Here is a 144179-nt window from a genome sequence, read left to right as displayed (position 1 = left end):
CTTTCCATTTATTTGTTTGTTTGTTTTTAGCTAAACTAAAAATACAGTGATGGGTGATTATACTTGCAAACATCTGAAACTAATAGTTTTAAATTCTTGTTGTTAGACAATTCAGTGTTGTGAATTCAAGTTTCTTGCATACTTAGTCAAACAAAACTTTGCAAGGAAGGACTCAGCCCAAGAGCTGGGCGGGGATGGGGATGACAGAGAAGACATGCTCTGTAGACAGACAATTGGATTTTTGCTTTCCCTGGAGACTATTAGGAATTCAAGAGTATGGATAAAAGGATATTCAAAATGTTACCAAAGGCATCTACTGCAACTAAAAAGAAAAAAAAGATTACTTACAACTGTGTATAGTTACCAAGCAACTGTAACCAGGATACAAATACTAGTGGTGAAAAAGAGAAGGGGGAAACCCATGTCTAGTCTTTCCAGTGAATGGCCTGACTCATTTCTACCACTTTGTACGGGGTTGTGGTTACTATGATATCATTGCTTCTTCCAAGGATACAAGGGAGAAATACTGTGTGGGCAAAATTGCTGGCTAAAAAGGAAGGCAAATGTCCCTTTTCAGTTTCCCAAACAGTTAGCTTAGGTGAACTGGGAAGGACACTGGACTGACTCTCATTTCTTTAAATTAAATTTTATTATTTTCCAATTACATTAAAGATAATTTTCAGCACTGATTTTTGTAAGATTTTTGAGTTCCATATATTTCTTTCTCCCTCCCTTCCCTCTCCTCTCCCTATGACAGTGATATAGGTTTTAAATGTATATATATATATATATATATATATACAGATGTATACATATGTATATTTATATAAAATCATGTTTGACACATTTCCATATTACTCATGTTTCGAAAAAGGATCAGTACAAAAGGGAAAAAATCTTGAGGAAAAAACAAAACCAATTAAAAAAATAAAAATAATAAGCTTTGATCTGCATTCAGAATCCATAGTTTTGCTTTGTTTTTTTCCTTTGGATGTAGATGGCATATTGCTGAAGAAACATGAGTCTATCATAAGTGATCATCACCCAATGTTGCTGCTAATATGCATAATGTTCTCCTAGTTCTGCTCACTTCACTCAGCACTAGCTCATGTACTGCTTACTCTCTATTGGAGAAGTAATAATGTTTGTCCTTCATTTTCAAAGAAGACCATGATATCAGGGAGGTGATGCCATGACAAGCAATGAATTAGACTTTGAGTGAGGGGGGCTTTGCTAAGTCACTTTCTCCTCCAGAGCCAGGAGACTAGAGATGGCCCTGGGGGTGAGGTAATCAGCGTTAAGCGACTTGCCCAAGGTCACACAGCTAGTAAGCATCAAGTGTCTGAGGTTGGCTTCCAGCACCTGTCCTCCCAATTCCAAGTCTGGAAGAACAAGGAATAGGGGACCTTCTAATCCATTCAATTTAGAAGAGTGAGGATTGAAAGAAGTTTACCAGAATTTCTCTTAGGACAAAGGTAATTCTAAAATGCTGGTGATACCAATGAGAGAGAAAGAATACTTCTGAGATTCTGCTACCTCAATAAAATAATAATCTACTAGCAAACTTAATGCTGATTTGTATTGGATTTAAAGTCCAAGGATTTGGGTTCAGATCCTGCCTCTGCACTAATATTATGAGTTTGAACAAGACCAAGCTGTTTCTCTTTTTTGAGCCTCAGTTTCCCTATCTGTAAAATAAGGAAGTTAAGCTAGATGATCTCTAAATTCCCTTCCGGCTTTAAAATTCTATGATCTTTCATGTTTAGCATGGTTATAAATATAGAGCTTATATCAAATTGCTTTCTTTGAGGTGGGGAGGGAAGGGAGGGAGGGAGAAAAATTGTAAAATTCAAAACCTTACCAAAAAAAAGATTGATAAAAACTACCATTTCATGTAGTTGGAAAAACAAATAAATAAGAATTTATTTTTTTTTAAAAATTCTATGATCTTATGGTGATGTCTGTTCCTATCCATTCAGATTATTATCATGTCAACTTGAGTCAGCAAGCATTTATTATATCTCTGCCATATGCTGGACGTCAGCCTAAGCACTGGAGAAATCATATACTAGTATTATTTGTATCCTATTGTATTTTTATTTGTTTTTATGAATATTTCCAAATTACATTGTAATCTAGTTCCAGTCATCCTCAGGAGTGTTGTCAGTGACTTTTGATACCTCTGAGTTAGAGAATCTAGAATTGAGTGTCTTCTCTCTTGAAGCAACTCTGACCCTCCCATAGGCATGAATATCCTCCACCAATGAGGCAGGACTCATGGAAATGTATTTGGGACCTTCAGGTTACATAGGGGATTGGGATCAATGGTTCCCACAGTCCCTTCCCCACAGTCTCTTCCACTTCAAACATTCTACATTGTTAGAATTCTGGGAATGTCACTAAGTCCTAGCTTGACAAGGTAGTAAAACAACATAGAAGAGAGTAGAAAGTTGATGTCTCCTATTGGTAGGTGAGAGAATAGCAATCCCAGATCAGGCACTTTGTTTTTTTTTTCTTTTTTTTTAAATGTTTTTTTTTCCAAGCACTTTCTAAAGTCAAATTTATTACCTCTATAAGATAAGGTTGCAATGGGGGTATTTACAGTTTTAACAGTCAAGTATGTGGACCTTAGGATAAGAGTATGATAAGACAATGAGGGGATCAGTTGTGAACTGATGGTCCTGATAAGGATATGTGTATATAGTTTTAGTAGGTTACAATGTTCATGAGATTTGGAATCCAGCTATTATTTCAATTTGCAAAGAATTAGCCACTCAAAATACTTAGATCAGAGGTGTCAAATTTACACTCTGGAACAACATGCAACCCCAACCCTTATGAAACTGGGAAATATTTAACAAAATGAATAAAATACAGTAAAAGATAGATAACATTACATTTTAAAATTCAGCCACTACTCAACCCACATGGATTCTTATGTATGGTTTAGCAGCCCCCATTTCTACCTGAGATTGACCCCACTGATCTAAATCTCTGCTGCCTCACAAAAAAGAAAGTAAAATTATAATTACAGAGTTTCACCATCCATCCATTCATTCATTTAACAAACACTAAGTGCTTACTATGGGAAAGGCAGATTCTGCCACCATTTCTGTTTGCATAGATCCTTTTAGATTTCAAATACCAAGCTATTCTGAAGAAATCATCATGCCTTTAGGAAATTTCGGTGTGCCCAACCTTTAGTAGGGACCAGGGATTTTTAAAAAAGGCAAAAAATAACCCTGCTCTCAAGAGGTTCACAATCTAACATGGAAGACAACATGCAGATGAAAAGAGAGTCAGGAAATGGAGAGTTTCATTCAAAGAATAGCAAAGAGGAAGACATAACATAGAGTAAAGTGTCAGGCAATTGGACAGGCAGAAAGGAACAATATTAAGGACCTTAAAATTGGAATAAAGAATTTTATATTTGATTCTGGAGCAAATAGGATTTATTGAATGGGATGTGAGATGACATGATCAGACTGTGTTTTAAGATTATTTTGAACTGGAGTAGGAAGAAACTAGAAGCAGGAAATAGTCAAAAGGGTTTTCAATATTCTAGACAGTAGGTGATGAGGACCTGCACCTAGGTGCCAGAACAACAGAGGAGAGAAAGAAAATCCCACACTAAAGAAATCACAGATCCTTCTTGTAAGAACAGATGGAAACTGAGGTCCAGGAAGGTTAATTGAATTGCCCAAGTGTCAGAACTAAGATTTCAATTCATATTTTTAGACTTCAAATTCAGGACTGCCTTCAAGTTATATCTGCTAAGTAAAAGATTTCTACTTGACTGTCCTTTTGTCACCTTAAATTCAGCATACCTTTGCATGCTCAATCTTTCTTTTCAAAATGGATCTTTCCTCAAGAAAAGGATAATTCCAGGTATAGAATCTCTCTCTCTCTCCATAGAAACACATCATACTTTCTAATTTATAAACTTAATGGGGTCTGAGGCTCACAGTGAGCAAATGACTTTTATTCCATGATCACAGAGCTGATTAGTTTCAGGGAAAAGATTTGAACTTAGTGCAAGTGACTTAAAAACATTCTGAGACTCAGTCTCCTTGTATGTAAAATGGAGATAACAATAATGGGGAATCAAAATGAGATCAAGTAGGTAAAACACTTTGCAAATCTTAAAGTGTTATATAGATTTCAGTTATCCCTAATATTCCTACTGTTTATTATTTTGTTCAGATCCTTTTTTGACTTGGATATTTTTTTGTTTGTTTTTTTAATTTCAGGACCACCATGTGAAATGAATAATGCTCATTAGCTTGTTGACATTCAAGTATATGCACAAGATCTCCATTCCTTTTTTTTTTAGGGTTTCTTTTTTTGTGAGGCAATGGGGTTAAGTGGCTTGCCCAAGGCCACACAGCTAGATAATTATTAAGTGTCTGGTTTGGGGGGGGTGTTAAGGTTTTTGCAAGGCAAATGGGGTTAAGTGGCTTGCCCAAGGCCACACGGCTAGGTAATTATTAAGTGTCTGAGGTCAGATTTGAACCCAGGTACTCCTGACTCCAGGGCCGGTGCTCTATCCACTGCACCACCTAGCCGCCCCCCTCCTTTTTTTAAATGAGATTGGGACTATGTTGTTGAGTAGCTTCAGTTGTGTTTGACCCCATTTAGAGTTTCCTTGGCAAAGATACAAGAGTAGTTTTTATCATTTACTTCTCCAGCTCATTTTACAGATAAGGAAACTGAGGCAAATGAGGTTAAGTAACTTGCCCAATGTCATATAGCCAAAAGTGTCTGAGACCAGATTTGAACTCAGAAAGATGAGTCTTTCTGACGCAATATCCAGGACTCCTGTCCAAGGTACCATCTAGATGTTCCTTACCCTACATAGCTATAATGCCATTTATGTTAGAGAAGAGAGTTGCCCTGCTCTATATTTTACTGAACTTGCCTCTATCCACTGAGCCATGTATCATCATGCTAATTAAGATCTCCATTCTTATGAGGTCATCATAAGCAGCTTGAGGAAGGAGACTTTCATTTTATTGTGTATCCAGTGCATCACATAATAACCGATACACAGTAATAAGATGATTAATCAATCCTTTTTGACTGATTGAGAAAGGTGAATTCCCAGCAAGAACCAGTTAGTTTCTATGCATACCTAGAGAGCAATGGAAAACACCCAGCTGGATTAGTAATTGGGAGTCATCCATAAAGAGGTGATGTGACAATAAATGAGTGTGAGTTTATTAGAAGTGGAAGAAGAGGGGCAACTAGGTGGTACAGTGGATAGAGCACCAACCCTGGAGTTAGGAGGACCTGAGTTCAAATGACACTTAATAATTACCTAGCTGTGTGACCTTGGGCAAGTCATTTAACCCCATTACCTTGCAAAAACCTAAAAAAAAGAATTGGAAGAAGAGAGAAGAGAGAAGAGAGGGGTTAAATGGATACCTATAGATACACAAGTATAGGGGAAAGATGAAATAGGTAACAGGACCACCTAAAAATAAAAATGCCACATTGCAAAAAGTTAAAAGAGGAAATTATCAGTCAGCCATGTCAAATTTCATTTTGGTAGGATGGTTTTTGGGGGATGTAGAGGCAGAAGTCAGATTAAAGTTAGATTAAAAAAGAATATTAAACTCTCATGGTGTTATAACAATAGCATGAAGACAATACGGCAAAACAGAATGCTATGCTCTCTCTCTCTCTCTCTCTCTCTCTCACACACACACACACACACACACACACAAACAAACAAACACACAGTAAGTATGTAAGTCAAGTTGCTTAACTTGTATGGGCCTGAGGTAACTTTCAGAGACTGATATACTGAATCATAGTTGGGTAATAATCTGGAGATATGTGCTGCTGAAAGAAACTGGGAGGTCCCTGTGCTGATGAAACATGAAATCCTTCACATATTTGTGTAAGGGAATAATATACTTTGAGGAGTTTGGTTCCAAAATGAAGATGTATAAATTATTCAATGGGAAAAAGGAATTAAGTGAAGAATTAAAAAATAGGTGATATTTGTGAATATTTGAAAGAATAAAATCCTCAAAGAGTCCTTAGGAAGGCTTATTGAAAATGATGGAGAGGTAGGCGGCTAGGTGGCACAATGGATAGAGCACCAGCCCTGGAGTCAGGAGTACCTGAGTTCAAATCTGGTCTTAGACATTTAATAATTACCTAGCTTGTGTGGCCTTGGGCAAGCCACTTAACCCCATTTGCCTTACAAAAACCTAAAAAAAAAATGTTGGAGAGGGGGAGTATAATTAGAGAAACATGTTCTGAAGGAAATAAGAAAGGATGTCTAGCATACAACGTGGGCTTAAGAGAAGTGGGCTCGACTAATTCTCTGAAACTGTAGGGAAGAATAAGTGGTTGAATGGTTTTATGTTTTAGTCTCAAGTCCTGGGACACCAATTTTTTCCTCTTAAAGTAGGAAATTAGGTTAGAAATGTGGAAGTAGGGGAAATGTGTTTGGGGAGGGGAATAAGTTGGAGAATTAAAGAGACCATAGATAATGTGAAATAATTACTATGTAAAAGAGATTAAGGAATCAATAAAATTGAATGGAAGTACTCCCAAGGATGAATTTGAAATATTAATTTGCGAATGGGCCAAGAATGAAAGGTTTTAAGTCTTCTATTAGCAATTCTTTTTAAAGTCAGAACCAGTTGGGTTAAAAGTAGCCAGTGGGAACTGACAAGTTAAGTCCAACAAGAATTTAGGAAAGCAAAGAAATCACAGATGCAGGAGAGTCTCTGGTTGGGAATAATCAAATGATGATTGATGCTTTGGTCCATATGGCACATTGTAAATAAGGGCCCAATAAGTTCAGAGCACAGATCTTATGAATGTGGATGAGCTGAAATCTAGGAATATAAGTTCCAGAATTGGAAGGAACCTTAGACCCATTTTATAGAGGAGGAAACTAAGGTCCCCAAAAAAGATATACACTTTCCATAGTCACAAAAATTACTGGCAATAGAACCGGGATTCCAACCCACAATCTCTGATCACCTATATGAATGACATTTTGTCTGCCTATCCAGTCAGATAAGAGGCAAGCCAAGTTAGATATTTCAAAGATATAATAATAGCTATAATTTCTACAGTACTTACTAGAAGGCACTTTGCTAAGTTCTTTATAATTATCTCATTTTATCCTCACAAATCTGTGAAATGGGTGCTATCATTAGTCCCATTTTAAATATGAGGATACAGAGTTAAATAGAGTTTAAGAGACTTGCCCAAGCTCACACAGGTAGTAAGTATCTGATATGGAGCAATATAATTTAATAACCATTTGAAAAAACAACAACTCTGAAAAGAGTAAGAAGTTAGAGTTAAGGGGCAGCTAGGTGGCACAGTGGATAGAGCACCAGCCCTGGAATCAAGAGTACCTGAGTTCAAATCCGACCTCAGACACTTAATAATTACCTAGCTGTGCGGCCTTGGGCAAGCCACTTAACCCCATTTGCCTTGCAAAAAAAAAGAAAAAGAAGTTAGAGTTAAGAAAATAGGGGAATAAATAGTTCAATGACAAAATATTCTTTTATGTAGTTATTAATAGATTGTGATCCTTTGGAAAAGTTTGTTCATATCCTTTGACCACTTATCTATTGGGGAAAAGTTTTTGGTATTAGAAGTTTATACTTGCTGTGTATATATCTTAGATAGCTAAATCATATCCAAAGTTTTTTCCCCAGTTAACTACTTCTCTCGTTATGCTAGATGCATTAATTTTGTTTTTGTAAAAGTTTTTAAATTCATGTAATCAAATTTATTCATTTAAACTTTTGTAATAGTCACTATCCCTTGTTTGGTTAAAAATTCATTTCCTCCACAAGCTATGAAAAGTATACAATCGGCTTTCCTTCTAATGGTATGATAATTAATATTGAGGTCATAATTTTGAATTTATTGTAGAAAATGGAATAAACTGTTGATCTAAGCCTAATTCCTAATTTCCCGAAAGCTCTTATCAAATAAGGAGTCCTTTCTTAGGACATTGATGTTTTTAAGTTCATGTAAGTAAATCTATTACCACAATTACAAAAAGTCCAAAGAGTGTCTTAGGCAGCAAACATTTAACTTGACAAAAGAAGAGAGATGATAACCAGAGGCAATACCAGCCTAGATCACAAAATCATTTGTAAAATCTTATGGAAAAAAAGAAGGTGGATGATGATAATCAGGGTGGACTCATAAAGGGGAGAAACACTGAAGGGTGAAAACTTAGCAAGATATTCATCTAAACAAAGTCATCCTGAAGGTAGTCAAAGATGAAAATAAAAGGAAGACAATACAAATAGAAGAAAAAAACTTACAAAAACCATTTTAATAAGTTGTTTCCACCTTCAAAGATTAAGGAACAACCACATTTGAATCCTGATGATACAGTCCTTGAAGTGCTTATGAAGGAGGTTAGAAATGGCAAAGAGGGGGCACCACAGTGAACAGATCTCAGGAAGACCCAAATTCCAATCTTAGACCCTTTCTAGCTATGTGTCCCTGGACAAGTCACTTAACTTCTCTTTGCTTCCGTTTCCTTAATAATAAAATGATAATAATAATACCTATCTTCCAGGGCTGCTGTAATAAACAAATGTTATAATGTTCCTAAAGTGCTCAGCAAAGTGTCTGACATAGAGTAGTTTTTTAATAAAAGCTGTATATCTCTCATTCTAAAATACATCCTAATAATTATTATTGGGAAGAAATTATTTTTTTAAAGCATTAAAGGGGCAGCTATGTGGTGCAATGGATAGAGTACTGGTTCTGGAGTCAGGAGGACCTAAGTTCCAATCCAGTCTCAGACACTTAATAGTGGCCTAGCTGTGTGACCCTGGGCAAGTCACTTAACCCCATTGCCTTAAATTAAAAAAAATTAAGTTAAAAAAACAGTTATGGTACATGAATACTATGGAATACTATTGTTCTATAAGAAACTATAAAGGGTTGGACTCTAGAGAAGCATGGAATGACTTAGAGGATCTGATGCTGAGTGAAGGGAGTAGAACCAAGAGAACAATGCACACATCAACAACAATATGATGAGATGAACAACCTTGATGGAAGCAACTTCCCTTGACAGTCCAAAAAGCTAGGGCAACTGCATTTGAGTGGTTGTGGACTACATTATCCTCAACCAGAGGAAGAATAACAAAACAAAACAAAACAAAACACACAGATAAAAAAAGAACAACCCTTCCAAATCTGATGAACACTTTATAAAAAATTATCCCTTATGTAGCTCTTTCCCTTAATCCTAGTTCCTCATGGCAAAATGACTAATTCATAAACACGCTTAACAAAATTTGTATGTAAAAACCATAGTAAAGCATAGTAAAATGCTAACCTGACTGTTCCCTGCTGAGGGGAGGGGGGGGGAGTGGGAAGGAAGGATCTAGGGAAATTTTGTAACTTGGAAATATGCATGTACATATCGCTGAAAATTAATTAATTAATTTTAAAAAGAAAAGAAAAGCTGGCGAGGTTTTCCAAAGGCAAACAGAATTATCAAAGTCCTCTTGGGACAATATCCTGCAAGTTTTAAAGTACCTACCTGTTAGCTGGCCAGATCTTACCTGGTTTTCCAAAAAAATGTATTTAAAATTCAAATTTACCATTTGAGATAAGAGGAGAGACTAGAACTCAGGAGAGAGATTAAGGCTAGATAATTCAACCTGACAGTCACCTGCACAGAAATGATAAATGATCCAATGGGAGCCGATGAGATCACTAAATGAAATAGTTTAGAGAGAAAAGGACTATGAGCAGAACTTTAGGTGTATTCACAGTTAGTGAAAATGACCTGCAGGAAAATCCAGCCAAGGAGGCTAAGAAGCAGTCAGAACAGAAGGAGAGGAGAAACAGGAGAGCGGAATCCTAAGAAGCTAGAGAGGAGAGAATATCCAGAAGATGATTGACAGTGTCAAAGGTTGGCAAGAGGTCAAGGAGGATCAGTACTGAGAAAAGGCTATTCAATTTGGTCATTGAGATCATTGGCAATTTTTAAAGAGTAGCTAGCATTGAATGATGAGGTCAGAAGACTTTGCAAAGGGTGTAGAAGGGGAAGAACAAATGGAAGCACAGGCCATGGGCAACTTCAGTTATTTCCAAGGGATTTAGCCACCAAAGGAAGAAAAGAAACAGTATAAAGATGATTGCACCAGATGAGAGAGGCTTGGTTGTTTTTGGTGGTGGTGGTGGTGGTGGATTTTAAGGATTGAGGAGATATGGTTATTATGGGGAGGAAGCCAGTTCATAGTGAGAGGTTGAAAATTAGTGAAAATGGAGTTAATGTAGTGGGCAATCTAGAAAAAGATGAGACCTATAGCACACATAGAAAGGTTTTTCTTAGCAAGGAACTTCTCAAGTACTTCTCCATGTGAGACAGGGCTGTAGTGGGAGATAATTCCAGGCCAACTATATGTATTTGGGACATTTTCTATTCTCTAATACTTATCGGTAGCTGGAAAATCAGCATTCATGAGTCCCTTCTTAATGGGGCTACTTGGGCAGGAGACATTCTCTTCTGAGGTAATAGAGGAAAGGCAAAGAGGCCTTGGGGTCTCTTGGGATACTCTTTTGGGGTCCTTGGTTCTAACCTTCTATTGACTCTAAGATTCCTCCAATACTTAGTCAATAAACTCAGTAGTATAGGAATGCTGTGGGTGAATCCCTTTCCCCAAATACAAAACTGCTGATTCTCCTTGCCCTCATTCTCTACATAGACAACCTCCCTTGGTATAGAGGGCTTTAATGAAACCTAATAATAATCTCTGGCATCTATATAATTATTTGAAGTTTGCTAGTATTTTACATCTATTATTTCCTTTGACTCTGTGAGATAGGGTCTTGCAGACATTATCCTCATTTTACTGATGTGGAATATGAGGTTCAGAGAAGCCAAAAATGACTATAGTTGCATAAGTAATATGTGTCAGAAGCAGGATTGAACTTAAGCCTAGTACTCTAAGCCCAGTAGTCTATCCTTAAAACCGTACTGTCTCAGGTTGGGGAACATGATTAAGGGAGGAGGTTAAGGGACCCTATTGATTTGTATTCTTTCATCCCATAAGATAATGAACTTTTGGAAAGCAAGTCTATAGTTATATCTTTTGTGTATTTGGGGGCCTAACACAGTACCTTGTAAATTAATATACATTTGTTGAATTGATGATGATAAAAATACTAAACTATCATATTAAAATTTATTGTAATAACTAGCTCAAATCCAGCCTGAAACACTTAATAATTACCAAGCTCTGTGACCTTGGGCAAGTCACTTAACCCCACTGCCTTGCCAAAATAAATAAATAACTAGCATTTACATTGTACTTTAAAATTACAGGGGCAGTTAGGTGGCGCAGTGGATAGTGCACCAGCCCTGGAATCAGGAGTACCTGAGCTCAAATGCGACCTCAGACACTTAATAATGACCTAGCTGTGTGGCCTTGGGCAAGCCACTTAACCCCATTTGCCTTGCAAAAACTTAAAGAAAATTTCAAAGATTATTTCATCTTATCCTCAGAATAACCCTGGGAAGTAGGCACTTTTATTATACACATTTTACAGCTGAGGAAACTGAAGCAAACAGGGATAAATGACTTTTCCTGGGTTAAATAACTAGTAATTGTATCTGGAATCACATTTAAACTCGGCTCTTCCTGATTTCAGGTTCCACTGCTCCACCTCCTGGCCATAAGAGGACAGAGACGCTAACAGTGTCTATTAGATGATTCCCTATTAGCCTAGAAACAGAGACCATTGGTAACTCACATAAATTCATGTTCCTCCATTAAACTATTTCAATTTTATTTAATCTGAGAATCCTGAAAAATTTAGATTGGTGTCCATCAAACCCTTTTGCACAATGTTAAAAAGAAATGTATTTACACTAATCACACAACAGAGGTAGATTGTGTTTCTTGAATCACATCAAAATGCCTTATTTAAATTGAGTATTTAGAAATATTTTTAAGTAGTCAGCTATAGGAGATGGATTTTTTAATAGTCTTATAACTAACACAATTTTCTTCAAGTGAAACAATTCCTTCTCCTTTGAGTTATAAGATTGGTGAATTACCCAGTTAATACTTAATCTAAGGGGCAGCTAAGTAGTTCAGTGACCTAAAGTCAAGAACATTCATCTTCCTGAGTTCAAATCTGCCCTCACACACTTACTAGCTGTGCAACCATAGATAAGTCACTTAACCCAATTGACCTCAGTTTCCTCATCTGTAAAATGAGCTGGAGAAGGAAATGGGAAACCACTCTAATATCTTTGCCAAGAAAAATCTAAATGGGTCGTGAAGAATTGGACACAAGTCAACAGCATTATTCAAACTAAGACATATATTCATAGATAATTATGCAATATTTCTGCATTATTATTTTAGGAAAATGAAAATCATTTCCTTTGATCAAAGGGCCTATTTCCCATCCATCACTGTACAGGATAGGGCTAGATTTCATATCATCCAACATTTTCATTTGAATTTTTATCTTCAAATAGCAGAACATAACAAGTTTCATAACTGACTTCTAAAATGACTAACTTTTTTTTATAAAAAAGCAGCTTTTACTAAATGATTTTCTTGCAGAGACTCTATATGCCTGCATTCATTATCAATTTTAAGTTCTTCAGTTCTATGCTTCCTTTAAAAAATCTTTTATTTGAAATAAAGAAGTATTTATTTTCTCTTTCTCCCTACTTCTTTCCTTCCTCCCTGATGATGGGTGAAAGGAGAGCCCTTATAGTAATTAAGCACATACAAGCAAAATTACAACTTTATTTATGTCCAAAAATGTTTGTCTCATTCTGCATCTTGGGTCTACCAACTCTCTACCAGCAGATTTCACCATTGGTCCTTTGGAATTGTGGTTAGTCACTGAACTGATCAGAATTTTTCAATGTTCTAAAGTTGCTTGCCTTTACAGTATTGTCATTATTGTACAAATGTTTCTCCTGGTTCTCATTTCTCCCTGCATCATTTCATACAAGTTTTCCTAAGTTTCTTTGATATTATGCCTTCCATAATATCTTGTAGTATAATAATATCCCATTATAATCATATGCCATTATATGTTCAGGTATTCCACAATGTAAGGATACATTTAATTTTTAAGATTTTTTTTTGCCACTACAAAAAGAACTGCTACAAATATTTTTTTACATATGATTCCTCTCAGATTTCCTGATTGGAGAAGCTGGGATCTGGTAGTAAGATGAACCTAAGGAAATCAGGGTAGATGTAGTCCTCCTCACTCTATTGCCGCTTTTCTCTCAAATTTCCTAGGCCAAGAAACTTACATTAGGATCAGGATCAGACTTGTCTTAAACAGAAAGTAACAAGTATAACTTGGCTGGAACATAGAATGCACAAGGGGGAGCAATTTAATAAAGAATAAAATAATTGGTTGTAGCCAAATGAGGAAGACTTTTAAATATACAGAGAAATTTGTGTTGGGTCCTAGAAACTGCTTTCTCACCTGCTCAAATAGATCTGTGATCTCGATTCAGATGTTCTCTCCAATGATACAGAGTCAAATGAAATCCTTATCTGCCCATTCTATATGACTCTTCATGTCCTCCCAAATGTTCAGCAGTGAGGAGCAACTCTATTTGTTGGAGGTATTCCTCAGTGATTCCCATCTCAAAGTTACCTGTGGAACACTAATGGGTCATCCATCTATCATGCCTCATTCTTGCTGTGTGATCAGCCCATCCTTTGGTTCTGTCTTACAAGTCTGTGATAACATCCTTTATTCCTGTTCCTTGTGATTTTTTGAATTTTTTGAGTTGGGAAGTGACATAATCAGATCTTGCTTTAAGAATATTAATGTCGGGGCAGCTAGGTGGCGCAGTGGATAAAGCACCGGCCCTGGAGTCAAGCAGTACCTGGGTTCAAATCCGGTCTCAGACACTTAATAATTACCTAGCTGTGCGGCCTTGGGCAAGCCACTTAACCCCGTTTGCCTTGCAAAAAAAAAAACACCTAAAAAAAAGAATATTAATGTTCTTGGCTACATTTGTTTTCTTCATACAAAAACTTTTTAAATGTAATCAAAATTATCCATTTTACACTTCACTGTGTTCTCTCTTAGATATTTATAAATTGTTCACCTCTCCATAAATCTGATAAGTAATATATTCCATATTCTTCAAATTTTCTTGTAATATTTTTCTTTATATCTAAGTTATATATCCATTTTGACCTTATCTTGGTAAATGGTGTGAGATAGTGGTCTATGCCCAATTTCTGCCATAATACTTTCCTTTTCTCCAACAATTTTTATCAAATAATGAATTACTATCCCTTGATCTTATCTTTATTCTTGTCAAATAAAAAGTTATGATCTTTAATTGCTGCTATAAATTGTCTTCTCTGTTCTGAGAGAAATGAACAGAACAAAGGAAAAGTATTATGTATTAACAGCAATAGTGTTTTAATAACAACTTTGAGAAACTAAGTAATTTTGACTATTATAAATACACAATACCCCTTATGGAAGAAAATGCTATCTTTATTCAAGAAGGAAATAAAAAATGTATGTATATAATTATTTTACATATATATGTATACACACACACACACACAAACACACACATACACATACACATACATTGTATCTAATGGTAGTTAGTCCTCTCTAGACTTGGGGGAAGAGAAAAAAGAAGGAAAAAGAAATTGACATAATAACTTTATTCTATATTTAAAAAGAATAGAAATATATGAAGATTTAAAGTTTCATTTTAATCATCTTTTTTATCATACTATGTTTTTTTTTTTACAAGGCAAACGGGGTTAAGTGGCTTGCCCAAGGCCTCACAGCTAGGTAATTATTAAGTGTCTGAGACCGGATTTGAACCCAGGTACTCCTGACTCCAGGGCCGGTGCTTTATTCACTACGCTACCTAGCCACCCCTTTATCATACTATGTTACAAAAATTCTTGTTTTATTCCCTAGATTAAAAAAATAAATATTTGTTCAAAATATTATTAAAATTATTAAAATATTATTACTGTTGCAACAATGTGGAGGATGATACAGGATGAATTAAAAAAGGAAGAAATCAACTAGGAAGTTGTTAAAATAGACCAGCTAACAGTTGATTAGGCCTTGAAAATGATAGTTGTGTGAGGGGAAAGAAGTGAACAAATGTGAATGATTGTATAAAGGAATACTACAAGAACTTTTAAAAAAGAACTGGCGCCATCTGCTGGAAAATTTAGAATTTAAAGCAGAGTAACAAGTTACTTATGGTCTAAGTTTCCAGAATGTCCAAGGGGGACACTGACTTTAATCATTAGCAAATAATTGGATGTTTTATTGAAGAGATGATTTGTCCATACCTCTAAAGGGAAGTGATGTTCACTGTAAGTTACTGTGGCTTAGTTAAGAATGGGTCATGTAATCATCTCTTTTTTTTTTGAGGGGAGGGATAGACTTAATAAGAAGGTAGATCAGGAAAATGGTGCATTACATTAACCTTATGTAATCTGTGGTTCCACAACAATTTGAATAAAATTATTTTCATTGGTAGAGACAAAAGAAAACTGGAGATTGGAACCATGAACCTAAAATTCTGTTGGAATATGTCTAGTCCCTTAAATATTATTAGTTTAAAGGAAATGATTTAAATAATTCAAGCTATTCTCCTGATTGCTAATCCTTAATGGGGAAGGGATGCCACAATCCATATATCCAATTCTTAACTCCTTTCCTATCAAACACCAGTTCCATAAGGAACATATAGAGTTGGCAAATTCATTCATTTATCTAAGTTAATAGCAAAACAGAAATCAGAGAAAGTTTACAAATGTGACTATACTAGATAATATTTAATAAATGAACTTTCCTATTTGGAGTGAGATAGCTCATTTCAACCAAGAGAAAAACTTGTTATATGGAAGACAGCTTAAACTTGTTCTCCTGGGCACCAGAGGGTAGGAGCAATAGACAAAAGTTTCTGAGAGGAAGATTTCCACTTGATATAAGGGAAAAGGCTTCATTAACAATCAGAATTATCCAAAAGTTGAATGGGCTGCCTCAAGATGTTTCTCCTCTATTAGAGTTCTTCATGAAGGTTGAGGGAGTACTTATTTTTTTAAATTTATTTTTATTAAAGATATTATTTGAGTTTTACAATTTTCCCCCCAATCTTACTTCCCTCCCCCACCCCACCGCCACGGAAAGCACTCTGTCAGTCTTTAATTTGTTTCCATGTTGTACCTAGATCTAAATTGGGTATGATGAGAGAGAAATCATATCCTTAAAGAAGAGAAGAGAAGTCTAAGAGGTGATAAGATCAGACAATAAGATATCTGTTTTTAACTAAATTAAAGGGAATAGTCCTTGAACTTTGTTCAAACTCCACAGCTCCTTATCTGGATACAGCTGGCACTCTCCTTTGCAGACAGCCCAAAATTGTTCCCGATTTTTGCACTGATGGAATGAGCGAGTCCTTCAAGGTTGAACATCACTCCCATGTTGCTGTTAGGGGAGGGAGTACTTTTAAGAGATTGGGTATTAACCTGATTCTTCATCAGTTCTGAGTTGGAGTAAATGGCTCTGTGGTCCTTTTATAATTCTGTTCTTTTTTAAAGTTATCGTTATTTTGCTAGATGCTATTCCAAAAATATTACATCAATTTACATCTTTACTATGAATCTAATAACATACCTGTTTCCCCATGTCAAAGTTGAATTTTATATTTTTCTAACTTACTAGGTTGATAAAAATGCTACTCAAAGTAGTTTTAATTTGCACTCAGTCTCTGAAGAACCCCAATTGATTATTACCCCCAAAATAATCCAAAAGGTAGTGGAGATGTGTGTAGTGATGGGCATGAATAGATTGCAACTCATTACAAGTAAGCAGTAGGTTTACAAAATGTCATCAAAAGAATGTAAGAGTTTAAAAATGGTTTGATCACATGGTAATGTTGCCACTAGATTTGAATTCCATTCTGCCTGTGAAGAATCACAATCCAGACCCAAGAATTCAGATGTGGAAGTAGAGATTTTTTTCAAAGAAGTTACAACACATAAGAAAGTGATAGAAAATTTAAGAAGAGTTGAAAGAGAAGACCATGTGGATTGCTGTCTGAACTGGTCAGGACAGCTGACCAGGGAGCCCCAGCCCCTTCCTCAGATCTCCTTAAATTCTTCCCTAGAGTCTATGGGAGGGGTGGTGATTTGGGAGTGACCCAAGTCCTGCCTTGGAGATTTTGCCTTTTGGGGAGGCTCTCATGGGTAGTCTTTCAGCACCTGCACTTCCTGGCTGCCCCACCAAAAGAGAATACAATCCAAAATCAGTTTGAAGGTCAGGCCTTCAGGTCCTGACCTAAAAGATAAAGGCAGAAGGAAGAATCCCTTAACAATGCAAACAAAAGATTTACAAAGTTTGTAGCCAACTGAACTCAACACTCCTTATGCCCATGTTTCTCTGAATCAGTAAAAGTAAAGCAGCTTGTATGCTCCATTAGTAGTCTCACAATACCAAGAGAAAGCAAGGAAGATTCCCACTTCCAACTCTTGCCCAGGGTGTTGAATGATGAACTTAAAAGAAATCATGGAAAAGAGTTGAACAAGATATGTAGGCATGGAAAGGATACAACTTTCATGGCTGAAAGGAACTTAAAAATTAGTGAGATCACAGCTCCATTTGAGAATTTGTATATTTGATAATATAGAGTTTAAGCAGTTTTTTAGGTCACTAAAGGTATTTTGTGTTGAGGGCCAAGAGGAGAGCAACATGAGAGCAGAATGTCCCCTGTTGTGCTCACGTATCTTTTGAGTAAGCTCTCCACTGACCTTTTACATTGTCTACATCTAACCACAGGCTAAAGTAAACCTCCTGACAAAATCACAAGATATTGAGCAAAATCCTGTAAAAGGGTGCACTGCTGAATTTGCTGAAACTTGTCTTTCTCAGATGCTAATATTGCATGGCACTGCTAGGTGTCCTGCTGGCAACCCCACCCATGTGTACCCATTTCATTTCTCTTCTAAGCCATGTGGCCTCTCTGCTGGTCAGGGGAGCTTCACATTTGGTGCTGGATCAGGGACTTGAAGCCATCTGGAAGCTAAGAGGGTTTTTCAGGGAAAAAATCCTCTTGTGAGGTCATGAGGAGCTCCAAGACAAGGTAAAGGGAAGGGTTGATGAGAAATCAATCTACCATGCGGCTTTTAGTCTCATTTTCCAAGTGAATACAGTGGATGCAAGGGGAAGGGAACTATCTAAAGAACTAAAAAAGAGATGACAGGATGTAAAAATTTTAAAGAATCTGTCTAAAGAGAAGGGCTTAGAAATTAATAAAAAAAAATAGAAAAATTCTTACAGATCATTTATGAATGTTCTCCATGGTTCTCAAGGAAAGGAAAATTGAGATTAGAAGATTGGAAAGTAATTGAAGAAAAATGACTGCTTACTACAATGAAGAAGGGCCTGAGGCATTCCCTACTTAGGTTTTTGCTTTATATAATATTATTAAGATTTGCCTTTCTAGTCCTGAAACCTTAAGAGAAATGAGAAAGTTTGAAATAAAAAGCCAGACCAAGGAAAAAGGCACAGAGAACTGGAAAGAGCAAGTAGAACAATGGCCTGAGCCACCACTCAGCAGTTCCTCTTTAGCCTGTCCTTCCCTCCTGCCCTAGCTATTGTAGTCTTCCATCACCATCTGACAGATAAACAAATTCAAGACAGAAAGACATTCTCACTCCCATGAAAAAATGGTCATTTCAGCCCAAGACAGGGGAGAAAACATTTCTGAGTTCAGATAACTCCTCTGTCCAGTTATTATAAATCCACAATAGAACATTCAAAGGTCTCGATCTAAAGCTAATAAAAGATTTAAAGAAGGAAGTCAAGGATTATGGATGAACAGCATCATATGTAATTGCTTTATTAGAGCATGTGGGCATTGATGTATTATGTCCATATGATTGGAGGCAACTTGCAAAACTATGTTTAGAATCAGGAGAATTTCTGCAATGGAAATCCAATTATTATGAGAAATGTTCCCTAAAATGCATGGATTTCTTCACTCAATATGGAGTGCAGGCTCCCACTTTAGACATGATGCTTTGGACTGGATCCAATAACAGTCCCACAAGACAATTGGGTTATGTCTTAGAAGTAGATCAGATCATCGGAGAATATGCATTGCCGCCTGAAAGGCAATAGTTACTCCTAAACATAAGAAACAATCATTTGTGAAAATTATATAAAATAGTTCAGAAAGTTTTACAGACTTTTTTTCTCAGTTGCAAGAGGCCATTGAATGATCAACGGGAACAGGTCCTGCATCAGACATGTTAATCAAACAATTGGCTTTAGAGAATTGCACAAATGATTATAAGCATGATTTTCTCACCCTTCCAAAAGATTCAGGTCTTGATGAATATGTTAGAAGAAGCATGGATGTTGGTTCATACACCTGTCAAGCAGCTGTCATGACTGCATAAAACAAAAAAGGGGGAGTTTAGGAGAAAAAACACCAGGACAAAGACTGAGCAAAACCTTATATTCTTTAAATTACCTAACTTTGGATGATAAGAACAAAACTGGCAGAAAAAAAATTTGGCCACCGAAATACAGTTGATACCACACACAAAAAACAACAAAAATTATTGTCAAGCAGTAAATGTGAAAAGACAACAAAGATAGATGGGAATACATGGGAAGGACCACATACACTACTAACAAGGGGGCAAGAATATGTTTGTATTGTTACAGATGAAGGAGAACAAATATAGATTCCAGAGACCTTGAACCTACAAGAAGGAGCACCTCAGGAGAAATGAAAGAAGAGCACTGCCAAAACAACCATTATGATCCTGATGATGGCCGAACTGCAGCTGGCAACTGCCAATAAGATTTTGTGGGCTTTTTGGACTTTCTTCCTTGGCTTAGAATTGTAACATGGAGTGTGGGGAAAATATACTATAGCTTTATATGTAGAGGATCTGAATGCTATCATTAATGACATAGATAAAGCAATGTTGTATAGAGAAAAGAAGATGGATTTGAGCAAGAAATTGTATGATTGATTGTCTTTTCCAGGCTGTAATTGATACATGGCTACATGGTATAATTTCTGTTTTTAGTTTCACTGTAATTATGATAGTGATTATTTTCTGTTTACTTTTTATTTTAAAAACGTTTTTGCTCTAAGAATAGGGGTTTTCACATTCAAAATATTAAAAGCCAGAATAACTCATAATGAGGAAGATTTGCAATATGCCTTAAAAGGAAGGATGCTGACAAACAAAAAGGGAGGAAGGGTTGAGGGCCGAGAGGAGAGCGACATGAGGGCAGAACGCCTCCTGTTGTGCTCACATATTTCTTGAGTAAACTCTCCACTGAACTTTTACACTATCTACATCTAACTGCAGGTTAAAGCAAATCTGATAAAAACACAAGATGTTGAGCAAAATCCCGTACAAGGGTGCACTGCTGAAATTGTTGAAACTTGTCTTTATTGAATGCTAATCTTGTGATTTTATTCTATAAAAGACGGTCTGATGCTCTCATTAAATGGCTAGTTGTCCTGCATTGCTCTCCTGAGCTGTGTGAATTCTCTACTAGCCAGAAGAGCATCATAATTTTGCATTCCTTTCTTGGAGAATTATTGGCTGTTCCTACTTTACCATCCATCTGTAAGAAATTGCTGTTAATCTTGTACATTCGTATTACTTTCTTATAGATTGGTCACCGGACATTAGATCTCTTTATCCCCCAAATTCATTTCCCAATTTGTTTTTTTATTGTTCTTCAAAAATATTTTATTTTAATGTAATTAAATTCATTTGATAAAAATTGATATTCTCTCCCCATAATTAAGATAAATGAAGAATTAATTCCTTTTTTCCATTCTTTTCAATATTTAGATTATTGAATTGATGGAAAGTACTGTGTTTTTAATGGGGCAAGGCATGGGTCTAAACCAATTTTTATTTAGCTGCTTTTCAATTTTTCCAACAGCTATTGAATAACATTTCTTTCTTGGTTTTGTAATCTTGAGTTTAACAAAAATTAATCTATTGTGTGCCTATCTTGTGTTTTATTTCATTTCTCCACTTTTTTTTTGCCTCAACTACCATCTTCTGAAGCTTGTTCCATCTTTACATAGTCAATGTATCACACACGAATACTTCTTTTCTTTTTTTTTTGCAAGGCAAACGGGGTTAAGTGGCTTGCCCAAGGCCACACAGTTAGGTAATTATTAAATGTCGGAGACTGGATTTGAACCCAGGTACTCCTGATTCCAGGGCCGGTGCTTTATCCACTATGCCACCTAGCCACCCCCCCACACACACAAATACTTAATAAATTATTCTTCTTTACAAAAATGATTTAATATTTTATTTTTATTATTTTCTTTTTCTCCAATTACATATAAAAACAATTTTAATATTTGTTTTTTAAAATTTTAAATTTCTAAATTCCCTCCTCCTCTAACCTTCCCCACATTGAAGAGGCAAGTAGTTTGATAAAGATTATATAAGTACAGTCATGCAAAATTTATTTCCATGTTAGTTATATTGTGAAAGAAAACAGAACCAAAAAAAAAAAGAAAGAAAGAATATCCTTCGATCTGTAGACTTCATTGGTTATTTCTCTGGAGATGAATAACATTTTTCATCATAAATCTTCCAGAATTGTCTTGAATCATTGTGTTGCTAAGTCATTCACAGATGATCATTATACAATATTACTGTGTACAATGTTCTCCTGGTTCTGCTCACTTCATTATTAATCAATTCATATAAAATCTTTCCAGGTTTTTCTGAAAGCATTTTTCTCATAATTTCTTATAACACAATAGCATTCCATCACATACCATTTGATAATCATATACCATAACTTGTTCAACCATTCTTTAATTTTCAATTCTTTGCCACCACTAAAAGAACTGTTATAAATATTTTTGTACATATAAGTCCTTTCCCTTTTGTTTTTGTTTTGTTTTTGTCTCTTTGGGATCCAAATCTGATAATGATGTTGTTTAGTCAAGGAGGATGTACAGTTTTATAGAACATGGGCAGAGTTCCAAATTGTTCTACATAATGACTGGATTAGTATTCAACTTCATCAACAATGGATTAGTATCTTGATTTTCCCACAACCTCTCCAACAATGGTCATTTTCCTTTTCTATCATAGTAGTCAATTTGATAGATGTACAGTGGTAGCTAAGAGTTGTTTTAATATACTTTGCTTTAATCAATAGTGATTTAGACTACTTTGTCATATGATTTTAATTACTTTGATTACTTTGTCTGAAAATTGCTCCTTCATATTCTTTGACTGTTTATCATATCCTTCCCCTCTTTGTGTTAGGGTAAGGTAGATTTCTATATCAAACTGAGTGTATATGTTATTCCCTTTCAGAACCAATTCTTGATTTGAATTTAATTCTATCTAAATTTTTAATATTTCTACAGTGTTTTACATTAGAATCAGGAGAATTTCTGCAATGGCAATCCAATTATCATGAGAAATGTTCCCTAAAATTCAAGGATTTCTTCCCTCAATATGGAGTGCAGGCTCCTACTTTAGACATGATGCTTTGGCCTGGATCCAATAACAGTCCCACAAGACAATTGTATATATACTTAGAAGTATATCAGATCGGGGCGGCTAGGTGGTGCAGTGGATAGAACACTGGCCCTGGAGTCAGGAGTACCTGGGTTCAAATCCAGTCTCAGACACTTAATAAATTACCTAGCTGTGTGGCCTTGGGCAAGCCACTTAACCCCATTTGCCTTGCAAAAAATTTTTTTAAAAGTATATCAGATTATTGGAGAATTTGCATTGCCGCCTGAAAGGCAATAGTTACTCCTAAACATCAGAAACAATCATTTGTGAAAATTATATAAAATAGTTCAGAAAGTTTTATAGACATTTTTTCCTCAGTTGCAAGAGGCCATTTTACATTAGGAGTCTAGTCAAAGAGCATTATATGGTGCAGTGGTTGAACTGTTGGAATCTAGAGTTAGGAAGAACTGACTTCAAATATTTGTCTTTGAATCTACTCCTACCCGTCTATTTGCTCTTTCCTGAGTCTCCTTCTCTAGATCTGTGTCCAGGTCATGCAGAACCCCAGAGCTCTGTCCTTGGCCCCTTTTCCTTCTTCTATACTATTTCACTAGGAAATCTCATCAGTTCCTATGAATTAATGATTCTCAAATCATTTATTCAGCCCTAAACTTCTCTCTTTACTTCCAGTCTTTTTATTTCTAACTATCTATTGGACATCTTGAACTATATATTCAGTAGACACCCTAAACTTAACATGTTCAAAACTAAACCCATTCCTCCACACACACACCCCCCCCAAAACCCTTCCCTTTTCCTAACTTTCCACTTACTGATAAGGTCACCACCATCTTCCCAATCCCACAGACTCAAGACTTAGATGCCATCCTCTACTCCTTCTCACCTGCCGTATCCAATCTATTGGATCCAAAATCTGTCCATTTTAGAGTGTTGTCATCTTTATTATACTGTTTTGATCTAACCATGAGCAATGATTTTTTTTCTCGGATTATTTTGTTATTATTATTTTATTATGTGGAGTGTTTTATAATTGTGTTTAAAGATTTCCTATGTGTATGTTGGAAGGTAGACTTTTAAATGTTTTCTCTTAGCCTGTGCTTAGCCCTTAAATTTCCTTTTCTTGTTTTTTACTATAACTGGCATTTCTAGAACAATATTGAATAGCAATAGTGATAATGAAAATCATTGCTATAATTCTGGTCTTAATGGAAAAGCTTTTACCTTAGCCTCATAACAGATAATGCTCACTTTGGGGTTTAAATACAAAATAATTGCCATTTTTAAAGATAGTAACATTTATTTCTATGCTTTCTAGTGTTCTTTTGTAATAAGAGTGGGTGGTGAATTTTGTCAACTTTTTCATTCGTGTATAAAAATATTTTTGTTGATTTTTGGTACTAATATGCTATCATATTTATGGTTTTTCTTTTCTTTTCTTTTCTTTTTTTTTAGGTTTTTTTGCAAGGCAATGGGGTTAAGTGGCTTGCTCAAGGCCACACAGCTAGGTAATTATTATCAAGTGTCTGAAGCTGGATTTGAACTCAGGTACTCCTGACTCCAGGGCCAGTGCTCTAGCCACTGCACCATGCAACTGCCCCTTATGGTTTTCTTAATATTGAAACACCTCTGGGATAAAATTCAGCCTGGTCATAATTCATTATTTTTGTGATCATACTTGCCTTAACTTTTGCTATAGTCTCCTTGCCAATATTTAATTTAAAAATTTTACATTAATATTTATTAGGGAAATCAGTCTATTTTTTTCTGTTTTGATTCTCCCTAGTTTGGACATCAAGATAATTTCATCATTGTTTTCAAAGTTTATTTAGTATTGGAATTACTAGAATTCTTTAAATGCTTGTTAGAATTCATTTGCAAATTCATCTGGTTATAGCTTTCCCCTCCTCTGGGACTTTGTTTATGCCTTATTCAATTTCCTTTTCTAACAAAAGTATTATTTAAGTAATCTATTTCCAGTTCTGTTTACCTGGGCTGTGAACTTTTTATATAATTTATACTTCTTATAAATATCCATTCATTTAATTAAAAATGTCAATTTTATTGGCATTGCTTTTATTTCTTCTTCATTAATTGTGAATTCATCTTTTTCATTTATCATAACAGTAATTTGATTCTCTCCTTTCTTTTTCCAATTGATATTTTGTTTTTCCAATACATGTTATGAAAGTTTTTCAACATTCATCCATATGCATATATATTTTTTTAAGTTACAAAATTTCCTTCCACCCTCCCTTTCACCACCTCTCCACAATGGTGAATAGTCAGGTTAACATTATACATAAACATTTGTGTTAAACATGTTTACAGATTAAGTCATTTTCAGCATAAGGAATTAGGATTAAGGAAAAGAAATACATAAGAGAAAATTTTAAAATAGTGGTATGTAGCATTCATCAGATTCTGAAGAGGAGTGTGTGTGTGTGTGTGTGTGTGTGTGTGTGTGTGTGTGTTGTGCTGTGTTTTGCTTTTCTAGATGGAGATAGCATTGTTTATTGCCAATCTAATAGAGTTGTTCTAGCTCTCTGGACTACTGAGAGGAACTACATCTATCAAGGCTGCTCAACTCATGATATTCTTGTTTTGGGTTGGGTTTTTTTTTAGGTTTTTGCAAGGCAGTGGGATTAAGTGGCTTGCCCAAGGCCACACAGCTAGGTAATTATTAAGTGTCTGAGGCGATTTGAACTCAGGCACTCTTGACTCCAGGGCCACTGCTCTATCCACTGCACCACCTAGCCACCCCCCACAATATTCTTGTTAATGTGTACAATGTTCTCTTGGTTTTGCTCCCTTTGCTCAGCATCAGGTCCTGTGATTCATTCCATGCTTCTCTAGAGTTCGATCATTTATGGCTTTTTATAAAACAATAGTATTCCATATACCATATGGAATATGCCATATATACCATAAACATGTCCAACCATACCCCAATTGATGGGCATCCCTTCAATTTCCAATTTTTTGCAATTACAAAAAGAGTTGCTATGCAGTGGATAGATCACTGGCTCTGTAGTCAAGAGGACCTGAGTTCAAATCCGGCCTCAGACACTTAATAATTACCTAGCTGTGTGACCTTGGGCAAGTCACCTAACCTTATTGCCTTGCAAAACAAAAATAGAAACAAAAGAGCTGCTATGAATATTTTGGAACATGTGGGACTTTTCTCATTTTTTTATTATTTCTTCTGTATATAGGCCAAGAATTGAAATTGCTGGGTCAAAAGGTATGATCAGTTTTATTGCTCTTTAGACATTGTTTCATATTGCTCTCCAGAATGGTTGGATACATTTACAACCCCACCAGCAATGCATTAATGACCCAATCCTCCCACAACCTCTCCTTATTGATCGTTTTCCCTTTTTATTATCTTAGCCAATGTGATAGGTGTGAGGTGATGCCTCATAGTTATTTAAATTTGCATTTCTCTAATCAATAATGATTTGGAGTATTTTTTCATATGATTATATATAGCTTTAATTTCTTCATTTGAAAACTGTCTATTAGTATCTTTTGACTACTTATCAATTAGGGAATGATAACCTTATAAATTTGGTGCAATTCTTTAGAAATGAGACCTTTGTCAGAACTACTAGTTGTGAAGATTGATTTCCAGCTTTCTGCTTTCCTTCTGATTTTTGCAGCATTGATTTTATTAGTACAAAAACTTTAATTTAATATAGTCAAAATCATTCATTTTGTAATTTATAATGTATTCTATTTCTTGTTATAAATTTGTCCCCTTTCCATAGAGCTGCTAAATAGAGTATTTCTTGGTCTATTAATTTATCTATGATGTTGCACTTTATGTTTAAATCCTGAACCTATTTTAACCTTATTTTGGTATAGGGTATGAAATGTGAACCTAGGCCTAGTTTTTGCTGTACTGTTTTCCAGTTTTCCCAACTTTTTTTTTTAATTTTTTGCAAGGCAGTGGGGTTAAGTGGCTTGCCCAAGGCCACACAGCTAGGTAATTATTAAATGTCTGAGGCCTGATTTTAACTCATGTCCTCCTGACTCTAGGGCCAGTGCTCTATCCACTGCACCACCTAGCTGCCTCTTTTCCCAACATTTTTTGTCTTATCCCAAAAGTTGATGTCTTTGCGTTTGTCGAACAGTGGATTACTAAGGTCATTTACTACTGTTTCTTTTGAACCTATCCTAATCCACTGATCCATTACTCTATTTCCGTAACCAATACCAGGCAGTTTTGATGACTGCTACTTTATAGCATAATTCTAGCTCTGGTAGAACTAGGTCACCTTCCTTTACATTTTTTTTTCATCAGTTCCCTGGATATTCTTGACCTTTTGTGCTCCAGATGAATTTTGTTACTATTTTTTCTAGCTCGGTAAAATAATTATTTGGTAGATAGATTGGTACAGCTGAATAAGTAATTCAATTTTGGTAGAATTGTCATTTTTATGATATTAACTCAACCTAACCATGAGCAGTTCACATTTTTTCAGTTGTTAGATTTGACTTTATTTGGGTGAGAAGTACTTTGTAATTGTGTTCATGCAGTTTCTGGTTTTTGCCTTGGGAGGTAGATTCTCAAGTATTTAATGTTGTCTACAGCTACTTTAAATGGAATTTCTCTTTCTGTCTCTTGCTCTTGGGTTTTATTGTTCATATATAGAAATGTTGATGATTTATGTGGGTTTATTTTATATCCTGCTACATTGCTAAATTTGTTAATTGTTTCAAGTAGTTTTTAGATGACTTCTCAAGTGTTCTATCCATCATATCATCTGCAAAGAGTGAACGTTTTGCTCTGTCAGTGCTTATTCTGATTCCTTTAATTTCTTTTTCTTCTCTTATTGCTAAAGCTAAAATTTCTAATACTATATTGAAGAATAATGGTCATAATGGGCATCCTTGTTTCACTACTGATCTTATCAGAAATACTCCTAGTTTATCCCCATTACATATGATGTTTTCAATAGATACTACTTATTTTTTAAGGAAAACTCCATGTACTCCTATATTTTCTAGTGTTTTTAATAGGAATGGGTGTTATATTTTATTAAAGGCTTTTTTCGGCATCTAATGAGATAACCATATGATTTCTGTGGGTTATGTTTTAGATATGTTCAATTATGTTGAGTGTTTTCCCAATATTGCCCACCTGATAAAAAGCCTACCTGATCATGGTGTTTTATCCTAGGAATAACTTGCTGTAATCTCTTTGCTAAAATTTTATTTAAGATTTTTGCATCAATGTTCATTAGGGAGATTGGTCTATAAATTTCTTTGTCTGTTTTGGTTCTTCCTAATTTAGGCATTGGCACCATATTGATGTCATAAAAGGAATTTGACAGAACTTCTATTTTTAAAATAGTTCATGTAAAATAGGAAATGTTCCCTAAATTTTTGGTAGAATTCACTTGTAAATCCATCTTCATCTGGAGACTTTTTCTTAGGGAGTTTATTGATGATTTCTTCAAATTCTTTTTCTGAAATGGGGTAATTTAAGTATTTTATTTCTTCTTCTGTTAATCTGTGCAATTTTTATTTTGTAAGTATTCATCCATTTCACTCACATTATCAAAATTATGGCATACAGTTCAGAAAAGTAGCTCTGATTTATCTCTTTAAGTTCCTCCTCATTAGTGGTTCATTCATTCTTTTCATTTTTTTGATACTGGTAATTTTGGTTGTCTTCTTTTCTTTTTTTTAACCAGATTAACCAAAGTTTTATCTATTTTATTGACTTTTTCATAAAACCAACTCTTAGTTTTATTTATTAGATCAATGACTTTCTTGCTTTCAATTGTATTAATCTCCCTTGATTTTCAAAATTTCTAATTTGGTATTTAATTGGGGATCTTTAATTTGTTCTTTTTCTAGCTTTTTTGTTGCATACCCAATTCTTTGATCTCCTCTTTCTGTAGTTTATTCATGCAAGCATTTAGAAATATAAAGTTTCCCCCCTCAAAACTGCCTTGGCTGAAACCTATACTTTGGTCTGATGTCTCATTGTTATCATTTTCTTGGATATAATTATTGATTATTTCTATGATTTGTCATTTAATATTTAAAATTAAGTTATTTAGTTTCCAATTAATTTTTGGTTTATCTTTCCGTGGCCCTTTATTACATGTAATTTTTATTGCATCATGATCTGAGAAATATGCATTTATTATTTCTGCCTTTCTGCATTTGATTATAAGGTTTTTGTGCCCTAGTACATGGTCAATTTTGATATAGGTGGCATGTACAGCAGAGAAAAAGGTATATTCTTTTCTATGTCCATTAAGTTTTTCTCCAGCGGCCTTTCTAAATTTTCTAAGATTTTATTCACCTTCTTAACTTCCTTCTTGTTTATTTTGTAGTTAGATGTATCTAATTCTGAGAGAGGGAGATTGAGGCCCCTATTACTAAAGTTTTGCTGTCTCTATCTCCTTGTAATTAACTCTGCTTTTTCTCTAGGAATTTGGATGGTATACCACTAGGTCCATAAATTTTTAATAATGATATAACTTCATTACCTTAGGTGCCTTTTAAGAAGATGTAGTTTCCTTCCTTATCCCTTTTAATGAGATCAGTTTTTCCTTTTGCTTTGTTTGAGATCAGGATCACTACTCCTGATTTTTTTTTACTTCAGCTAGAGCATAATATATTTTGCTCCATCCTTTTACTTTTACCCTGTGTGATCTCTACTTCAAATGTGTTTCTTGTGAACAATATATTGTAGGATTGTAGTTTTTAATCTATTCTGCTATCACTTCCATTTTATGGTACAATCCTACACGGCCATTCAGATTTACTATTAAGATTACTAATTCTATATTTCTTTCCATGTTGTCTTTCCCCATTTATATTTTTCTGTTTCCTTTCCTCTTGTTCCTCCTCACCAAAGTTTTACTCCCTTTCCCCTTTAACTTTTCTTTTAAAACTTAACTTTCAGGGGCAGCTAGGTGGTGCAGTGGATAGAGCACTGACCCTGGAGTCAGGAGTACCTGAGTTCAAATCTGGCCTCAGACACTTAATAATCACCTAGCTGTGTGACCTTGGGCAAGCCATTTAACCCTACTTGCCTTGAAAAAAAAAGACTAAAAAAAAATTTAACTTTCAGTTTATTTTCACTTATACCTTCACCTTCCTTTTTATCAGTCCCTTCTTCCCTTTTCTTCCCCTTTCCCCATCCTCCCCCACCCTGTAGAGTAGAATAGATTTTTTTATTTTATTTTTTTATTCTCATTTTGTACAAATGGTTTTTTTACATTAATAAAATATTCTTGTTTAAGAGTAAATGAAATACCCCCTCCCCCCTGCCATGAATATAGACTTGCTTGAGCGATAAAGTAAAGGGGAGAGAAAAAAAATTAAGATAAAAAAATAGTAATAATTGTAGGTATGGCCAGGTGGCACAATGGATGAAGCACCAGCCCTGGAGCCAGGAGCAGAGTAGAATAAATTTTTAAGCCCAAGTGGGAATGTATTTTATTCCCTCTCTGGGCCAAAAGTATTGAATAGAATTTACTCAGTGTTCATACCCTCCCTCTTTCCCTCTAAAATTGTAGATCTTTGAGCCTCTTCACCTGGTCTTATGTATCAATCAATTACTAACAATCAGGTACCATAAATCACAGCTTGATTAACTTATTGCTTAATAAGCTCAAAATACTATCAAAGTATAATCACAGATTGATTGATTGATTGTTTGATAAGCAGCAATGCCTTAAAGTCACTAAGTACACTCTCCTCTTCTGTCACTAGAAATATACTCCTCAAGACTCTTGAATTATAATCATTTTTTTACCTTACCCCCTTTTCAAGTCCCACATTCCTCATGAGTCAAAGTATCATCCAAAGTCAAATCATTTCATGAACCATTTGTACCTTTTCCCCCAAGCACGCTTTCTCCCACACTCCTCCCTTTAGCTTCCCACCCCTTGATAATTCCAGGGTATTTAACCACTAGTTAAATAAAGTATGGATTAAGTCCAACCCTGATTTAATTAACTATCTGGGACACTCTGAAGGTCTCTCTTAAGAACTTATCAATTGATTGAAAGGTATAGGAGACACTGACTCAGAAAGTCTCAGTATCTGATGCCCTCATCAGAGAAAGTCTTGAGTTTTGTGAGCAAAGCAGAATTAAAATAGGTCAAAGGAAACTGAGACACTTAAGTTTAGAATAACCACCCCTGTTTTTCATCAAGACTTTTTCTCTCAAACATAGTGATGTCCTCTTGGTCCTCTTTAATTGAGAGACAAAACCCAAGTGTGCCCATATTCTCTAAATCCAATCTCTTCAATTATATTCAATCCTTTTAGTATCCTAAGAGAAATACAATTCTCAAGAGTTACAAGTGTTATATCTTCCCTTATAGGGTTGAATAAAATTTGATGGTCTTGACTAACGTTTGTTTTGGTTTATTTTGTTTTTTTTCTTCCCCTTTTCATTTACTTTTTTATGTTTATATTTACCTCTTGATGGTGTATTTGGTGATTGAATTCTCTGTTCAGTTCTGGTCTTTTTATCAGGAAATTTTGGAAGTCCTCTATTTGGTTGAACATCCATCTTTTCCCCTAACAGCATACACAGAATTTTGCAGGGTAATAAATTCTTGGTTGTAACCCTAGGTCCTTTATTCTCTCATATATGATATTCTAGGTCCTTTGGTCCTTCAATATTGAGGCTAATAAATCCTGTGTAAGTCTGCTTGTGTTTCCTTTGTAATTAAATTGTTTCCTTTTCTCTACTTACAGTATTTTCTCCTATATTTGAGAATTCTGGAATTTGACTATGACAGCCCTTGAATTTTTATCTTGTGATCTCTTTCTGGAGGAGTTCTGTGTATTCTTTCGATGGGTATTTGGTCTTCTTGTTTTAACAGATTTGAACAATTTTCCCTGATGATTTCCTACAAGATGTTTTCCAGGTTCTTTTTTTTGATCTAGGTTTTCTAGTAGTCTGATGATTCATAAATTATATCTTCTGGTTCTATTTTCCAGGTCATTTGCTTTTTCTTAAAGGTATTTTACATTTTTTTCAATTTTTTCAGTCTCTATTTTGTTTGATGGAATCTTTAGTCTCATAGATTCATTGGTTTCTTTTTTATTTTATTTTATTCTTTTTTTTTAGGTTTTTGCTAGGCAAATGGGATTAAGTGGCTTGCCCAAGACCACACAGCTAGGTAATTATTAATAAGTGAGGCCAGATTTGAACTCAGGTACTCCTGACTCCAGGGTCGGTGCTCTATCCACTGTGCCACCTAGCCTCCCCAGTTTCTTTTTTTATAATTATAATTTTGGGGGTTTTATTTTCTTCAATTAACTTTCATGTTTCCTTTTCCAATTGATCAATTTTATTTTTTGAAGTTACATTCTTTTTCTAGTTATTATTTTTACTTTTAAAGGAGTTGATTTCTTTGATCAATTTTTCATAATTTTCCTGCATGATTCTCATTTCTTTTTTCTATTTTTCATCTTCCTCACTTCTTCGGTTTTTAAATTCTTTTTTTATTCTTTTTTTTAAGCTCTTCTTTGATTTTTTGGATTTGAGTCCAATTCATGGGCTCTTCTGAGACTTACCTTGTGAAATTATTTTTCACTGATTTCTTCTTCCACCAGAGCATTGTTATCCTCTTTTTCTGAAAAGTAGCTTTCTATAGTGAGTGCTCTTTTAACTTTTTTTGCACAAGTTTATTGTTTGAGCTCTGCTCCTATGGTATAGGGAGTATAGATCCAAGCTTTTTATGCTGGGGCTGGGGTCTGATCCCTGGCTTTTCAAGTTGGTCAAGATGTTGCTTTTGCAGTCCAGGCCTTGCCTTTGAGAGGTGTACAGGTTCTGACTATGCAGTGGTTTGTTCCCAACCCAGTCCTGTCTTTTGCCCTGGTGTTCCCAGGATTTAGACTTTGTTTGGGGTTGGAGCCCTCCCTGCTGGCTTACTATTTATCTGCTAGGACCCATGCTATTGTCAGACTGTAGGGACCTGGATTATACTGCTGGGTTTTACTCCCCCTTTTCCCCCAAAGAGACAGACCTTCACTGAAGATTCTCCATGATGTCTACCACTGAAAACTTCTTTGGATCTTCTCTTTTTCATGATGGGATATGTAGCTTTAATTTCTGTACAGAGGTTTCATTTAGCTTTGGTAGTGAAAAGCTCCAGGAGCATGTTAGTTTTATGCCACCATCTTGGCTCCACCCCAGAAGTCTTCCTTTCTTTTTCTTAATAAAATTATCTAATGACTTATCTATTTGTTTTTTTAAACAGCTCCTAGATTTATTTGTTAATTCAATTTAAATTTTGTTAATCTCTCATTTGCTTTTCAAAATTCTATTTTGGTGTTTAATTTGTTTTTTCTAATTGGTTGGTTTCTAGTTTTATTTGGTTGCATACCCAGTTCATTGATCTGTTCTTTTATATATGAAAGAGAGATATAAATGTCTCCAATTACTTTTTGTTGCATCCCAAAATTTTGGTGTATTCTTTTATTGCTGTCATTATTTTTTTTTTTAGGTTTTTGCAAGGCAAATAGGGTTAAGTGGCTTGCCCAAGGCCACACAGCTAGGTAATTATCAAGTGTCTGAGACTGGATTTGAACCCAGGTACTCCTGACTCCAGGGCTGGTGCTTTATCCACTTCGCCACCTAGCTACCCCCAATGCTGTCATTATTTTTAAAGAAATGATTGATTGTTTTTATAATTTGCTTTTTTGACCCACCCATTCTTTAGGATTATGTTATCTAGTTCCCAAGAAATTTTTAATCTTTCTAGCTCTTCATTAAATATAATTTTAATTGCATTATGATAAACAATAGATACACTTAAGTCTAAGGCAAAGACTCTGAGGGTTTTATACCCCAATAATGGTGAATTTTTGTGATGGTATCATGTTCAGTTGAGTAGTGGACATATTCCTTTCTATTCCTATTCAATGTTCTCTGGAGGACTAGCTTATTTAGCTTTTTTAAAATTCTATTTAGGTCCTTAACTTTTTTTTTTTTTATTAATTTTTGCTTCAATTTAACTGGGTCTGAAAAGTATAGACCAAGATTCCTCAACATTTCAGCTTTTGGGGAAGCTATGTGGCTCAGTGAAGAAACTACCAGGGCTTGAATCAGGAAGACTCATCTTTGTGAATTCAAATCTGACCTTAGATACTTACTAACTGTATGATCTTGGGCAAGTTAATTCACCCTATTTGCCTCAATTTCCCTAAAATGAGGTGGAGAAGAAAATGACAAACCCCTCCAGTATCACTGCCAAGGAAATCTCACATTGGGTCACAAATAGTCACATAATTGAAAATAAACAATAATGATATAGTTTCATACTATTTTTCTTCCTGTAACTCATTTAACTCTTCCTTTAAGAATTTAAATACTATACTATTTGGTTTATATGTGTTTAGTAATGATATTAATTCATTGTCTTTGGTATGTTTTAGGAAAATGCAATTTTCTTGTTATCTAAATAGATCTAGTTTTTCTCTTGTTTTGTCTGAGCTCATGATTGCTACCTCTGCCTTTTTTACATTCTGCTCCAGCCCTTTAGCTCTATATTTATTTTTCTGTTTTAAGTATGTTTCTTTTATAGTTGAATATAGTTGGATTCTTATTACTAATCCATTCTTCTATCTTCTCCCATTTTATTGGTGAATTCATCATTCGAATTCACAGTTAAGATTAAGATTATTTACTGTGAATTTGCCTTCATCCTAATCTCTCACCTTTCTCTTTTTTCCCCCCCTCTTTAAGAGTTTGTTTTGCTTCTAATTACTCCTTTGATCTACTTTCCCTCTTAATCTCTTTTATCTTACTCCCTTTCCTTCCTGGCTCCATGTTATAGAAGATGCATTTCCGTGCCCAACTACACATATTCTTCCCTCCTTTACCCAGTTAAGATGAAAATAAGGTTCAAGTATCATCTACTGTAATTCTAGTATCTTCTGCTTGTTGTATAAAGTCCTATTTTGGGGAGATAATTTCCCCATTTTTCCCCCTTCCCCCTCTCCCAGGGTCTCTTTACCCACTCTTTCCATTCTTTTTTTTTTTTTGAGATCATCTAATCACAACAAAAATTACACACAGGCCCTCTATCTGATTTCTAATGATGATAAATTTTTAAAAAGTTACAAGCATCATTTCCCATATAAGACTTTAAGTAGTTCAATTTTGTTTAGTCCTTAATAAGTTCTCACTCATTTTTACCTTTATGTGCTTCATTTTATTCTGTATTTGTATGTCATATTTTCTAGTCAGCTTTGGTCATCAGGAATGCTTAGATGTCTTCTTTTTTGTTAAAAGATTATATTTAGTTTTGCTAGGTAGGTTATTCTTGATTATAAGCCTGTTTCCTTTGCCTTCTAGAATGTCATATTCTAAGCTCTCCGATTTTTTTGTTTGTTTGTTTTTTGTTTTTTGTTTTTGCAAGGCACTGGGGTTAAGTGGCTTGCCCAAGACCACACAGTTAGGTAATTATTAAGTGTCTGAGACCAGATCTGAACTCAAGTACTCCTGACTCCAGGGCTTGTGCTCTATCCACTGCACCACCTAGCCTCCCCGCTCCAATTCTTTATAGTAATTGTTGCTAAATCTTGTGTTATCCTGATTGTAGTAATAGAGTACTTGAATTCTTTCTTTGCCACTGCTCACAGGATTTTTTCCCTTCCTCTGAGTCTTCTGGATTTTCATTATAATATTCCCAGGACTTTTCATTTTGGAGTTTCCTCCAGAAAGTAAATTGTGAATTCTTTAAATTTCTACTTTATCCCCTGGTTATAAAACATATGGACAGTTTTCTGACAGCATCTGCCTTTAGGGTTCTTATGACAATATCACAGAAGTATTAAGCTTATTATTCTTAAGGTTAGATGAGTTCTTTAGAGCTCCATGGTACCCTGAAGGCCCTATCAAAATTTTATGGCAAAATGGAAAATACTATCAAATTAATAGTAAATAAATGTGCATTTATGTACTATATAGGCACAAGGTCAAGTCTAATCTAACTAAAATCCCTTGAATTAGATGAAGAAACTCACTTTAGTTTCCAGTCTTCAGATCTATTGAGTGAGGCCCAAGAAATGATGCAATTTACTGCTTTGTATCATACTATACTGCCTACTCTATCATTTCTAAAATTACATTACATTACTAATGCTGAAGTAGAACACACAAAATTCTATAATCACTCTGTAACCAAATCTCATTTCAATCCATCAAATATTTATCCAGTATTTACAATGTCTTAAGGTCAATCTTATTCTTCTAGTAATGAAAGTCTAGAATCCTGAATCCCAGCTGCTGCTAGGACCCATGCTATTGTCAGACTGTAGGGACCTGGATTATACTGTGGCTAAAAGCCTCCTGCTGGTTTTCCCACTTTCTTGTCTGCCGGGTTTTACTCCCCCTTTTCCCCCAAAGAGACAGACCTTCAATGAAGATTCTCCATGATGTCTACCACTGAAAACTTCTTTGGATCTTCTCTTTTTCATGATGGGATCTGTAGCTGCTGCTACAGCTGCTGCTGTCACTATTTTATAAAGAATTCAGGGGGCAGCTAGGTGGCATAGTGGATAAAGCATTGGCCCTGGAGTCAGGAGTACCTGGATTCAAATCTGGTCTCAGACACTTAATAATAAATAACCTAGCTGTGTGGCCTTGGGCAAGCCACTTGACCCTGTTTGCCTTATGAAAACCTAAAAAAAAAAAAAGAATTCAGTCCTAAATTTTAGAATTTGCTAATCTCAGTCAGCCCCCGGGGCACCATGTTGTTCAACAAATCCAGACTGAGCCTCTGGCCTCAGGCCTTTCACTGTTTCTAAACCTTCCTTCATCATCAAAATAAAACCTGAAGCACCAAGTTTCTTGGAACATTCTGGTCCTTGAACTATTTTACCCCCAGCCAAAATCTATCCCATCTAATTCCTAATTATTTTTCTCTCTTCTGTTATTGCTACCATAAACAAATGCCTGTTTGTAATTTATAATGCCTCTTTCCTTTTTAACCCCTGACTCCACACACTCTGACCACCAGAATATATTTTCTAGGTTTTTAAAATCCAAAAATCCTGTCACTATATCAGTTTCCTTTGTAACCTCAGAAGAAAATGGTATCTCTCACTTTATAAGTCCTTTATGACACATCAGTATGGAACTCACTGTCCTGAGTGCTCAATATTGAGAACATTTCCTCAATCTGCAGCCCCAGGTTCACAGTCAATTATTTAGGAAATCTAATTTCATGATTAGTTGTGCTCCACCCATATTTCTAAACATCATCTCTTGTCTAACTTCCCCTGCCTTAGGCTCATAGAAATGAAATGTAGAACAAAGTAAAAATCTGAAAAATTCAACCTAAAACTCAAACCACCTCTAAAGTCTCTCCCCCAAAATAAATACATAAACCCCTTTCCTTATAGGAAGAATAACACACAAAGGTAGGAGAAAACAGAAAAAGTAAGTACCCTAGTTTGTTGGAGGTTAGAGTGATACTGTAGGACCCTACTAACCAAGACTGTACCCCACTAGGCTAGGTTGGTTTTTCCTTATGTAATGTGGGGGAGGGGTTGCCCATGTGTTCTCCAAATAAGTTTGCCTAGATATATCTCATAGGGAGGAAAGAAAAGATAATTCTAGAGTCTCCTCCACACACTCTTCTTCAAAGGAGACTTTTGATTCCTACCAGAAGAAGAGCAGGAAATTGAAGTCATGAGGCTAGCTGTTCCTCTGTCTGAATAAGGGAGCAATGGGGCCAGAATTATATCTATCCACTCCCTTAAATATTGTTAATCAACGGAGAAAAATTTTAGGTTCAGACTATGTTCCTGATCACTATCCTTTTAATGGAGACAAAATGTTCCAAGCTTTATCCAAAGATGTTTTTTCTTTTCCCACCAAATGCTAGTTATACAATGCCTATCACACACCATGAGTAACAAATAAGCCCATTTATCAAAGCCAATAGCTAGCAGAAATCAGAGAACAGTTGTTGACCTTTCTCTGGTGACCTTGATGAAAGATAGCAAATTGTTCAAACCTGGAAACCAACCCTTATTTGGAAAGTAAATGCTATATGTAGATATAAAACTTTATTTTGCTTTATTTTTTTTGCAATGTGCTAATATGAAAATATATTTTTTCATAGGTACAATGGATAGCATATTGCTTGCTTTTTCAAAGGATAGGAAAGAGGCTGGAGGGAGGGAGAGAATTTGAAACTCAAAATTTAAATAATTTTTTCAAGAGAAAAAAATGCTAACACTGAGTTTGGAAACTCTATCTAGGAATTTGAGATTTGGAGTTTCACTAATACTGAACTCTTATTTCCCAGAATGTCTCTGTCCAAGAATTCACTCAGAATAAAATAATGCTCTGACTTCTGACCAATAGTTGACTAGAAATGTCCTAACTTACTTTCCCTTCCCCCCAACCTAAATGATATGTTACTCTTTCACTCTCATTTCAGTCACCCATATGTTCTAAAAATTGTTAGGGGTCATATGCTAACCTAATAACAGGTTATTATTTGAACCCTAGAAATATACTATACTTTTTTGAAAAGGGTTTCATGTTATTAGTGTGACAAAATTCCCTGTTGAGGATATACTATGGTAATCTACTTATATTCATGCACATAAGTCTGAATCAAACTGGATCTTGGCTCTTTATAGACTGGATATCCCTGATTTCTACTAACAAATTTGTTGTTTAATCATTTTTCTGACATGTCTGACTCCCTGTGACTCCATTTGGGATTTACTAGGCAAAGATAATGGAGAGATTTGCCATTTCCTTCTATAGCTCATTTGACAGATGAGGTAAACTGGGGTCATACAGCTAGTAGATATCTGAGGTCACATTTAAACTTAGGAAGATGAGTATTTTTGACTCCAAGTCTTTATCCACTATGGCACCACCTAGCTCCCCTAAAAGGCCACACTAGGATTTGGATTCTGTTCACCAGATTCAGAATCCTGTTATTGTTGATGTTACTGTAGTTGTGGTTGTGGTTGTTCAATTATTCAGTCATATCCAATTCTTTGAGATCCCATGGTATGTCAGGTTCTTTTATTCTTCACTATCTCTTGAAATCTGTCCAAGTTTACCTTCGTTGTTTCTATGACACTATTTATCCATTTCATCCTCTACTGTCTCCTTTTCCTTTTGCCTTCAATACTGCCTAACAGAATCTTTTCCAGTGAGTCCTGTCTTCCCATTACATGTCCAAAGTATTTAGGCTTCATTTTCAGTATCTGACCTTCCAGTGAACAGTCTGAATTAATTTCTTTAGGGGTTGACTGATTCAATCTCCTTGCTATTCAAGCAATTCTCAAAAGTCTTTTTCAGCATCACAATTCAAAAGCATCATTTTGCAGCACTCAGTTTTCCTTATGGTCCAATAACCACAACCAGACAAATCAGAATACTGATCAGAATCTAAGTGCTAATCATTAGACTATGGAACCAACCTCACTATGCCACCAAGCTGCCCCACTACCAAGTTGGATAAAGTAAAAGGACTTCATTTGATAGAATCCTTTACTTGCTTAATATACTATTTATTACCTGTTCAGGATCCTGAAACTGGCTTATATCTATTCTAAAATGTGGATCTAAATGTGCTCTTACCATATCAATCTCATGTTTGGCCAACTCAACCATTTTCATGTCTTATTTATTATATTTCTTAGAAAGAAATAAACATTGGCCAAGTATATACATTTAAATGAGTTTCTTTGTCTCATACTATTACCTTCAGCTCTTATTGGCTGCTCTCCAAAGGAAATGCTGAAAATAGAATCGTTTCAAATGTATCTTTATGTCCTGTGAGGCCAGTCTCTATGATTCTCTAAACTTTAGATAGATTAAACAGAATGTAGAGAAAGTTTCTCTTAATGTCACCTGAGTATAATGCCGGCTCACAGTTAAGTTTAAGGCAATAAGTCTTGTAGATTCCCCTCTATCTGCTATATTGTCCACTCTTGCATAACACTCATCAGAGAACAATAAAAATCAGCTTAATCTTTATCTGGCAGGCAAAATGATCACAAAAGTTCAGATAGTAAAAATGAAGATTTAAAGAGAGCAAGAAAATCCCAAGGACAAGAGATACTGGCTCAGCAAGTACTGATAAAACAGGGAAGGAAATAGAAAGAGGATAAATTTACCAGGTCTTACTTCCTCCCCCCCCCCCCCAGAAGGCAATTTGTCAGTCTTTACATTGTTTCCATGGTATACACTGATCCAAATTGAGTGTGATGAGAGAGAAATCATATCCTTAAGGAAGAAACCAAAAAGTATAAGAGATAGCAAGATCAGACAATAAGATATCAATTTTTCTCCCCTAAATTAAAGGAAATAGTCCTTGGACTTTGATTTGAACTCATTTAGATGAGTCTTCCTGACTTCAGACCTGGCACTCTCTTCGTTGAACCACCTAGCTGTCCCACATAGAATTTATAACTCCTCTAACTCAAGTGCCTTCCCTCTTTTCATTTCCTATGAATTCTGTTGCATACATTTGTTTGCCTGCTTTTTCTTCTATTGGATTGTAAGTTCCTTGAGGACAGATTGTTGTTTACTTTTTTTTTGTTCCCCAGAGCTCAGTATGGTGTTTGGTACAAAGTAGATGCTTAATAAGTGTGTATGGATTAATCGATTGATTGATTGAAAACAATGACAGGGGTATTGAAGATAGATTTAATAGTAGTTTTCAATGTTAGGCCAATGCAACCTGAGAGACATTTGGATTATTGAACTTCTTATGGTTGATGGTTGTCTTTGTTCTCTTGGGGCTAATCAGTAAGGAATTTTTAGAAGGTTGAAGGTAAAAACAAACAAACAAACATAAAAACCCTAACTTTTGAGTCATCCAGATTCCTGGTGCTCATTCTGTAGGACCTTGTAGACTTTGCTTGGACACAGTTAAAAAGTAAATAAGGGAAAAACTCAAGGAAAAATTCAGTTGTTTTTTTTTTATTGTCCACCCTGATTCTCTCACCTCCTTCCTCTGCTATCATATGTATCCAGGGCTACTCAAGGAAAGGGCATTAAATCTCATTCTAGTCCAACTCCTTCCTTTTTCAAATAAGGAAATGGAGTTGCATCAGTCTCAGATTCCACACATGATCAGTATGCACACAGGAAATTTAAATTAAAGTCCTCCCACTTCAAATCCAATGTTCTTTTCATTACACAATACTTATGTCAAAGAAGAGATTTATATGGAAGTTTGCTTGCAAAACTTCCACCAACTACCTGTTTAGGCATCATTGGTTTACAGAACATAAATCAGATACCGCCCTCTTTCCATGTAGGATAGTACCCAGTTCTATGTATTATGCATGACATTCCTAATTGGGTTTTGGGGGGAGGGTTGTTCTGTTTTGTATTTATTCAGGGTTTCAAGGATCAAGTAATAAGCATAACTTTTCGGAACATTGTTTCTAGTATCAAGAACTAAGTATTGGTTCTAATTGGGGAAAAGGTAAAGCTAACAAATATAATCAATTCTAGATCCTTCCTTCTCTGGGAGGACTCCCTCAGTTTGCTCTTGTACTCATGAGATGGGCCCCCAGAAGATGGATAATGATCCTGATGGTTCTAGGGATAAATTTTAATGCCTACATTTTTTACAGTGAAGCTCATGAGCCCCCACCAGTGTACTTCCCATAAACAACCAACCTCACATGTAAAAATATTTTGTACAATATTTGTAGTTCCCTTTGGGTGTCACTTTCTATTTGGTGGACAACTCATCCAAGAATCTATTTCTTTCTTGCATCCGTGTCAAGTACCATGAGAAGTCATATATTCTGAAGTTGTCTCCTGACTGTCTTTATACATCCATGTCTATCCTCCATGTTTCATTGCCTTCATTGCATTGCCTCCCATAGGTTCAGTCTATATGATGTGGTCAAGGGGATGGAAGAGTGTTATAAATGAATGAAAAGAAAAACCTGCTAGAGTAAGAGAAAATTGTATATTTTATTCACGAAACTTGCAAGATATGGGTACCTCAACTGAGGCATGAATTGATCTTGGAACTTCAGGTAATTTATAGTCCTCAGAAATTCTTTCCCCTCCCTTTTGGATTTTCATAGGCTCTCAGAGTTTGCGTTACAATCTAATAAATCCACCCATTCCATGATATGCCCCTAATATGATCCCCCCCACATCATACGATGCATGATATGCTAATGAACCCCAGTTGTCACAGGGGGTGTGGGGGTTAATATTCAATTACCTAATTGTACAAACTCAGTTGCTTTAGGTCAAGATCTCTAAGTCACCCTTGACCAGTTGAGAACCGGTTTGGGGTTTGCTATCCCTGGACTGGGATTAGGAAAACTCTTACAGTCTTATGATTGGCTGGGCCAGTCCCCCTTTGTAATGGATTCCCTAAGGGCTCCCCTCCACACCCTGTGAAGACTAACACCCTACATTTCTCACAAAGAGGGAAAGAGGAGAGAAACTCTCTTCCAAGATTCATTCCCTTCCAGGAGTCTGGTTCTTATTCTATATCTTTGGCATGAGTATTTCCTTTCTACTTATATCCTCATTAGGAACCCTAACTAGATTATTGTAAAAGCCTGTTTATTAATCTCCCTCTCTCAAATCTCTCTGTCTCAAATATCCTCACTGTCTTGTGTGTGTGTGTGTGTGTGTGTGTGTTGTCTGTAAGTCTGTCTCTCTCTGTCTCTCTCTGTACCTAAGTTTATCTCTAAGGGACATCTCTCAATTTCTCATTCTTTATTTCCTAGACTGTATCAAGTAGACAATCCAAGAGAGAGGAACCAGTCTCCTCAGCTAAAACATTTGATCATAATGTTTGTCATACTGCCCAGATGAACCATCTGATACAACCATAGGATCCAAGATCTAAAACTGAAAAGGAACTTAAGGGATCACCCAGTCCAACCTCCTTAAATAGCCTTTGAGAAAACTGAGGTCTTTTAAAACTAAGTGACTTTCCCATAGTCATTCACTCAATCAATAAATACTTATTACATGTTAATTGTATTTCAGACACTTTGTTGAGCATTGGGGAAATAAAAAGAGACAAAAGATAGTTCCTACCCTCAAAAAGTTTAGAATTTAGTGGGGGGGGAAGGGGAACAAGCAAACAAATATGTACAAACAAGCTCTGTGTGGAATAAATAGGAAATAAAGAGAAAACACTGAAATTAAGAAGGGTTGGTGAAAGCTTCCTTTAGAAGGTAGGATTTTAGTTGTGATTTAAAGGAAGATTAAATTTACTCAGAAATGAGGAAGAAGAACATTCTAGGCATGTGAGACAGCCAGAGAAAATACAGAGAGTAAGGAGTAAGTCATAGGGAATAAGCAGCAGAGCTGAGATCTGAATTCAGGTGTACTGATCTCATATCCAGGGATTGGCAAATGAGATCATATTTATAAAGCATTTCAAACACTTCCTGCAAACAGTAAGCTTTTAGTGACTATTTGTTCCCTCATTTTCCCTCCTTTTTATTGCATTTTGCTACAAGTCTTTACCAGAAGAAACCCCTCTACAGGAGGCAGCTAGATGGCGCAGTGCAAAGAGCACCGGCCCTGGAGTCAGAAGGATCTAAATTCAAATGTAACCTCAGACGCTTAATAATTATCTAGCATTGTGACCTTGGACAAGTCACATTGCCTTACCAAAAAAATTAAAAAAGAAAAAAGAAACCCTTCCACTTGAAAAAGCTTGGAGAAGATGAACTAGAAGCAGGATTGCCTTTTCCCCCCTGTCTATGGTGCTCACCACCAGCACCTCAGGCTCTCCTTGCTTGCCTCTATAGAGATATGCTCTTTGAACCTTCATTCCCTTCAGAATAAATGATTAAAGTTAAAATGAATCGCATACCCCCTAAGTATTGAAGGCTAACACCCTTAGAAGCAGCTAGGTGGTGTCATAGTGCACAGAGTGCCAGGTCTAAAGTCAGGAAGACATCTGAGTTCAAATCCAGCCTCAGTCACTTACTAGCTTGGTGACCCCGAGCAAGTCACTGAACTTTGTTTGCCTCAGTTTCCTCATCTGTCAAATGAGCTGAAGAAGGAAATATCAAACCACTCCAACATCTCTGCCAAGAAAGTCCCAAATAGGGTCATATAAAAAGTCAGTCATGGCTGAAAAACAAACAAACAACAATAACAGAGCTCTAAAGGTAGAAAAACTAACCAGACCTAGAGAAGGATCTAGGTGGGAAATAAGGTTCAGACCCCTTGAAATCATGTTATGAATTTTCTCATCATTTACTCACAGTCACTAGTGCCAGACTGCCTTTGATGTGAGGCTATGGCTTGTACAGTAATCAGAATATTCTCAAGGTTTCTCTTGGAGTCAGTTCTTGTTCTTAGGCTAGAGTCTGGTCAAGGATCTTGTTCTATCCAGAGGGGAAGAGAAGCTATTTCTCTAAATCAGGTTTTTATTTTATTTTATATTTTGCTTTCTTGTTTACTTACTTATTTACTAGGCTGAGTCTCCCTATCTCACTTGGGCTGAAAATGCAGGGTTGTTTTGTTTTTATTTCATTTTATTTTATATTTTGTATGTTTACTTACTTATTTAGAAGGCTGGATCTCCATATCTCACTTGGGCTGAAAATGCAGAATTTAGTTTATTTTAATTCATATTCTTTTATATTTTGTTTATTTATTTACTTACTTACAAGACTGGGTCTCCCTGTCTTACCCAGATGGAAAACACAAGGGCTGTTCACAGTCTTCTCTCTAAAAGTTATGTGTTCTTTGACCTGCTCTATTTCTATCCTTAGGCAACCTGCTCCTCCCTCTTCCACATTAATGTCAAATTTAGTATGGATACCTAATGTGTTCAGCCATTTGCAGCTCAGAACTCTTGAACTCAAGAGATCCATAGCCTCTGCCTCACCAGTAGCAAACATTACATGTCTGTAATACCCATATCCAGTTCTGAATCATGTTCCTGAGGCTGGAGAAAGGAGGTATGGGAGTAGAAGTATTGTTGAGGCCAGGTAGTGACTTAGCATTGTTTGAGTCTATGAGAGATTTTATAAGAATGTTCTTATGTGATTCTTTTTTTTAATTTATTAACATTTTATTTGTTTTCCAATTACATACAATAGTAGTATCTACCTATCATTTTTGTAAGGTTTTGAATTTTACAATTTTCCCCCACCCTCTCTTCCCTGCCCCACCCCACAGAAGGCTATCTGATAGTCTCTACATTGTTTCCATGCTATACATTGATCAAAATTGAATAACCCTCCTCTCAAGAAGATGAGAAACCTCAAGAATAGAGAGAGGGGAAAAAACTGTACTTCAGTCTGTGTTCAGATTTCAATGGCTCTGTCTTTGGGGTGAGTTACTTTCTTTATCATAAGTGCACCAGAGAAGTTGCTTCAATATTTTCCCCACAGTTGCTATTACTAGCTGTACCTCCACTCTGTTCCTCCCCACTATCATTTATTCTATTATCTTTCTCCTTTCATCCTGGCCCTGTCCCAAAGTGTGTTGGATCTGAGTACCCTCTCCCTCTATTTTCCCTCTCTTCTATCACCCCCTTCCCTTCCCTCCCCCCCCCCCATTCCCCCTTATCCCACCCTTTCTTCTCATTTTTCTCTAGGGTAAGATAGATTTCCTCACCCCATTAAGTGTGGATGTTATTTCCTCTCTGAGTCATTTCTTTTTTTCTTTTTCTTTTTTTAGGTTTTTGCAAGGCAAATGGGGTTAAGTGGCTTGCCCAAGGCCACACAGCTAGATAATTATTAAGTATTTGAGACCGGATTTGAACCCAGGTACTCCTGACTCCAGGGCTGGTGCTTTATCCACTATGCCACCTAGCCACCCCTCTGAGTCATTTCTGATGAGAATGAAGGCTCACTCATTCCCCCCTTGCCTTCCCCTGTTCCACTCCATTGAAAAAAGCTTTTTCTTGACTCTTATGTGAAATTTCTTAGCTTCTTCTTCATCTCCTTTCCCTTCCTCCCTGTACTTTCCTTTATCACCCATTGATTGACTCCATCTTTTTACTATATTATACCATTATATTCCACTCCTTCCTGTGCCCTGTCTATTTATGCTCCTCCTAACAGCTCTTATAAATGAGAAAGTTCATATGAGTTATCAGTATCTTCTTCCCATGCAGGAATACAAACAGTTCAATATCATTAAGTTCCTCATAGTTAGTCCTTTTCTTCCACTCCGTCTATGATTCACCAGAGTCCTGTACTTGGAGATCAAACTTTCTGTTCAGTTTTGGTTGTCTCGTTAGTAAAGTTTGAAAGTTCCCTGTTTCACTGAAAGTCCATATTTTCCCCTGAAAGAAGATGTTCAGTTTTGCTGGGTAGTTGATTCTCAGTTGTAAACTAAGATATTTTGCCTTCTGGAATATCATATTCCAATCTCTATGAGCCCTTAATGTAAATGCTTCTAGATCCTGTGTAATCCTGACTATGGAGCCTCAGTAGTTGAATTGTTTGTTTCTGGCAGCTTTTAGAATTTTCTCTTTGATTTGGAAGTTTTAGAATTTGGCTATAATATTCCTGAAAGTTTTTCTTTTGGTATCTCTTTAGGGAGGTGACCGGTGAATTCTCTCTATTTTTATTTTACCCTCTGCTTCTAGAATCGCAGGGCAATTCTGCTGTATTATTTCTTGAAAAATGAAGTCTAGAGCTGGGGCAGAGCCAAGATGGCAACAAGAGAGGATCCTCTCTTAGGCTCTCTCATAAAACTTATAAACTAAGGACTCTAACTAAATTTTCGAGAGACAGAACCCACAGAGGGACCCAGTGAGGCACTTCTCCTACTCAAGGTAACCTGGAAAAGAGCAGAAAGGCTCTACTCCCCGGGGTCAGAGGGGTGGCCCACCAAAGCAAAAGAACTTTAGCCTCCCAGAGGCAGTCCCAGGGTGCTGGGAGCTGCAGCTCACAGCAGTAGGGGAGTTTCCTGACTTACACCCAGGGAGCACTGAGTACAACTTGGGGGAACAGCCGGGGGGATCTCTGCCAGAGTGAGCACGTGAAGCCCAGCCCTCAGGGAACACAGCAAGCAGTATGGCCAAGGCAGTCCAGATGCAGGAAACAGAAGCAGGTGGAGCCGGTAAGCAGGAGCCCCCAGGGCATGAGCTCACTGAGCCAAGGGAGGGGAGTGAAGAGAGACTGCAGAGCTCTGTCCTCTGCCTCTGGAGCAGAACTCTGGGGTTCTGGCCACATTCAGATCCTGATCACAGTCTAGGCCCCCCCATAGAACAGCAGGGCCTCCCCACCTCAGCCCCATGGCAGAGGGGGGTGCTTATGGTCATTCACAGACCAGGAAGGAGGGCAGAGCCTCACACACTGTGTGGGAGTGTCCCAAAAGCTCAGGAAGCACCCCAAAAACCAGGCTCAGGCTGGGAAAATGAGCAAGCAGAGAAACAAGAAGAACACCATTGAGAAATATTTTTGCCTGTGAGCCCAAGAAGGATCAAAACACTCAGTCTGAAGATGAGGAAGCACAAGCTCCTGCATCTAAAGACTCCAAGAAAAACAGAAATTGGGCTCAGGCTATGACAGAGCTCAAAAAAGACTTTGAAAATCAAATGACGGAGTTAGAAGAAAAACTGGAAAAAGAAATGAGAGAGATGCAGGAAAAATATGAAAATGAAGTCAGCTGTTTAGTCAAGGAAATCCAAAAAAATGCTGAAGAAAATAGCATGCTAAAAACCAGCTTAGGTCAAATGGATAAAACAGTTCAAAAAGTTATGGAGAAGAATGCTTTAAAAAGCAGAATTGGCAAGATGGAAAAAGAGATAAGAAAGCTCTCTGAGGAAAATCCTTCAGACAAAGAATAGAACTCAGGGAGATTACTGAATTTACAAGAAATCAGGACTCAATACTTCAAAACCAAAAGAATGAAAAATTAGAAGAAAATGTGAAACATTTCATTGAAAAAACAACTGATATGGAAAACAGATTTAGGAAAGATAATTTTAAAATTATTGGAATACCTGAAAGTCATGATCAGGAAAAGAGCCTTGACATCATTTTCAAAGAATTACTACAGGAAAATTGCCCTGATATCCTAGAAGCAGAGGGCAAAATAGAAATAGAGAGAATCCACCGATCTCCCTGAGAAAGAGATCCAAAAAAACCAACCCCCAGGAATATTATAGCCAAGTTCCAGAACTCCCAAGTCAAAGAGAAAATATTACAAGCAGCCAGAAGGACACAATTCAAATACCATAGAGGTGCAATCAGGATCTCACAGGACTTAGCAGCAACTAAATTAAAAGCTCATAGGACTTGGAACACAATATACCAGAAGGCAAAAGAGCTTAGAATGCAGCCGAGAATCAACTACCCAGCTAAACTGAATGTCCTCTTCCACAGAAAAAGATGGACTTTCAATGAACCAGGGGGATTTCAAATGTTCCTGTTGGAATGGCCAGAGCTGAACAGAAGGTTTGATCTTCAAATATAGGCCTCAGGTGAAGCATAGAGATTGGAGGAGAAGGGGAAAATATGAGGGACTTAATGATGATGATGAACTGTATGTATTCCTGTATAGAAAAATGACACTGATAATACTCATATGAACCTTCTCAATTAACAGAGCAGGTAGAAGGAGCTTTTATAGATGAAGCACAGGAGAAAGCTGAATTTGAAGATAAAATATGGTGTAAAAATGGAGTCAATAGAAAAAAAGGGAAATATAATGAGAGAAAGAAAAAGGAGAGGAGGAATAGGCCAAGATATTTCATATAATAAGAATTTTCTTTATTACAGTGAGCTATTACAATGATATGGAAGGGGAGAAGGCATTGGGGAATGAGGGAATATTCGCTCTCATCAGAGGTGGCTAGGAGAGGAAATAGCATATATACTCAATGGGGTATAGACATCTGGAGTAAGAAGGAGAGAGGGAGGGGACAGGGGGGAGGTGTGGGGATGTGAGTGATGGAGGAGAGGATGGACCATGGGGGGAGAGTGGTCAGATATAACACACTTTCTTTTTTACTTCTTGCAAGGGGCTGGGATTGGATGGACTGTATGGGACCATAGGGCCAGGTGGATGCTGGGCCTAAGGGGTGGTATGGGGGCTCAGGGTCTCTTGGCCCCAGGGCCAGGGATCTGTCTGCTGCACCACTCAGCTACCATACAGCAGAGTCAGAGTGAAAGGAGAGAGAAAATATAGTATATGTTAGTAGAGAAATACGAAAGGAGGGAGTTGCGATCAGCAATGGCAATGGTGGAAAAATATGGAAGTAACTTTTGTGATGGACTTATCATAAAGAATGTGATCCACCCACAACAGAGTTGTTGGTGTTGGAACACAGACTGAAGCACATTTTTTATTATTATTATTTGGGGGGGGTGCAGGGCAAATGGGGCTGGTAGCCTGCCTGCGGCCGCATAGCAAACTAATCATTGGGTGTCTGAGGCCAGATTTGGAACCAGGTGCTCCTGACTCAAAGGTCAGTACTGTGTCCACCACCCAGCCACCCCTACTATTATTACTATTTTATTTTATTTTGGGTCTTTTTTGGGTTTTTGCAGGGCAGTGGGGTTGGGGTGGCTTGCATGTCACACAGCTGGGTGATTGTTGGGTGTATGGGGCCAGATATGGGCTCGAGTGCTCCTGGCTGCAGGGCTGGTGCTCCATCCACTGTGCTACCTGGCCATACCTACAATTATTACTATTATTTTTTTAATTTTAATATTAATTTTTTTCTCTCCCCTTTACTTTATCGCTCAAGCCAGTCTATATTTTTGGGGGGAGGGGGTACTTTTTTTACTCTTAAACAAGAATATTTTATTAATGTATAAAAAACATTATTTGTACAAAATGAGAATAAATAAATATTAAATTAAAAAAAAGAAAAATGAAGTCTAGGCTCTTTTCCTGATCGTGGCTTTCAGATAGCCCAATAATTTTAAAATTATTTCTTCTGGATCTATTTTTGAGGTCAGTTGTTTTTCACATTTTCTTCTAATTTTTGACTTTTTTGGAAGAGTTTTATTTCTTCCTGATTTCTTTTTTTTTTTTTTTTTAGGTATTTTTGCAAGGCAATGGGGTTAAGTGGCTTGCCCAAGGCCACACAGCTGGGTAATTATTAAGTGTCTGAGGCTGGATTTGAGCTCAGGTACTCCTGACTCCAGGGCCGGTGCTCTATCCACTGCACCACCTAGCCACCCTCTTCCTGATTTCTTGCAAAGTCATCAGCTTTCTTTAGTTCCATTCTTCATTTGAAGGAGTTATTTTCTTCAGAGAGCTTTTTTAGCTCCTTTTCCAGCTGGCCAATTCTGCTTTTTAAGGCATTCTTCTCCTCATTGCCTTTTGCTTTACTTTTTTTCCATTAAGCCCAAAACTGGTTTTTAACACATTATTTTCTTCAGTATTTTTTTGTGTATCTTTCACCAAGCTGTTGATTTGGTTTTCATGATTTTTCTGTATTGCTCTCATTTCTCCTCACAATTTTTCCTCCATCTTTGCTTTTCAAAATCTTTTTTGAGCTCATCCATAGTCTGAGTCCATTTTCTGGTTCTCTTGGAGGTTTTGGAAATGGAAGCTTTGATTTTGTCATCATCTGAGTTTGTGTTTTGATCTTCCATGGGACTAAAGTAATTCTCTATGGTCAGATTCTTTTTTTTCTGTTGTTTACTCATTTCCTCAGCTCAAGACAGCACTTCCAAAGCTTTAGGTTTTTTTTGAGGGGGTATACCCCACTGGGACCTTTATTCCTCCAAGGTCTTATGCTCTCTTGCCTGTGCTTTGATATGTAGATGACCCCAACACTTTCCTCTGCCCTGGAGCTATAAGGAGGATCCTGCTTGGCTGCTTAGTATGGAAGCCCAAACTGCAACCTAGATCTGAGTGTAGGCAAACAGCAGATTCCCACTCTGAGGGAGAGCAGAGAAATTTCTGCAGTCTTCCCTGACCCCCTTACCATCTCTGGGTGTGCAGGCTGCTTTCTCCAGATTGTCACTGCAGATTCTGCAGCCTGTGCTCCTCACTCCACACTCATTCTGGTGTAGCAGAGTTCTCTCACCACCCCCTTCAAGCTGTTGCTAGTGATCTCTGGCCTTGCCTGGGCTGGCCTGCACTGAGGCCTTGGCTTTTTCCAGTCCCCAGTCCTGGTGAAACACACCTTTCCTGCAGAACTTGTAAGTTATCTTGACTTGGGAACATGTATCACTCAATCTTTCTGTGGATCTGCCCCTCTAAATTTTGGCTAGAGTCCTAATTTGTTGGCTTTTGGTGTTCTGGGAGGAAGGAGTTCCCAGGAAATGCTGCCTTCATGTGGTCATCTTAGCTCTGCCCCCACTTATGTGATTCTTATATACTACTTGTCCACCCTACAAAAAAGATGAGAGGAGCAGGAAGAGATTTTAACTGCAGCATGAGAGGCAGTTTAGACTTAAGGAAGAACTTCTAGACCGTCAGAACAGCAAAATAGGATCTCAGGGAAGTGATTATGTAGTTATAGATATATATATATAGTTAGATTCTATTGGGGAGAAACTGAGGGCACCCCTGTTCTGAGAGTTGGATAATTGTCCAGACCTCTTCCAATAGTGATATGTGATAATCCATAGCCAGATGACCAACACTGGAAGAGAAACTGGTTTCTATGTGTGTTGTGAAATTAAGGGGAGATTGAACTGCTTTGACTAGGCAGTGATTTAGGGATGCCAATGATTAAAGGCAAAAATGGAGACATCTACAGATAGAAATGGGAAAAAAAAAAGACCAGAGCGAGATCAACCTCTTGTCAAAAAACAGCTAGTGCTTCATTCCTTCACGGCAAAGCTGGTGAGACTGTCAACCCCACCCCCACTTCACCATTCTCTCATGAAGACCTTTTTCCCAATTCAAGGCTGCCCTTGATATTCATTTCAATTCCTTTGGCAGTAAAAAATAACCCAGTGTTATCAGCCTTTGACCCTGGAAACAGATCTCTCCAGAATTAAGGATGCCAGAAATAAGAAACCAAAACTCTTTCATTCTTTATTGGTTTCTCATTATGGGGGAAAATGAGTTAAAAAGGAAAAAGGAACCTGAGTAGGGAGGGAAACCCTGAAAAACTTTTGTCAGTAGAATAGATACTGACATGTCCTAAAACTCTCCCCTCCTATCTCAAATTGTCCCCTTGTCTGGAAATCAGAACAAAGATCCAATGGTAATAAAAATAACAACAACAATAGCATTATACATAATCCCTTTTGAATCTCATATCTCTCACACATTTTTTTAATCCTTTGAAGTTTGATTTCTGACCTCATCATTCAGCCAAAACTTCTCTCTCCAAAGTTATCAATGATCTCTTAATCACCAAATTTCTTTTCTTCTTAATCCTTTTTCTTCTCAATATTTCTTCAGCATTTGACACAAACTGTCCTTTTCTCCCGGATACTATCTCTTCTTTGGGGTTTTAGTGACAATACTCTCTCTTGAGTTTCCTCCTACCTTCTGACTGCTCTAATTAAATCTCTGATATATTATTATCCATATCACTGCACTCCCCCACTCCCCAAAGTGAGTGTTTCCCAAAACCCTGTCCTTGGTATTCTTCTCTCTATACTCTTTCACTCAGTAACATAATCATTTCCCATGAGTTTACCTTTCCTCTTTATGTAAATGACTCATAGATTCACCAGTTTCCTTTTTAATATTGAGCATCTTGAACTCAATATGTCAAAATAGAATTTACAATATTTTCCCCAAATCACTCTCTTTCAAATTCTCTTTATAATCAAAGCAACACTATTCTTTCAGTTACCCACATTCACAATCCCAGGTTCATCCTTAATAGCTTATTTTTAGGGACCCTATATGTCCAATAAGTTATTCAATCTTGTCATTTTCATTTTCATAACTCTCACAGCTAACTGCCTCTCTCCTTTCTAATTCCAACAGGCTGATTAACTGCACATTTTGTAACTGAATAAAATGTGTAGGGTCCTTTTGGCACTTTCCTTTTAAGCCCTCACCTTCTACTGTTTCATCAGTCAGGTTAGGGGGACATCAGTTCATCAGGGGAGTTCCTCATCAATTTCTCTTACTATATCTGTAATTACTCAATTAGATTGTAAGCTCCTCAAAGGCAGGAATTAGTTCAAAGTTCTGTTTTTATCTTCAAGATCTTGTATAATGCCTAGTGCATTGTAAATACTTAATAAAGGCTTGATTTACCACAATTGGTGCACCTGCCTCCATATACACACAAATATCCATACACACATACAGATAGATATACATACACACATACATACAAACCATCTTTTACAGAAAATGGAAACATTTTGAAAGGAATATATATTTTTTTTATTTTTTCAAGGCAATGGGGTTAAGTGACTTGTCCAAGGTCACACAGCTGGGCAATTACTAAGTGTCTAAGATAAAATTTGAACTTAGGTCTTCCTGTCTCCAGGGCCAGTGCTCTATCCACTGCGCCACCTAGCTGCCCCCAAATGGAAATATTTTGAATGCTGTGGGTAAGTTCACTGATTTGGGCAGTATATTTTCCAGGAAGGTACATATTGATAATGAGACTGACACATGCATTGCCAGAGTTAGATCAGGATTTGGGAGGCTCTGAAGGAAAAGTGTGGGACAGAAGCATATTTGACTGACTACAAACTAAAGGTCTACTGAGCCATTGTGCTGACCTCATTGTTATGTCCCTGTGAAAACCTGGACAATCTACCAGCACCATGCCAGGAAACTGAATCACTTCCATTTAAATTAGGAAGATTCTGAAGATCAGCTGGTAGAAGAAGATACAAGATACTGAGTTCCTTTCTCAAAGTGAATAACCAAGTATTTAACTCTACTGCAGAGAGCACAACTCTGACAGACTGATCATGTTCTTCAAATACTAAATATATATTTGATAAAAGAGTATTATTTTGGGGGCGGCTAGGTGGCACAGTGGATAGAGCACCGGCCCTGGAGTCAGGAGTACCTGGGTTCAAATCCAGCCTCAGACACTTAATAATTATCTAGCTGTGTGGCCTTGGGCAAGCCACTTAACCCCATTTGCCTTGCCAAAAAAACAAAAAAAAAGAGTATTATTTTTCAGAGAATTTATGCCACACAAGTCCTCAGATGGTGATTAGAAGTGACACAAGGACTCTCAAAGACATCTGAAGAACTTTGGAATTGATTTTGGAATTGATATTGAGACATGGCAAAGAACCACCCAGGATAACATGCCTGTGTCAAAGAAGGAGCTATGCTCTATGAGTGAAGCACAATTGCAATAGCCCAAAAGAAATATGAGATGTACAAATTGGAGCCATCCCCATTCCAAATGTTCATGTGGACTATTTGTGCCCAACCTGTGATAGAGCCTTTCAAGCTCTAATTGGTCTGATCAGTCACAGTCAGATATATTGTACCTTGACTGCCTACATAAGTGATATCATCTTGGTATTCTTTTAGAACAAAGGACAACAACCAACCAACTAGGCAACCAATGTATCCTATACAATTGAATATATACCAATTGAAGAGGGCCTGTACCTGAATGATAACAATGAAAAATCAACAGAGCTTGGCAACAGATTGGCTTTGGAAAGTGAAAGGGAGTGAGAAATTAAGATGAACATGAGTTATGTTCCCTACAGGACTCATGCTCTGCTCCACTGTTTCTATGAGAAAGTTTTCTTTGGACCTTCCTTGTATTACAAAAGAGTTATTCCACATTTATTCACCTTTATCTCTCTTTTTTACCTTCCTGTCTTTGGCTTCTTAGAAGCATAATGAATCTTCAATTATATTGACATTGACTTTGGTGCCAATTCTAGTTATCTTGGAACATCTAGTGCCGCTGCAATTGCAATAGCCTACTCTAATAATAACTAAATAATAGTATGACATTTATAGCCTAATTAAACCTTAAACCAAATATAAGATAGGCATACTCAAGCAATAGAATCTTAGGTCAAAATCATTAGAAATTATTTAGTTCAGCCTTATCTAACCTCAAGTAGTTCTACAGCATCCGCAATGAAAACTCATCCAGGCTCTTCTTGAAGGCCTTCAGTAATGGGGAGCTTGTTGTGTTTCAATATATTACTCCACATTGGGAGAGCTCTAAGTCTTAGATTTTCCTTCCATCAAGTCAGAATTTGTCCCTTATAATTCCTCCCTCTTATTTTCTAGAGATAACCTAAATATGTCTAATCCCTCTTATTGTTCAGCCTTTTTGAGTTATGTCCAACTCTTCCTGACCCCATCTGGGGTTTTCTTGGCAAAAATACTAGTTTGCCACTTCCTTCTCCAATTCACTTTGCAAATGAAATAACTCAGACAAGTAGAGTTAAGTGATTTGCCCAAGGTCCCATGTGAGATAGAATATGAACTCAGAAAGATGAGTCTTCCTGACTCCAGGTTCAGTCCTCTATCCGTTGTATTTCCTAGCTGTCCAACTTCTGACTTCCCTTTTGAGCGCCTGCTTCAGCCACATTCGTGGTCATTGGAACAAATTTTTCTCACTACCCATTCCACCAGGGAAGTCTTCATGTGCTTGGAGTAGACACTCCCCTTAACTAACCAAAGGGCTCCTCAGTTACCCTCAATCAGGTTTAGCCAGTCTGCTGAAATCATTTCCCTGGGGTGTAGCCCCTGGGCATGCAGTAAATTTTTGGAAACATGGATGAGAATTAGACTCTGAAAGTGGAAAGTGGTCCTGAAAAGGGTTTGACAGCCCTCTCACCAGAAGTACTAATTTTCCCTGTATACATCCTATACTCCTATCCAAAATAAACAGTAATTAGTATGAACAGATAGAAGGTACTACCACAAAGACCAGTGCAACAGGATGCAAAATATATGGCAGGGAGTAACATGTAAGGTCATTGGAAAGGTAGGAAGGGATCAAGTTATAAAAGGCTTTCAGAATCAAACTAAGGATTTTATATTTGATCCATGGGCAAATAAGGGAGCCACCAGAATTTATTGAATGGGGAAGGGGAGAGAAATGTTCAGATCTGTGCTTTAGGAAGATCATTTTGACAGGATGGACTGGAGCAAGGTAGGATTTCAGACATGAAGAGCAACCAGACGATTATTGCCATAGTGAGGAGTGAGATACCAGGATCGTGGTAATATCAAAAGAAAGAGATTACAAAAGTAGAGAAGACAGTAGGCAATACACATCACACAAACACACACACACACACACACACACACACTTTTTATCCATTTACCCTTTAGGGCTCCTAGACTGGTAAAGAGTTAAGAAAAAACCCTTTGATAGGGAAGAGAATTACAGAGTTGTTCCCTGCTCTAGCACCTCCCTTCTATTTCACTGTTGCTACCTCTATTATGACTAATACACTTTGGCAACTCTTTTATGAGATTTCTATCCTGTATAACAATACATTAAAATTTCTGTGAGATGGGGATGGCTAAGTGGTACAGTGGATAAAGCACTGTCCTTGGAGTCAGGAGTACCTGGGTTCAAATCTGGTCTCAGACACTTAATAATTACCTAGCCGTGTGGCCTTGGGCAAGACACTTAACCCCCGTTACCTTGCAAAAACCTTAAAAAAAATCTCTGTGGGATTCCTTACTATATATTTTCAAAATTGTAATTTAGTAATGACTTTCTACAACAATTTGACTGCTTTTCAGGTTTTTTTCATTCAAATCCTGTAAAAAAGATGAGATTGGGTCCCACTAAATGTAGACAGGAAGAAGGATAAACCTTTCTCGAAGAAAAAAAATTGTAAAAAACTTGCAAATTATTGGCATAGGAACCAGACTGGAAAGTTAGGGAATTAGGTGAGATGTCATATCCTAAGCTCCTCTTTCGAAAATTACACTTAAAAGGAAATTAAACTGTCCTCGAGATTTGATTGGCTCAGGGGATTAAGGTTTGGGTCATTGATGTAGTGATGGCCTGCAGAAAATCAAATGAACAAGCCTGAGAAGCTATGCTTAAATGAATTAATGCATTACCTGGATAAAATCAATACAAAATCTGGATAAAAAGGATGAAAAATTATTTGTTGTGTCATATGTGTTCCAGGCTAAGAGCTATGAAGGGTTAACACAGAAATAGTTATGTACTTTAACAAGCAAGATGTGCTTCAGAGCTTAGATAAAGGAATAGCTGCATGTCTGAGCTAACAGGGTGTATTCCCAAGCTCAGATAGATAGCACATTCTGAGATAATTACCTTCTGCACTCTGTTTATCAAATCACTGTTTGGTTCTCAAAACAATCTTCTCTCTGTTTATCAGAACACTGTTTGGTTCTCAAAACAATCACCTAAGACATACACAAGATATGCATGTGAAAAAAATGCTTGCTAAAACACTTATGTAATTGGTTACATAAATGTAGAGTATAAAAGTATGTATCCTGTGATCAATAAACAAACCAGTTTATGCATCATATTGATGTCGGCCTGAGTTCCCTCCTCCAGACTCAACAATTATTTTAAATTCTAAGCTCTTTGAAGTCAAGGACTATCTTTTGCCTCTTTTTGAATCCTAACACAGCATGGTTCCTAGTACATAGTATATGTTTAATAAATATTTATTGATTTAATAATTCATCTTCCACTTTGAACATCCTTCCCCTGCAACAACTAATAAAACTTTCTTTTGTTAACTATTAAATGGACTTCAATTAGATCATTTTGGTCCTCTTCAAGAGCCAAGGACAACCAAACAAATAGGCTACAACCATTCTAGAAAACAATTTGGAACTATGCTCAAAAACTTATTAAATTGTGTGTACCTTTGATCCAGAGAAACTACTCCTAAATCTATACCCCAACAAGCTCAAAGAAAGAAGAAAAGGATTCATGTTAAAAATATTTATAGTAGCTCTTTTTTATGATGGTAAAGAATTGAAAACTAAGGTGGTATCAATTAAGGAATGGCTGTACAAGTTATGATATATAATGTGATTTTTGTGCTATAAGAAACGATAAACAATAGTTTCAGAAAAATCTGGGAAGACTTGTAGTAGAAGACGTATTAAGCAAATGTTCTATAATTAACATTTTGGGGGGGGATGGGTTTCCCTTCTCATTGTTATTCCCATTCCATCACTTCACAGAAAACACTTGAGACTCATCTATGCTCATACTCCCATTCCATTTTCCAAGCTGTCAAACCACTAGAGACCCACCCATACTCATCTACTTCCATCCCTATATTGAACCTATACTGAAAGTTATCTTACTAGAGGGAAAGACTGGGAGAGTTGGTGCCCTAAATGCTATCTCATCAAAAAGGGATAATGTGAATTCACTGAAATAATAGGAATTACCTCAATTCCTTTCCCTAACTCATCCCTTACCCCTTTCCCAGTTCTCCTATATTAAAAAAAAAAGAGCCCTGACCTTACCCTTGATGGGTGCTGCTGTTATCAGCCCAGTTGCTTTGCAACTATCCCTAATTTCTCTTTGTTGTTCACTCCCCATGCTACCCCACCCATGGCTGCTACTGGTCAGCCAATTGTACCACTCTCTTCACTTAGCTAAAGTTTCATTACTATTTAATTCCTTTACTTTATAACCTTAAACAGAAAAACACTTTTTTTGGTCCCCAAATTCTTCTGGGCCAGTCAGTTTCTTATGAATTCCTTTACATATATTCTCAAACCCGAGACTAGACCATCCTGATATTTTTGCCTTTGTCAAACTTATGCAAAGTGAAGTGAGAACAATTTATTTAATAATAATATTATAAAGATAATCAATTGTAAAAGATTTAATATCAATACAATGACCAACTACAATTCCAGAACATTCATGATAAAATATACTATTCCCCTCCATACAAAGAACTGATGACCTCATAATGCAGACTGAGGAATATTTTCTTCTCTTTCTTTCTTTTTCTTATTTTCTGGAACATGACTAATAAAGAAATATGGTTTTTTATGACTACATTCTTATAATGATTTCTTGCCTTCTCAATGAGTGGGAAAGAAGAGGAAGGGAGAGAATTTAAAGCTGAAAGTAAAATAAGATTGAATTTTAAAATTAAAAAAACATTAAATGGACTATAAGTTTCTCTTTTCATTCCAGTTTGGAAGCAATCCTAAAAGAGGACTGAGTAGAATCAGGCCCAGCTAATTCTAGGTGAAAACCTTATCCTCACAGCTATGGAAAACAAGTTATTGACCTTTGGGGCAATTTGAAGAAAACCCAATTTTTTTATTATCAATGATGTTATTTCAGATTCACAGAATTTCAGAATTGAAAAAATCTAAACAAATAAATTAAAATTATTTAATTAAAAGAAAAAAGGACAAAAGAAAAGAAAAAGCTCAAAAGCTGCTTAGCCAACTCATATCTGAATAGGATTCCTCTCTACAAAATGACAGCTAAGTGGTCATTTAATCTTTATCTGAAGACCTTAAGTGAGAGGTAACTCATCACCTGCAGGAGTCTCTTTTACTTTTTTTTAAAGTAACTTTGAAAGTCCTTCAAACACCTGAAGAAAGCCATCAGGATGTCCCTAATTCCAAAAAATACAAGTCCAGCTGACTGAAAGGATCATAGCTAGCATTTTTTATGGTACTTTAAGGTTTGCAAAGCACAATAAATACATTATCTCATTTAATCCTCATACAAATTTGTGAAATAGGTGTTATTATAATTGCCATTTTAATGTACATACACTTTGATTCAGCAATATCACTACTGGGTCTATACCCTGAAGAGATTATGAAATACGGTCAAAACATCACTTCGCAAAAATATTCATAGCAGCCTGTTTGTGGTGGCAAAGAATTGGAAATTGAGTGAATGTTCATCAATTGGGGAATGGCTTAACAAACTGTAGAATACTATTGTTCTATTAGAAACCAGGAGGGATGGGAATTCAGGGAAGCCTGGAGGGATTTGCATGAATTGATGCTGAGTGAGATGAGCAGAACCAGAAAAACACTGTATACCCTAACAGCAACATGGGGGCAATGATCAACCTTGATGGATTCAATCATTCCATCAGTGCAACAATCGGGGACAATTTGGGTTATCTGCAATGGAGAATACCCTCTGTATCCAGAGAAAGAACTGTGGAATTTGAACAAAGACCAAGGACTATTAACTTTAATTTAGGGAAAAAAACTGATATCTTATTGTCTGATCTTGCTATCTCTTATATTTTACGTTTCTTCCTTAAGGATATGATTTCTCTCTCATCACACTCAATTTGGATCAATGTATACAATGGAAACAATGTAAAGACTGGCAAATTGCCTTCTGTAAGGGTTGGGGGGGAGGGAAGTAAGATTAGGGGGAAATTGTAAAACTCAAAATAAATAAAATCTTTTTTTAAAAAAAAGGATATGATTTCTCTCTCATTATATTCAACTTAGATCAATGTATACCACAGAAAAAATGTAAAGACTAACAGACTGCCTTCTGTGGGGGAGGGGAAGTGAGATTAGGGGGAAAATTGCAAAATTCTAAATAAATAAATTAATTTTTAAAATAATTACCATTTTAAGATAAGGAAACTGGGGCAGCTAGGTGGCTCAGTGGAAAGAGCACTGGCCCTGGAATCAGGAAGTCATGAGTTCAAATCCAGCCTCAGTCACTTAATAATTACCTAGCTGCCTCATCTTGGGCAATTTAACTCCATTGCCCTGCAAAAAAACACACACACACACACACAATAAGGAAACTAATACTAAGAGAGATTAAGTGAATTGGCTAGGGTCACAAATCTAGGAAGTGTCTGAGACAAAGTTTGAACTCAAATCTTACTAATTCCAAATCTAAAACTATCCACTGTGCTACCTAGTGACCAAGAAGTTGATGCCATTAATAGAATTAGAGAAATTAGGGAGAGGGACAAGTTGAGAAAGAAAAAATGATGGGTTCTTTTTCATGTTGTATTCAAGATTCTTGCCAGACATCTAAGTGAGATAGCCAACAGGCAAGTTGGCTATGTGGAGAGATTGGGGATATAGACAACTAGGAGTCATCTGAGGTGATATTTGGTGCCAGACTACAAGGGGAAGAGGAGTGAATAGAGTTGCAAAAGCAATTTTTTCTTACAACAAACTGAAATCTGCTTCTTTGCAACTGTCACCCCTTCTTCCTAATTGTACCTTCTAGGGCAAAAGTAAATAAGACATGAGTATGTCTATTAGGATCAATGAGTGAACTTAAGTCAGCATCATCTAAACACTCATCAGTGCCTTTTCCTGAACCAATTGTTCTTCCTTTTCTGGGAATCATTATCATTGGCAATTACCATAGTTGACTGACTCATCTATTTCAAAAATCATCTATTCCACACACCAACACCAACATTGTGACAGAAAAATAAAGCTAGGGCAACCACACAGAAAATACTTATGCCCATAATTATGTTACATTGGGTCCATGGAATACTGTTATAAAAACTCCCTGCTCTTTTCCCTCTTTCATCAAACTTAGCCATCTCTTCTGATCTTACTCCAATCCTAACCCCAGCCTGACACCCACAATGGCTCATTAGCCCTTGATATATGATACAATATTCTTTGCTCTTCTTTTTTGTTTTGTTGTTTAGCACTCCTCCAAACACTGTGCCTCCTTTAAAATGTAGCTCAACATTCTTTGATGAAGCCTTTCCTAAATAATTCTGTTGTTATGTCAGTCATGTCTGTCTCCTCATGACCCCATTTGGGATTTTCTTGGCAAAGATAATGGAATGGTTTGCCATTTCCTTTTCCAGCTCAGACAATATTCTTTTCAAAGACTTCATTCCACTCATTTGCTGTCACCTACCTCATAGTACAAGACTGTCCTATCTAAGTTTATGATGGTATTTAACACAAAAGGCTTATCTGAATCCTCCAAAGCCAGCTCTGTTATGTAAGTCAAGTTTTCAAAAATCTGGTCATATTTCTCATCCAAGGAATTTCCAAACAGCATCAAGGGATCAAATCTAGATCATTCCTTTCTATCCTTCTGCTCATGATTACACACACTTGAAGTCATAAGGAAGCCTTGCTATGATGGCAAAACTCTTCACAAATCTCTGAACATAGTCAAGGAATACAAGAAACATTTTGAGCTCCCAATAATTCTTTAGAAATGGCCAAATTAACAGGTCCTTCTATTTTCTCAACATCAGTACTCACTTCTTACAATAAAACTAAGACTGAAAGAATCTCACAGGCATGGAAAAAGGATGAGATTGGAGTAGGATCGGAGAATATGGTTGGGTTGAGTGAGAAGAGAAAAAAGCAAGGGGTGGTTAGAATAGTATTCTGTGGATCCAGTATATAATAATCTTGACTTTACCAGTTTAAGCTCAAATCTTCCTAACTCTAAGACCTTAGTCTTGGAGCATCTAGCTTCCAAGATGGTGGTACCATTAAAAGAAATAGAGGGGGAAGCTAGGTGGTGCAGTGGATAGAGCACCAGCCCTGAGTTCCTGAGTACCTGAGTTCAAATCCAACCTCAGACACTTAATAATTTCCTAGATGTATGGCCTTGGGCAAGCCACTTAACCCCATTGCCTTGCAAAAAAACCTAAAAAAAAGAAATAGAGAGATTGGAGGATAGACAAGTTTAAGGGAACATCATGAATTCTCTTTCAACCATGTTAAATGGGAGATTCTGGAAAGATCCCAGCAGGCAGTTGTCTTCACCTGATAGAACTTCAACAAATGGGCACTTGCTAATTGACAATTTTAGATGAAGAGTTTTTGGTTGATCTAATGCTTTCAGTATTCTTTCAAGATACATTGAGATCACCCAGAAAAATAAATAGCTCCAAGTAGTTCAAACCACCTGCCATCTACTCTGTGAACCACTGGATATGGCAGAACCCCCAAATTATTTAATATGAACAAGCAAAATGATAAAATTTACTGTACAGATGAAGACTATCTTCTTACCTTCCTCTACTATTGCAAGATGATAGTATCTGCTATTAAAGTCCAACTTAGAGACCCACTCACTTCCCAGCACACAATCCAGTTGTGGAAGAAGTAATATCCTAATCCTTCCCCCCATAGAGATTAAGCTTGTTTTTTCTTAAAAGGTATTGAAAGACATTCTCTAAGATTTGGTTGACCCAAGGCTCTAGGAGATCAAACTGCTAATGTTCCTTCCCCACCACCTGAGGACCCAGACAGGAGCTACAAGGATCTGGGGAAAAGAGGTTTCTTGTTTAGCTGGTTGATTACAATGGTAACTTCAAGGAATCCTTAATGCCTTTTCTTATTGAAGAGTCTTCCCCTGGCATATTGAGATAAATCTTTTATTAACTGTTGAATGACCTATGGATGTCCTATATTCCAATATCAACCATAATTACCAGAATATTAGCCTAAGTCAGGTTCAGCCTAGAACACCAGCACATCTTAAACTTGTGGCAAAGGGTACTAACCCACCTAAGTTTTCTTCCTCAAAATTCAAGTGTCTCTTCACATCCTAATAGTCCCTGACTTTTTTTCCCCTACTAAGATTAGAATTGAGACATATGGGCTACAAGACCATACAGTCATTTCTGATGGATGATAAGTGTTCCTTGCTTGCTTGATTGATGTCTTGATTGATTGATCTCTTAATTGATCTAAAGCCCTTTTGGGTGGTTCCTGGGTCCTCCAACTCTTCCAGGGCAGCTTTATAGGACTATTCTCAAAAAGGTCAGACTTACGGAGAAGGATTTATATGCATTATTCCTTCTTCCTCTAGCACATCTATCTACATCTTAACAAAATAAAACATCCTGGCCCTCAAACTAAATTTCTGTCCAGATGAGCCATTCTTCATATATCATAGTATCCCAAAACCAAATTCTCCATCCCCATCTCAGTCTGGGTAGAGAATTCATTGTATACTCTGAAAGAATTATGATGCGTCAACTGTACTCTCAGACAAAGCCATCCCAAATCTTCCTATTCATTTCTGAACAAGATGGATGAATGGCCAGGATGTTTAGGACTTCTAAGTCTTCATCCAAAAACAACACTTTCAACAATCTTTTCATTCTTGCGCTTATCCTTCCATCCCACTGGCATGCCTGCTATGCAGAAAAGTATTACTTTACTTCCATTTGTCATATGGCAACATAGAAGAAAGAAAATTATTAGGCAAGAAGTCAGTATGTTTGTATTCTAGTTCTAGGCTCAGCCATTAACTGTGATTCTTTTCATCTACCAAGTGGTACTGAGAACCACTATCCTGAACCTGTTCAACAAGAAGATCCAGATAATGGATCAACCCTACTTATACTCTCACAATTAGCATGCTTTATACCAGTTAGGAGTGCTGTAGCCAACAGGTTCTCAGAAAATCGATAACCTTCTATCCCCATAGCTCTGCCTCCCTTTGAGTTACCATAATATCTTGCTCCTTAGGAGTACAAGCTATCATTAATTTATTCAATCAGAATCCATTCTTAACCACCCTTGTGGTAGTCACTCCATCTCTTCCATAAATTTGCTATATTTTCAGTGACTCTAGTTACATGAATTTGGCACAATGGATAGACATGCTTGGATACATCATGTTTTGCTTACTCTTGACATAGGGCCAATAAAAGTCATTAAAACAATAGACAGTAACAACAAGGCGATACTTAGTAAAACATGTGTAGTCTCTCCCAGATCTAGGCAGTTTTCCAAATATGCAGAAACTAATCTAACCTCAGGATGTTAGAAAACATATAGTTGAGTTTGCTTATCCCACCTTGACTATTCCTTCTACTCGTAGGGAAAGGAATAAAGACAGTATAGCAACCAGTTCAAAACTTATGTTCAACTCATACTTTTCATAGAGTTCATAGGTCATTATATGAAAACTTGGAAACTATGAACCAGGGACTTATGGAGTGGGCATGGACTTGTGGTCTATAGCATAGTGGAACTCCTCACTGTCACTGCTTTTTAATCTGATGTCCTGTTCATGGCAATTCATCATGGAATAGTGACATAAGCTAGAGAAGGTTTCCCCATTCTGTTTGTTACTTCTCTCACTTTGAAAATCATCATTTTTTCTTACATAGTTTGAATTTTTAGGTATGAGAAATATGTCCTATTCCTACACCATTACAATCCATAGCCTAATTTGGCCACTCTTCCCCTCCAATGCTTTATTTTATGAAGTATGGTGAAAGATAAGAAGAGTGGAATGAATATTATACGACTCTCTCTTTTTAAATTAAATAGCTAGTTCCTTAATCATAAAACAAATGCTTAAAATACAAAGACTCATAAAGATGCTTGGAGAATTAAAATATAAAATAATAGCACGTTACTCTATTACATTCTCCCAAGAGGTTGATACTTAAACATCAAAACAAGAAATATTTTGTAGGACTGTTGAAGAGCTATTTTGTTTCTTTGTGATATGATCAAGTATGATGGACTTAGCTCTTCTCAGCAATTCAGTGATCAAAGACAGTTCCAAAAGATTTGTGATGGAAAATGTCTTCAACAACCAAAAAAGAAAAAAAATCATGGAGACCAATGAAGACCAAAGCATACTATTTTCACTTTTTAAAACTCCTTTTAGGTTTTTTTTCCTGTCTTTCTCATGATTTGTTTTCCCTTTAGTTCTTATTCTTCTTTTACAATATGCCTAATATGGAAAGAGGTTAAACATGATTGTCCATATATATATATATATATATATGTATATATATATATACATATATATATATATATATATCTTATAACCAATTACTAGCTGTCTTAGGGAGCATGGAGGGAAGGGAGAGAGGGAGAAAAAAATGAAGCTCAAAAGCCTACAAAAAAGATGAATATTGAAAATTATCTTTGTATATAATTGAAAAATGAAATAAAAATAATATACAAAGAATTATTTTGCTTTGACCTTGACTTTGTCCTGTCCAAACTTCTTTCAATCTTCTGGCAAGGTAGAACTTAGGCTTCTCCATTATTTCAGTCTCTATTTCATTCAGCAGTAATAAGGCATATAAATTGATGCGTAAATATGGGCCATGAAAATTTCTATAATTTATTTTATTTTATTTTTAATTTCAAGAATAAAACAAGTGTTTCTATAATATAGTACAATAAAAAAGGTCATTGTACATGAAACTTTAAATCTACTACACATAACTTTCTATTCCTTTCAAATATACAACAAAATAATCATGTAATTTTATTTCTTTTTTCTTCCCTGCAGTTTTATGTGCAAAGCTTTGGGCTAACTACTTAGTGATATAAACCAAAACATAAAGGAGGTCGCCACCTCTTTCGTGCACTAGACTAATTCTGGAACAGCCAGAATTTTGTTCCAGTCCAGGACAATACAGAAACCTATGAAAGGCATTAGAGGAAATTGGTTTGTAACTCTAAATTAGACTGGAGTACAATTGCTTCCCTTTCTGAAATTAGGATGAGAGAAAACTTGGGCAACATAATTGTGCCCACAGATCCAGGCTACACCCCCAGAGCCCCAGTCCTAATTAACTTTTCCCAGGATGACCCAAGCATCTTCCCTAAACGCTGGGATATGAGACACGGAACAAATAAGTTTATCACCTCTAGAAAGAATTGCATCATTCTGAGATTTTTCTCCAAAAAGCATTGGAATGATGTGCATCAGGAAGAATAACCAGGGTTCTTCCTTTCTTTGAATCAAACAAGATTGTACATGCTCCCCTGATGAAATCCATGCTCTCTGCAGTGGAAACTTTTGTCTTCGCTTCTGAAGGTTTTTGGCAGGAGTTTCACTTGGCTGGGAAGTGATTTCATTAGCAACCCCAGCTGATAAAAACTCTGAGCCTGCTTCTCTCTGGAGCCTCTTGGCAGAAGGTCTTTCAGGTTCCAAGTGAGCAGACAAAGTACACCTGCCTCAGGACTATGATGAGACGAGGTCTCTGGCTGGTGTCACGGTTTGGTCCCTGCCAGGACCTTCTGAGACCCCCCAGCCTCAAGTCCCAGAGTATCCTGCATAGACCCACTGCCAGATTAGCTCATAGAGCAAACTTCAGTTCATCCACAGATGCCTTGGTGAGTACTGGCCTCTTTCTACAAAGCTCCCCCTCAACACATGGGCAACTCAGACTCAGTGGGGTAGATACTCTAGAATCCACTGGCTTTGGGGTTTCCCTTGGGTTTGTAATTGAAAGGCAATGTGATATAATGCTAAGAAAGCTAACCTCCAAGTCAGGAGAGTTTGAATCCCAACTCTAATATTTATTAACTATTTGACAATGGGCAAATCATTTCTTCTTTCTGAGTCTCAGTTTCACCAGCTCTAAAATAAGGAGTTTAGTCCCCTTGCAGCTCTAAATCTGTGTTCTTTAATAAATGGTGTTGGCTGTTGCATAACTCCCTTCAAGTTTCACTTCAAGGTCTACCCTTCCTCATTCTCCCAGATGTTGTTGCTGTTGTTCTGGTTTGTCCTTCATTCTTGAAGAGGACCATGACGTTGGGGAGGTGATTGGATTGGATTGGTGAATTGGATTGAAGTGAGGGAGAACTGTGCAAAGTCACCAGCCTCACTTGCTTTTTTATTTTTTAGGGGTTTTTTTTTTGCAAGGCAAATGGGGTTAAGTAGCCACACAGCTAGGTAATTATTAAGTGTCTAAGACCGGATTTGAACCCAGGTCCTCCTGACTCCAGGGCTGGTGCTTTATCCACTGCGCCACCTAGCCACCCACCAGCCTCTCTTCTCCAGTTATTATGACACAGAAATCACTCTGTGTAATATATGAAAATCATTTCTATATATACTGAATTAACTTATTCCTTGCTCTGTACCTGTCGTATTTCCTCTGAAGAATAAAAGGTTCTTGAGGGCAAGGACTATCTCAGTTTTGTATTTGTCTTTTTACTTTAATTCCAGGCACATAGTGCCTGGCTTCTTGATAAATTGAGTCAATGAATAAAAATTGAGCCTGTGAATAAATAGTACAGGGCGAAGAACATTGGACCTCATTCTAGCTTTGGCTCTCAACTTACCCAGTGTAAGAAGTGGGACAAGTCAACAAAACCTTGGCCTCAGTTTCTTCATCTATAACATGCAGAGGTTGGCCTTCTTCTCTTTTTTTTTTTTTTTTAGGTTTTTGCAAGGCAAACGGGGTTAAGTGGCTTGCCCAAGGCCACACGGCTAGGTAATTATTAAGTGTCTGAGACCGGATTTGAACCCAGGTACTCCTGACTCCAGGGCCAGTGCTTTATCCACTGTACCACTTAGCCATCCCCATCTCACAGAGATTTTAATGTATTGTTACACAGGATAGAAATCTCATAAAAGAGTTGCCCAAGTGTATTAGTCATAATAGAGGTAGCAACAGTGAAATAGAAGGGAGGTGCTAGAGCAGGGAACAACTCTGTAATTCTCTTCCCTATCGAAGGGTTTTTTCTTAACTCTTTACCAGTCTAGGAGCCCTAAAGGGTAAATGGATAAAAAGTGTGTGTGTGTGTGTGTGTGTGTGTGTGTGTGTGTGTGTGTGTGTGTGTGTGTGTGTGTGTGTGTATGTGTGTTATCCACTACGCCACCTAGACACCCCAGGAGTTAACATTTCCATAACAATCTTAGTTTTGCAGAATAATCATTTGATCCTTACTACAATCCAGTGAAGCAGAAGCTATTATTATTCTCATTTTATAATCCAGGAAACTGATGCTGGGAGAGGTGGAGTTTACTTGACCATGTGTCTGAAACTAGATTTGACCTCAGACCTTCCCAACTCCAGGTCTGGCTCTCTAGTTGTAACATCCTAGGAAAAGTGAAAAGAAAGCTAGCTCTCCAGAAGCTTTGGGTTTATTACAAAATAAGAATTCTGATTTTTATATTTTTCATGATACTGGGTGGCTTATGCTGCTATACTGACTCCAACTATTCTCTGGTCAGCAATGTGAAAAGGACCCCCCCATAGGACCAAGCTTTCTCCCTCAGGGAGATGTACACAGTTAGATATGAACATACTGTCCCAGGTCCCTGGCATTGGATTCATTTTGTAGGGAAAGCTTTTATTTCAAAGGGAGTTACTGTACCTCCCAGGAAGAGCCACGAAGTGATAAACAGCCAGCCAGAACTGAGCAGGGAGGCCTCCCCTGAACCTGGAATGGTAATAACCCTTAGAAAAATGGAAGTTGAGTGATTTCATCTCTCTCTGTCCTGACAAAGCTAGCTTTTTTTCCCTCAGAGGGTAACTCAACCTTTGACCCAAGGACTCTAGGCACTGGGACTGCAACAAAAAGAACGTGTAGAGGTTCAAACATTGCCTCTTCACTGAAACTCTGAGACTCTCAGCTTTCCTCTCGGCAAAATGGGTGGAAGGTGACCTAGGATTCCATAATCTATACTGGTTTCTGGTGGTGATTTCAAGTGGTCAAAGAATTTAGAAATTGATTCTTCTAACTGACCCAAGCTCCAAGGCATCGACCTGGTCTTTTTTTTTCAGGAGTTCATACTATGCTGAAATTCTCTTCTCTCTAGGTTTCCAGGTTCTGTCAAAAACATACAGACATGAAGGATTATGCCCTTCCCAATGCCAGTTGGAGCCCTGATATGATGCGCTCCTATAATGAGTTTCTAGAAAAGACTAAGGATGAGGACTGGATCAAACTTCCTTCCTTCAAGAGCAATAGTGAACACATTCAAGGGCTGAAGCTACCAGCTGGATTTATGGCCACATCAGGTAAGGTCTGACCTCATTCGTGCCACTTCACACACACACACACACACATACACACACAGACCATACATACACACATCACACACATACCATACACATACCACATACATACTCACCATACTCAAACACACTACACACACACATACACACACAAACACACATACACCCCACTGTTCAGGAATAAGCATTACTATTTCCCAGAGAGATTAAGATGATTTCAGTCCCTCACCCATTTCCATTCCCAAATCCCTACCTCCATTCAGAACTGTGCATAAACTATAAGAAAGTATACCTGTTTTAAAAGCCTCTTAGAAAAGAGAAAGACAATTTCACTTCCAAAATTGAATGAGTATTGTTCTTTGAATTAAAAGATCTAGGACTAAGTCTTGGATCCCACAAGATAACAAAAATGTTGACAATGACGATAAGGATGATAGCTAGAATTTAGATAGTGTTTTAAAATCTATGGAATATTTTATGTATATGATCCTATTTGATCCTCATCACAAACTTAGGAGATAGGTACTATTTTTATCCTCATTTTTATAGATGAAGAACCTGGGGCTGGTATAGGTAAACGATTGGTTGGTTAATTGCTTTTTGACCTTTATTATCGAAGAACATCAAAAGGACATCACTATATTGGAGGCAAGTTACAGTGTGTCCAACCGTGACTAATCAGACCAATATGAGCTCAGAATGTTCTACCACAGGTTGGGCAAACTTGTGTACCTCACATTTCCCTTGAGTTGTTTTCATTTTGCTTTGCTCATAGAAGGCAGCACCCTCACTGATGAAGGCATGCCAAGCTGGACAGTCCTGTGCCAGGGTCTTCCATGCCACACAATCAATTCCCAAGTTCTTCAGTGAAACTTCAGAGTAATGACCATTGTTTTATTAATAGTAATAGTAATTATCCAAAGTCACTAGACACAGGCTTCCAACTTAGGTCTTCCTGACTCCTAATCCAATTTACCACCTACCTGAATATGTGATGCAGAGCAAATAACTAAACCTATATGACCCCAGTATCCCCCTCTGTAAGATAAAAATACTAATACTTGCCCCACTGGACAAGTCTCTTGACTTCTCTTTCCTGCCCTCTATTTTTTTCTCCCCTTTAAATTGAAATGGAAGTTGAGTGATTTCATCTCTCTCTGTCCTGACAAAGCTAGCTTTTTTTCCCTCAGAGGGTAACTCAACCTTTGACCCAAGGACTCTAGGCACTGGGACTGCAACAAAAAGAACAACGTGTAGAGGTTCAAACATTGCCTCTTCACTGAAACTCTGAGACTCTCAGCTTTCCTCTCGGCAAAATGGGTGGAAGGTGAACTTTAGGGAACTCCTAAAAGAGCAAGTAAGAGGTGGAATAGAGAGTGCCAGACCTGCATTCAGGAAGACTGAAGTTCTTGAGTTTAAATCTACCCTCAGATACTTTCAAATGTGTGACCCTAGTAAATCACTTAATCCTGTTTGATTCAGTTTCTTCATCTGTAAAATGAGCTGGAGAAGGAAATGACAAAATGCCAGTATCTTTGCCAAGGAAACCCCAAATGGGGTCAAAAGAAAATTGGACTGAACAACTGCAAAACAGCAACTAAACAATCCACAATCAAAGTGCTTCCCAACTCTAAAAGCTGTGACCCAGCTCAGTTATTGTCAGAATAGCACTTTCTGAACTTGAAAACATTATGCAAAATATGACCTGTATTTAAGTTAAAGATTTTACTTTCAAGGGGGCAATGAGGTGGTGTAGTGGCCAGAGTATTGACCCTGGAGTCAGGAGGACCTGAGTTCAAATGTGACCTCAAACCCCATTGCCTTAAATAAATAAATTTTTTTTAAAATTCTACTTTCAAACTAACTTAAATTTCTTATAGCTCTAAGATGGTCAGAGGAAGTTAGTTTTTCAAACTTCTCAGGTCCCAAGTTTAGAAAAAAAAGTCACATTTTCTTTCCTCTCCCAAAAGAGAACACCCCAAACAGTCCCTCCTTAGCCTTTGGGTAGGCATGTTTCTGCAAGATCTGCATCTCTCCCTCCCTACAAGAAAAGTACTATTCCTGTTCCTTAACATCAATCCCTCCTTTCCAAATTTCCATCTCTCCTCACTCACAAGAATTCTCCTGCTTAAAGCTGTTCCCCTCTGGTCACATCATGGTGGCCTATGGATTGCCACCTTACACTTACATCTTTAGGATTAGAAATTATTTGACAAGGGAGTAGAAAAGAAAACAAATATTTATAGAGTACCTACTATATGCCAGATACTCTGCTAATATTATTTCATTTAATCCCCACAACTCCATAAAGAGAACATGCCATTACTATTACCATTTATAGTTGATGAAACTAAGCCAGCAGATCACATAGGTAGTAAAATTCTAAGGACTAGATTTGAATTTAGGTCTCCCAAGTCCAGGATCACTGCTTGCCCATATCTTTGTAGCAATCCCCTTGGGGTAAGTGTACTGGTATTATGACAGGTAGATAGGCATCATGACACTTGGAATCAGAATTCGGATACAAATTTTATTTTGGATGTTTATTAGTTGTCAAAACCTGGGCAATCAATCAAGGCACAGTTTTTATTAGACCCCAATTAATTACCAGGTCCTAGGTGCTAGGAATAATACAAAACCAAAAATTAGATAGTCCCTTCTCTCACAGAGCTTCATTCTATCCAGGAAGATAATACATGCATATGAAAATACACAAAACTGCTATGAGCAAGTTTAAACATGAAGAGCACTCTTGATGGGGAGGTTAAAATTATAGGCTTGAACTAAATCTTGAAGGAAGTCAGTATTATATGATGCGAAGGGGAAGAAGGAGAGGGCATGTTCCAGACAGGAATGATAAGCAGGACAAATTTATGGAGATCAAAGATTGGATAAAAGATGTTATGCATGAAGAGCAATGTAATCTGGTCAAGGTCTTCAGCAAAAAGAATAACATGTAACAAGGCAAGATAGGCCGGGGCCAGGCTGGGGATTGTTTTTAAATCTCAATCAAAGGAGTTTACATTACATCCTAGAGACAATAAGGAGCCACTAGAATCTGGTGAGCAAGGGAATGAAATGGTCAGACCTAAACTTAGAGAAAATCATTTTGGCAACTTGTGTGGAGGATGGGTTGAATGGCAAAGACTTGAGGCAAAAAGAAAACTTAGGACTCTCTTGCAGTAAACCAAAGTAAGAGGTGAAGAGGGCAATTTTAATGAGAAGTCGGATTTGAGAGGCGTTATAGACATAGGAACCAGATTTGACAATAGCTTAGATGTGTGGGGTGAAGGAGAGTGAATAGAAGAGGATAACCTCTTCTGTGCCTCAGACACAGACTCTCTTATTTCTCTATTAACTGATAGATAGATTGCTAGTCATCAATGAATATTTGCAGGTGACAAATGAGAAAATCAAGGTTCAAGGAAATTAGTTAAACCACTTAGTCCAGATCACACAGCCAAATAATTAAACTTAAATTATTAGAATTAGAGGAGGGCTTTCCAGTCTTCTCATTTTACAAATAAAGAAATTAATTCTAAATCAACAAATAAAGAAAATTTATTTTACAAAGAAAGTTCTTGTAACTTTTTTTTAAGGTCACAAAGCAATGTAATGTTAAACTATGGACCACAACCTAGGTTTCCCGAGTCCAGTCCAAGACACCCACCTCTTCTTGAACTGACTTCTTCCTGGCTCCAAGTTGGGTGTATTTTCCACTAACCAAGGCATTGAATAGGATCTCAATAAATCCTTATTGGATTGAATATGGGTTGTATGTCATTCTGAATTATGTTCCTAGGGGCAGCTAGGTGGCGTAGTGGATAAAGCACCGGCCTTGGAGTCAGGAGTACCTGGGTTCAAATCCGGTCTCAGACACTTAATCATTACCTAGCTGTGTGGCCTTGGGCAAGCCACTTAACCCCATTTGCCTTGCAAAAACCTAAAAAAAAAAAACAAAAAAACCCTGAATTATGTTCCTTTATAAGCCTTTTATAGCCTCTTTCCTTACAAGTATTTCATTTGCTCCCATCAAACTGAGATTTCTAGGTATTGAGCATCAGAACAGAGATTCCATGGGCAGTGGCCATTCCCAAGTCCTAATCAATTTTCTGGGGGCCTCTTTCCACCATATAATAGCAAGAGTTACAAGGATCAAATTTCAATTCTTAGCTGTCATTTGCATAATATTGGGAACATTACAAAGTTTCTCTAGATTAGATGATTTCTAAATTCTTCTCCAGCCTTCAATTCTACAATCCAAGATGCTTACCAAGGCCACAGATCATGTTTCTCCTATCAGCCTGAGGGTTTTTCAAAAATTGTTCCAGGATTCTATATGCACATAGAGCAGGGGCTCCTAAACTTTCTTGTGTCTCAGAGATATCTTTTGCAATTTGATGAAATTTATGGATCCATTCTCAGAAATTATCTTTTTAATTCATAACTGGAAAAATTTCTAAATTTCAGTTAAAAATAAAAATGTAATTTATTTTCCAAACACGTTTAGAGACCTCCAAAATCTATTCCTGAACTCTTTGGGGGAGGGTTAGAGATCCCAAGTGTAAGAACCTCTAATATAGAACATCACCCACATTGTGAATGACTGAATTCCATACCTTGCCCCTAACCTCACAGAAATATCTTTTTCCCCCTTTTCTCTATGTCCCTTTCACATTTCTCCTTTCCCAGACAAAGAAGACTACCGCATTTTTACCAGGTGCATTGAAAAGGAGGGACAAGGCTATGAGTATGTCATTTTTTTCCATCCATCCAAGAAGAAGTCAATCTGCCTGTTCCAACCAGGTCCCTACCTAGAAGGTCCTCCAGGGTAAGAAAATGAGTATAACTAGAATAAAGAGACTACACTATTCTCAGTTGTTTTTAAGTGAGTTTTTGTTTTTTTGATTTTACAAGGCAATGGGGTTAAGTGGCTTGCCCAAGGCCACACAGCTAGGTAATTATTAAGTGTCTGAGGCTGGATTTGAACCCAGGTACTCCTGACTCCAGGGCCGGTGCTCTATCCACTGCACCACCTAGCTGCCCCTCTCAGTTGTTTTTGAGGACAGGCGGGCTCAGTAGAGACAAAAAAGATACTCCTTAAGAGTTAATGGGATCAAGAAGTCATTCAACATTCATTCAGCAAACATGTATTAATGACTTATTTTGTACAAAGTACTAGTGATTAGAACACTGGACCTAAAATCAAGAAACCCAGAATCTAAATCCAGCCTGGCATACTTTCAAGCTATGTGTCCTTGGGCAAGTCACTTAATCTCAGTTTGTCTCTGTTTCCTCAACTGTAAAATAGGGATAATTATTGCATCAATTTTACGAGGTTTTTGTGAGGATCAAATGAGTTATCCTTAGCAGAGGCAGATAGGAAACACCTTATAAATGCTATTATTATTATTATTATTATTATTATTATTATTATTATTATCATTATTATTACCAAGGGAAACTATAAGACATTAACTTCTTCCATTTTATTTAATGCTGCAAACAAATTGGACTATCCAGGTTTGTCCAGGGATCTCTGCCCTTCTTTACCTTGGTTCATGCTGGAGACTTTCATGCCTCAGTTTCCTCATCTATAAAATGAACTGAAAAAGGAAATGGTAAATCACTCCAGTATCTCTACCAAGAAAACCCCAAATGGTATCACACTGAGACAGACATGACTGAACAGCAACAACAGGTATAGGAATACCTAGATTGCCCTACTCGTCCAAGCCTCATCCAAAATCCTATACAGCTTTCAAGACCCAATCCAGGCTACCTTCTCCATGGATCCATTCCTGGTTCCCTTAATTGAAAACTTCATAGCACTCTATACTATTCTCATATACTTTTCCTGATTCGTTTTTTATCATATTTATTTGAATATTCCTATTCTTTTGTATTCATTCATAGGCTGTAAGATTCTTGAAGGCAGAGACTCAAACTCAGTTATCTTTATACCTTTCCTAACCCTTATCCTCTGAGCATCCTGACTACTTAATGTATATTAGATGGAATTCAATCATCCTGGCCCAACTTCATTCCTCTCTGAAGGCACTAGACATGGACTAGAAGAGGGAAGAGGAGGCTGGGCTTCATTCTGACAACATTTTACTAGGATAAAGATGGAAATGGGTATTGGACTTGTGAGAGGGAACTCCCCAGGGATGAAACCTCACCCAATGCAAATTGGAGCCCTCTCTGTAATTTAAATCATCATTCTAGAAAGTTGCCAAAGCAGTGGTTCCCAAACCCCAAAGGAAACAGCAACAATGGCTCAAGGAATTGGTGCTATAAATTCTTAAATGACTCTTTAGGGAGTAAATAATTATCCAAATATATTTTTCCTCCAGAACAAACATATGCATGTTTCAAGCATTATAGACTGAGTTTTGCAATAATTCAAAACCATCATGATCATGTTATCATTGTCACTACTGTAAGCCCTTAATGAATACATTTCAAAGAATATTATGAATTAAATCCTCTGAGCATTCATAAAATTTTTGTGTTTGTTGTTGTATAAAGGGCTCAAGGGCAGCTAGGTGGCACAGTGGATACAGTGTTGAACTTAGAAACAGGAAGACTCATCTTTCTGAGTCCAAAACCTGACCTCAGACACTTACTGGGCAAGTCACTTAACCCCACTGGCCTGTTTTCTCATTTGTCAGATAAATTGGAAAAGGAAATTGGCAAACCACTCCAATATATTTGCCAAGAAAACCCCAACAGGGTCACAAAGAGTTTGACACATCGAAATGACTAAACAAAAGAAAGGGTTCAAAAAACAAAACAAAACAAAAAGTTGGGAAATACTAATCCTGGGGCACTAAGAGTTTAATGACTTCTTTACAGCAGGATCATAGAGTAATCATGTGTCAGGCCAGACTTGAATCCAAGCCTGCCTGCCCTTGAGGTCAGCTCTCTAGACCCTATCACATACTGCCTCTTACTACAAGAATAATAGTAATAATTGCCATTTTTAGGGCTCTATTATCTCTTCCTAAGAAGGTAGGATGAGAAAACAGACAATGGCCTTGGGTAGAGTGTCTCTTTAAAAGAACCCGTATTGGATGTTCTAACCTCTCTCAACTTCCCAGAGAATCAAGGTCCTTCCTAGAAACAGTCCAGAAAACTTTATTTCTGATTCTTCCAGGACTTTCACTTTTCATTTCTATACTGATTTCTAAACACTTATTCAAGGTACTAAACCAGGTCCTAAATCACTTGGTTCTCATTAATCTGCTCTCCTGGATCCCTGATGACCTTTCCCCTTCCCCTTCTCCTTCTTTAACCACTGAAACTGGATGATAGATTCCAGGTCTAGTATTTTCTCTTTCTCTTTCTTCATCCTTCTATTTCCACATATTCAAGACCATGAGTTCATTTTTATAATCAGTAGAAACAGAAAAAATAAATAAATATCTATTCATAAATATACATATTATTATATGTGTATATGTTTATGGATATATTACTTATATTCATTTATTTTCTATATTATGTTTGTTACATATTTATTTCATGTTAATATGTCTATATGCATTATACATTATTTTGTGTGTTCTATACACATTTTATATATTTATTTTAAATATTATTTATTATTTACATATATTTATTTTTTATATCACACACTTTATTTATATATTTATGCTTGTATATTTATTTTATATATCATCTACACACTATATACTATAACATTATTTTGTGAGAGAGAGAGAGAGAGAGATTCATAAAGATACCAGGGTAAATTCATAAGAAATCTGCAGCAGAAGAGTGAGGAATAGTCCAATCTGTTTGGAATATCAAATATATGCATTAATAAATGACAATTGCTAGCATATTTTATGACACTTTCAGGTTTGCAAAAGTGCTGTACTCTGGGCCTCGTGGCTCATTGGATCCTCCTTCTAGACAAGAAAAATGTGATGATTGACTGGCATTCTATTCACATTCCTGCCTAATCACTGTCTATGTAACTTCTCCCCTTCTCAGGTCCCACAGCCAAAATAAGAACATATAAATGGGGGGGGGGCAAAGAGAGGTGACTTTAATTGAGAGATTTTTATTAGTTATGCACCAGACCCTTGCTAGGAAGCAGAAATAAAAAAGTCAAAGATCACATAGCCCTTTTCTCAACACCCTTCAAATCCTGACCCCACCTTCAGCCTTCCCATATAGATCCACTGGCCCCAGTCTATTTGCTGCAAAGACTTATCTCCCTTTTCCAGACATTTTCACCAGGTGTTTCTCATGTCTGGAATGTTCCCTACCTCTGATACTTTCTCATGTCTGGAATGTTCCCTACCTCTGATACTTTCCAAATATCAGTTAAAACCCCATTTTCTTCAGGAAATTGCCTCTTAATTCTAGTGCCTTCATTCTATTGATCATTTCCAGTTTACCCTTTATATATCAAACTGAATCAAAGAGTTCATGGGAGAGTTGGGCCTGGAAGGAAGAGGAGTTCAAAAGGCAGAGTTGAGGAAGAAATGTATTCCAGACTTGGGAGACTGTCTGCTTGAATAGAGAAACAGGAAAGTACAGCATAGGATTGAGGAATAGTTCAATGTGTCTGGAATATCAAGTATATGAAAGAATAAAAGACAATTTTTAGCATTTATATGACACTTTCAGGCTTGCAAAGTGTTGTACACATGTAATTTCCACATGATCCCCACAGTAATCCCTTGCTATCATTATCCCCATTTTTATAGATGAGGAAACTGAGACTGAGAAAGGTTATGTGAAATACTCAGGGTCATACAACTAGCAAGTGTCTGAAGTAGAATTTGAACTCAATCTTCTTAACTTGAAGTACCCACCATGGAGGAAAGAAAAAAGGAAAGAAGGAAAGGAATTAAAGAAGGGAAGGAAGGAAGGGAGGGAGGGAGGGAGGAAGGAAGGAAGGAAGGAAGGAAGGAAGGAAGGAAGGAAGGAAGGAAGGAAGGAAGGAAGGAAGGAAGGAAGGAAGGAAGGAAGGAAGGAAGGAAGGAAGGAAGGAAGGAAGGAAGGAAGGAAGGAAGGAAAGAAGGAAGGAAGGAAGACCAACTTAGAGAAGGAAAGAATCAAAGTAAGAAAATAAAGAAGGAAAGAGAATCAAAGAAAGGAAGGAAGGAGGAAGAAAGGAAAGAGAACAAGAAGGGAGGGAGAAAAGAAGGGTTGAAGGAAAAAGGGTAAAAAAGGAAGGAGAGGGAGGAAAGAAGAAAGGAAGGAAGAAAGAGAAGAGAAGGAGGGAGGAAAGAAGGGAGAAAGAAATGAAAGAAGGGAGAGAAGAGAAAGAGAGCATATTTATTAAGAATGTACTATAAAAAATTATTTAAGCACAGATATAAAAGAAAGACAAAATTAGTCCCTAATCTCAAGAAGTTCACCTAATGGGAGAGGCAACAAACAGCTTCAGCTAAATGTCAAATGGAAGTCTCATGGTTTTCAGGGTACAGAGGTCATAATGCATCTTTTTATGGCATTTCCCCTAATAAAATTAAATCTGCTTCTGATGTTGAACCATTTGGCAATGCCAGGGATACAGGAGTCCTAAACCTTCTAAGTATTTAATAGCCGTGACTGATGAGGAGGCTGTAACTTCTGAACCTTCTGAACCTATAGAAATAACTGCCCCATTCTCCCCAAAGGTTAGTCCCCAAGATGATGGCCTGGGATCTTGGCTGGGATCTGGGGGATCTGATGGACAGAGTCTGGGGACTGACTTGCCTATCCATGGTAATGGGTCAACAATTACATTTGGTAGTTAGAATCAGCAGTTAGAGGAAAGTGGGTCCCTTATCTGCAGGGGTTGCCCACCCCTACCCCCACCCCCGTGTATGAAGGGGAGTAGAAGAAAACAAGCTAGAAAGATAGGCTTGGGAACCTATAGATGGTCCAGTATATAGAGCAGTGACCCTGAAGTCAGGAAGCTCTGACTTCAAATCCAGCTTCAGACACTCAGATATAGGCCAGTTGTTTGACTTTGGGCAAGTCACTTAACCCCATTTGCCTCATACATACCCCCAAATTTAGGCTTAACCTAGTTATTGAGGGCATTAATGTGAGAAGTTCTAAATTTGCATTTTATCTTTTCATCTAGGGAATAAGGAGCCAGTAAAGGTGTTTGATTCTCTATTCTGCTCCACACAAAATTTGTTCCAGATCTTCTTTTCTCTCTTTAAGCTATGTATACCAGTCCTTCACTCTTGCCTACCAACCAAGGACCTCATGATTTATTTTAAAAAAATACCAATGAGACCCTCCATCACCTCTTCTCCCCAAATCTATACTTTCAAGTCACTTCAATCATCCATTTCCCCAAATACCCATTTTCTCTCTCTCTCTCTCTCTCTCTCTCTCTCTCTCTCTCTCTCTCTCTCTCTTTCTCTCTCTCTCTCTCTCCCCCTCCCTCCCTCCCCCTCCCCCTCCCCCCTCCCTTCTCTTCCCTTACTGAGACTAAAGCCTCCACTTGTGCCTATGATCTCATCCTTCCTTCCTCCTCCAGGATCTTGTTCCTTTAATCTTCCCCTTCTGTCTTTCTTCTTCAATCTTTTCTTATCCACTGACTCCTTTCTTTGATTCTTTTTTTTAATTTAAGGCAATTTAAGTGACTTGCCCAAGGTCACACAGCCAGATCATTATTAAGTGTTTGAATTCAGATTTGAACTCAGGTCCTCCTGATTCCAGGGCTGATGCTGCATTTACTGTGCCACCTAGCTGCCCCCACTGACTCCTTTCTTAATGCAATAAATACTTGTTGGTTGATTATTTATAAATACACCCAGATCATCCTCTTACTTAGAAAAACTGTCTTGATTCTAATGTGTTTACAAATAGATAAAAGGGGCTGAATATCATATATTAAAAGATATCCTCAAGTGATTAAATTCAGAAATCAGATAAAGAGATAGAAAGAGATTTTTTATCAAGACAATATTTGTATATCTTTTATCATGTGGCACTTTTCTATGACCCTTCAAGGAAAATTGATAATAAGTCATCAATCACTCCTATCAATTTTTTTAGTACCCTGGGATGTGGGTTTTCTGGGCCCAATTGATGTCTTGAATTCATTGAAGGAAGCTAAGTGCTGTTAACATTAATAACTTGTCTTTGATTTCAACTCTTTGTTAAACAATTTTTTCTGGACAAAGGCAATTTGTAGAAACTGAAAAGATTCAAATAGTTCTGGACAGCTCATTTGACTGTAACTTCAACTCATCTTCTTCCCATCCCTTCCTCAGATTTATCCATGGTGGAGCTTTGATTGCCTTGATGGATGAGACATTTTCTAAAACTGCATACTTGTCAGGTCATGGATTGTTTACTCTAAGTCTCAACATCAAATTTAAAAAGTAAGTACCAACCCTTGGGTTAGGAAGGAGAGGGTGCTGTGGTTCAGCTGTCTTTCCATCGTCACCTTAGTATTAAGGATGCTTGAGAAAGCAACAGTGTGTGGTAAAAAGAACATGAAATTTGACTCTGCTATTTGATACTTATGTGGCCTTGGGAAAGTCACATAATGTCTCAGAGGCTCTCAATATTCTCAACTATAAATTGAGGAGGTTAGACATGAGATCTCCAAGGTTCATTCCAATTCCAAATCTTTTGGTCCATTTTACTTCTGTCATTGACATTGGCCTTGAACAAATTATTCTGCTGAGGCAGATTCCAAAATTGTAAAATAAGGATAATAACACATATTATTATTCAAAGTAGGAAAGAACAATATTAAGTAAATGTGAGATTTGGGGGAAAAAGTGAGGAAAGATCAGCTTGGGATAAGCATCTGCTCTCTCAAAAGCCAGAGTCAGACCGAAGGCACTCCCAGAACAAAAAGATTGAGGTTGGTAAAATTGGGAAGGAGAAGGTCACTTGAGGGAAGAACTGGGAGATCAGTTGGAAACATCAGGAGAAAAGGTCCTGATTAACCCCAAAGGATCTCTCTGTCCTAAGAAATCAAGTCCTTGACTCCAGAGTATAGCCCCATCCAGGGCCTAGGGAACTTAGAACTGGAGGTCCTGGAAGCATAGGGATGACTAATCTTTACCTCTGTTCCCAGTCTAATCCCCTTGGGCTCTGTGGCCATGCTGAAGGTTGAGGTAGAAAAGATAGAGGACCAGAAGATTTTTCTCTCCTGCATTGCCCAGAGTCTTGATGAGCAGGTGTTCTTTGCCAAGGCTTCAGGTAAAGGGAATATCAGCAGTGTCTCATCTTGGGTGCCAGTTCAATCTCTCTTACTTCTTACTTCTCACCTTCCTCCTGTTTGGGACTGAGCTAGAAGGAGTAAGCGAGGTGGTGCAGTGGATGGAGTGCCATCCTTCAAATCAGAGGGACCTGGATTCAAATGCTAAAACACTTGATACTTACTAACAGAGAGACCTTGAGCAAGTCACTTAATCCTGATTGTCTCATATCTAGGGCCATCTCCAGTCATCCTGATTCATATCAGTCACTGGACCCAAATGACTGGAGGAGCAATGAGACTGGTGATTTAGCAAAGCCGGCCCTCACTAAATCCAATGTGCATGTCATGGCATCACCTCTCTGATGTCATGGTCTTCTTGGATAATAAAGGACAAGTATCATCATTATCAAGCCACAAGCAGTCTGGAGTATCCTTTAGGGATGTTGTAACTCAGACAAGGGCACTGGGACCTAAAGCCTTTCTAGAGCTCTTTCTGTGTTGGACAGCTCAGCAGAATCCATCAAGGGCAGGGGAATACATGAAGAAAAGGGCTCGCACTATAGCAAGAAGAGATATGTCTGAAAGACCTTTCTGAAGGACAGGGCCTTTCCTGGGGACACCAGGAGAGAGGGTCATGGGATAGGTGCAGTGGGCAGGCTGCTGGATTTGGTCTAGGAAATCTCCTGAGTGTGATTCTGGTGGTCTCTGCCTCTCATCACCTGTGCCTGTGTTACCTTCAGCAAATCATTGAACCATTCTCATCCTTGATCAAGCTCTTCAGATATGAATTTATTATCCTAAGGAAGGGATGGGGAGACAATGGGGCAGGCATTCCTAAGATCAGAATTATCCTCAACTCCCTACCCAACATACCTGATTACCAGCTGGCAAATGTTATCATTTCTCTCTCCACAGTATCTCTCCCATCCAACCCCTTCTCTCCACTCATAATGTCACCAATCTGAGTTCATTCTCTCAAATCGACTCTTGCCTAGATGACCCCAACAGCCTTTTAATTAGCTGCTCTCACTACTTCAAGTTTCTCCTCACTCTAGTCCATCCTTCAATCTTTCTTCAAAGTGATTTTCATTAAGTGCAGATCTAACCATGTCATTCCCTCACTTAACAGCCTTCTCTGGCTCCCTTTTGTTTCTAGGATTTTGCCTCTGTTTAGATTTTAAAGCCCTTTACAACCTGGCCTTAACTTTCTTTCAGGTCTCATTGTACATGACTATCCCTCCTGTATTCTAAGAACCAGCCAAACTGGTCCTATCTCTGCTCTTCCCAAAGTGCCCTCTATCTCTACCATCTTTGCCACTAGCTCAAAGAATCTCTCTGCCTTAAAATGAAAGTTAAGCAATACCTTCTCTACAAAAACCTTTTCTGATCCATCTCCTCCCCAATTTTCACATCCTCCCTCTCTAATTCTCTTATATTTAGTAAGTCCAGAGTAACACTGTGTGCTCCAAAAGAGAGAGACTGAGACTCAAGTTCCATCTCTATGGATACATGAGCCTAGACAAGTCACCTGGCTTTTGAGTAGCCTCAGGAATCTCCCTCAGATGAACTTTCACAATAAAATGCCCACATGCATTAGTTGAAGTCATTTCCTATACTGATGAAATCACAAAATTGAACCCCAACCAAAATCTACTACATATAATCCAAGATCTATTTCCATCTGGATTTTAGAATGTGCTGTGTCTTTGTTTAGTTTATATTCTGCTATTATATTCTGTTATTCAATATGATTGGTAAACACTGTTAGAATTGCTGAAGACAAAAAGACAAGAGTGAAAACATCCCTGCCCTCAAGTTGCTTACATTCTTTTTTTTTCAGCAAAGAAACCCATTTATCCAAATTGTAGCAAAGTAGAAATTAGAAAAAAGTGCACAGAGAAGATAGACCAGTTAATCCAGAATGGAGGCACTCTCCCCTTAGGAGCAAGATTACTCAGCTCAGCCAAACGAGAGTCCTTGATTAAGGGTCTTCTATTCTAAAAGGGGGAGAACAAGGGACCTTAGAACTTCATTTTTACCAAGGGGAAACAAGTGAGAAAATCAAGTTACTTATCTAAAATCATAAAATGAGGCAGACAGAGAAAGATCTGGAGCAGAGCTCTTTCCTATTCTCACCTCCTGCCTTTTCTAACTCCCTTCAAATTCCCTCTAAAATGTCCCATTTACAAGAAGCTTTGCCTGATCCCTCTTCATTCCAGTGTCTTTCCTCTGTTAATGATCTCCCATTTATTCTGGGTAGAGCTTATTTAAATGTGGTTTTTTTCTTTGTTGTCTCTCTTGTTAGATTATAAGCCGCTTGAGGGCAGGGATTCTCTTTTATCTTTCCTTATATAAGCCATATAGTAAGTTCTTAATAAATATTTATTGACTGATTCATGGTCCAGGACTTTTACAGCCAAAGCAAACAAATTTTTTTCGAAGGATAGGCTGATCTTAAAATGAGTTTTAATTTCTTGACCTCATTCTGATAAAGTCCCTTCTAGCTCTGACATTCTAGGAGTCTCTCTAAGGACTGAAGACACAACTGAATATGTGTTAGGGTTAGGGAAGGATTCAGGAATAATTACAGAGATGATGGCAATAATGATGATGTTGGGGATGGAGGAAGGTGTGGGGGAAGGTCTGGTGCAGATTTAGAGGGGACAGTCTGGGATCAAAGTTTATTCATGGACTCTGGAAACAATAAATAGACTATACTGAAAATAGAATCCAGAAGCCAAACCTTGACCAGCATTGACTTGCTCTTCTCTCTATTTCAGGGATTTTCCTTCAGATGGAATTGGAAGAAGATGAATAACAGTAGCCAGTACATGCTACCTGCCTCAATTGAGGCATTGATCTGCTTAGCAAGAGAAGAGGGGGTCAGGGGAAGCTTTGGAGAATGAGAGAGAGAGAATAAATTCCCATAACTACAACTAGCATTCATATCCAAAATAGAATCATTATCCCAAAGATCTCTCTGTATTTGGGAATCAGAGCTATTGACCAGAGGCTGACCTGCTCACCCTCCATTCCTTTTAAACCACCTGGATGAGAGTCTCATCCTAAAGCTTAGTTACTGCAATTTGGGGTTCTCTTCACACATAGCACCCCATCCCCCTCCTGCTTCTTCCTCTAATTCTTCCTTGGTTTTGTGATCCTGTCAAGAATGACTTGAGCAGAAGGGTGTTGCTCAGTTCTGTCTTTAGACCCAGGGGAACTGACCTTTCCAGTGAGCAAATAATTTGCATTCTGGATCCCCAAGAAACCTTCTGATTTAACCAGATGGTGCCTTTATAGCCCTACCCAATTCACCCCTATGTAATACAATCAACTTCTAACTAAAGCACATACTGTGTAAGTTTGCTGTATTCAGTTTTTAATCTTGGGCTGTTAGTGTAAATTTACAGAGATTTTAGACGTTTTCTGGTCTGGTCCAGTCAGTCAGTCAGTGAGCGATCCCTTAGTATCAAGTATCAGGTAATGTATCAAACTCTAGAGGCTCAAAGACATATACACAATCCCTGCCCTCAAGGAGCTCACTTTTGAAGGAAGGAGATAATTTGTGAACATACAAGTTATATACAGTGAAAATAAAAGATAATCTAATAGGGAAATGGTAGGCAGGGAGGAAGTAAACAGGGAAGAGTTCTTACACAAGGTGAAAATTTTGCTGATCTCTACATTTTACAGATCAGGAAACTGAAGTCTGGAAAAGTGAAGTGACTAGCCCAAGTACACAACTAGATACAGAATCTAGATCAAAACCAAGGTTGTTTCTTGACCCCGGTCCTCCCCTATTCCACCACCCAATGCTGTCTCCCTCAGAAAATGCAAAATCAAGAAGAGCCAAGGTTAATGGGCAGGCTGTGAGTCTCAGAGCACCTATCACTTCCAAGGGTCACTGGTAATAAAGAGGACAAATAAATACACTTGTTCAACCATCAAAAGCACTCGACCATCAAATGACGAAAATCATTTGTACGGTAACCATTCACAGAGGATATCATGATCTCTGGTATCCATATGATTGACCAATCTCATCCAGCACATCTGACTCACTTGGATATTTGGCTCATTTGGAGTAACTCGATCCATGACCAAATGGAAATTTGTGAGTTAGTCACCCCAAAGAGCTTCCTATTAGACTACAGAAACAAGAGTAGATTACTAGTCAAAATCCTTTCACATCACAGAATGTCAATACTGAAAAAGACCTTGCCTAGTTTCTTCCTTTTTCAGATGAAAAAAACAGAAGCCCAGAGATGGTAAGAGTCACACACACATAGGTCACACAGGTTGTCTATGGGTGATTTTGACTGGTATCTACGTATTCTCATTGGTTGGAGTTTCTCTACAACAGCTTACGTGATACACTCAAGCTAGCCAACATGGGACAACCAGGCTACTTCTCTCCTAGGTTCACTTCTTTTTGCATATTCTTTAGTCACATTGGTCAGATATGAGGATGCTCAGAATTAGAACAGAAAGTAGAGAAAGGAGAAAATAAGGTCCCTGGCTGAGTGAAACTCTTGATTAGAGGCTTCACATAATGACCCAGAAAAGAACTTCTAGAGGCTCCCGGATCCAATTGAGAGGCCCTGGGATGGTAAGACCTCATTGGAAGGACCTCTGGATAATATAAAGACACTCAACCCCCTCCTTCCCTTTGACTCCCTTCCTTTTCCTCTATCGCACCCCTTTCCCATATCCTGTAAAGTGTGCTACTATTTCCTCTCCACCTTATGCATATATATATATCTACCTCCTTCTTCTCTGGATGCTGCAAAAAGGGGCTCAAAGGTAGTCAAGATCAAGATAAAGAGAACCTGGACCCTTCTAAGGTTCTTCCCACTCCTTGGAGCTGAGGGCTCTAACTTGCTAATATCTCCAAGCTCTATCCATCTTATCAAATTTGAGAGATATGTATGTGAATTGGAGCCCAGAAAGAAATGAGAAATTTCACTAATTCCCTCGATTGTTTAGAATGGGTTGTGCTTTCCCTTCACTATAAGGCACTACTGCAAAAAATTGGGCAGGATTACCAAGAAGTCCTCCCTGGTACTGTTTCATAGGGTGCATGACAGCTTTTGAATTAGAGGCACCTTGCAATAGAAGGACAGACAGAATGTGGGCTTTTAAGATGGGCTTAGATAGGACTGGGTCATGTGTGTAATCAGTGGGGTTGTCACCTCACTAAGACCTAGATACGGTGACTGTAAGAGATGGGAGTTCCTGGTGCCCACTCTCTCTCCTAAGACTGAGAGCTATCAGTGAATCTTCCAAAGTATATGAGGGTAGAGGGTGAACCCTATCCACCTTCTCCCTGAGAGTTTTCTGAGAGAGGAGGGTTAGCCCCAGACCCTGCCTGGAGGAAGGGATTAAGGAGGCTGGGCTGATGGTCCCAGAGACAGAGTTACAGTGTTTATTCAGGAAAACAGGTCAGACCTGGCAGCAAGCAGGCCCTGCTGGCTCCTCCCAGAAAGACGTAGCTAGAGGAATGAGTAGGGGAGATGATTGCACCTTTTCCCCTTTCCCCGACTCTCCAGAACCCATGAACAAGACAGCAAGCAACAGGTGAGCTTATCAACTCTGGGGCACCCTCCAAGACACTCGGGCCCCTTGGAACAAACTGACAGTAAATACCAATGGGGAGAGCCAGGGAAGAGTGGTGAGAGCCAGGACAGATATAAGGTATCCTGGGGATACGGGCGGAAAAGCCCCAGGAATACATAAGGTGTTCAGCCTCAGAAAAACGATCATGGAGACTTAGAAATAGGGGTGAGGGGATTATTCAATAAAGCTGAAAGAGGACGAGAATCTCCTCGAGTAATCATATCTGGGGGGTGGGGGGAAAATTAATGAATGCTTCCTTTGTGCTTGGTTTCAATAACAGGTTCCCACTGGCCGGTGGGACAGGAAGTGAGAAAGGGAGGGAATGGGGAAGAAGGAGAGACTCTGCCCTTGGACCAAGACACCCCATAGGCTCCAGATGCATCAGGACTTTGTGAGAGGATCTATAAAAAGGGAAGGAGCCCTGTTCCACAGGGAGACCCTCCTCTCCCACCACCTTCAAATCACCTTAAGTCACTAAAGGAACTCTGAAGACAAGTACAAGTCTGACCTTGAAGAAATTCAGCCGAATAGATCTGTGAACCTGGAGAGCTGCAGGTGTGGCAGAGATTGGGGTTAAGGGCTAGGGCTGACTGTGATTTTTCCCTGGGAAGAGGTGGTCACCCAATGATAGGGTTACCAGTAGAGAAAGAGGAAAGTTGAGGGATGATCAGATCCAGTCAAAGTAGGGGCAGTGAGACCTCTGAATAGGAGGAGATGCAGTGAAAGGGGGCTTTTGTCTGACCACGTCTAGGAAAGTTGATATTTATGTGAACCCAGGTCTGTGAGCTCGCCTGGCCCTGCACTGGGGCTTGGCTTTGTCCTCATGCTATTACTTAATCTAAAATCCTATGGCTCAGGGAATGGGTTTACATGCATACATTTGACTGCTCCAGATGACTTTTACAGATTTAGAACTGGAGGGACCTTAGAAGACACTGAGTCCAATTTCACAGATGAAGGAACCAAGGTGGAGAGAGGTTAAGTGACAGCTAGAGTCACACAGTAGTATGGGGGGGGGGTTAATTCAGATTTCTAGTCTGTGCTACCTAACTTCCTATAGTCCAACTCTCCTGATGTGTTACCATTTCTCTATGGAAAGGACATTTTTGTCTGCTAAATGCTTTTGTCCTTGTGGGCTATATGTGTGCCTCTGTCTGTTGCTGATTGAATATATGAATGTTTGTCAGCTTTTCTATGTATTAGGTATAAAAATATATTCACACATATGCTTGTATATATGTATATACAAAAAATAGTTACCCACACACATATATGTGTATGTGCTTCTATCATTGGAATTCAATATCACAATTACTTATTGCCAGTTGTGAAGGAATATTTATCTGCTTTTCTATCTATATAAATAGATATCTCTCTCTCTGTATATATAGTATGTACATATATAGAGATATAAATGCATATATAGATATAAATACATAAATAGAGATATAAATGCATATATAGAGCCATAAATGCATATGTAGAGATTTAAATGCATATATAGAGATATAAAACATATATAGAGATATAAATGCATATAATAGAAATAGAAATATATAGAGATATTTAAATGCACATATAGAGATATAAATGCATATATAGAGATACAAATGCATGCATATATATAAATGCATGTATAGAGATAAATGCATATATAGATATAAATGCATATATAAAGATATAAATGCATATGTAGATCTATAAATATATATAGAGAGATAGATACAAAACATAGTAGAGATATAAATATATAGAGATTTAAATACATATATAGAGATATAAATGCATATGTAGAGTTATAAATGCATATATACAGATATAAATACATATGTAGAGATATAAATACATATATAGATTATATGTACATATATTCACACAATATATGTATAAACAAAATGTATAAACAAAATATCTATATGTGTTTATGTCAATTGAATTCAATTTCACATTTATTAAGAATTTACTATAGGGCAGCCCAGTGGTGCCATAATTTCAAAGTGTTAGGTCCAAAGTCAGGAAGATTCAAATGTGGCCTCAGATATTTCCCAGCTGGGTGATCCTGGGCAAGACCCTGCTTGCCATAGTTTCCCCAATCTGTTAAAATGAGCTGGAGAAGGAAATGGCAAATAGCTCCAGTATCTTTTCCAAGAAAACCCCAAATGAGGTCACAAAGAGTTGGACATGACTGAAAAACAAAACAAAATGGTCCAGATGGTGTCTAGGCACTAGAGAGCCTAAGGGGAAAAAAAAAAAGACAGTGACTATCCTCAAGGAGCTTCCATTCTACTCATCCCTGTATTATGTATAGCTGTGTATTTAACCTCTCCAAGCTCACCTGTATGCATCAGCCAATGTCCATGATGATGGATGCCTCTATCTCTCTGCTATTACTTGTCTGTCTCTCTTATGTCAGTCTACATACCTGTGTAGACATGTAAACATCCATTTGCATTTATCTAAATGTTGGAGGTCAGCTAGTGGTCTCCCTTGTTCTTCACTTTACTGTCATTTGCTGCTTTCTGTTCAAAAGGTAGCCAAAGAAGGTTTACACAGGCTGGAAAAAGGGAGCCAAGAAGGGGGGGGAGAGAAGATGGGAAAATGGACAGACACCTCTTACCCTTGACCCTCACATTCTGGAGTCTTCAAGATTAGGACTGCAGCACCCAACTCCTGATTCTATTTTTCTCCCTCCTAGCCCAGCACCTTCAGCCAGAGACTGGATTTGGACTCTTCCATCTTCCTTCCTCACTCCCCTATTTCTATTCCCCCCCCTCTCCCATGTGGCTCTTGGAAAAAGCTGGCTACAAGGGAGGGAGAATAGAGCCGGGGACACCATGGAGGCCCCACATCTTATTCTGCAGAAGAAAAGCCCCTGGAACCTCCCCTTCTGCTTGTCCCAATGTCCTAACCCCAGACCGAATACCCCAGTTTTTTATCCCCCCCAGGCTCCCAGACATGGGGGGTCCTGAATCTGGGTCAGAGAGAGAAACAGGTTGGACTAGGGGTCAAGAACTTCAAGGAGCCTGCTCCCTGCCCCATCTGGCTGGACGGGAAGGCTGGGCCTTTCTTCTGGAGAGTCCCCACACCCGGCGACGAGAGTCCCTTTTCCACGTGGCCCCATTGACCTCTGCCTCAGAGAGACCTCCATCCAAGCCCCGAATGCACCTCTCATCCCCGGACCTTCGCCTCTGCTTGGCACTGGAAAGTGACACAGCCTCCTCACCTGACTCTTCACCCTTCAGCTCACCTCAACCAGGCCCCACACGAGCCCACCAAGGCTCGTCCAATCTGCATCCCCCCAGACATAGCTTCCTATCCCCCAATGGAGAGAGTTCAGCTGATTCTAGGCCCCATGGTGTCCACCACGTAGGTCCCCCAACACTACCCCTCTTCCACCTGGACTTTCTGTGCTGTCAGCTACAGGTGACTAAAGAGAGTGTGGTGAGTCTGGGACCCCGAGGTGGGCAGCTGAGATTGTCCACTGAGTACCAGGCAGGTTTGGGTCAGCTGAGGCTCCGACTTATCAGTGCTGAAGGACTGCCCAGGGGCCGAGTGGGGTCCAAGGGAAGCAGTGGCTGCTGTGTCATATTTCGGTTAAGGCCAGGCAACTGGCCACAGGGACGGAGCAGGGTGGTAAAGTGTAGTTCTAACCCCATCTTCAATGAGGACTTCTTCTTTGAGGGACTTAAACCCTCTGACCTGGCCACCCACAATCTCAAGGCCAAGGTGCTGGACAAGGGAGCTGGTCTACGAAGGGATGTGTTGTTGGGAGAGTGTGAGGCCCCTCTTGTCACCCTCCTCCCTGCCAGGGGCTAGGGTGGTAAAGAAGAAGGACCTGTTCCCAGGTTCAGACCAAAAACATGCGAAATGGGTCCTCTTTGAGAGTCCTAAGAGTAGAAGGGCCTCCCTGGTGCTTCCCTTCCTCTCTATCCCCATAGACATTGGTCTTTCCCCACACCTGCCTCAAGGTTATCTTCAGCTCTCTCTGTCTTTAATCTATTCATCTTTTAATTTGTCATGAAATCTATTTATTTTTGTTAATAAAATGTTGGTTAAACCCTTAATCAAGTCCCCTCTGACTTTCATGGTCTTTGACAGCCCTACCTCTCCTCTATCCACATACCCATGGGGATGGAACACAGAACAACAAAGTTGGAAAGAATCACAGAATGGTGAGACTTGACTGCCTCATTCAATTCTCTCCTTTTACAGAGGAAGCTGAGAGCTAGACAGACAAAGTGACTTATTCAAAGTAATAAGTCCTAGACCTGAGCAGATCAATATAGCATCAATTCAAACACATATTAAGCCCCTCACTTTGCAAGGATGAGGAAGAAGCTTATAACTTCCTGGGAATCATGGGCAGGGAGTTAAAAGGAAACTTAGAGGTCATTAAATCCAAGTTTCCCATTTTACAGATGATGATGATTCAGATAGTAAGTACAGAACAGGGATTTGAACCCAGGTCCTCTAACCCCAAATCCAATGGTAAACCCTACCCTGCCACCATTTTGGAAAACCTTTCTTTGGTTGAGATTGGAGAATACACAGTCATTTCCACACTCACCTCACCCCTCCCTGATCTAATTCACCCATCTGTCCACCCCAGTGGACAAAGACCAAGCAGAGCTTTCTCTTTGGGTTACAAAGGTAAAGGGATATAAAAGGCTAGAACTAGCCCAATATTGGATTGTTTTGTTATCAAATGAATGAGACAAAAGCCCCATGGCACAGAGGCTTTTAGACTGCAGGGTCCGTCTTGCATGGGCAGGCATAGAAAAAAAATGTAGGTCAGGTTGTGTTTACATCCTACCTGGATCATCCTTTGACGTCAGTTCTGACCTTCTTATTCCTTTAAACTTTCCCAGGAGCCTGATCCTTTTGGCTCAGTCTTCCAAGAGGAAGGTAGGAGATAAGAGAAGACATGCCAGCAACTGAGGTAATGTCAATATGGGGCCCAAGTTCTTCCCTCTTCCTCCATCCTCTCTTCTGTTCTTGACTCCTCTGAGTTACTAAGGCTCAGGTTCTTCTCTCTTCCCCTTCCCACCCTACCCACACTCCCACCCTTCATCACAATTCTTTTGAGTTGGTTTCCCTAGATGTGGGGCAACTAGGTGGCACCATGGATAGAGCACCAGGACTGAAGTCAGGAAGATCTGGATTCAAATCCGACCTCAGATATTTATTAACTGTGTAAGCCTGGGAAAGTCACTTAATAGCTATTTGCCTCAGTTCCTCTTCTGTAAAATGGGGACACACTGGAGAAAGAAATGGCAAACTACCCCATTATCTTTGTCAACATTGAACAACATAATTGTACTCCAGAAATCCACCAGGTGGCAGCATTGGCCAAAGAATCATGGGTGCCATGCCAGCCAATATGCTATTTTCTTTCCTTTACTTAATCTCTTCAAATTTACACATATACCTACAAATCACTAAAGAATCACAAAATTTGAACTGGAAAGGATATAACAGACAATGTAATGCAACCTAAACAAGATAATGGGTCTCTCTTTTCCCTTTGCTGAGGTCTCTTTGTTGAGACTCTTTGGCTTCCTCAGACCCTTCATGGAGCTTCCTACAACGGAAAGATTTAGATTCAGAAGAATTTAAGTAGATGCCCACCAATTAGGGAGTGTCCAAATAACTTGGTCCATGAATGAGTATTGTGCTGAATGAAACAATAAATCCTATCAATATAGATTATTGGAATAATCAGTGCACTAATTCAGAGTGAAATAGAGCCAGGAAAAAATAATATGCACAAATGATTTATGAAAATGGAAATGGAAAGAATCACCAAAAAACAACTGAAAATGAATATGGTAAAATTACAAAGTGTTAGCATAGCCCCAAAGAGGAGATACAATAAGGTATCCCCCCATTTCTTTGCAGAGGTGGGGATTAGGGTGAGATCCATAGGTGAAGAATATTGTATATATTGTCAGATTTTTTTTAATGTTTGGATTAGTTTTGCTAATTTTCCCTCTTTTTCTTCATTATCTTTTGTTAATTTTATATGAGTAGCACTCTGGGAGGTAGGAGAATAAAGATTTGAGGTAGGTGGGAAATCTAGGTGATATAAAAACAAAATATATCAATTTTAAAAAAAAACTTAAAGATCTGGATTTAAATCCTACTTAGTTCCTGTGACCTTAAAAAAGGTCTTTACTGCTCATCTGTAAAATAAGGAATTGAGCTAAAAGACTGCCTTCAATGGTTCCTTTCAACTCAAAATCTATGATCCTATGCACCTGTCTTTTTTTTAAGCAAGATTCAAAAATTGTTATTAAGCACCTTTTGTGTAAAGAAAACCGTGATAGACACTGGGAGGGGGGGAGTTTAAGATAGATATTATCTTGTCCTCATAGAGTTTACCGCCTAGTATGGGTATGACAGGCCAAATAACTATATAAAATATTTATTGTTTTAGTCATTTTTCAGTCCTTCAGTCCAACTCTTTATGACCCCATTTGGAGTTTTCTTGACAAAGACACTGGAGTGGTTTGCCATTTCCTTCTCTAGCTCATTTAACAGATGATGAAATTGAAACAGACAGGGTTAACTGACTTGCCCAAGGTTATACCACTAATAAGTGTTCGAGTCCAGATTTGAATTCAGGAAAATGAGTCTTCTTCACCCCAGGTCCAGCGCTCTATCCACTGTATCACCTAGCTGCCCCTATTTAAAATATAATAATGCCATCATAATAGTGACTAGCATTTTATATATAAGATTTGCAAAGGGCTTTACTTTGTTTACTTTATTTCATTCAATCTTCATAACAACCCTGGCAGATAGGTACCATTATTATTCCCATTTTGAAAGGTAAGGCACAGGCAGACAGAGGGAAAATTACTTGCCTAAGGTCCCACAGCTAATACATGTCTGAGGTAGGATTTGAATACAACTCTTCATGAATCATAATTCAACACTATCCCATAATTGCTCAGAGTCAGTGACCTCCAGATAAGTTTTCCTATTGTCATTTTTTTAACAGCTATCATTCAATCTACCCCTTAGCCCGCAATTAACATCAGCCATCATCCCTAATTAACAGGCCATAAATTTAATCATTAGGGATTGTAAGTTGTTCTCCCTTAGAGGCTTACTGGACCCAAAATTTGTTTGGGAAGGAGCCACTTCATTAAGATAATACTTTGAAACAGGGCAGCCCCTGAAGGTAATGAATTAATTCACTACAGATTTGCTGAATCCCAGTACCACTGCCCTATATATTAGGAAAACACTAAGATACACTATCTTTATTAATTTGTATTCCTATTTCCCACCTCTAGTTTACCTGGGAATATAAACTGTCTGTAAAACTGATCTTAAAATTAGACAAACAGACAAGAAATCACAGAAATCCTCTGTTGGACTTTCTGAATGACAAGATTTTGAGCTAATACTCCTTAGAAGATACATTTAAATATGATTAATGTTACAAGACTTAGTCCCCATCTTCAGCACCAATTGATTTTTCCTACATGGAAAAAATCTTCACAAAGGTTTGGTTTATTCAAGCTTTTTCCTTTCTAAAATGACAAATATGAGATTAAGAAATGTAAATGTTAGAGGGTCAATGTGAAAATTGTGAAAAATTTAAAAGATGAAGCTTAGAGTTGGATCTCTTCTCTTTCCATCTCCTCTTTTTTTTTTTTTTTTTTTTTTTTAGATTTTTGCAAGGCAAATGGGGTTAAGTGGCTTGCCCAAGGCCACACAGCTAGGTCATTATTAAGTGTCTGAGACCAGGTACTCCTGACTCCAGGGCTGGTGCTTTGTCTACTATGCCACCTAGCCGCTCTTTCCATCTCCTTTCAGTTCAAAATGCTTAATGTCCTGCCTCCTATTAGGCCCCCAAAATCAAGGCTCAGCACCCACAGTCTCTGTCATCTTGGCCTCTTTTTTCCCCCTCAAAAAACTGGCTTTTTTTTTTTTTGACCACACTGTTTCTGGTCTTTACCCTTTTTCAGAGTTTGTCATTTTATGAAGCTAGTACTCAACACATATCTTGTCTTTTAGGTCTGGGAAACATTGACCATATGAGCCGCAGCTTGTCAGCAAAAAGAGGTCCTGACTGTTAACTCTTGATTTCTCAAAACTCCTCACTCTAAAATTTAGTTTCCATCTCTCCTGTTAAAGGCCCAGGTCGATTCAGCCTACTGCCCCTAATTAGCTTCTTTCCCAGACCTCTGTTTGTTCCAGAAAAGCCACTGGAAAGGAGCAAATAAGGATGAATGGATAAAAAAGCAATTAGAAAGTGTTTTATTGTTGTCGTTCAATTGTATCCAACTCTTTGTGTACCCATTTGAAGTTTTCTTGGCAGAGATACTGGAGTGGCTTTGGTTTTTCCTTCTCCAGCTCATTTGACAGATGAGGAAACTGAGGCAAACAGGGTGAAGTCACTTGCCCAGGGTCACACAGCTAGGGAGTGTCTGAAGCTAGATTGGAATTCAGGAAGAAGAGTCTTCCTGACTCCCAACCCAGTGCTCTATCATTTGTACCATCTAGCTGCCTCTATATAAAATATAATGATAATATTAACTTAAATTTATATAGCACTCCGTGTTTCCTCCTCTTTATCCACTGTGCCAACTAGCCACCCATATAAAAAATACTAAGAGCTGTGGCTACAAATAGAAAAAAAGTTCTTACTCTCAATAACCTTATACTCCAAAGGGAATATTACAAAAAAGTCTTGGCTGTAGAGTGTATGAAAAGACCCAGAAGTCTAAGGGTGCTGAGTTGCAGAGGGGAATCTGATATGGCCTAGATGATACTAGGTTACATCAGTAGGTCCAATGGCGGTGCGCTGGCCAACAGGGTCAATGGTAAGGACTGGAGGGCCTGAAGAGGTCATGGCAGGACAAGTGGTAGGACTATATTGCAACAGCAGGAAAGAGTTGGTGACTCCCAACTCTTCTAAGATAGGTGAAAAGTCAAGAAGCTCGAACAGGTTCTGGGGGTTGGGGGGAAAGGCAAAGGTCCCTACCCAGTAGAGGGTCCTCTCAGCACCCAGTTATCTATCCCAGCTAAGTCCTGGGCCAGGGAGGAGGAGTTTCATAATATATTGTTGAGTCTGCCTACCCCTCAAGAGCTCAGTCATGAGCAGTATTGACAGTTATGACTGGGACTAGATATATCAAAGTTGAGATCAATCAATCAATCAATATTAATGAGCATCTATCATGGCTCAGGTACTGGAGATACTGGAGAAAAATGGGATAAAAAATCTCTACATGTAAGAAGTTTACATCTCAATGGCAGAGACAAGTATATAGACAAGCCAAGTCAAATCAACAAGCATTACTAATCACTTGCTATATGTTAGACACTATGCTCAGCACTGGGACTACAATCATCTTTTTTTATTTATTCTACTGAAATGCTTGTTTTATTTCATAAATTTAAAATAAAATAAATAATTTTTTTGTAAAAAGCAAGGTGGGGGAAATTGTCATTCATCTCAAGAAGCTCACAGTCTAGAGGGAAGACAGCACATAACAGCTCTGTACACACAAGATATAGACAAGTTAAATCAGAGATGATCTTCAAGGGAAGATATGAAGATGAAGGACTGGCAAAGGCTTCTTGTAGAAGATAGAACTTTGACTGGGACACAAAGGAAGCGGAAATATAAAGTGTATCAATTCATGAACATACAAAGCAGTTAAATAAAGGGGAGTTGGGGGTGGGAGGGGATCATTAAGAATTGGACAGAGGTCAAGAAAGGCTTCATCTAAAAGGCAGTACCTTAGCTGAATCTTCAAGAGAGAGAAGGTAGAGCCAGAAGACATGAGTTCACTCCAGAGATTGGGGACCACCAGCGACTAAGCCCAGTATGGCCATCCATTTCCAATGCTTCTAATCTAATGCCTTATCCAGGTGACCCTTGGGTTCTCCTATGCTGGCCAAACTAAGTTTAGCAAATCTAGGGCCTACCAAGCTAGAAGAGACTCCACCTAATGACACATGTTGATTGTGGGAGGACTCATCTAGTTAGATTTGGAGAAGTTTGGCTCAAAAATGTTGCCTGGTGATAGAAATGTATGCGTGTGTGTTCAAGAGTTAATAAAGGTCTATTGAATCGGACTGTTCCTAATTGAATATTCAGGCTTCTAATCTTTTTTTCATTTTTTTCCCACCCAAGCAAGAGGTTGCCATGCTGCCCCAGTCTTCTCCTTTCTATAATGGATCTAGGATTCCTTAAAGAATGAATTGCCAAATGTTCCCTTTGGTTTATAGGAATTCAGAGAAAGGAAATACTACTGCGAGAGCAGTAGGACACAATGGACTTCCCAGAAATGGGGGGACTTGAACTAAGACTTGAAAAATGGGGTGATTAAAGGGTGGGGAGATGATCTAATGGTAGAAGTGATTAGCCCTCTGCTGTCCCCATGGTAAGCTCAGCCCCCAGCCCTCACTCCCTCAGGCTCCTCCCTGAGAAGGCAGCCAGGCTGGGTTTTAAGTGGTTTCTGTGGTCGGGCTAGAGGGAGGGAGGGGAAGGAGAAGTTGATGTTGATCCCCAGCTCTTCTTCCCTCCCCACCCCACCTCCACTGGCTCGCCTGCCCCCAAGGCTGAGATTCCCCTGGCTGATAAGGGGCTCAGCACGTGGGGGATCGAAATGACTAGCTGATATCTATCTGCCACCTTGCATAAGAATGCGTGGGGGGCTCAAAACCACTGCCCAGCTCGGGAAGGATTATTCTCCTGGGAAATAGACTGAGATTGCAGGTAGAGGGATGGGATGACTTCCTGGAATCCAAGCTGGAGAAGCTAGGGATCTCCTTCCCCATAGGCCGGAACTCCAATATTCCAGGCCGAAGCTTGGTGGGAAAGAGGGGAGAGGAGGAAACACTTAATTCACCTTGTCCTCTGGACCTTGCTCCACTCTTCTTTCTTCCACCTAAAAAGTGGGCATAAGTTGTAAGGAATGGGCATATCCACTCTGCCAGGACAAAATAACTTCCCTGGGCCATTTATAGCATCCATACCATAACAGTGAACGGGAGGAGAGGGAAAGAGGGCTTTGCCAATGAGAAGTAGACTTACTGGCGAGGGATGCCACAAGGTCCAGGCCTCGATCTCAAGAATAAGACCTTATAAGGTGGCTAGGTGGCACAGTGGATAGAGCACCGGCCCTAGAGTCAGAAGTACCTGAGTTCAAATCCAGCCTCAGACATTTAATAATTACCTAGCTGTGTAGCCTTGGGCAAGCTACCGAACCCCATTGCCTTGCAAAAACTTTAAAAAAAAAAAAAAAAGAAGAAGACCTTACCATGCTCTCCAGAGGGGATGGACTTAAGATGTAGAATGAGACATACATTTCTGGACATGGAAATCTGTTCCACTAATCACATGAATATTTCACATTTTACTTGACTTGGCATCTTGCAAAGAATTTTCTTTTCTTTTTATCAGTGAAAAGGAAAGCAAATGCTTGTTAATTGGAGGGGGAAAAAAGAATAAGGCCATTAATCCTCTAGTCTTGTAAACTATGCCTCATCTGTCTTCTCCCCTACCCATGCATCCCTCTTTTCCCATTGGTGAGTTTTTTCCAGAACCTCTATTTTAAGGAAGGAGCCAAAACAATCATCCTTCATTCTCTAGTCTAGACTTTATTATCACCATCATCTCTGCCAACCCATCTCTGCTCCCTTAATAAATGCTTGATGACTTGGGGAGGAGAACTGGGCAAAGGAGGGAAAAAGAGATAGAGAAAGAGGCAAAGTTGAGTCCTGGTGGTGGTAGGGTAAGTTTCCTTACATAGGAGATCAGGACCTTCCCTTGCACAAGCACCATATACACAACCCAGCAGAGTTGGACCTTCTGGTTTGCTCTTCTGCTCGACCTGCCCCAGAAGTGTGCCTTCCCCATCACCCGATGTGCCCCACCCCTCTCCATCCTGTATAGCCTGTCCATTTGCCCCTAAGGAGAGGAGTCAATTAAAGTTGGACAAATCAAACCCAAAGCCCTTCCCTTTCCATGTCAAACTTGTTGGTTTGTAACAGATCCACACCCTGACTATCCCAGCAGAAAGTCATCATAATGCACAAAGATAAAAACCAAGAGAGTGAACTTGGGGCATTATGGGTGCTGAATTCTTATTCGTGATTTAAAGCAATGTGTAACAGAAAGAAGTTTGGATTCGCACTCTAGCTCTGGCACTTATAAGTTATGTGACTTTGGGCCAGTCATTCATCTCTAAAATGACAGTGCTGTTACCTATACTACTTACCTACTTCACATGTTGTTGTGAAGACACTAACACTGAGTTTATTACATAACTTTGAATTATTATTTTGGTCAAGACCTTTTGATTTCATCAATCTGGGGGAAAGCCTAGATGGAAATTCCCTCCTGTGGTCACTAACAGTGAACATTTATAGGGCATTTTAAGATTTATAAAACACTTTCTATTACATAATCTCATAACAACCATGTGAGGCAGTGGATATTATTGATCCCCATTTTCTAGATAATGAAACTGAGGTACCCAGAGGTTAAATGACCTGCCCAGGGTTTTGAACTCTGGCATTTTCTGACTTATGGGCCTGGCTCTATCCATTATAGCAAACTGGTTCCAACAACAAAAGCAGATCAGCAGCTCAACCCCACTTTATAATCTTAGGGTGCTCAGAGGCCATGATCATACTGGCCTTGAGTCCAGGTCTTCTTGACTCCAATGAACTGTGCCACATTGTCTCTCAATCTCATTCTAGTCACAGTGTTCTTACAAATATCTTCATTCTCATCTCCTTTATTGGGGTTCATGTAGAAACAATACTCTTATATTTAAGATTCTATAGGCTATTGCAGAGATGGGCAAAATTATTATTATTTCATGATTCTCAGCTTTATGTTTCCATGAACTCTATGAACTTGTTACTTGTGGGACATTCCCTATCTCATCTCCTATCTGAGCACCGTCTGCCCCCCATGCTTAGAATGCTCTCCCATCCCCTACCACTCCATCTCCTGTCTGCCTCTTGATTTCCCCAACTTCATTCATGTCCCAATTCAAAGCCTACATTCTACCGAAGGCCCTTCCCAGGCTTTGGCGCATAGGTGGGATTTTCAGATGTGCCATATTCCCCTTCTAAGCTCTAAGAGGCTGAGGTCTATCAATGGCTCATCTAAACTTTGTACTTGTGGTTTGGTACCCACCATGGGCATTTCATGAACACTTGTTGAAATAAATTCAGAGAGTGAACCTGGGGCATTATGTAGACTGAATTTTTACTCACATTTTAAAGCAACTGAATTGAATCTTTAAAGACAGATGTAAAAAAGAGCACTAGATGTGAAATCAGGAGATGCCTGGGTTCAAATTCCCTCACTTCTACTTCCTGTGTTACCATGTGTTACCTGTGTTACCTAACTACTCTGAGCCTCAGAAGTGAATGCACCTACCAGGTGAAGGAAGGAGGAACAATGAACATAATATAAATATAAAGTAAACCTTAAAAGAATATTTTAAAAATCATAACTATACAGTAAAAGTACCCAGGACAAAATTGATTCTCTTCTATGTGACTCTCCCCTGGAAAGTTTGTCTTCGTAGCTAAACTTCACCTTTTCTCTTTAGTGCCAAGAAACAGAAATCTTGGCAGGGACATGGGAGCAGGTCTCCACAGAAGGAGACCTGGTGGCTAGAGAAAGAAAGGACAGCTGCTAGCTACTTCCTCCATGGAGGCCTCCACGTGGGGATGGGGGTGGGGGGGATTGGCATGAAGGGGGGTAGGAAGGAGAAGCCGGAGTCACGAGGCCCTAGCGTGGCCAGGTCTTCAGCTGCTGTTTACCAGCTGGGGAGGGAGGAGGGGTGCCCAGGAGCCCTACCCCCTCCAGGCTGGCTCCCTGCCAGTCCCAGCCTGTTGGGTAACATTGGGAGCCAGGCCCAGCTAATCAAACCCTGGGCCTGGGACAGGAGGCCACCAGGGCAGACATTTGTTCCTGTCTCTCAGGCCTGAGAGGGGTGGAGGGTAGGGGGCGGGGAACTGGGGAGGGAGGGTCTCTCCCAGTCCTAGGATCTGCTGTAGGGCCTCACTTCTTTCCTGCCCCACCTAACACCCCCAGTCCCATCCTGCCTCCAAACTACTAGTCTCAACTTTCTCCAGATCATTTGCAGAGCTCAGGACTACTTAGTTCTCTAGTGGTACGTACACCCTAGATCTCCTAGGCCTTCAAGGAGATCACATCTGTTCTGGGAGGGACAGAGGCAGTCTGAGGGGTATAAGACAGGATAGGGAGAGGGCTTGGAAGAACCAAGGGAGGTGGGCCTAGACCCTCTGTACCTCTGTACCCCCTTATCTTTTCCCATCCTCCATCATCTATCTCTTTCCTCATCTCCCCTTCTTTCCATTGCCCTTAGCTCTGATGTATATCTTCTCTGTCTTTCCATTTCCCCAGTTTCTTTCCTCCCCCCTTCCCCCTACTTGCCCGTTGTGCCAGGATGCTCTGCCAGCCACTCCTCTCCCCTGCCTACTGCCTAGCCAGGTGCTCCCTCCCTTCTTCCCTCCCTCTCTTTCTCCCCTGGGCCCTGATCCCCACCCGGGAACAAGGACTTCCAACAAGTGAGCTGCCCCATGGACAGGGCCCCACCGAGTCACCACAAAGCCACAAGGGGTAAGACAGGGAGGGTGGGAGAGATACAGGAGAGGAGAAGGGTAAGAGATAGATCAGGAAAAGAGAAGGAGTTGGAAAGAGAGGAGAAAAGGGAAAGGAGAGAGGCAAGGAACAGAGAGAAGCAATGAGGAGAAAAGAAGGAACAGGGCAAAGTAGGAGGAGAGAAGCAGAAGAAAAAATAGGAGGCAGGGAGAAATTAGAGAGACATAAAGGGAGAGACAAGAAAAGAGGTGATAAGGAGAAGAAAAGAGAAAAACAAGAGAAGAGACAGGAAATAGAGAGCTAGAAGAGGAAGAAATAGGAAAAGGGGGACAGAGAAAGAAAGAAAAGTAAAATGGAAATCACCAGAAGAAAGGGAAGAGAGGGAAGATTGGTAAAGCTAGGAGACGAAAGTAGGAGAATAGAAAAGAAGGAAGAGAAGAGAAAGTCACAGTGAGAAAAGAGAGAAACAGGTCAGGAGGTGGGAATCTTGGAGTTTGTGTTCTGCCAGTATGTTGTACGTGTCTCTACGCACCCATAACTATTAGGGTCCTCTCCTTGGCTTCATATCCCTGTGTCTTGGCATTTCCCTGTTCCCCTGGTATTTCTCACTTGCCAGTGGCCAAGCTGAGGAAGTTTAGTCCTGGTTGTATAGGATGGTGGGGAGTATTGGAAAAAGCATGCCCCACCCCCTGTCCCGGAGTAAGCTGACATTTTGATCTACCAATATACCAATCTACCAGTCTACCAATCAGGTAGATTTTTAATTGATGGGGTAGGGTATCATCTGGATCATGAGACAATTGGGAGGCATTTAAGAGAGGCTAGAAACACCAGCAAGTAAACACACAGGTCTAGCCCTGAGATTTTTTGCATTTTTTTTGTAGGATGGACATTTTTGGTAATCTAGTGAAGTCAGAGCACCCCTTCTCAAAACCAGGTTTTTAAATGCATAAAATAAACTAACTAACATTGCAAAGGAAACCAATTCTAAAATTAAATTCATGGATTCCCCAAATTAAAAACTCCTGGATTTAGTACTTCAGAAAGGGCAATGGTTTTGGAGTTATCAGATTATTATGGCTATCTATAGTCTAGCAGTTTGGCCTTGGCAGGGGTACAGTAGACAAGAGTGATGGGCACAGAGACAGGAAGAATTGGGTTTAAATCTCACTCTGACACTTATTGGCTATGTGACCCTGGGTAAATCATTTAACCTTTGTCTGCCTCAGTTTCCTCATTTGTCAAATTAGAAATAGTAAGAGGACCCACCTCCCAGGTTGTGAGGATAAAATGAGTTCCTATTTGGAAAGCACTCTGCAAACTTTAAAGCAATATAAAATTGCTGCTATTATTAGGATTATGAGACAAAAATGAGGGCATTGAACAACTCAACTCAGCAGGCATTACTTTTGAAGTGTCTGGCACTATGCTAGGGATTAGATGATCTGTAAAATCACTTCTAGCTTTAAATTTGTGTATCTATGACTTCTAGGCCCTGTAAACCTTCTGATTATCTAAGTGGTGCCTGCCACTCTCTATTTCCTCTCTGGTGAGCATTCCCAAATCAGACCCTCCAGGACTCTCAGTGGTCGTGTGTGTGTGTGTGTGTGTGTGTGTGTGTGTGTGTGTGTGTGTGTGTTTGTGTACATGCACTCTATGCTGGTGAAGATCAAAAGATTGGAAGGATGTCTTTTTCTAACACCAGACTCGTGGACATCAAGGATTCAGGAAAAAGGCTGAAGCCCAAGAATACTGAACACTAGGGTGCCATATCAGGGAAGAGGCAAGGAAATGTGAAAACTGAGGCTAAGGCAGATTAGGTCTAAGGAGGTAGGAAATACCCTCACACCCCCTCCTCCCTTCTCTCCTCCAGAGGATGTTTCTCCATCCTCGATATGGAGATTTACCAGGCTGGGGTACAGGGAAGAGAAGAGGGAGGGATACCCAACTTGGAGATGAGGAAGCCAGAAATCCAGGAGCTTATCATCTACCTAAGCAAGTGAAGTTTGAGGAAGTCTTATTCTCTGGAAAGAAGGTGAAATCTTGGGTAGGGTGTATACCATCAAGAAGAGAAGTTATTCATGATTAAAATGGAAATATGTTTAACATACTTATACATGTATAACCTATATTAGACTGCTCTCTATCAGGGGAAGGAGGAAAGAAGGATGGAAGGGAGAAAAATATGAATTTCAAACCTTTCCAAAAAATAATTATTCAAAATTCTCTTTGCCTATGGTTGGAAATTTAAAAAAAAATTTAAAAAAGAAGACCCCTTAGAGAGTTGGGGAGGGAAATGCTGACTGATTATCAGATTGGACTGGGTGAAAAAGTTGCCCAATGAGGGGCAGCTAGGTGGCGCAGTGGATAGAGCACCAACCCTGGAGGCAGGAGGACCTGAATTCAAATCCCACCTCAGACACTTGATAATTACCTAGTTGTGTGACCTTGGCAAGCCACTTAATGCCATTGACTTGCAAAAAAAAAGGAAAAAAAAAAAGAAAAAGTTGTTCTAATTTGAAGTTGGAAGATAAGCAAGCTAATAATTTCCTACATAAGAGTGCTTTGAGATTTAGAAACCACTTTTCATATATTTCCCTAGACACTGTGCAAAATGTTTTAGAAATATTAACTTGTCTGATCCTCACAACAACCCTGGGAGGTAGGTGCTATTATTATACCCATTTTACAGAAGGGGAAACTGAGGCAAAGTAACTTTCCCAGAGTCTGGTAAGTAAGGATCAGAGACAACATTGGAAGTTAGATGTTACTGACTCTAAGATATCAGTACTCCATGTGCTTCACCATCTAGCTGCCTATTCATTTTTTATTTTTATTTTATTTTTAATTTAATTTAATTTTTTTAGGTTTTTGCAAGGCAGTGGGGTTAAGTGGCTTGTCCAAGGCCACACAGCTAGGTAATTATCAAGTGTCTGAGGCCGGATTTGAACTCAAGTACTCCTGACTCCAAGGCCAGTTCTCTATCCACTGAGCCACCTAGCCACTCCTCTAGCTGCCTATTCAAAAAAGAGTATCTAGAGATCTTGATTCTCTGAGAAGAGGCTTCTTCGTGACTCACCTTGGGTAGCCTGGATAGCATGGGCCTGCTTCAGCTCCTGGAATACCCTTGATTTGGTTGCATTCAAGGTTTCATATTGTTAGCAGCTCCTCCAGTTTTGTTGCAGACCAGGATAGCTGTGCCAGTCTGTAGCCTCTCTCCCCTTGGAATGTCCTACTGACCAAGGAGGACACTGGCAATATCGAGGAATAGAAGGATTGTTTGCTACAGTTACTCCCCAGTTTCCTGATCAAGGGTTTGCTAAGAACCTTGTAGGCCACACACACACAAAAGCAAGGACCCTTTGACTTTGCTCCTCCCCAGACTTGGCTGGACCAGGTTAACCCTAGGATCATGGCATCTCCTCCAATTGGGTGGAACTAGAAGAACAGAGGGAATAAGATATGGGTGACTAAATCAAGGAGAAAGCCAAGAGTGGTTCCCCTAGTCTTGGCAGGCCTGGGAAGAGGGGCTAAGGTGAATTGCTCAGTAACTGTTACTTCTTAACTCATCTCCCAGATCCAGAGGGAACTAAGGGCCCTTGGCCTATTCCTCACTCCAGAAAGCACTCAAGAGAAGCCCAAACTAAAATTAGTCCAAACCGGTGTAATATTGTAGACTTACAAAAGCTAATGAGATTCAGCAACAAATTTGGTTGAAGGGAGGGGGAACCAAATTATTGGGGGATGAGGCATATAGGTGACCGATGAGGGGAAGGGGACTCTCATTTCTTGGACTTCAGTGGGCCTAGAATCCTCATAATTCTCTTTTTCTTATAGGGTCTGAAACTTCTAAGAAGACCCATACCTGTGAGTATGTGTATATAGACATATAGACATATATATATATGTATGTATGTATGTATGTATGTATGTATGTATTGGGGGTGGGGGCTGGGAGATGGGAATTGAGACGGGGGCTGGTGAGGGAGAGAGGTGTAACTGAACTTAGAATTTTAGAGAAATGTACAATTTTGAAAAATTTAAGTGGGGGAGGGCAAAGAAGATGGGAAAAGTGGAAATAAAATGAAGAGAAACATTCATTGATATTGGGAAGATGGGAAGATGGAGAAAGAAAAATGTGGGGAGAAAAAGAATGATGAGAGGAAAAAAGAGAAATTAGGTGATGAGGAATAGACTGAGAAAGGAAGAGATAAACAATGGCAGATAGAGAGAATATAGGAAATTGAGGGTAGACAGGGATGGAGACAAGAGCAGGGAGGAAGGCTCAGTGTGGAACCATGAAAGGGAGCATGGCAAGAGGACCTAGAAGGGCTCTGTGGCCAGCCTGGGGTTTGGTGTTCATCTCTGTGGTTAACACATCCTAAGGTGTGAATGGAGAGAGAGAACTGTGGCCGGGAGAGGGGGCCAGAGGGGAGGGGAGGAGGAAGAGGCAGGAGCCCAACTCCCCACTGCCACGGGATACAAAGTCTTTCAATGACCAAAGTTGCCAGGACACGGGCATCAGTAATAAGAAATGAGGTTAGACCTCAGGAAGGACTTTCGAATAGCTACTGACGGGACACACTAAAAAGAAGCCCACAAGGAAGGGCTTTAATCTTCCTTGAAAATGTCTCTGCTGAGAGCAAGATATACAACCCTCTCTATTTTCTCACCACTACCACCACCACCATCACCACCACCACCACCATCACGCCCCCCCAACACACACACACACACACACACACACACACACACACCCCTTTTGCGGCTCTGGGGACATATGGAGGAAAGAGCAATTCCTCCTTCCTTTTTAGATAGTTGCTGAATTTCCTCTTAGTCAAAGCCCTGCCTCTATGGTAACCCCAAGAGACAGGAACAGAGGATCAGAACCAGGATTCCTAGTTCCCATTATAAATCACCCAGTTCCACCTCCACCTCTAGATATCTTTCCCTAAAAGCTCCAAGGAGTTCCTAAGGTCATAGCTGGCTAAAAGTCAAATCATATTAGGCTAGGTAGACTTCCCTTGATGTTCTGTCCCTGTGTTCTCCTGTCCTTCTGATGTTTCATTTCCATCTCACCTGTTACAAGAACTACTGAGAAGCTTCCCCTTAGGACCAGAAGGGCCCTAGAGGACACCCAAGAGATGAGGAGATAGATGTGTAGCAGAAAAACTGGGGGCTAGGGATGTTGCATCCTCTGGGGTGGGGGGTTTGCTCTGCTCAGCAGAATTCTTAAGGCCTCATCCTCCCCTAGCCACAAGGCCTCACGGAAATGCTGAGCACGACCCACCCGCCCAGGAGGAAAACGGGTCAGGGAGTGACGTGAGTGAGGTGTGTTGAGGGGAGGAGGGGGCAAGGCAAGGGCCGGCAGCATGTGGGTGGGGGGAAGTAGGGGATTTTTGGAAGACCTGGAATGGAGAGAGCTCAAAGTCCTAGTCTTCCTTCCCCTCCCCTACCACTCACCACAATCCTGGCCAAGACCTCCTTAAGCATACACCCTAATCTTCTCCAGTCCTGGCCCCTAGGCCATCCACTGGACAAAGGCATGGTCCAAGCAGACCTCTCTACCAAATCTTCTCTTAAGATCTTTCTAGTCCCAGAGAATCTAGGCCTAAGGATGGAAAGTCATTAAGTCCTTCCGGCAGGACCAGATTTGGGATGGAAAAGGATAGTTGAGGGGCAGATCCTCCAGGCTGTGACAGTCCCCAAAGAATGTACAACCCTTGCTTCTCCCTTTTCCTAGACTCAAACACAAGAAATGAAAGGTAAGAGAGGAAGTACTGGCCATTCAAGGTGATAGACTATGCTAGGCAAGTTCCAAGGATGGGATTTGGACCACTATTCAGGGTCCAAGGGTCTAAGTTGTTTCCTCAACTCAGGGACCCCTAGGGAGATTTACTCCTGGAAGAGTCATACTCGGGTTGCCTGGGAGACTGAGGTGATGCTAACCCAGCCCCTGGGTACTCATTCCTAGGATGGTATCTGACAATGAAGGGCATTGTAGGCATTTTGAAGACAAGAAGCTATGGTTTAGGGGTAAGGCAAGGAGGGACCAACCCCAGCTGTATGGGAGACTGTCTCCTGCTCCCCCAGGCCCCTGAACCAAAAAGCAGATGGAAACAGCTTTTGCTGCCTGTGGCTGCTCACATGTGGTTTTGGAATTTTCCAATGCCTGCTGTAATTGGCTGTTTTACCCAACACCCTCCCACACACACACACACCCCTTTCATTGCCCAGGCCTAGATTGGTCACAAGCAGCGCCCATCAACCCTTCCCCACCCCCTAAGGGGGGGGTTGTCCAAAAGCCACCTGTGCACTGTTTAGTTTAAACCCCCCCTCCCAATTGCTGCTTGGGCAAAGTGAGGCAAAGAGAGGTGTGGATTCAGTGGGCTGCTAGTGCTGCTGAAATACTACCAGTGCCAAGGTGCCCTTCAGTCTCCCCCAGGACCCACAGGTGACCTGCCAACCAGGGTGGCGAAGCCATGAGAAGTAAGTGAACTGGGGCAAGGGGAGAGATATCTGCCCAGCCCAGCCCCTAGAGAAGAATGGGAAGCTGTCCTGGGAAAGTCTGTGAGAAATTCTGCTATTTAGGTAGAGATCATGAAGCAACTTATATGTATATTACTAGGGAGGTCTCTTCTGGCAAAGTTATTAGCACAGCTCATTGATGAATATGTCTGAGTTTCAGAGCAATGGAAAAGGGCTGAGGATGACTCCAGGTGTGAAGGAAAGAAGGCTAAGGAGAAAAGTAGGTACAGGATCACAGTATCCAGGTCTTGGAAGGAAAAAGAAATGTTCATTTTACAATGAAGTAAGCTAAGACCAAGTCAAGTGAGGGGAAAACCGGGGACCGAAGACCAACAGGTTGTCCTCTATGTCACAGAGATGGGAGAACTGACCATAAATAAGCTGGAGCAGCATGTGTTTAGCTGTATCTATGTTTCTATGAGTGTGCGTTTATGGACGTGTCCAAGATGAAGTATGGTACTAAAGAGCAACCAAATCATCTTTACCATCTTCTCATAGTAGGGTCCATGTCCCTGATGATCACCTGAGTGAAAGGACCAACAGATAAAGCACATATTAGAGAAGGGACTGAGCAGGAATGGAGCAGAAGAAAATATTCCTTTAGGTTCTAGGTAAATGGAAGCTAGAAAATATCTCCTCAGAATCAAAGTTTGGAGGAACAAGTGTATGGGAAAAGGGAAACCTCATGCCACACATTCTTCGATCCCCAGTGGGCTGGAGCCACTCAAGTGCCTAACTGTCCTTATTCTCTATTGATAAATCCTGGGTCCAATCTGAATTAAATTGAGACTCTTGGTGCATATGATGAAAATGGAAAAATCACAGGGCTCGCTCAGTGAAAATGTGAAAAGGAGCAGGGAAACAACCTGGGAGGTGTCTTGGTCCAAGGGGTTTCCTAAAAGTCACAGAAGAGCAGAGAGTCAGGACCCTTAACTTATCTGACTGACTCTTGAATTCACTAGTTATCCCAAACTATGAGAGATCAGACCCCAACTTCCTTCTCTATGAAATCAGACAGTTGACAAAGATCTCTAAGATTCCAGCAAATGAACCTTTTGTGAGACTGTATAACTATGGGATATCCTGGGTGGAACGAAATGATTTTTTTTTTTTATGTAGGAAGGTTGGAATTGAATGTCTCAGTGAGCTAGATATCCCAAGGGAGTAAAGGGATATAAAGATCATGGATAGTCAACTACAATCAAATCACAGCTCCCTCACCATGATTGGAAAGGGCGTAAGAGCCAATAGATGGTGTATATACAGTTTTCCCTAATAGCAAAGACTTAAGGGTTTCAACTTCTCAAAGATAGGGAATAGAACAGTGAATCTAATATTTGGAAGGAGCATGAAGTGAATTCTAATTTCAATGTGCACCACTACCCTACTCTCCAGCTTTTCTATAGTTGGGTAAAGGAATGCCCAGCAATCTGGAGCTAGGCACCACTGATGTCTCTCAAGTGTTCTCATGGTTCTAAGAACCCCAGGTGGAATTAGTCAACAGTGTTGGTTGTTTCCAACTGTTGTGACCAAAGACCTCAAAATAAAGGGTAGGTAGTCTTGATATTTAATAGATGTTTATTGTTTGATTGATCGAGGCAGGCAATGCAGTCCTGGAACAATGTGTGTGTGTGTGTGTGTGTGTGTGTGTGTGTGTGTGTGTGTGTGTGTGTGTGTGAGAGAGAGAGAGAGAGAGAGAGAGAGAGAGAGAGAGAGAGAGCAAACATGATTTATTTATTAGAGGGAAGAAATTCCTTCTACCAATAATAGTACCTCCTCAATAGCTTATCTATCTATCAATCATTAATCATTTATTAAGCACTATTGTATGATCAGTATTGTGCTAAATGCTTGGGATTTAAAAAAGAGGCAAAAGATAGTTCCTGTCCTCAAGTTGCTTATGATCTATAATATGAACAGCATGTAAAAAATATAACAAAGCAAGATATATCCAGGTTAAATAAGAGACAATTAAAACAGGGGAAATTTCTCTTAACTAGGGAAAGCCTTCCTGTAGAATATTAGTTGGGACTTCAAGGAAGCCAGGAAGGTCAATGCCCAGTCGAAGAGGGAAGGCATTCTAGGCTTAGAGAGAGAAACACTTGTCCAAGATCACATAGCCAATAGATATCAGAGAAGGACTTGACCCCAAGCTGGCTTTATGGCTTTGTATAGAGAGATAGAAACAAAAACCAAAAAACATGAACAAAGGAAATACATCGAGTATTAAACAAACTAAGAAAGCTACTCCAAGGGACGGAGCTGAATTAAAACAGAGGGATGAAGAGAGAATCAAAGAACAAGATGATATGGTGATGATATTACTTTAGTTGCATAGAATTCATTGTCTCTCCCTTAAATTTATCCTTCCTCCAAACTTTCCATTGACTTCCAAGGGCATTGCCAATCTCCTAAGCATTCACCCAGTTTTCCAACTTTGAAGTTATCTCTGACATTTCTGTTGCCCTAACCCCTCCAGAGTCAATCAGTTGCCAAGTCTTACTGCTTCAACTAACATAATATCTGTCCTCCATTCCTTTCTCTCTATAAAAAAGTAATTACCCAGATTCAGGCCCTCATTGCCACTTGCCAGAATTATTGTATAAGCCTAACCATTCACCCGAACTCCAGTCTCTTCCCTTTTCCCAATCTATCCTCCCCATAACTACCAAACAATCTTCCAAAGGTATAGGTCTAACCCTTTTACTCCTCAATTTGCCAATCATCATTGGTCCCCAAATGTCCCCTGAATTTTTTACAAAGGCCCCTCAAACAGATCTTGAAGATATTCCATGGTCTGATTCTACCTTCCAAATCAATTCACATTACTTCTCTGAATATACCCTATGTCCCAAGCAAGCTAGACAATTCACAGTTCCTGAACCTGGCCTAAACATCTCCCATGTCTATGTATTTACCTAGAGCATCCCCCGTGCTGAAATCACTTACTTTTCATCCCTGCTTCTAAGAATCTTCATCTTCCTTCAAGGTTACTCTTAAGAGCGACTTCCTCTGCTCCGGTTGGTAATTAACGCCTTCTCTCTTTTACTTATTTGTGGAGATAGATCCAGATCTGAAAGTGAGCTGAGGACATCTAGGTCAATTCTCTCATATTTTAGATAACAATAATAATAACTAGTATTTATATAGTATTTTTAAATCTGCTATGTTCTTACAATAGCCCTAGAAGTAGGTGCTAATTTTCAAATGAGGAAATTGAGGCCTAGTAAGGTCACTTGGCTAGCATCAGAGCTATAAGGAAGACTGGAATGGTTTTAGAATTTCTTCCTGAAGGGATCCTGGGTCTTTGAGGTACTACTAGCTTGCTATCCAAGGTGGTCAATTGTGGATACGCTTTCCATATCCAAATGTATATCTAATATCTAATCTTGACTTATGTATTTGGCAATTTGAGATTTACAAACCACTTTCCTCATAGATACCCTTTGAAGGAGGTAGTTCAAGTATCATCATCCCAGGCTCCATTTTAGAAATGAAAAGAGCTAAGAGGTTAAATTATTTGCTCAAAAGTGGCTGAGACTGCATTTGAACCCAGGTCTCTAGACTCCCAAATGTAGTTTTCTGCCATGATGCCCCCCACCTATTTGGTGGATGAATATCCTATAGGAATGGGGATGTGTTATATAGGTACTGACTCCAGGGAGCTGTGAGTCAGAAGCATAGCTCAAACTTTTGTCAATATAGGAGACCACACCCCAGGCAAGGACCCAACATCATAAACTGGTTCGTAACTGTAATCTTTCATCCTTTCTAAGCTAAAGGGAGCTTAGAGCCAAAGAAGGACACACCCTGAAAGAGTATGGGAGTGTCTCTGTCCAAGGAGCCCCCCAAACTCCTTCAGCTTGGCCAACTTGGAACTATGGCCATCTATATGTTATTGTGTCCCTTTGTCTACTTTGGTTATGGCTAATACAGTGAAAGACTCTTTTTCCCTACAGGGACAGCAAGGGGGGGAGTCTGATCCCCTAGAAGCTCCCCCGAGTGCTGTAGGCTTTGCAAGGTCCTGCCTCTACCTTTGTACCTGCCCCCCTTTCCTTTTTGCATTCAATTCCTCAAACACTAACAACTCAAAGCTTTACTAGCTGAAAGGTTCCATCATAATGAAAGGAATAATTTTGCTACCCAATTCTATAATTGTTTATTAAGTATCTAGTGACTGGGCTTTGGGGGAGATACAAAGCCTAAGGTCCCTGACAACATGGAGCTAATTATTTGGCCCAGAGATGAGGCACAAACATATATTGCTCCAATTCACTATATTACATAACTAAGACCCATGTGAGGTCTGAGGGGGAAAGGTCAATCCATGTGTCAGAGAGTTGACTTTAAAAGATAATATGAAGGAATCCAACAAATGAAGGGGAGGTAGGAACTTAAAAGCATAAGACACATCACAGTGGAGAGAGTCTTAGTGGGATCCCCTACCTTAAGAATTTCCAAAGCTCATATCAACAATCTGCCAAAAATAAGAAAGCTCCAAATGTGAGAGAGCTCCAAGAAAGGGGGATGTGTCAATCCTCACTATACTCCTGGATGATTGGGTGATATTTCTTGTGATCTAGCCTCCATTCCTTATGTTGCTGCAGGCTATCTTTTGTTATCTTTATAAAAGATGGAAAACTGATTTGACAGGACCTAAGATGACAGGCTCTGGGCCTGTAGGATGGAGAGGGGAAATGAGACCTATTATGTTTCTAGAAAACCGAGAAGGTAGAGACAGAGACACATACATACAGAGAAACTCAGAGAGAGACACACAAACAGAAAGTCAGACACAAAGAGAGACAGAAACAGAGAGAGAGAGAGAGAGAGAAAGACACACACGGAGACAGACACATAAAGAGGGATTCACACAGAGGGAGAAGGGGGGAGGAGAGGTACACAGAGGAACACTCAGAGGAGAGAGGCACATACAGAGAAAAACAGATAGACAGACACAGAGGGAGAGAGATAGAGACAGACTCAGGGACACAGAGAAAGAGCTGAGGTAGGAGTCTAGGGGATGAGGTATAGGGTCTCAATCAACTGTCTTCTGTTGGTGGTCCCAGAGGGGGCTTCTGGCATACTTCCAAAAGGGCTGAGAGTTTGGCCCACTCCATTGGACCCATAATTTGGTCTACTGGGCATGAAGCCATCCCCAAGCCCTGAGTTCCCAGACTTCACGTTCCTATGATTCACCTCCCCCCCCCAAACTATAGGGTGGTTGTTTTCAGCTTGGCTTTCTTGTTTCCCCTCCTTTCTCCTGTCTCAGACTGTGGGGGTGGCGGGGGCTCTGAGAGGGGGTTTCAGGTGGCTGCCTTTCTTTGTGGCTTTCTGGAGCCCAGACATTCTCGCCCACCTGACTTTGGTCTCCTGATACTTTCTCAGCTCTAGACCTCCAGGTGTGTCAGCAGAAAACTCCTTTGCCTTGGGTCTGAGAGAGCTAGGAATGAGTTGTGCTGGAGTGGCTGGGTGGGCCCAACCAAGCCCCAACCACAATAAAGCGGTTCTCCCCAGCCTTTGGGCCTCCCCTCTTCCCCTCCTCTGCGGTGGACCCTAGCCACCTTGGTTTCTAGCATCACAGAGGCTTGGGTCTCTGGTCAGAAGGAAGTGAGAATTAATGTGGGGAGAGAAGGGGCCACTCTCACCAGAAGAAGGTGAGGGAGCTTAGGGTTCCCTGCTCCTCAGAGCATCCCATGGTAGGAGGAGGACCCCCCCCCCCGTTTCAGGGCCAAAGCCTGGTCCAGGTAGTGATGAAAAGTGGCTAGAGCTGTGACCCCCAGGGAGAGAAGAAAAAGCAGAAAGTAGAGAAAAGGATTCGGGGGGGGGGGACAAGGTAGGGGATTGGAGAAGCTAGAAAATTAGACTTGTGTCCTTTTCAAGAGGAGGGATTTTTCTATAGAGGGAAGAGGAGACTCTCTTTGGACCCAGATAATTGGGAAGAAGGTAATATAACAGGGTTGGACAGAAGAGATGGAAGCATGAAGGGGTTAGAAGGAAGGAGGCAAAGAGCTAGTCAGAATTTGGCGGAGGGCATGGAAAGAGAACGTCCTAATCTTAAATGGTATAGAATCATAAATCCGTAGAGCTGCTAGAAAGAGCCTTAAAAGCCTAGTCACACTCCTTTGTTTCCAAGGCCCGGAGGGTGGAGCAGTTTTTCCATGATCATACAGCTTGTTAAGTGGTGAAGTCAAAATTTTAACCTGGGTCTTCTGGCCCCAAGTCCAATGCTCCTCCTCAACCCTCCCTGGATTCTGTCCTTCACTGAGAATCTCCCTGGTCTGCCTTCCCCCTAACTTCTCAACCCTCCCCACATAGTCTAACAACATATACTCCCTGGCCAAATTCTTAATCCCATCTAGCCTACTTCTCTGATATTTTAATATTAGCCTTTGGGGAGAAAAGAAGGAGATCAATTATGAACCAGGAGGGATCCTCATTATGAATCCTTTCCTCATTTTTCATCCAAATGAAACCAAGAAGATCCTATCACTTCCAGAATTATAGATATCACTTTAAAAAAATCAACCTATTTAATGTTCAACTGCATTAAATTGACAAGGATATCATTGTTAGTTCTGTGTTCCAAAATTTTTCTTCCCTATTCCTTCCCACCTCTCCCCAAGGCAGCAAATCTAATATAGGTGATGATGATGATGATGATGATGATGATGATGATGATGATGATGATGATGATGATGATGTTTGTCCTTTGTTCTCAAAAAAGACCATAACATCAGGGAGGTGATGATATGACATGCACATAAACTAAATTTGAATGATTGGGGGATGTGCTAAGTCACCATTCTCACTTTTTCCTCTGGAGTCATCTGGGTCCAGTAGCCAGATAAGACTCAGGATTGGGTGCCAGGCAATCAGGGTTAAATGATTTGCCCAAGGTCACACAGCTAGTAAGTGTCTGGGATCACATTTGAACTCCGCTCCACCTGACTTCAGGGCATTTGCTCTATCCACTATACTACCTAGCTTCCCTCTTTTGTTTACACAAGCACAATCATGTTAAATATATTTTTTTGGATCTCACTCTTGAGAAAACTAGTAGATAGAGCACTGGAACTAGAGTCAGGAGCCCTAAGTTCAAATCCAGCCTCAGACACTAACTGTGTGAATGCTGGGGAAGTTATTTGATTTCTTTTATCTCAGTTTCCTCAACTGTAGAATAGGAATAATAATAATAATCATAATATCCCCTACCTCAAAAGATGTTATGAGGATCAAATGAGATAATATTTGTAAAAGTGCTTAATCCAGAGCAAACCCTGTATAAATGCCTATTCCCCTCTCATCTTACTTTGTCATTTCATTCTGGGATTTTCCCTAGTGCCAGGGACTTGGGGATAAGACCTATGGATCGGTTGCTCGGGAGCACAGTGCCAGCCAGAACCTCTTCAGAGGACCTAGCATTTATCTTGTACCTGAGAGAATGGATGAGATTAAATGGGAAACTTGGGTGGTGGGATGGAGGGGTGATTATGTGATAGCAGCTTTTATATCAGCAAATAGAATATGTACTACCATTTCTTTTACCCTCCCAGCAATTACAATTCATAATTTTAAAAGTTTGGCAAAGAACTTTACTGAGGCACATATTTTCATTCCTATTTTACTGTTAGGAAACTCAGAGAGAGTAATTGATTGTCAAGGTCACACTATTGGGAAATTAGGGTCAGAACCCAGATCCTTCAGTTGCCTAAGTTTTGTGTTCTTCTTGTCAGATTGTATCTCTTTCAACTCTACCTACTTCCCCTCTCCTCTGGCTGTCAAGGTCCTGCCCTGCCACCCCCCAAAATATCATTCCCCCAGTGTCTTTCCTGCCATTGTAATGAAATGAATGAATGGAGATACTTCTAGAATGATAGGGATAGGAGATATGAGAATGGGATCAATGAGAGCATCATCCACTGGACCACCCTCTTCCCTGGCACTTCCCTAAAGTGGTAGGAGAAAACAGCCACCCCCCTCTCTATTCCACCATGAGTCTAGGCCTGGGGAGGAGCTATCTAGAACCAAAGAAGATGGGAGCCCCAGTTGATCTCAAGAAAGATAAAGAAGGATGTGTGGTACCGGAGTACATTCTGACCTCATCAGTAACTATATATAGTTAGTTAACAATCAACTATAACACTGCCACCTCCACACGCCCCCCCATAATTCTAAACAGGAAGGAGGGATGAAGGCTAGTCACAGGGAAGAACTTCCCAAGGGCAGGGGTTCAGGAACTTGGGGGCTGAACTGGGCTGCTGCTGACCTTTGCATGGCTCTAGTTCCTGGCATCATCTGGCCCGGAGAGGGGAGAGTTCCCGGCAGACCAGATCCTGGGCATCGGTTTGAGTAATCCCCGAGGTCTGTCCATGACTCACCTTCTCCCTACCTCCCTTCCCCCCCCCCCCACCTCAGCCAAGGCTCTTCTCAAGGGGCCTGGTTTTGGGAGGTGAGTTCACTGAGCTGTTTTTCAGGCTCTTGGTCTTACCCCCCCCCCCAACCTCAGACACTTTCTCTTTTGAGGTTTTGGAAGGTGGAAGCACAGGGGTTATGGGAGGGGGAAGTACAGGGGTTATGGGAGGGGGAAGGGGGTTTAGTGAGAGCCCCATAGAACTGGTGAGGGCTAAGGTACCGGGCACTAGGCCAGAGGGAGTGTGGGTGTTTTTGCTAATGTGGGCAACACACTCCACAGAATCCGGCTCTCTCAGTCTCCATTGTCATCGCTCCATCTCTGAATCTTTCTCATTTATCTCTTGTCTCTGTCTCTCCAGGTCTTGGGTTGCCTGTTTCTGACTGGTTTTCTGGGCCCATCTCTCTGTTTTCCTTTAGTCTCTGTTATCTCTTGGTATGTCTCTGTCTTGGTCTCACTATCAGTACCTCACCTCGGTATCTCTTTACTCGTTTATCTGAACTTTAGCCTGTAAAAAACAAGACTGAATGTCCTCTGAGATCTGTTCTAGCTGCTATGTTCTGTGGTTCTCACAGTAGCTGTGGTGTGTGGGGACTCAGTCAAAGCCCCAGATTTCAGGTCTGGACTTTTTGTATCTCAGTTGACCCTTTCTCTGTGGGAACAATAGAGACTCTGACCTCAAGGTGGGGTTCTAAGACCATGTCTGGTAGACAAGGGAGCTAGTTTCCAGATACCTGGGTCAGGGGGGATGTGTCCTGGGTCATACACTGTGGTCAACAAAGGCACGCACACGGATGTGGCTCCTGAGGAAGGGAAGCAGGAGGAAGGACCACAGTGGCTAGTGGGCAAAGAGCTCAAATGTCTGGGTTCACACTGCTTACAAACTTAGTTTATAAACCTCCCCCCTTGTCCTTGACCTGCTAAATTACCCTTGGCCCATTTCTTCCTTCTCTCTGCTCAGATCCTGGAAAAAGTTAACAGATGCCCCTAGACTCATTTTTATTAATATATTACTGTTTAGTAATGAAATGCTCTTAATTGATCCAAGAATATTTGCATTTTATCTCCTGACTATACCTTAAGCCAATAGAATGAAGTTATTCTTTTTTGAATTTTCTTTTTCTTTGTTTTATTTTTAAATTGAATTAATTTTATTTTATTTGGTGGCTTGTCCCTATGTCTGTAAGCACATGTGCATGTCTATAAACATGTTATGTCCTCATCTATGGGGAAAGATGATAACACAAATGAATACAGAACTTCAAAGCTTACTCAGTATTTTCCACAAATGAGATATGGAATAAAGACTAGGCCTGTGATTGTTAGAGGGAACTTCCAGATGACGAAAGTCCCTTCCTAGCACAGGTCAACACCTTCACTGTAACTCATAATCTGAGAGCCCTAAAGTTATATGGCCAGTATGTGTCAGACAAGATGCACCACAAAAATGTAAGCTCTTATTTCTTTTTTATAACAATCCTATGAGGAAGGTGGTGCAAGTATTATCATCTCCATTTTGCCACTGAGGAAACTGAGGCTTACAGAGATTAAGTGACTCGTCCATGGTCAACTCATAGCCATTATGGAGGACCAGACCTTGGCAGAGCTAAAAAGTAGAATCATGGAATATCAGAGCTGAAAAGACCCTTAAAATTCATCCATATTAAAACCAAAGACTGGAAAATGGTGATAATTTCCCCCTGGTCACATAGGAAGTTAATAGCAGGATAATGTTGTTTTTAATGTCCTTTTTTTTTTAGCATCTTGGTGACAGTATTGTCCTACTCCTCTAGCTCCTCTCTCTCTCTCTCTCTCTCTCTCTCTCTCTCACACACACACACACACACACACACACACACACACATATACATATACATATAGACACAGAGAGAGTCAATGTATTCTTTCTTTCCTCTCCTCAACAAAACCAATTGTCACCTCTTGGAAAAGAATTTGAAAGATTCATTTTTTATTAATATATTACTGGTTAGTAATGAATTGCTCTTAATTCATCCCACTACTATTTGCATTTTATCTCTTGACTATACCTTAAGCCAAAAGAATGCAGTTCTTCTTTTTGAATTTTCTTCTTTGTGATTATTTATTTTATTTTTTAATTGAATTGATTTATTCTCTTTTAATTCAAAATTCTCTCCATCCCACCTCCCCTTTCCTACTTGTTAAGGAGACAAAACAAATTCTTACCATGTCAGAAAGTAAGAAAAGAAAGAAGGAAGGAAGGAGGGAGGGAAGGAGGGAGAGTACTCTGAGAGGGAAAGAAAGAGAAAAAAGGAAAGGGAAGGAAGGAAGGAAAGAATGAAGGGAGAGAGGAAAGAAATCTACTTTAATCCTCATCAGTTCTCTATCTATCTGAGCTCTATCTCTAGATAACCTATTTCATCATGAGAACTCTAGAATTGTCATTATGTTGTCAGAGGTTCTATGTCTTTCAAAGTTGTTTATTTTTACAATATTGTTGCCACTGTGTAAACTGTTCTGACTTCAGTCACTGCACTCTGCATTAGTACATACATGTCTTCCCATACTTTTCTGAAATCATTCCTTTATTTCTTACAGCATAATAGTATTCCATTATCTTCACACTTCATAACTTGTTCAGTTATTCATTCCCCAATTGATGTGCATCTCTTGTTTTCAATTCTTTGTAATCATAAGAAGAGTTGCTATAAATCAAATGTGGATTTTCATAGGATCAAAAATCCTATGGAAGTAACCCTAAAGATCATCTAATCCAACCCTTCCTTTTCATATGAGACTGTCACTTACCCAGGTTCACCTAATTACTTAAAAGTAGAATTAGAATTTGAACCCAGGATTTTCTCACTCTAAACTGAGTGGTCTTTCCACCATACCATGATAGCTCTCAATAACTCCTTTTCATAAAATGAAAAGCCCAGAACAACAGTCTCCAAATGTATCTCAACTCAGACACAATAGCTATCATCTCTTCGTTTTGGTTACTTTGTCTCCTTTAATCTGTTTGTTGTTCAGTCATTTTTAATTGTAGCTGAATCCTTGTGACGCCATCTGAGTTTTTCTTGGCAAAGGTACTGGAGTGGTTTATCATTTCCTTCTCCAGCTCATTTTACTGAGGCAAACACGCTTAATTGACTTGCCCAGGGTCACACAGCTAGTAAGTGTCTGAGATTAGATTTGAACTCAGGAAAAGGAGTCTTCTCTATCTGCTTTATCCACTGTGCCGGCTAACTGCTGGCCCTCTTAATGTGACCTCTAATAATATTGGGTTTGGGGCTTCTTTAGCACATTGTGGATGCATGCTGAATTTACAATCTGCTAAAACCAACAGAACTTAAAAAAAATTCATGTTAAAGTTTTATTGATGCCTTTTGCTCCTAGTATAACCTACCTTGGCCCTCTTTCTTATAACAATGGAAAACATTTCAGAAGAACTGACTAATGGAACAAATGCATTTGGCAGTGTACATAATACTCCATGCCTGTAGTCCCCCACTTTTCCCTTTTTCTTTTTCTTTCCCTCTCATTCTCCCTCCTTCCCTCCCTCCTTTCTTCCTTCCTTCCTTCTTTCCTTACTTTCTGACATAGTAAGAATTTGTTTTGCTGAACTATGCCTCTTTGTAACAGGTTTAGTCTCCTTAACAAGTAGGGAAGGGGAGGTGGGATGGAAAGAATTTTGAATTAAAATAGAATAAAAATAATTGAATTAAAAAATAAAACAAATAATCAAAAAGAAGAAAATTCAGAATAAGAACTGCATTCTTTTGGTGTAAGGTATAGTCGGGAGATAAAATGCAAATATTAGTGGGATGAATTAAGATCAGAATCTGTTCTTTAGGATCAGGATTGTTCATTACAATTAATCAGAGTTCCCCTGCCTTTTTGTATCATTTTGTATCATTTAAATGTATATTACATCTCCATTATGTATTCCTAATTCTGCTTACTCTGATTTGCGTAAGTTTATAATACCCTTCCCATATTTCTCCAAATTCCTCATATTTATCATCTTATGGTAGAGTAATATATTCCATTACGTTCCAACACCACAATCTGTTGCACCATTACTCAACAGATGTGTGTCTATTTTGTTTCAACTTTCTGCTACCACAAAAAGTGCTCCTACAAATTTTTGTGTGTATATAAAGAGTCATTCTTTGACCCAGTAGTGGGATTCCTGGCTGACCCCAGACCTTTTTTACTTAAACTACTGGCTAGCCACAACTATGCTCTCCTGCATTGGTTCAAAGTTGAGGTTTGGAACCCAAGGGGTAAGATTTTTCATTTCTCCCTCTTTGATGCCATCCTATTCAATCAATTTATCACTTTAGCCTGTTAGTAGTATCTTTTGAGATTCAGAATCTGTCATCTACTGGATTTGCTTTCTCTTCAAGCTTCACGTCCTTTGACAATTGGAAACATTCACCTAAGTCATTAGCAAAATGTTGACAAGCAAATGGTCAAAGCCAGATCCCCAAGTATTTCTACTACAAATTGATATCATCTCATTAGTTTGTACTATTAGAACCTCATTATTCATCTAGGTCCAAGTCAACTTAATTGTATTATGAAGGACATATCCCTCTAACTTATCCTGAAGCATAAACAGCTAGGAAGCATAGAGCACTGGTCTTCGAAGGACCTGGAAGGAGTTCAAATCCAGTCACAGACACTTGCTATTTACTAGATTTGTGACTTTGGACAAATCACTTAACCACTAGTGCCTCCAATCCTGGGCCAATTCCACTCATCCAATACATATCTGGCCACTGGACCCAGATGACACTGGAGGAGAAAGTGAGGTTGGTAACTTAGTTCAATACCCCCTCACTCAAATCCAAATCATCTGCTTATCCTGGTATCACCTCCCTGATGTCATAATCTTCTTTGAAAATAAAGGACAGGGGCAGCTAGGTGGCGTAGTGGATAAAGCACGGGCCCTGAAGTCAGGAGTACCTGGGTTCAAATCCGGTCTCAGACACTTAATAATTACCTAGCTGTGTGGCCTCGGGCAAGCCACTTAACCCCGTTTGCCTTGAAAAAAACCTAAAAAAAAAAAAAAAGAAAGAAAATAAAGGACAAATATCATTCTGGATATCATAAAGGACAAAAAATCATATCAAATGATTACATGAAGTTTTTGCATATTGTCTTCAACATTGCCCTGATCTAGATTTTTTTTTTGGATGAAGGAAAAAGGTTGAACCTATAAAAGATAGAGGGAGGTTCCCAAGTGAGGAAACTCCTATAAATGCAGATTGTCAAGTTTTCTTCAACTTAAAGAGATGCCTGGGTCCTTTGAGGTTAAGTGACTTGTTCAGGGTCTTATAGCCAGTATATTTTGGTGATAGGACTTGAACTCAGATTATTCTGAGTTAGGACCTGAGCTCTATTCATTATTCTACTTTAGATTTTTGTTCAGTTGTTTGTCATGTCCAACTCTTTATGGCCCTATCTGGGTTTTCTTGGCAAAGATACTGAAGTTGCTTGCCATTTCATTCTCCAGCTCATTTTTCAGAGGAGGAAACTGATAAACAGGGTTAAGTGACTTGTCCAAGGTCACAAAGCTAGTGTCTGGGGCCAAATTGGAACTCAGATCTTCCTTATTTAAAGTCCAATTATACAATCAAAAATCTAATACCACACCCCATTATGGGAAACCACTTGTTTTACTGTAATGAAAGGCCATATTCCTAGGAAGTATTAGGGTGAAATGAGTGATTCCACATTTCACATTCAGTGTAAACTGTGTGAATCTAGAAGTAGGTGCCATTATGTATTATGTCCTCTGTCCTTAGAGGTAAGATCAGCCCATAGAAGAGCCAGGTAGCCCCACTCTCCCTCTTCCTGCCAAGATTTCCTCCTCATTCCCCCAATGGGGCCTCAATGACCTCCCACTGGGGCCAGAGAGGAGTGCTCGGCCTGTGGCAATACTGAAAATATCTACTGTGGCTGGGAGCAGCCTCCCTGGGCTACCCTCTGAGGTTAGGGAAGGGAGGCCACTCCGGGGCTGCCTTGTTGGCCTGGGCTATTCAGCGGGAAGCAGTGGAGCACTGATAAGCACAAAGCGAAGAAAGAGAGAGGAACCTGGTGGCCAAGAGCAAACCACAGGTTGGGGGTGGGGGTGGTGGCGAGGAGAGAGCAGGGCAAGCACAGGGCCCCATGAAGTAAGAGGGTCCTAGCCTCAAGATCTGGTGCCTCAAGATCTGGTACATGCCTTTACATGGGCACAGGGGCAGACACACTGATATCTACATATATCCCATTTCAAACATACTCACATTCACCAAAATCCATATTCACCAATATTTATGTGCCCTCAATTTTTGATGCTTTTACATTCATTCACAGAATCAGAAAACATTTATTAAGCACCTACTATATACCAAGCTATAGTGAAACAGTCCCTGCCCTCAAGAATCTTACAGCCTAGCCAGGGAAGACACCACATTCATACATAGGTCAACCATTTTGGGGAGAAGACCCCAGCAGCTGAGGGAATCAGGTAAGGCTTTGTGTAGAAAGTAGAACCTGAGCTAAGCCTTGAAGGAAGCTAGGCACAATGAGAGCCTGTACATAGTTCCTGAAAGTCACTGGAGCCTCAAACACCTACTTAAACATGTTTAATCATAGCATGATAGAGCAGAAAGAGCAGTAAATTGAATCAGGGAGCCCAAGTTGTGGTGATCTACCCTCTTTTGCTAACTGGCTGAGTGATCTTGGGTAAACCATTTGATGATGATGAAGATAACATTTTATATAGTGCTTGGTTTGAGATATGTTAATTTATTTTATCTTCCTAGAAACCTTGGGAAATGACTCTTATTATTATTCCCATTTTACAGATGAGGAAACTGAGGCAAACAGCATTAAGGGACCAGCTCAGGGGGTACATAACTAGTAAGTGTCTGAGGCTGGATTTGACCTCAGGGTGAGGGCTCAATCTACTGTACCACCTAGTGCTACAATTTCCTCTTCTGTAATTGGAGAATTTTAGGCCAAATTACCAGCAAAGAACATTCAAGCTCTAATATTGTGATTTGTACATATATACTCTCCAACCGATTTCCATTTACACAGGTAATCTAGTATGCATACTCATTAATAGATAGATGCAAGCCTGCACATGTTCTCTTTAGAATATATACACATATGCAAATCCTGGATCAGTAAGACAGTCCTACCCTTTGCTTTCCAGGTCCTCATCAAGACACTGTTTGAGCCCCATAGTGACTCTACTTGAATCCCCAGAATCCCCCTCACCTCTGCTGTCTCTTGAACTCAATACAAAAAGTATATTGTGGTGGGATAAGTCCAATCCTCCCCTCTGAGCCTGGGTGAGCAAGGGCGTGCATCTCCCTCCGGTGCCCAGGTGCCCCTAGCCCAGCCCACCACATCCTCCTCACATGCGCCATACTCTGCCCGTGGGAGCAGAGCCTGGGGTGAGGGGTGGGTAAGAGAGAGAAAGTAAGGTTCCTCAAGCGGGAAGCAGGTGCTGTGAGGCAGCAGGGACTCTAGGGTCCCAAGGGCGGGAGGAAAGTATAAAGGGTCTCTGTAACTTGAGGGGTGGAATGGGGGTGGGGGAACAGGTGGCTTCTCTGTACATCTGCTGCTTTTGTCACCCCACAGAACTTATGCCACTTCCCTGACTTCCCTGTCCTCTCCCCAGCCCCCATGATCATGCTTCCTCCAGGGTTCCCTGTTTTCCTTCAAGTTTTGAGGGTGAAACTAAACACTCATTACCCAGATTGAATAAGTAAGTGAAATTTTGGATTATGTCCAATCCATTCTTTTTCACACTCTCTTTCAGCTCAGATTGAAGTGATCCCTTGTAAGATCTGTGGGGACAAATCTTCTGGGATCCACTATGGGGTCATCACCTGTGAAGGGTGCAAGGTGAGATATACATACAATTTTTGGCAAGCAGAGGAAAAGTGGTATGTCAGGGAAATGTGGGCCTCAGGAGCCCTTATTTGGTCCCCAGGAATATCCTAGAACAATCTTCAGAGGAGACACAGCACCCAGGGGAAAAAAGGTGGAGAGATGGCCATGACGATCTCTGAACACAAGCTTTGTATCCTTAGGCATAGTAATAGGGAGAGAAGGGCAAGCAGGGAAGCTAAGGAATCTGAATGGAGCAGACTTCTAATCCTAATCCTTTCCCACCAGGGTTTCTTTCGCCGGAGCCAGCAATGTAATGTAGCATACTCCTGTACCCGACAGCAAAGCTGCCCTATAGACCGAACCAGCCGGAACCGCTGTCAACATTGTCGCCTGCAGAAATGCCTGGCATTGGGCATGTCTCGGGATGGTAAGGCCATGCAGAATCCTTGGCTATTTCTCAAGATGCCTCCCTTTATGGGGTTTATAAATTAGCTAATCAGCCAGAAGACATCAAAGTGTTTTTTGAAATCTTGAACTTCTAGAAAGCAAGCAAAATAGCAATGGCTTTGGAGTCAGAATACTGGGTTTAAATTCCCTAGCTCTAATACTTACTTATTTTGACTTTGGGAAAGTCATTGAACTTGTGTATATATATCTCTCTCTCCCCTCATCTGTAAAATGGGGATAAAAAATATTTTCACTACCTGCTTCATAGCAGTTTTGTGAAAAAGGTGCATTCTAAACCTAAAGAGGCAAGAAAAATCTGAATGAAGAAGGATGACTCTCCTTCAAAAAAAAATATTTCCTCAGACCCTGGCCTTTTTCCATGTTTTCTTCTCTGGGCTAGAGGTTCCTAGTTTTTTTCTCTCTCCTCTTTGGCCCCATCCCTCAGGCCCCACCTGGTTCCCTATTCTCTCCTCTTCCCTAGTTTCTATTCCTCTCCACAGTGAGCATTTCTTGACATCTACCATGTTCCAGACATTATATTTAATGAAATGACTTCTCCCTGGTTCCTTAGAGCTGATAGGAGAATTTGGACCAGCTACTGAGCGAGCATGAAAATAGACACAATTCCTCCCAATGGGTTAGGGGTGAGGATTAGCAGATTTGAGCCCTTGATCTATCTCCCCAGCCACTCATACAACAGACCACTAAGACAGGAGCTCTGGGAAGGGGAAGCCTTAGTGGGGGACAAGAGGAGGGGTAGATGGGATGATGTGACACAAGAAGCCAGAAGGAACCTGTCAGCATTTTTCAGTGCCTGAAATAACCAAGTAAAAGGAAACACACATAGGCAGAGAGCTGGCCTGGGGTGTGAAGGGAGCAGGCAGGGAGGGGGACTGTGCCTCCACACCTGGGAGGGGTTGAAAAGGGTGGTAGGGCGGGGGGGGGGGGAGTGAAGGGGCAGGAAAGAGAGTCAGAAGAGGATGTTCAGAAACAAGCCGCTGAGCCTTGGGTTGGGCTGTGGTGTATATCTAGGTCACCAGGGAGCCTGTAGGTCTGACCACATGGAGACCTATGTTCACAGCTCTCCTAGCTCTTCTTCCTCCTGCCTCCTGGGCAAGGGGGGTGACCCCAATACAGCAATGCTATCCCTCTATCTCCCAGCTTGACCCCTCTAATCAAAGAGTCCAAGTAGCCTAGTTTCCCTTCTTTCCCTGTGTTGATCTTCCCACTCTTACAATGAGGAATAGAGGAAGACCATCATCCAGCAGGTCTCTGGAACATATGGGAGGAGAAGGTCCACCTCAAGGTGGGGTCCATTGGAGGATACAGATTCTCCAGGGAGGAAGTCAGAGTAAGACAGAAGAGAGAGGGTCTATCATTAGCCAGCCAGTTGTCAATATAGAGATGGACTGATCATGTATGCTTCTTTCTCCACCACCCCTTACCCCAACCACTCTGTTCTCTCATTGGGCTTCTTCCAGCTGTCAAATTTGGTCGAATGTCCAAGAAGCAGAGGGACAGTTTACATGCTGAGGTGCAGAAGCAACTGCAGCAGCAGCAGCAGCAGCAACAGCAACAGCACCAACAAGTGGCCACTCCCCCCCCTGCTGGGACCAGAGGGGCAGACACCCCAGCCTATACTCTTGCCCTCCCCAGTGGACAGCTGCCCCTGGGCTCTTCACCTGACCTGCCTGAGGCTTCTGCCTGCCCCCCTGCCCTCCTCAGCTCCCCAGGCCCTGGATCTTCTTACTCTAATAGTCTGGTCAAAATGGGCCTGGTCGGGGCTGTATACTCTCGAGGGTACAGCCCAGATCGGGCAAAGATTGAGGTTGGCAGAGCTTTCTATGGCTTGGGTAGCCAGCTGTCCCCTGACAGGTGTGAGCTCCACATTGGGGAACCCCGACATCTGGTGCTTGGGGAGTCAAGCCAGGGGAGGGACTTGTACAGCAGCCCCAGCTTCCGCCTCGAGCTCCCCAACGCCTCCCTGACTGAGATTGGTAAGCAGCTGGAGATGGGGGCAGGACCAGCCTGGCAGTTTCTCTTTAAGTAGAGAGGAAGGATAGGGAAGGAACTGAGGTCAAGGAGGGGTAACAGATTCCTAGGGGTTCCCAAGTCAGACCAATGTTCAAAGAAAAAATAGAGACATCCCCAAGCTCAATCATCTGCCTCAGAAAATGGGAGCATGAGGTTTGGATGGTCCTAGGCAGAAAGACAGAGGGGAGGAGGGAAACCAGGGGGATAGTCTAATGGTGGGAACTCCCATGTGGCAGGGGAGAACTGAAGTTCAGTGTATGCCTTCCTGGCTGCAGAGCACTTGGTCCAAAATGTTTGTAAGTCCTATCAAGAGACCTGTCAGCTTCGACTAGAAGACTTGCACCGCCAACGTTCCAATATCTTCTCCAGGGAAGAGGTGACCAACTACCAAAGAAAGGTAATGATTCAGGGGCTGGGTCAAAAGAGTGAGGGGCAGTCCCATAGCCATCAGGAAAGTCCAGAGAAAAAAATACAGACAACATGAATGCACACTTGGATGGGGGATGATGATGTGTCCTTATACAACTTTGTTTTTGTATGGCAGTATGTTGAGAAACTGGTCTCAAACTCATAGAATCTCAGAATCGGATAGGAACCAAGAGATCATCTAATCTAACCCCCCTTATTTATAGATGGGGAAACTGAGGTCCGGTGAAGTGCAATGATTGGCCTGAGGTCATATGACTAGGAAGTGGCAGAGACAGAGCTAGACCCAAGGTCTCTTGATTCTCCAATATAGCACTCTTTCCACTTCAGCAATGTGAATCTCAGAGTTTTGACTTTTGTTCACCTCATTGAATATCCTTACCACTCCTCTCTAGCAAAGCCCTGCCCAATCTAGGCCTAGTTGAAATTCCATCTCCTTCCCCTTTCCACCTCAGGCCAAACAGTGATCTTTCCTTCTGAGCTTCTTACAACATGAAACACTAATACCAGATGTTGGGGTTCCCCAATGTGGAGCTCACATCTGTCAATGGACAGCTGGCTACCCAAGCCATCAAAAGCTCTGCCAACCTCAATCTTTGCCCCATTGGGCTGTACCCTTGAGAGCATACAGGTCTGACTGGGCCCATTGATACATATGTATATGTGTATACACACACACACACACATAATATATATATAGATAGATAGATAGATAGATAGATATAGATAGATAGATAGATTACTTTACATTTAGCATTTAGCACGTGTATGTATTTTTCCTCTCTTCAACTAGACTAAACTCCACAAGGGCAGGAACTCCTTTGTATACATTTTGAATACCCCATAGTGTCTTGGAATAATAGTTTACATTTCTATAGCACCAGAAGGGCTCTAGGTTAACTGTATACGAGTCTTGTCAGACTTCAAAGCTCTGAAACTGATCATATCCCATAATGAAAGTGCTATCCTCCCAACACCCCATGAGGTGAGGAATATGAATATTATTATTCCCATTTTGCAGAAGATAAAAAAGGAAAGAGAATTGACGAATAAATTGACTAATAAATATTAGAGCCAGAATTCAAACCCTGATCTACTGATCTATTAATCCAGTTTTCTCTCCACTACACTGTGTTGCCCATATTGGCCATTCAAATATTTGCTAGCTATCTACACATGTCAGTGCATATATATGACTTTAGGAGACTAGGCCCACCATAGTTTACTCAAGTTCATCCAGTGAATGCAATTGAAGAAGTTAAATGGTCAGAGTAGAAGTTCCCAAGGGGATCATATGGGGTTAAAGGTAGAAGGAATCTTGGTCATAGAGAGAGTTGGGGGGAAGGGGAGCTCTGACCTGTGATTTTTCTCTTTCCTATGGTGGTTCTCTCCTACCCCAAGTCAATGTGGGAGATGTGGGAACGCTGCGCCCATCGACTCACCGAGGCCATCCAGTATGTGGTAGAATTTGCCAAAAGGTTGGCAGGCTTCATGGAGCTGTGTCAGAATGACCAGATTGTGCTACTCAAAGCAGGTGCTAGGAGGGGGCTAAGAAGGCTTGTTTGGGGTCAGGAGGGGGTGAGGACAGAGAATATGCTCAGTGTGGAACAGGGAAGATGTCTAAAAAGACTTAAAGGGAGAGGTTTTTGGGAAGAGATTCAAAAAAGTCCAAGTGGGAGCTAATTTGCCTTTGGGGGCTGAACTTGGGTTATTATCTTGGCACCACTCTCCACTTTGCAAATGTTTTCTCCTTGCCTTTTCTCCCTTCTTATCACCTGACCCTCCCTCCTTACAGGAGCCATGGAGGTGGTACTTGTGAGGATGTGCCGGGCCTACAATGCTGACAATCGTACAGTTTTCTTTGAGGGCAAATATGGAGGCATGGACCTGTTCAGAGCCTTGGGTGAGGGGCAGTGAAGGGAAGGTGAAAGTTCCTAATTCCATTTCACTGTCAAACACTTTGACACAGTGCACTCCTATTTCAAAACTAACTGTCTTTTTTCCCTCAGTCACCTAAGGCAAGAGTCTGAGTTGGGCCCCTCCTCTAGATTCAACAAACTCTCCTTTACTCTCCCCTTCCATTTCTTTTAGGCTGCAGTGAACTCATTGGTTCCATCTTCGACTTCTCCCACTCCCTTTGTGCCTTGCATTTCTCTGAGGATGAGATTGCTCTCTACACAGCCCTCGTTCTCATCAATGCCAGTGAGTTGTGGCAGGGTGTTGATTTGCTTAGGTAGACAGGAAAAAACCAAGATGCTAGGACAAGATTGGGACTTGATATTGGAATATGAGGTCAAATGGTCCCTAATTGCCAAGAACATAGAGAAGAAAGTTGGTACTTCTATTTTATATTAAATGAATATCAGCCATTAAGACAGAATGAAGCCTAGACCTTGAAATGATCTGTTGTAATATAATGGAAAGATCATTTGATTTGGACTTCCTGGGTCCAAATGCTGATTCTGTCACCTGTGTGACCTTGGGCAGGTTTCTTTAAACTATCTCAGTTTCTTCACCTGTAAAATAAAAATCTTGAACTTAATGATCTCTAAGGTCCCTTCCAATTCTGAAATCCTAAGATCTCTAACTGGTCTACACTTCTCATATTAGAGGAAGAAACTGAGTGTCAAGGGAAAAGAGACAGTTCTATTCGTTTTGTCTTGGGGATGGCTAGAAGAGATTAAATTAACTGTGAAGTGTACAGGCTTTATTTGATTTGGAAGCTCTGGAACTGACTATTTTCTGGAAGAAAAAGTCTAGAAAAAGCACTGATGCCACAGCCTGCATGTATTTATTGCCACATACTATTCTGAATCTCAAGTTATCCAATACAAATTTGGGTCCCTTGGATAGATCGAAGGTTTCAAGGAAACAGGCCAGATTCCCTTATAATTTTGTTCTTAAGTACATTCACATTTGTTACTTCAGCCTAGATAAGGGCATACTTAAGGAGTATGTTTCTTTAAAATACACACACACAGAAATAACTCCAAATGATATTCCATCTTGGAAGTTTGTCCCCAGGGATTAAGTTCTACCTTAATAAAGTATAGGTATGCTTTTTGTCAGAAGTGACCAGAGCTACCACTTCTCTATGGGAGAATAGATGAGAGTTATTGGAGACTTCTTTGGTATGGGGACCTCCCAAATGAGGAAACACTTCCTATGCTTTCCCCTTTAATTTATAGTCTTAGAAAGTTGCCTACAACAAAGTCAGATGTAAGTCAATATATGTCAGAAGCAGGACTTGAACCCATCTCTTCTTGGCTCCCAGCTCTCAATCCCCTGAAACATGCTGTAGGCATAAGAATATTCTAAATCATGATTCCTAGTTTCAGTTATCCCGAAACTAGAGAGATATTTTTGGCTGGTTCCAGGTTACTACAAGTTCAAGAACAGGTGGGGAAGCATGGTCTAGGGAGCTAGGTAGACACTGACATACATACATATATAAATATAATGGGGTCTGGGGGCGTAGAGTGACCTAACTTCCTGGCCGCAATATGCTTTCACATCTTCCCCTAAGGCGGCATGTTTGCCTTTTGCGTCATCTTCAATTCTTAAAGTCTAACTTTGGTATTCACTTGACCTGATTTTAGCTGAATAAAAATATTTGGTGGTGTCTTTCCCTACCCCCACCCCATGATTATTCAAAATATGGGATGGGAAGGGACGTCCTGATAGTGGGGCCCCACAGCCTATAGGACAATCAAGGTTGTGAGATAAAGTGATCTGAAAATTGGGAGAATCTCATCTCCAGGTTTTTCCCAGTTTTCTTGCATTCCCTTCTGCTGAGTCCAATTACTAGACCCAACCCCTAACCAATCCTGTCTCTTTGTGGGGACTCTCAGGCTCAGGCCCATTCCTTTTCAGAGAGTAGGCACAAAGGCTTACCTACTGTAACGGCTCCCAATTCCCCATCCCCACTGTGGCCTGGCTCTTCTCTTCAGACAGGCCATGGTTACAAGAGAAAAGGAAGGTGGAACAACTGCAGCACAATTTGGAGCTGGCATTTCACCATCTTCTGTGCAAGACTCACCGTCAAGGCATCCTGGCTAAGGTAGGCGAGGTCCCTATGAGGGGAAGGGGAACACACACACCAGCATAGGTACATTAGTATGCTCCACTGAGCCCATTTCTTAGGGGGCCCCACTGCTACCAAAATGCTAAGGACCCCGGAGAATGGTGGCTGGATAATATTAGCTCCTAAAGTGTACAAGACTCTATTAGAGGCTCCTGAGCCTCCCAAGGACCAAGTCTCCAGAAAGGTTAAACAAAAATCTTAAAGGAAGGAAGAGATTGGAAAAGAAACTCCAATTTGGAAGCAAAAGACCTAAAGTTGAATGCTGGCACTCCACTTCTCAGCTACCATGTCATTGAGCAAATCTCTGGGCCCCAGTTTCCTTATCGGTAAAGCAATGGGTTTGAACTAGATAATCTCTAAGATCTTGTTCAGCTCTAACATTCTGTGATTTTGAGGGACAGATAGGTTCTTTCAGTTCCTCCACCTCTCTCTCTAAGATCCTTCCACATCTGCCTCCGGACTTGTTCTTCTCTTACTCCATCTTTATCTCTCAGGGATTAAAATAGTCTGAACCAAATTTCTGTCTGGAATGAAAGATGATCAGAGCAAGGCCAGGGTGAACATACATCAGTGTTGATACCTCCACAGGTGCTATTGTGGCCTAATTCTCAAAGGGTTCAGTGACTGAAGAAAAGGAGAATAGTTGCTTTTGTTAAGGCTATTCGACCTGAAACACCTCAAAACTGACCTGTGCCATCAACCAAAAATGACTGCACTCAAACCAAGGGAAAAGATGACTGAACTTAGAATCAGAAGGATTGAGTTCAAGTCCCTTGGTCTCCACTTACTGGTAATGTGGCATTTGACAAATCCCTGTATCTCAGTATCCTCAAAGTAATAATAATAATAATAAGTGCTATTCATGTAACTTTTAAGGTTTGTGAAATGATTTTTACATATAATGTGTCATCTCTAAGCTATTGGTAATTCTTACAAGTCCTATATAAACAAGAACAATACCACTGAGGCAGTGTGGAACAATGGAGAACTGGCCTTGAAATCAGGCAAGATCTAGTTTGGAATTCTGCCTCTGAGATTGACTCAGAATGGAACCATGTGGGTGGATCTCTTCTCTGATCCTCAATTTCCTGAAAATAATATTCATAATATCTAATTTACCAGGTCATCATAAGGAACAAATTAAATAATTTATTTGAAGTGTTTTATAAACCTTAAAAGTACAATTTAAATGATTAGTTATCTTATCTGATCTTCCCAACACTGGAGGTTCACACTATAGGTATTATTATCAGTCTCCTATTTTACAAATGAGCAAACTAGGGCTAGAAATAATTAAAATCGGTGTTCAATAAGTTGACCTTGGAGGTGCCTTCCTTCCCTGAATTTCTTTGACTCTCTCTCCCTGCTTATTGTCAAGGATCCAGCCCTAGTTCTTAGGAATAATTGATTCAGGTCCAGTTACAGAGAGATCCCAACTCCTTCTTGGAACCTATCCAAGGGATCTTTTTTTTTTCCATTAAGCCCCAGGACTTTAATCTTTCACTACTTCTTAAATCTTCCCTTATAATTAAACCCAAGACTTGAGCTGCCATGCCTCCTGTACTAGTTTAATTCAAAGAATCTGACTTGATTTGGTTCACTGAACTAGTCCCACTTATTTCCCCAATTCCTATTATCCTTGTTCTACCTCTGTCATCCTAACCGTCACCTCAAACACAGACATTTCTTCAGGAAGTATCTATCTATTCATCTGTCTGTCTGTCTGTCTACCTCTTCTCTATCAGTTCTGTGCAGTCTCTGTTCTAAGGGAGGACGATGAAGTTCAGAGATCCTGGCCCCTGGGATAACAGAAGCTAACTGCATCACTTTGTTTCAAGGAAGGAAGGGGTAGACAGGTGGGAGATCTGAATTTCTTACCTTCCCTTTCTGTCTTCCCTCTCTCCAGTTGCCACCCAAGGGGAAGCTTCGAAGTTTATGTAGCCAGCACATGGAGAAGTTGCAATCGTTCCAGCACCTCCATCCTGTTGTTGTCCAAGCTGCTTTCCCTCCCCTCTACAAGGAACTCTTCAGTACAGAAACTGAACCCCCTGGAGTGCTATCTGACTGAACTGAATGGCCAATTCCCCTCCCCATCACAGGCTCCTGTCCTAAGCTCAAGCCCTCCACAACTGTATCCTCATTGCCCAACCATCATCTACTTTCTTTGTCCCTACCCCTTCCCATAGCCTCCAGAAGTGGCATGGGGTAAGTAAGGCCAGGTGACTGAATCCCTTCCCTGGAGACTCATCCTTACTGACCAGTCTGGCAGTAGTATAGAAGGCTAGAGAGAAGAGATGTTGGGATCTCACTAGCCACAACTTTATGATGCTTCTCTTTCCCCATCCCATTAAGCTTCTGTAAGGTCTAAGGAACAAGGGGGATGTAGGAAAGAGAGGAATCAAGGCAACAAAGAAACTCAGGGGCCACACTGGACAAATTCCAATTTTTAAGCTCTGAACCCAAGAGGGGATTTTTGAAATACCTCATTTCATTTCCCAGAGGGCTGTGGCTGGAGAAGCTAGATCAAGCTCAAAGACAGAATTCAAACCCAAAAGGAACTGTTCATTTTATACATCACCCAGAAGTTCATCTTTCCATCTTTTTCTTTCAGGTTATAATAGAAAATGAAAGGCCACATTTCATTATTTACTTTTCAGGGGGCTTAGGAAAAACTAAATGTATTAATGGTGTGGACGGGGGTGAGAAAGAGGACTGGAGATAACTGCAAGAGTTCCATGTATAGGGGTGATGGGAACAAGACTTAGTTGACAAATATGAAGGGAAGGCGAGAACAAAAATCACATGCACTTTATACATAGGATACAAGAATTGGTACTAAAATAATCACAAACCACGCAAGTGTTCATCCAAAGAAGAAACACTTAAAGATACACAAACAAGGTCCCATACAAATCCACAATCACAACCATTTGGTGCTTCAGGAAGAAGTCCCTAGTCCGGACTCCCAGAAGAAAGATACTACAGGGCTTCTGAATTCCACTATCCTTGAGAACACCTGCCTTAGGTCTGAGATGCTGCCATCTCTCAGTAGCCCTTGACGACCATACCTCAACAGCATCAACATGAGTAAGAACAGCTGGGCACAGACCAAGGAGACAGCAGAAGCAGATGACACCATCTCCATGTCCTCAAAGGCCCCTTTTCAGCCCCACCCACCAGACCTGCTCCTTGTTCTGGGAGAAGACACAATAGCATACATTCTGTGAAATGGCAGTTCCAGGATCCAAGACTCTGGGTGGGGAGGGGAGGGGGGGATGAAGGCAGCCCTCAAATACCCCCCTCCCCAAGAACTCTATCCTGCCCCTAGATCTTTTCACAAACTTTACAAATGGTTATTGTCCTACCCTTTGGTGGTGTAGGGCAGTTGAAGGGGGTGACGAAAGCTGAAAGTCTCATTACTTTTACTCTCTGGGGAAGGGTATCAAGGGAAAACTTAATTCTAGATCTGTGTCATTCTTTATAAGGTTATTTTAAAGGCAATGGGGAGGGAGGACAGAGAGAGCAGGAAACACAGTGGTGATGAGAAAATCAAGAACATTTGCGCTACTATTGGTCAAAGTTAAAACAAGGTTACCGGGCTGACCTGATTGATTTCATTTCTGCGCCAGAGGAAATCATCAGTACCAGTAGTCAGTGCTCACCATAGGGTGGCACAGTGGTTTGGGCCTAGAGTAAGGAATGCAGTTCAAATCCAGCCTCAGATACTTCAAGTGTGAAATTGCTGCAAGTCTGGGATTCTACTTCTATGACTCTAGAAGGAAGGGGTTGTCCTTGCCATTTTAAAAAAGAACGTCCTGCTCTAAGTCAATGGTCCTATGATCCAATCTCCCCTAGTTGTTTGGATTGATGATTTTCACAAAGGGACCCAAGATGAAAGGGTCTCAGTTTCTTCATTTATAAAATTCCAGGCTTGGACTAGATAATCTCTGACAATTAGAGCTCTAATCTTCAATGTCAAAAACCTCATAAGAGGCCCAGGTTGAGATTCTATTTCCTCATCCATAAAATAAGATTAGATTACTTATCTTTAAAGTTCCTTTCGGTTGTAATGTCCTTTTTCCACTGTAATCCTACAGAGCTATTCCTAAATGCCAGAGAAATCCTATTGAATGGTAAAGCTAGCCTCCTCCGGTCCTGGTGCTCTCCTATAGGCTCTCATGTTCCCTGGTTCTCTGCCCTGTATCAGCGGCTCCTGCTGCAGCCCTCCCCTAAGACTTTATTTATTTATTTTGCACCAACGGGTTTGCTGCAGACTCATTCTCACTTGGTTTAAAAAGAGAGAGAGAAAGGGAAAAAGAGAGAAACCCTTTCCAGCTCTTCTCTCTACCTTGGTAGCAGCAGCAGAGACTGGCAGGCAAGCCTTAGGGAAAGTAGGGGTGCTAGAGGGGTTGCAGGGGGTCCAAAGGCACAGACTGAATGGGAACACTCCTCAAGCCCAGACAGGATGCAGTACCCAACTTGATGAAGCTCCCAGGATCTCCCTGGTAAGTCCTCCCCATTAGTCTTAACCCTGGCCCCCCATTCAAATCTATATGCAGCTTTCCTCCTTTTCAGAGGACAGTAGCCAGGGGTGTCTGATAGATTTCCCAGATCCCAAACTCCATCCTATTCTTTGATTGCTGCCACATAGGATGGATTATGAATACTAGGGCTTTGTTAGAAGGAGCCAAAAGGCACTTGGTGCCCCATGCCTATGGGAAAAGAAAAAAAGGGGGTTCTTTTCCCTTTTGGAAAAGGCAGAGGGGGGAGTATCCTTAGCCAAGCAAGGATAATTCTGAGCTGTTTGCACCTGAAATCTACCTCTGTTCCCTTCTCCTCCCTACCCTTCTACCTTAATCCGGGTGCCACAGGGTCCTTTTAGAAGGGACATGATAGTTTGGACTGGCATCAAATGTGTCAGCAAGACTGCAGCAAAGAGGTTGGCAAGGAAGGAGGAAGCTCTTTAAACATGAGGAAGAGGTGATTTTCTCCAAAAGTGTTGATTGTTTCTATCTCTCTATGCTTCTCCAACCCACCCAACCACCCCTTTCATCCATTGTAATTTGAGGAACAGGGAAGGGGAATCATAATACCTTTCCCTCCTCTCTTACTGGCTGGAAGCCAGTACAACAGCCATGGAGATGTCATGAGAAAGTTTGTTCTTAGCTACCTTATAAAGAAATAAACCAAAGAACGAGATTCACTCTAGATCCTTCAATCTTTCTATTTCTTACCATTCCTCTTCTCTGACCTGAGAATTGGTGGTGGGGGCGGGGGGGACTTGCCTTATAAGGAGGAACAGCTCTACTGATAGCATAAGGAAGGATAGGCAGGAACTGCAGCATCAGGAAAGATGCTACCCCTCAGGGAAAACTTCCAGGTGGTCTAGTGAAAAGCATAGCCAGAGTGGGGGAGACTCACTAGAAGGTCTCTCAAACTGGGGGGGAAAGCTCGATGAACAAGCCTGGGAGTAGGGGTCAGGCATATTCGGCTGTCAGACTAATCATACTACCGGTCCAGTCAGCCCTGGAAATCAAAGATGCTCTAGCTTCCATTGTTTCCCTGCATCTCTCCCACTATGATATCTTCAAATTCCATTGCGTCTGAGTTTTAGAGCCTAGAGAAGCAGTTACCTTCTGCAGGAAGAAACAAGAGAGTGATGCTGGCTATTCAGCTCTCATTTCCCAATTGACCAGAAAGAGCAAAACAGAACTGATCTTGTGGGTGCTTAGGGAGGCTGCACTTTATAGCACCTTCACCAATATAAGAGACCAGGGCTGGAGAAGTCTTTGACTTGAAACCCACCTCTATTGGCTCCTGGGGCTCTGTCACTTTGGTCATTTATTTTCTAGAAGTAGAAAGTTGCAAGGAGAGGTAATGTGTTCTCTTCCTTCACCCCAGCCTCACCTGTTCCCCCTGTCCCTTATCTAATGGTTTGCTTCATAGCTGCAGTTGTCTGGGGGATATCTGGCCACCCAGCCTCTGAGGTCCTGCTCTGAGCCAGCTCTGCAGGCTCCCTGCGGTTAGGATAGTGCCAATTCAAGCCTGGCTCAATAGCCACTTGTGCCAACTGAGTGACCCAGCTTCTGAGGTCTCTTACTAGGCTTTCTCCCTCCTTTCCTACCTCTCTGGGTTTCTTTTTATCTCTGCCCTATGTATGTATATATATATATATATATATATATATATATATATATATATGTATATCCCAGGAAGCCAGAACAGAAGAGAATAGGATACCCCTAAGGGAGGATCAAAGTACCATTTAAAAGACCCCAAGAGAAGCAAAATTCTTGGACCAAATCCAGACATTGCTCCTTAAGCATATTAACATGACTTCCCCCATAAGAAAAAGGGGATATGCTGTTGAGAATGTCTCTCTAAGGCTCCTCTAAGGCATGCCCAGCTTCCAAATGATTCCACTAAGTCTCTCCCTTCTGTCTGTGGGAGGGGAAAAGAGGATTGGGGAGGGGGAGAGAAGCCCTTTACCCTATCCAACAATATTTCCTTTCTCCATTCTGATGGTTAATGTACAGATTGGCTGTCATCCATACAGCTACTCTGGGGAAATTGGATCTCTTGCAGCCCAGAGAGACAGACCCAGACCCTAAAGCAGGCCACAGATTGCAATGTGACAGCAATGGGAAATGGGGAGTTCCTGGATCCCAGTTGCTCCCCCTCTGCTACCCACCCTCAATAATAAAATATCCCTTGGTATTTGTGAGGTGCTTTACAGTCACTATTTAATTCTCACGAGCAGCTTATGAAGTTAGGAAGGGAGATATTATTACATAAGATCATTTAGATGGGATGTATAGTGACATGCTCCAAAGGCATCAAGGCAGAGCTGGAACCAGAAGCTAGCTAGCTCTTCTGACTCAGCTCTCCAAAGCTACAAAGGAGGACAGGCGCCCCCCCCCCACTCCACCCCCGGAGCTCAATGAAGCATTTTTCTCCATCCTAGGCTGATAAAGTCTGGACCTAAGGGCCTGTCTCCTCACAAGACAGGGAGCTCTGGGCCATGGACACCCCTCCCTGAGACTCAGGGAAACTATAGACGGAACTCCAAACCAGACATGCTGCAAACCAGGCATGGCCCCAGGTAAGTAGAGAGATTGAGGTGAGGGGACTGGGGAAGGCAGTCACAAGAGATAAAGGACCAGAAGGGCCCAAATGGATAGAGATCCCACAGAATAAAGAGGACAGACTATGAAACCACTTCTCCATACCACCCAACATTCTTCACCAAGACCAGACTTAGATGGCTGTAACTAACCCTAAGCACCATGGAATCAAGAGAGACAGTGGGTTCCTCCAGCCACAACCACTCTAGATAAACGTTAGGGTGCAGAGGGGTGGGGAGAGGATGCCAGAGCCCTGAGAAGGGCAGAGAGGACTCTGGGGACATAGATAGTCAGTCTTGGATGCTGCATGGTCCTGTGCCCTACACATTGGCAATGCCTAAGCTGAAAACACCAGTATCTCCTCCCTCCCACCTCTCAAAAATTCCCAAGGAAAGCCTGTATCTGTACCCAGAATGAAGGGAGGTGTGGAGTTGCTGCCCTCCCAAAAAGGACACGTCATCACTTACCCCAGAAGGAAGGAGGGAATGGACATAGACATAGTTTCCCGTTGGGCCTCAGCCTCTTGGCCACCCCTCTTCTTTTTGCTCCTTCTGGCTGGAAGGAGTGGTCGAGGCTGCCCTGCAGCATGTGACTGTGCCTCCCAACCCCAAGCAGTGATCTGTGCCAGCCGGCAGCTGGAGACTGTACCTGGAGGGATCCCCCCAGACACTGAGCTCCTGGACTTGAGTAGGAACCGCCTTTGGGGCCTCCAAAAGGGAATGCTTTCACGCCTGGGCCCACTCCTGGAGTTGGATCTCAGTCACAACCAGCTTTCCACCCTAGAGCCTGGGGCCTTCCAGGGTCTCCGAAACCTCCTCACTCTGCGGCTTCGGGGTAACAGGCTCCGGATTGTGGCCCCTGGTGTTTTCTCTGGCCTACCCTCCCTAACCCTACTGGATCTCAGCCTAAACCAGATAGTCCTCTTTCTGGATGGTGCCTTTGGAGAGTTGGGCAGCCTTCAGCAGTTGGAAGTGGGGGACAATCATCTGGTGTTTGTGGCACCCGGCGCCTTTGTAGGACTGGCAAAGCTAAGCACCCTGACCCTAGAACGATGTAACCTAAGCACTGTGCCTGGACCCGCCCTGGCACGACTTCCAGGGCTGGCGGGGCTGAGGTTACGCGAGTTGGACATTGGTCGGCTACCTACTGGGGCCCTGAAAGGACTGGGACAGCTACGGGAGCTGGAGATCCACCAATGGCCAACTCTGAGGGCCCTAGAACCTGGGAGCCTTGCTGGGCTCAACCTCAGTCGTCTAGCCATCACATATTGCAACCTGAGTTCTGTTCCCTTCCAAGCCCTGAGCCATCTGAGCTTCCTCAGGGTCCTAGATCTGTCTCAGAACCCCATCTCAGATATTCCAGCCCGGAAACTTAGTTTTTTGGTGCGACTCCAAGAGCTTCACCTCTCAGGGGCCCACCTTGCCTCAATTGCTGCCCATGCTTTCCATGGTTTGACTGCCTTCTGCCTGCTGGATGTGGCCAACAATGCCCTTCAGACTCTGGAAGAAGCTGCCTTCCCCTCCCCAAGCAATCTGATGACCTTGAGGCTGGCCGGTAACCCTTTGATCTGTGACTGCCGTCTGCTGTGGCTTCTGCGGCTTCGCCACCACCTAGACTTTGGTAAATCTCCCCCAGCCTGTGCCAGTCCACTCCACGTCAGGGGAAAGAACCTACGAGACTTCTCAGACATCCTTCCTCCAGGACACTTCACTTGCCGGGCAGCCTTGATCCAGAGGTCTGGGCCACGGAGAGTCAGTGCAGAGGAGGGGCAGCAGGCTGTCTTCTCTTGCTCTGGGGATGGAGACCCAACTCCTACCATTTCATGGCGAGGGCCCCAGGGGACTTGGCTGGGTAGAACTGGACGAGTAAGAGTCCTGGAGGATGGGACCCTGGAGATCCGATCTGTAGAGCTTCGAGATGGAGGTGCTTATCTTTGTGTGCTCAGCAATGTGGCTGGCAATGACTCTCTGAGCACCTGGTTAGAGGTGATCCAGATTGAGTCACCAAATGGGACCCTTTCTGATACCAATGCCACCACTCTGGGAACCCCAGGACCCTTCTTGTTGGATAGCAGGGGCCTGGTTGTAGTGTTAGCTGTAGGCTTCCTCCCCTTCCTCACCTCTGTAACTCTCTGTTTTGGCCTCATTGCCCTATGGAGCAAAAGCAAAGGACGGGTCAAACATCACACAACCTTTAACTTTGTGCCTCCTCGGGCTTCAGGGGAGCGGGATGCTGGGGGCAACCGAGTCACTGCCAAACTCTTCTGATCTCCCTTTCCATCCCCCCCCCCCAGAGCCCAGACAAGCCAGTTTTTGTTGGAGAAAAGGCTAATTGGGCCAGTGCCTTACCCCAAAGGATGTTCTGGAGAATCAGGACCCAGGAATCCCCAGCATGCCCCTGCCTTCCTTGTGTCAGCTAATGGTATCTCCTGGCCTGCCATCTGCCTCTCTTTATGGATATTTCCAATCTGGAAGAAATGGCCAACTTCTATTGATTCTCCCTTTTCTCTGAGGGTCCTAGAGTCCTGGAGCTTTATGGGACATCATCCTCTCTTGACAGTGGGAAGCTAAGGGATCAGTTCTCACTGCTCATCAGTAGACAAACAGGCAATAGAACCCAGGGGCCTTAGACTCAATCCCTACTTTAATCATTAGCATTACATTTTTGCTTATCACACTTAGTTTAATTGTAAAAACCAGAGCCACTGATGGGGCCATTCCAGAGGTGGGTCTGTAAGGTCACCACTTGCTTCTCTGCCTCCTTTCCCCAGGAGCTATAGACTCTACAGAAGCAGATGCCTCTCTATTGCCCCCACTCCCATTCCTAGGACCCAGAGCTAGAAAGAAGACAGCTCTTTATGGTCTCTGGAAAAGAGGAAATGGGGAAGCGCATATGCAGATACTATGTCTGATAGAGGGAGACTATTAAAATTGCTACCAAGAGACTGGAATCAGAGAAAACTGAGTGACTTTTGAGTCTTCTTTCCACCGATCCCTTCCCTTTTGACCTTTCCTTCAAATCTGTCAAAGTTGCCACTTTCCTCCTCTGCCTTTCCTCTCATCTGTGAATTCAGGAATCCCAACACTTACCCCTCCACCCTTCTGTGACTGACATATCTAGTCTGAGAAAATGAGAGCTCTTCAGGGAAGAAGCTAACATGCTTCCCCCCCAAATATGTTTCTAGTCCCTAATAGACCATGAAGTCTTTTCTGGAAACCAACCCAAGTCTCTCCTGTTAGTGTCTTAGAACCTTTCTGCCTCTTGCCCTCTTCTCTAAGGGACCAGGGAATAGGAGGTCCTCCTCCTTTGAAAAGTTCTTTTTCCAGAAAACACCTGTCAGTCAGTACCCAACTCGGCCTTCTTTTAACTAGACAACATAGGCTTCTTTTATCTTCTTTCCTAGTAATACAAATCTGGGGGCAGGGCAAAATAGAATATTTCAGTGAGAGTACTCCAAGCCCCCAGACCCACCAGCTATCAGAGGTGAATACAGGATGTAGTCAGATTCCAACAGTTTTAGGGCAAAAAGGAAAGGGGCAAGAACACTGAGGAGCAGGGAGGGACCTGCCAGCCACTGAAAGGGAAGATAAGAGGGATGGCTAGCTCCCTAAGCTTCCTATTGCAGTTTTCTCTTGTTCTAACTTCAAGACAGATAGAAGTGGAAACTGTGATTGGGAAGTTACCCATCTATCAAAGAGACCCCAGATGGGGAAGCTGACAAGAGAATTTGTTCTGCAGAAAAAACTCTCCAGAAGGGAAATATGGAGACAGATGATAGATATGGAGATAGATAGATAGATAGATAGATAGATAGATAGATAGATAGATAGATAGAGAGATAGAGAGATAGAGAGAGAGATAATAGAGAGACAAATACAGAAAAAAGAGAAAAGAGAAAGGAGAAAGACAATGAAAAGGACTTGGAAATAGAAAGTCAAAAAGAGGTAGAGAAGAAGGGATGTCATCAGTTGAAAAGGAGGTAGTACAGGGAGAGGAGAAGAAAAACAAGAAACAGGGAGCAAGCCAGGAGAATTGAAATTCAGAATGGCAATTCCTGTTTTTTCCATCTACAGAAACCTCCTCTTGCCCCAACAAGGGAAAGCATCCCCCAGTTCCCCATACACACTGAGTCCAGACTCTTGCTGAATCCTTTAGCTGAGGACACAAATGGGCAGTTCTCATAAATGGTTGAGAAGCTAGAAGTTCCTACTAGTGTTCAAGAGTTACCATTGTTGCTGAAACTGGAATGGGGGGATCCCAGAAGAAACAGTCCATAAACTGTTTCTATTTAGTGTGCTGATGAGGAGATTGGCTTTTTACTTAATTTTCCAAACTGCTGGATTCCTAATGAGTCTCTGGAGCAGTAGAGGAGGCCTTCAAGACTTGGCTACAACCCAGAGACCCTCTTCCTCCTTTCCTTTCTCCTGCTCTCCCAGACTTCCCAAGGTCCTCATCTATATTTCTCTGTGGATAGCCTAGAAGCCTGGAACTCTAACATCCAGTTCACTTTAGCTGCAATGCAGAGGGCAGAAGCACCAGCTGCTTCAGGGTAAATGTATTTCACAGTTCCTATAGGTGACAGGGATGGCTGAATTAAGGTGGGAGTATAGGCAAGGAAAGCTAGAAAACCTGTGAAGAGGAAAGGCCACAAGCATCCTCCATTGTGTGAAAAATCATTTGAAGCATGAATGCAATGTCCCCAAGCAAGATCCCTAGTTCTGCCATAATTATGTTCAGTGTGTCCAGGCCCTTGGATCCTGTGGGTGAGTTCCTAGGAGTAGAAGAAAGGGAGAACATCAGGAAGGTGCTGGCTCCAAAATCAAGTGAGGGCCCCAGGATGGCAAGTACAACAGGGTCAAGAGGAAGGAGTGGAAGTCCTCCTTGTGAGCCCACACTGGCAGGTTTCATTAGGGTTCCAGGATGTCTGGGGATTGATTCAAGGGCCCAGAGCCAGAAGGTATAAATTAGGAAGTCCAACACCTTAATTGTGAAAATGAAGAAAACTAGATCCCAGAGAGGGCAAGTCAGTTGACCAATATCATGAAGGAACTGAGATTTGAACCCAGGTTCACTGACTTAAGATGCAATGTTCTTTTCCACTGTGTCCTATATAGGTAGTCACAGAGTTTGTACTCTGGATGAAGATGAATATGGAGAAGTGAGTTTATGTATGAAGGGAGGTGAGGACATACAAAAACATGTGCATACATGCTGTGCCTCTGTATTACAGAGGAGCTTGTTGGGATCCTTACCCAAATTGAGTATTTCCAAAGAAGAGAGAAAGAACCCCTAATCTCACCTCATCCTACCCACAACTGGGATAGGATAAAAGGAATCTTGTTACTATATCCTCTGTGCTGGTGCCAGCACTGTCCCACAGTGCCCCTCCAAATGGCTGATTGTGCTGGCTTCTCTCCCCACCCCAACCCACCAGGGCTGAACTATAAGAATATAGCCCTTCACAAGACCCACTCTCATCAGTTTTGTCAGAAGCCAGAACTACTTGCTGATTCTTACCTTTAACAACTCTAAATCTTTTCATATCCCAGGGAAGTTCCCCCTGGTCCCCTTTCCCTTTGCTTCCTCCATTCTCTACACCTCCCCTGTCTCTAATTGAGGTTGCCACTTTCTTCTTGTTCAGGGGTCATTGAGAAGAAAACAGAGCTGATTTAGAAAAAAAAAAGCAGATATCTCAGGGATCTGTATGCTAGTACAGCAAAACCAGTTTACTGGACAGACTAA

At 40.1% G+C, this 144179-nt stretch overlaps 4 protein-coding genes across 11 annotated transcripts; all 4 read left to right on the top strand.

Moving 5' to 3' along the window:
* The first annotated feature begins 66200 nt into the window (after positions 1–66200).
* Positions 66201–84616, top strand: THEM5 (thioesterase superfamily member 5). Of its 3 annotated transcripts, none has more exons than XM_074188867.1 (6): positions 66201–66453; positions 68891–69092; positions 73782–73920; positions 80327–80437; positions 81145–81269; positions 84051–84616. In XM_074188867.1, exons 1-6 carry the CDS (start codon positions 66304–66306, stop codon positions 84086–84088), a joined length of 765 nt encoding a protein of 254 aa, XP_074044968.1. In that variant the 5' UTR covers positions 66201–66303; the 3' UTR covers positions 84089–84616. The 3 variants fall into 3 exon arrangements, with proteins under 3 accessions (XP_074044968.1, XP_074044969.1, XP_074044967.1); XM_074188866.1 differs by lacking the exon at positions 66201–66453 and adding an exon at positions 68337–68519; XM_074188868.1 differs by lacking the exons at positions 66201–66453; positions 81145–81269 and adding an exon at positions 68260–68519.
* An 81-nt stretch (positions 84617–84697) lies between these two features.
* On the top strand, positions 84698–96554 carry C2CD4D (C2 calcium dependent domain containing 4D). 3 transcript variants are annotated; one of them, XM_074188865.1, is made up of 6 exons: positions 84698–86847; positions 87167–87441; positions 89582–90327; positions 90985–91058; positions 91755–91825; positions 94915–96554. In XM_074188865.1, exons 3-5 carry the CDS (start codon positions 89665–89667, stop codon positions 91822–91824), a joined length of 807 nt encoding a protein of 268 aa, XP_074044966.1. In that variant the 5' UTR covers positions 84698–86847; positions 87167–87441; positions 89582–89664; the 3' UTR covers position 91825; positions 94915–96554. The 3 variants fall into 3 exon arrangements, with proteins under 3 accessions (XP_074044966.1, XP_074044965.1, XP_074044964.1); XM_074188864.1 differs by having other exon boundaries at positions 91755–96554; XM_074188863.1 differs by lacking the exons at positions 90985–91058; positions 91755–91825; positions 94915–96554 and having other exon boundaries at positions 86203–86847; positions 89582–90977.
* A 4814-nt stretch (positions 96555–101368) lies between these two features.
* Positions 101369–136556, top strand: RORC (RAR related orphan receptor C). Of its 4 annotated transcripts, XM_074188860.1 has the most exons (12): positions 101476–101518; positions 105338–105367; positions 123284–123338; positions 124249–124334; positions 124608–124749; positions 126251–126766; positions 127079–127200; positions 128631–128763; positions 129025–129132; positions 129321–129431; positions 131180–131289; positions 133220–136556. In XM_074188860.1, exons 3-12 carry the CDS (start codon positions 123284–123286, stop codon positions 133379–133381), a joined length of 1545 nt encoding a protein of 514 aa, XP_074044961.1. In that variant the 5' UTR covers positions 101476–101518; positions 105338–105367; the 3' UTR covers positions 133382–136556. The 4 variants fall into 4 exon arrangements, with proteins under 4 accessions (XP_074044963.1, XP_074044960.1, XP_074044961.1 ...); XM_074188859.1 differs by lacking the exon at positions 123284–123338 and having other exon boundaries at positions 101375–101518; positions 133220–136555; XM_074188862.1 differs by lacking the exons at positions 123284–123338; positions 129321–129431 and having other exon boundaries at positions 101369–101518; positions 133220–136555.
* A 1576-nt stretch (positions 136557–138132) lies between these two features.
* LINGO4 (leucine rich repeat and Ig domain containing 4) lies at positions 138133–141265 on the top strand. The gene has a single exon (XM_074190368.1). It carries the CDS (start codon positions 138851–138853, stop codon positions 140702–140704), a length of 1854 nt encoding a protein of 617 aa, XP_074046469.1. The 5' UTR covers positions 138133–138850; the 3' UTR covers positions 140705–141265.
* The last annotated feature ends 2914 nt before the right edge of the window (positions 141266–144179 follow it).

Source organism: Macrotis lagotis, chromosome 5 (assembly GCF_037893015.1).
Source record: "Macrotis lagotis isolate mMagLag1 chromosome 5, bilby.v1.9.chrom.fasta, whole genome shotgun sequence".
NCBI lineage: Eukaryota > Metazoa > Chordata > Mammalia > Peramelemorphia > Peramelidae > Macrotis > Macrotis lagotis.
Note: the sequence above shows the minus strand (reverse complement) of the source record. Positions and strands in the feature narration are given on the sequence as shown.

Bases quoted from the DNA above. Each gene is read 5' to 3' on its own strand.
- THEM5 (XM_074188866.1), top strand. From the start codon at position 68,352: ATGTACACAGTTAGATATGAACATACTGTCCCAGGTCCCTGGCATTGG. The intron at 68,520-68,890 runs GTAATAACCCTT...TCTTCTCTCTAG, and splicing joins CCTCCCCTGAACCTGGAATG to GTTTCCAGGTTCTGTCAAAA. The intron at 69,093-73,781 runs GTAAGGTCTGAC...CTCCTTTCCCAG, and splicing joins TGGATTTATGGCCACATCAG to ACAAAGAAGACTACCGCATT.
- C2CD4D (XM_074188863.1), top strand. From the start codon at position 89,665: ATGTGGCTCTTGGAAAAAGCTGGCTACAAGGGAGGGAGAATAGAGCCG.
- RORC (XM_074188859.1), top strand. From the start codon at position 101,479: ATGGACAGGGCCCCACCGAGTCACCACAAAGCCACAAGGG. The intron at 124,750-126,250 runs GTAAGGCCATGC...GGCTTCTTCCAG, and splicing joins ATTGGGCATGTCTCGGGATG to CTGTCAAATTTGGTCGAATG. The intron at 126,767-127,078 runs GTAAGCAGCTGG...TCCTGGCTGCAG, and splicing joins CGCCTCCCTGACTGAGATTG to AGCACTTGGTCCAAAATGTT.
- LINGO4 (XM_074190368.1), top strand. From the start codon at position 138,851: ATGAAGGGAGGTGTGGAGTTGCTGCCCTCCCAAAAAGGACACGTCATC.